The 144179-nt window shown below is 44.4% G+C and overlaps 1 protein-coding gene across 3 annotated transcripts; it reads left to right on the top strand.

Moving 5' to 3' along the window:
* Positions 1 to 47527: 47527 nt before the first annotated feature.
* On the top strand, positions 47528 to 132559 carry LOC137528221 (cytochrome P450 2F2-like). Of its 3 annotated transcripts, none has more exons than XM_068249497.1 (11): positions 47528 to 47676; positions 63807 to 63883; positions 88874 to 89076; positions 92590 to 92752; positions 95657 to 95806; positions 99896 to 100056; positions 107002 to 107178; positions 109008 to 109149; positions 116493 to 116680; positions 129256 to 129397; positions 132304 to 132559. In XM_068249497.1, the coding sequence occupies exons 3-11, from the start codon at positions 88900 to 88902 to the stop codon at positions 132483 to 132485; spliced, it is 1482 nt and encodes a 493-aa protein (XP_068105598.1). In that variant the 5' UTR covers positions 47528 to 47676; positions 63807 to 63883; positions 88874 to 88899; the 3' UTR covers positions 132486 to 132559. The 3 variants fall into 3 exon arrangements, with proteins under 3 accessions (XP_068105598.1, XP_068105596.1, XP_068105597.1); XM_068249495.1 differs by having other exon boundaries at positions 63772 to 63883; XM_068249496.1 differs by lacking the exon at positions 47528 to 47676 and adding an exon at positions 63651 to 63721.
* The last annotated feature ends 11620 nt before the right edge of the window (positions 132560 to 144179 follow it).

The raw sequence follows: 144179 nt of genomic DNA, 5'->3' as shown, positions 1-144179 counted from the left end.
TTGACCCATTTTGCCAAAGGAAAGGAAGTTGCCTAATAATTATGCACACCTGATATAGGGTGTTGATGTCATTAGAACACACCCCTTCTCATTACAGAGATGCACATCACCTAATATGCTTAATTGGTAATTGGCTTTCGAGCCTATACAGCTTGGAGTAAGACAGCATGCATAAAGAGGATGATGTGGTCAAAATACTCATTTGCCTAATAATTCTGCACTCCCTGTATTTTGTTCATTGTAAGGCACCTGGCTACTCTCTCACATACGCATGTACTCTAGAAATTTTGCGCAGATCCCAGTGCTATATAAATACACAATTTGGTAAGACATTAGACTATGGTAGGGAATAGATTGTGGGCTCTTCTGAGGACAGTCCATAACCTGGCTACCTAATTATTTTATCTGGAGGTATGTGACTACTTAATATTTTTATTTAGCGGCATTTTACTACTTGATGAATCATCACGAGGCATGTAACTACTTGATTATTTTATGTAAAGTTTATCTGGTCAGACCCACTCTCTGTGAATAACACCCCTACTTATTTTGTGTATTTTTGGGTCTGCGCCTGATCCATCATGACCAAGCTCATGTTCCAGTGCATGGCCACTCCCATTGTTTTCTCTGCGGTACACGCCACATGTAGCCATCTTTCTGTTATGGACTGTCCTCAGAAGAGCTCACAATCTATTCCCTACCATAGTCTAATGTCCTACCAAATAATTTATTTATATAGCACTGTCATCTGTGTAAAATTTCTAAAGTACATGCGTATGGGAGCCCAAAGGGGGACGGGACGGGGGAATGGTTGGGATGGTGGGCCCCAGGCTGAAACTTTCCTGATGGGCCCTTAGTGTCCCAGTCCGACCCTGCCCATAGTGCCTCATGGTAAATCCGGCCCTGAACATTGAAAGCACGCTTTACCACAGGGCCCTAGAAAACAATATTTTCATCAAGGTTGTTGGTTATTTTTTGGGGGTGGTGGTTTAAGGAAAATTCTATAAGTCTGCACTTAAAGTAGGATAAAACTCTGACATAACATTCATTAAAAATGTGTTTTCCTATTTTTTAATCATTATTAATTGTATTTATAAAGCGTCAACATATTACACAGCGCTTATTCCCCATACAGTTATCATATTGCTTTTGTGCACAAGTACTAATGTCTGTCTATAAATTCCCAAAGTACAGTTTATCTGCTCTGAAAGCTGCCATTGCATTTTATTGCATAGCTGCTGTATTTATATATTAAAATATATCTAGTGATCCCTTCTGAGCTCTTTCTACTCCTCAGCTCAGTTCCAGCAGTTTGCTAATGTTTACTAAATATATCGGACACAAGATAATGCTATCACTTCTTCGGATGTGGCCAGAAGCTGCCCACTTAAGCAAGGAGCTTTCCACTGAAGAACAAAGTGCCGTTTAACTGTTTAAATGCTGTTCTGCTACAATTTTTTTATGCTGTAAATAATGTTTTAGAGCAAAGAGGAAATGCTGAGTTTCATACCACTTTAAGGCCTGTACACGTGGGATATAGTGTCACCCCTTAGGATTGATTACGTGGTGTATGAGCGGTTTACAGACATTTCCTGTGGCTATATGTACCACTTTGATGGCATAAGTAATAAAAAAATTATTGCTGTATCAATAGCAACACACCGGAAATGCCAAAATTGTCAGCGGATCCGAGATTAAAAACTAACGATGACAAGTAACTTGTCTATATATCTTATCAAAAGTTTAGACAGTTTACACAGCAAATCTAACTGTAAACAGCTTCAACAGTTTATGATTATTTATTTATTTATGCTGATTTGCATCTCCAGCCCTCAGCCTGTGAAAACTTCACTCCCCTCTCCTCCTCCCTTCTGCCTCTGAAATCTCTGTCTAGTAACCTCCTCCTCTCCCTGCCCAGACTTAGCTTCCATAAGCCCTTGCTACTAAGGCTCAAAGTGCCAAGGCACTGGAGAAGCTGTGGGTGAGGCTTGTTTAGTTTATAGGGAATTAGAGTATTACAACAACAAAAAAAAGTATTTGGCTTGAGGGATGCCCTATAAACTACATTAAAGGAACACAATTATGCAATGAGTAAAAGTTTATCTCAGATCCACTTTAAGGGGTAAAACAACAGGAAGGCGAAGTGGCTAGTGTGTGCCCTGAACAGAGTAGCATGTTTGTTTATGTTCTAAAAACCCATGTCTTTATCACAAGGAGTCCTGTGCCTTGTGAACAAGTAAATGTGTATTTTGCAGTGGTTCTCTGAGCCTGTGTTACAATGCAGGAATGAGTCCATGTTGCCTCTCTCAAAATGGCTGCTCTAAATAAAACAGGCAAACCAAGCATTATTCTGATCATGTTAATGGCCATTTAAAATTTGGTCATGGTACTATGTTGTCATTGATTTCATTTAGTTTATTTTGATTTTATTAATATTTAGCTGTATAAATGGTGTAATGCACTGTATGAGCATAGCTCCCAACTGTCCCTTTTTCGGAGGGACAGTCCTTTTTTAGGAGCCCTGTCCTTCTGTCCCTCTTTCACCCTCATTTGTCCCTCTTTCAGGACTTTGTCCCTCTTTCTATGTAAATATATATATTTCTATACTAAAAATGTGTTTCATTGACTCTAAACTTTATTCCCAACCTTTAAATTGATATATTACTAATTTTAAAATGTTACTATGAAGGAAAATGAACCAGAATAGAAAGGACAAGTATGGTTTGAATTATAAAACAACATATGTTTCTTATTAAATCTTTATGGTATGTGTCACTAGAGGTGTGGTGAGGGTGTGGTCAGGGGTGTGGCAGGGGCGTGGCTTAAGTGTCCCTTTTTCTCATCTCAAAAAGTTGGGAGGTATGTATGAGGAGGAATTCAACTGACCATTAGTTTTGATGTAGGTAAGCTGGTAGCGTGACATTGTTGAGATATTTCACCATTATCTTACATTTCTCCAGCCAAGCACATTCCTCGTAGATAAAAAGCAGCCTCCTCCCTCCAAGTCAGTCTACGTGTCTCCAGGAACGTTTGATGGATGAATGGGTGTACATGAACCAGCTGGATGTAGCAACAGACATGTAAGAATAACTGTTTCCTTCCTCTTTGCCTTGCCACGCCCGAGTCTAGTCTGCAAATAATTCATATTTGATCATTAGCTGGTTGTGACATCTGTTTGGAGGTAAGCCAACAATTTACACTCTTTTTTATTGAGCTTGTAATTATTTTATAATTCTCCCGCACCATCTTTGTCATCTTGCAGTTTTTGTCATTCCCTCGTCACGCTGCTCTTGTTTAGTCCAGCTTCATTCACCACAGGGAAAACATCTTATTACCACTACAAAAAAAAAAAGAATAAAAAAAATAGGAAAACAAAAAATAATAAAAGCAATTAAATCTTTAGTAAGGCGGACATGTGCATACTTACCTGAAATAAAACCTCCTTCCTCATTGATGCTCTCTTGCTGCTGGACCTTATCTACTGTCCCATGATCCTTTGCTCCTGACGTGCTCCCCTCACCTATCCCATATTACTAGGGATGCTCATTCGGATTTCGCGGAACTGAAATTTCCGATTAGAAATCCGAATTTCCGATCGGAACTCGGAAATCGGAAAATGGAACTCGGAGATCGAATTTGCATTACTGCAATTTGGTAATTTTAGCCCAATCACAGAACTCGAAATCAATGGACCAATCAGAGAATGCAATAACAATTAAGAAGTGTTTGGCCAATCAGAGAATGCAAAAAATAACAAAAAAAAATTCGGAAATCCAAAATCGAAATCGGATTTCTGTAGAAATACTGCATTACCTACACTTGTTAGTTTTAGCCCAATCACAGAACTTGGAAGCATTGGACCAATCAGAGAATGCAGAAACAACTCGGAAGTATTTGGCCAATCAGAGAATGCAAAAATGACCAAAAAAAACCCCACTACTCGGAATTCCAAACTTGGAAATCGGAAACCGATCGGAAATCGGTAATCGGCATTGGTGGAAATTGGAATTTCTGCGAAATCGGAAATCAACATTTCTGACTATCCCTACATATTACCCAAATGGAATGGTGCAGAGGGAAGAACCTAAGTGACCACCTTGGCAGTCTTATGCCTTCTCGTTATGTGCTATACTATATGAGCCAGGATGCAAGCGGGGGTGTGGAGGCTGTGGATTGATTTCTTCTTACTCAATCTGATCTCTCATTGGACCAAAGAAAATTTGCAGTGTCGCTTCTCAGGATCATTCTCGAAGACAACTACTTTATTTTTGAGGACACCTTCTACAAACAGTGTAGGGGGACAGCGATGGGCTCAAATGTGGCCCCCTCCTACGCAAATCTATTTATAGGCCTCTATGAGGTACTTCATCGGTACCTCTGCCAGCATGAAATCTGCTGGTGGAGGTACATTGATGAGTTTTTTTGAATTTGGAGGGGGTCACAGGAAAGCCTATCTGCCTTTATAGCAGATTTATCCGGAATTCCGGATGTTGTCCCACTATTAAACTTATGGCCCATTTGAGGTCCCGAGCGAGTTTCTTTCTTGGACACGATGGTGATATGCTGTGGTTCGCATTTCAAGACTGACCTGTATGTGAAGCCCACTGATCGCAATTCACTGTTAGAATTTGCGAATTTTCATCCAAAATCCACGTGAGAGCATATTCCAGGGAGCCAATTTGAATGTGTTAAATGTATTGTCACCAATCCTGAAGTCAGGGAATCTTGCATTCTTGAGATGAAAGAAAAATTCAGACAAAGGGGTTATCCAGAACATACCCTTACTACTAAACCTTTTAAGAAAAAGTCTTCTTCTGGCTCTAGACTTCCCTTTGTTACCAGGTACAATACCTGGAGCCATAAGCTGGGGTCGATTGTGTGGCAACATTGGGGACTTCTACAACAGTCCTTTTCTTAGGTGGCTGAGTTTAGACAGCCCCCTCTTTTCTCATTTAGACGCGCCCCCACGGTGAGAGATAAAATTAAACCGAAGGCAACTGTTCCTTCTGTTACTTTAAAAAAATGGCACTTTTCCTTGTCTTGGTTGCCACTTTTACGGCAATATTGTGAGGGGGCTACGTTCACGCATCCATCTAAATGTAAAAAATACCAAATACGTGGTTTCTATGTGTGTGATTCCACGTTTGTGGTGTATCTTTTGAAATGTCCTAGTGGGCTAGCATATGTAGGAGAGACTACTCAACCCCTGTGTGCATGTATCTCCTCTCACAAGTCCGCCATCTAGGCTATGACGCACTGATTGCATTGGCAAAATCGTTTGCTTCTATGTCTTTTTCCACTTATGTGGATAAGACATTGATTACAATCTGTGACTTCCTATTTATTAATGTTATATTATGGGGGCGTGACCAGCCGGCGATGGAGTGAGACATGCCTCTGTACAGCTCCCTTTGCTCTCAGCTCCAGCCAGCCCTAATCGATCTGGGTGCCCTCCGTACACCACCCGGTAAGCAGCGGCAAGACTTGCGGGACCCCCCAGGACGCTTTGGCACCAAAACAGCTCCGCAACATGTTGTGGAGAGGCCGCAGAGAGGCTAAGGACGCCGAGTCGGGTAAGGCCCAAGATGGCGCTGGCTGTACTCCTGGCCCCAAACTGAGCAAGGTCGCACAGAGACGCTGCCAAGATTTCCCAGACATAGAGAGGGAGACTGAGGGAGACGATCGCAGCACAGGTGGGCAGTAAGTCTTGACACTGACTCACTACACTCCCAAACTCCACAGTCTGAAGTTGGAGAAGCGCAGCCTGAACCTACACTAGCTAATTTCCTGGCTGCGGTTACCTCATGTAATACAGCGATTGCAGCCCTAACTACACAGACTGGGGGATTAAAAGCAGAAATTGGTCTCCTAAGGCAAGATGTATCTAATATCAGAGACCGCACCACAGAATTGGAAGGCAGGGTGAGTTCTGTGGAGGACATGATGGCTCCTGCTGTTCGGGATTTGAAAAGACTAATTGCTCACGGCATAGCAAACTCCGAGAAGAATGATGATTTAGCATAGGTTGAGAAGAAACTATATCAGATTTATAGGTTTTCCGGAGAAATGTGAGTTACCCGATCCTACAGTTTTCATTGAAAAATGGCTTGCAGAGACATTCCAATCTGATTACCTAACAAAGCTATTTGCAGTAGAAAGCGCTCACTGTATACCTTCTAAACCGCCTAAACCAGGGGCCCAGCACGTCCTAATTGATAGAATCTTACATTATCAAGACAGAGAGTTGATCCTACAGAAAGCTTGCAACCTAGTAAATATCATGTTTAATGGTCAGTGGATTTCACTGTATCCTGATTTTTCTGCAGAAGTATAATAATAATAAGTGCAAAAGAAGCAAGCACGGTTCATTGAGACTAAAAAAAAGGATCCAGAAACTAAACATAAAGTATGCGATGCTCTATCCAGCAAAGCTCAGAATCATTGCGAACAATGAATCTCAGTTCTTCCAGGACATAAAAAAGGCCATGCAATGACCGGATAGTAATGAACAGCACTTGAAAGTCAAACTCAGCAAGGAGGGATCTTGACTCATCAAGATATATGTGTGGGGAAAAGGCTGACAACGTTTTCTTAGTTCTATTGATGCGTTATTTTTGAACTCTTAAATTTAAGTTTCTGCCTGCATGCTGGGGATTCCCAGTATGCATGTTTCTTTGAAGATAGGAGGGCACCATAAGCTGATTTAATTACAGTACATGTGATGGCTGTCTGGGGCACAAACTTCCTCTAGCTACCTCTAATTTCATCTCTATGCTTAAAAACCCCAATGGGGAGCTTGTTGATCAACCAGGAATTAAGACGATACTATGCTAATCTATACCAGTCTAAAGGCTGTCATACACTGGTCCATTGCAATAATATTAAGAAGTAACCCTCACAGATGGATCTGAGTGAATATATAACTTGGAGAGCTTAGCTCTATCAAACCATATCACCCACTATGGGCCTCAAAAACTTGAACAACAAGCTCAAAACAAAAGAAAAAGAAGAAAAGCTTCCAGAGGCCTCAATAATCCATGTATAAGTGCAAAACTTTATTTGGAGACTAACAAACACAGCATACCAAAATTTAAAACCAATTTCTTAAAAATCGGAGTCCCCGGGGTTCCCCGCATCACCCTCACATACATCACTCCATTCACACAGACCTATCAGTGCCTTTTTGTTGCTGCAGCGTATTGGCTAGCCTAATTGACTGAGTAACAGCAGAGCAGGGACAAGGTCCTCCAGTACCCAAGGCTGAGACACCAAAGTGCGCCCCTCCATCCCTCCCACTCCAGCCGTCATACACTGATTGCTATTAGACTAAGAGGCGCCACAGGGCCCACAACCTCCCCAACACCTTAATATCTAGTTATCTGGCTTGCAGTCACTGCTATGTATCCCCTTTTCTTATTTCTTTCTGCTTCATACACAATTAGGAATGACAGCTGAATGAATTGTGCGCCCTCTCCTACACTGCGCCCTGAGGCTGGAGCCTCTACAGCCTATGCCTCGGCCCGGCCCTGAGTAACAGTAAATCTGCAAAACTACCTGTATATATATTAGGAAGTCCTGTACAATCTAAATAGATCACTATTCAAAAAACAATTACGAGTGCACTCAGAAAAATAGGGCCCATGTCAAAAAATATGTAAATGCTCCAGTTAGGTCCATAGTGTACACCGCTAGTACTGTCACGCTGATCCAGTGCATCAATCGTTTCAAAGAGTAGTGCTCATACTTCCAGGCACTTCTATACAGTTCATAGGTTATAATCAGTCCAAGGCAAACTTGTAAACAGCCACGGTACAAATAGGTAGAGCAGTTCATATGTTTACTATAGAAGCTCAGTCATAAAGCTTTTAGCCATAATGCATATAGGCTGGAGGCAGATGTCAGCTTTTACTTACGTCGTCCTGCGGGTCCCCCACACTCCACAGTCCGTGCATCACTGGCAAGTTTTTCCGCCTTCCTCCTCCACTTCCGCTGCAGCGGTCTATCAAGACAACACACGTGGTCCTGGTTGGAGTTACGCGCGATCAACCCGCTCACAGCCCCATGTAATAGCGGGAATCCAGCGTGCAGTACGCTTAGAGTGGCGAGCGAGGTCAGTCACCAGGGGCTCCTCCCACTTACATGTTTCGCCCAGTGGTCCATTGCCACCAGATCGACCAGCAGATAGATCCCTCTGTGATCGAATCTAATCAAAGAGGAATCTATTGGCCTTCTCACTATGAAATCGATTCACGATCTGTGGAGCTCCCCCGCATACATTACCTGATCCGGCCGGCGCGATTCTCCCAGTCTCCGCTGCCTCTTCTCGGCTCTCTCTTCTCCGCACTGGTCTCCATGTCTCCAGCTTCACTTTACTTCCTGCCGGGGGAAGTTTAAACAGTAGAGGGCGCTCTACTGTTTAATTAAACTTCCCCCAACAGGAAGTAAGTAAAGCCAGCCGGAGCCCTGGAGCCCAGCGTGGAGAAGAGACAGCGGGGACACACCTCAACAAAAGTTTTGTTTAACAAAAAAAATGTATGTGATATTAATGCTTTGTATTGTATGTACTCTTTTGGGATGTGGCTGGAGGTTGTTTTGGTTATTTTGTTTGGTGGACTGGATCCTCTATGTGAGTCGGTGTTTATTATCTGCAATTGGTGAGCCATTCTTTCTTGTTTATTCCTTAACGGGGATGAATGTATCTATGTTATAGTGCTGACGTGTTTTTCATATGCGTTATTTAGTTCTAGCAATTGCTGAAACCTTCAAGTTTTACGTGTACGTTTTACGCATTTACGCATCGAATACATATGCGGAAATTTAAGCACATTGGCTCATTCGAGTCATGTGGCCACACATATTTTCCACTGGGGATGATGTCAGGCTGTTCTATGCCTTACTACATTGCTATTGGTTTGTTTGAAACATTAGGGGTGGCCCCCACTGGAGCAACAGCTCCGATGGCAGTTCCCCAACAGGTCCTCTCTTTCCAGCCACGTTCTGATTGGTGGAGGGGTGGAGTTATGTGGCTATAAATTTGCTTGTTTCAACATTTTGTTCAATAAGAGTGCCTATACAGCTTGAAAAAGGACAGGTCTGTCTGAAACAGCGTCTGTCGCTGTTCATGGCTATCTTTTAACTTTGATGCCAAAAAAAGAGCTTTAATACAAGACGTGGTGCTGCGGACTATTTATTTGAATGCTGCTGATCCCGGAGGATCACGGATCTACTCTGCTCAGCACATGTCCTCTCCCCATTGGGTGCTGGTCTACTTTGCTTCTACATGAGGCAGAAAACATGCCTTTGTATCCAGGGGTATAGCTAATGAGCTGTGGGCCCCGGTGCAAGTTTTACAATGGGGCCCCTCAAGCACTCTATACATAACAATTGATTGATGACCAAAACCTGCCAATGGCAACTACAGTGTCAGAGGTGCAAGAAGGGGATGGGAAACAGTGTGTTAATGATTACCACTATTCAAAGTATCTATAGAAGTGATTATTATGAGCACAGGACCAATAGAGAGCTAATACTGTAGTTGAGGGAGGGCCCTTTGGGGCCCCTCTGGCCCAAGGGCCCCGATGCGGTCGCAACCTCTGCAACCCCTATTGCTATGCCTCTGTTTGTGTCCCATTTGCCCCCCTGCTGCACGCCTCGGATTCTCTTTAAGTAAAAGCATCTTAGGATACACAAGATTCTGTAACAAGTACAGGCTGGCCAGCAGCCAACTCATATTGTAATTACTGACACTTTTATGGTGGAATCTTGAAAACAAGTAAAAGAATGTAAGAAAAACTAACTTAACTGCAGTTACACATTAACTGTATATCTATGGATAGACAAAACTAATTGACAAACTATTATACACAAATGGACTGGGTGTGTGTACCAGTTACATATATGTATAAAGGTTCTTACACACATGTTGCCCGTCAGCGATCGGGACCCAATCGTGGCTGGCCTGTACAGACACGTGTCATCTATGTTGCTGATGACATGTTCTGTTGCTATGCAGAAGGGTGGAGGGACAATGAACGTCGCGCAACGGGTGGGGAAGCAGCACAGACGATGCGATCGGCCATCGCAGGGGGTGAGTTAATATGCCAGGTGGATAGCTCGCGGGTTAGGGGACAGTGGCCACTGTACACATGCCTATCGGCTGAGACGGTAGTTGTTGGCAGTCTTAATCAGGTTTGTGTACGGGCCTTAAAGGAATACTATCGATTCACATATTTTTTTCAATTGGCACAGGAATTGTTTGGGAAGTGCTGCTAAGTGCTGGTGTATACATTTTAGTAGCAACTTCTTTGTTTACTGTTAGCAAAATACATTCAAAGTTTACTGACACCAAAACTGACGGCTGACTGAGCCATGAGGAGAGGGGAAATTCCCCTCACACTTGATCAGTTAACTCTATGTGTAGCTCTGTGTGTGACAGAGAGAGACAGGACACAGGAGCTGCAGCTGTTGGGAGCTCTGTTTCTGACTGACTGTCTGAAGAGAGAAGAGGAAATGTAACTAATTATCACAGCTTTTCATACTGTTTTTGCTTTCAGAGTTTGATATGTTTGATATTTGCTTTCTGTAGTCTGATATGCAACTCTGGCTGTGCATTGAAGCAGACACCCCTTCTGCAATTAATTTGTCCCAATGTAGCTAAATCCTACCCTCAATAAATTACAGCTTTTGCCTATGATATTTAACATGAAAAGTAGGAAAATGTTTACACAGCTACTTAGACATTATTTGTACACTGTCATTTTAGAACACTTGGGGATCGATAGTATTCCTTTAAGACATGGACTCTGTGTTGATTCTTTGATTGTGATCATAAATGTGAAAGATCATGATTTTTTTTTATTCTATGCCTTCTATGGCAATATAATTTGTTAACCTGATAGTCAGTGTTATTTGTAGGAAATACTAATATATGTGAAACATATATCGGGTTAATGATCGATACAGGACACCACTAAGATGACCTGCATAGATTTAGTTGTAAGCTAGGCTAGATTTTCAAAAAAACATTACTGTGGTGTGGTGGGGTGTGGTAAAAGGTAGACAAGATCTGCAAACATTCAGGTAGGAATTTGCTTTTAGTATTGTTCCATTCATCTGGAGTCTTTCCTATATCACTATAAATAGTGTGTACACAACATAAGCACACACTAACCTAGCACAGGCAAAGTCCAGAATCCAGGAATTGTAAAGAACGCATAAGTGATATATTTACACTAAGTATGAGATATGTGCTTCCTGTTCATAGGTAACACGCTGCCGTAGTGGTTAGCGCTCTCGCCTTGCAGCGCTGGGTCCCTAATCCGGATCCCAGCTGGAGCACTATCTGCACGAAGTTTGTATGTTCTCCCCGTGTCTGCGTTGGTTTCCAGTTTCCTCACACATCCCAAAAACATACAGATAAGTTAATTGGCCTCCTCCTAGCATTGGCCCTAGACTACGATACAAACACTACATGATACATACTGTACATAGACATGACTATGGTAGGGAGTAGATTGTGAGCCCCTCTGAGGGACGGGGGGGTTAAGCAGGCATATAATGTCACCTTTGACGTCATACGCATGCACAGTGTGCTCACAGGCAGCCCGGCCAGTGCCTGTGCAGTTACCCCGACTCCGGCGACTTAGAAGAAGATCCCGGGGTGCTTTTAGGTACAATGCGGGGAGGCAGAGATAAGAACGATGGGAAGTGATAGGCATTGGCACAGGTGACAGTATATGCCTGCTCCCCAGGTTTTCCATGGTTTTTTCGGCTCTGGTATCCTTTAAGTGACAAGACAATATACTCTGTACAGTGCTGCGGAAGATGTCGGCACTATATAAATAATAATATTAAAATATTCCGTATTATGCGCTGTGCAAACTATAAAATAGCTAGGGCCATTTAGGGAGAGTGAAAAATGAGCTCCTAAATAAGAAATGACGACAAGGACTATTTAGGCAAAGTGTGAAAAGAGTGCCCTGGAAAGGCTTTTATTCACAAAACTTTTGGAAACGAAGTGCGGGGTTGTGTTACAGGGGCAAAGTGGAGTATAACCATCAGTTACTTAGCAATAGTGAGAATCTAGAACAGTGATGGCCAACCTTGGCACTCCAGCTGTGGTGGAACTATAGGTCCAAGTCCCATGAGGCATTGCAATACTCTGACAGCTCTAAGCATAAGTTGGGGAGGCAGAAGCATGATGGGATTTGTAGTTTTGTAACAGTTGGAGTGCCAAGGTTAGCCATCACTGGTCTAGAACGTCACTTGGAATGGCAATTAATTATCTTCTGTTATTGATGAGACTTATTTGAAATGCTAATGCGCAGGGTATCCTCAAACACTTTCCTCAAGCTAAATGTCTCACAACAGAAAAAGTATAGAATGGTACGTTCACAGTCACTGGCCCTTATTTCAGAGATCGCTGTCACTCATTCACTTTAAGTATCACTGGCGGTTTCCTACAGACGGAATGATAGCAGCAGAATAAAGTGATGTTTTGTGCTCAAAAATCCCTTCAACCCAGAGTAAGCCCTTCACACATATGGCGAATCATGATTGGTTGCTGGATCAATTGGAGATTTCACAAATGGACCTGAGTCAGCTAAAGCCGACCTGAACTCAGAACTTCCTCTCTGCTCTAAAAGCTGAGCAAAAACATAAAAACCTTTAAAGAAAAATATTTGTGTTACAGCTGATACAAATCCTGCAATAAATCTGCAGTATGTCTACTTCCTGCTTTCACGGAAGCAGACATAGGGTTAACATCCTGTTAAAAAATTAGACCTAGGGTTAACAAATTAGCTGCTCTGCTAAGGCAGATGAGATTCCTGAGCTGACACAGCTGAGAGTTCAAATTACAGTTGTGAATAGTGACAGATGAGGGGTAATTAGGCAGGTGAAACTCTCTAAATACATACAGGGTGGATTTCTCTCTGCTTTCCTTGTTTCCTGTGCAAGAGATCAGGCCCACTTTTAAGCCACTCTGTCAGGCTCATAATGACAGCCGACAGAGTCTCCCCATCCCTTGTCAGTGTCAGAAATGGAAATTCGAATAGTAGTTGTTTTTTAGCCCATCTTCAATCTTGTGGCCTCTATTTCCAGATTTGCTTTTGATCAGGTTTTAGATTCAGGGCTGGTTCAGACGGATGTCTGCGTAGCGTCGCGTCTGGGGGCGTTGCGGCGGCTGCGCGGTCAGGCTTTCAGTAGCCTTCGGTCGCGTCGTGATGCGGTCGCGGTTTTTTTTTTCCCGTAGGGGAACATTAGCCGTCGCGGTCGGCCGCTCCCTGGAAGCTACATGTTGCTTCCAGGGGCAGCCCGAACGCTCGCGAAAATCGGGACCCGAACGCCGCGTTCGGGTAAAAGCGCGCAAAAGCTTGGTGTAAACGCTCCCATTCACTTGAATGGGAGCGTTTACCGCGACGGTCCGAACGCTTGCGGTAAACGCTCCGCAAGCGTCGGTCTGAACCAGCCCTCAATGGCGTTCTCAACATCAAAGAGAGCACAAGAGAACATTGATGCTGTAACCTTCTGTTTCTTTACCTCCTCACAATTTTAAAAATCTGTGTGTATTAATGAATGTGAATGATGAATAAATAAAATGAATGAATGGTTTGCTTTTTTGTGTGCTATATCTTGGTGCTATATCTTGCCTGTGTGCTTTTAGGCATTTTATAGAGTGCTTAGGCAATGTAAGTAGAATACAAAGAGTATGTGTATGTGTGTGTGTGTGTGTGAGCGAGTGTGAGTGTGAGTGTGAGAGTGTGAGTGTGAGTGTGTGTTGGACACCGCAACAAGAATGGACAAGCACCATCAACAACAAAACAACATTATAATTATACAGGCACGCTAATGCATAATAATACACCCAACAGTGTGCAGAAAGGCCATGAATAATTCATACAGTATCAAACCAAAAAGAAACTGGCCCTACAAAAACCGCACCACAAAGTATGTACAAAATTGAAAAAGCCTTTATTTAATCCATATCAAGAGATAAAACCATAAAAACAATGACACAAGGATAATGGTATAGCCCTGATGTTTAAAATTATTTACAGAGTGTACATAAAGACAATATAAGCCAATATAGGATATAAATAATAAATATATGCACAGGCCCACATAGCTGGTAAGTATGAGAGGTGGATAGTGAAATGTGAGCTGATAAGGAGCAAGAGTATCAGTGTGAACACCCTGCAAAAATACGTGCAGGATGAATGAACAAGTGCCCAAGAGTGAATGGACCCCAACGGGGATAGAGAGCAGTGTGAATGACCGCACAGGAAGAGTGTGAAACAGGGCAACAAGAACCCAAAGATAAAGAGGCACCAAGTGAGGAGCGTGTATGTAAGACAGGCTTACCAGCGGTGGACTGGGCGAGCGGGCGTCTAAGTGCCAAGCTGTCGCGATTCGCTGCAAACAGCGGCTTCTTCCGGGCATTACCAGCGTTGTGGGCCTGTGCATATATTTATTATGTATATCCTATATTGGCTTATATTGTCTTTATGTACACTCTGTAATTTTATACATCAGGGCTATACCATTATCCTTGTGTCATTGTTTTTATGGTTTTATCTCTTGATATGGATAAATAAAGGCTTTTTCAATTTTGTACATACTTTGTGGTGCGTTTTTTGTAGGGTAAGTTTTTGCTCTTTTTGGTTTGATACTGTGTTTGTGTGTTGTCACCTGCCCCTAGTGGCCAGACTGTTTAATGCCTCCCAGTCTATTCCAACGCACAGACAATCCTATGTCGTGGATTGCTGATATATATCAACATATATATTGCCTAAACAATATATATGTTGATAGAACGGGAAGGGGGGGGGGGGGGGGTGTTAGGTAAAGTGCTAGTGCTGCAATATGGTGTGATTATTCTGACACATATTTAAAACTGTCTTTAGATAAAGTGCTTGAAGTGATATAGATTATTGTGAAGGTTTAAGTGAGTCAAAACAAACCTTCTGCTTTATCAGTGCTAATAAGAACAATCCATTGGCATAGAGAATGAAGTGCTTAAAAAAGTTTGGGGAGGGAGAGCTTACCTTACACCACAGGTAACGGAGTTTAGCGCCTCTGTGTGGGGCTACAGATCTCTAGTGCCTTTTACTTATAGGTAAATTGGATAATGGCTTCTAATCAGCCAATCAGAGGGCTCTCCTTAGGGTTAGCACATCTATGTGTGCCAGTGTGTTTATGTAATCACGCCGCACGTCTAATGACGAGCCGCACATGCATGGTAGGCTCAATGTGGCTAAAAAAAGAACCGAGCAGTGTGGGCGCGGGCTGAAGCGCGAGTATTGAGTTCGCACATGCACGGTTCCGCCCGGAAGTGCGGCGGACGCCATCTTGAGTTAGGAAATCTTCGGTCCATTTGCCCTTAGATTTAGTTCTAGGTCTATTTAAGGATGCATATTTACAGATCTTTATACTTTTTTTTTGCGGGGAATGTATCCTAGCTTATATACACATTGAACATTGGTTAATCAATTCACTAGACATGTATTTAAGAAAAAGCAATCTACGGCTACCCATCTATGTTAGGGAGTGGCAGGGGCAGTTGCCATAGGGATGTCATAAGGCGTTCCCCTGGTGATGTTCATTCCTTAAAGGGGACAAGACCTGTGCATAACAGTCTGTAAAAATGTGTATATATATATAGAAGTAGAAATAAAGTAACATAATAAATCAGTGCAAAAAGTCATATACACATGCTAATGAGAAAAAAAATAGATTACATATGCAAATTAAGTACATCCATCAATCTGTACCCATGAGGGGCATAAAAAAAAGATAAAAAAGATAAATAAAACAGCACTATAAAAATTAAAAGTTATAAAAGAGAGGACCGATAAAAGGTTTATACAGAAATAGTGGTGCTACTAAGTAAGTCGTAATTAGTAGAGTTTCTCCAGCTGCTCGTTTAGGCCGCTTGGAGTCAAAGTTTTGAGGATCTGAATCCAGTACATTTCTCTTTTTTCCAGTTGCTCAAAGGAATCTGGACCTGCATTGGTGATTTTTGCAATCAGTGTAATCTTAAACAGGTTTGGATTACAGTGGTGATCAGATGTGAAGTGCCGTGAGAGACTGTGAAGTGGGTAGTTATTTAGTATATTACGTTTGTGCTGTCCAACCCTTTCTCACACTAGTTGCGTGGTGTGACCCATGTTTTGTAATTTGCAGGGGCAGGAAATGACATAAATGGTGTATCTTGATGTATAGGTGATATGACTATTGATTGGATATATGTTGTGTGTTGTAGAATTACTCCAAAATATCAATGGCTCACCTGTGACGTAACCTCATTATATACAAACATCCCACACAGTTTTGGTCTAACAGCCCTAAAATATTTCCTCACCTCCAACACCAATATGCCTCCAGCCCAACAACAGTTCCTATGTTAAGGCACTGAATTCATTCTTAATCATAACATATTCACTTTCCAAGACTACATCTTCCAACAAACCAGCGGCGGCCATGGGCAGCTCTTTTGCGCCATCGTATGCCAACCTTACCATGGGCCTCATCGAGCACCAAAAAATGACCCCTACCAACCCCTTTACGGAACACATTGTCCTATATAAACTATATATAGGCGATCTCTTTTTTTATATGGAGAGGCGACCAAAAATTAATCCCTACATTCATTCAATTCCTCAACTGCAACTCTGCCGGTTTGGAATTCACCTTTCACCAACATCCTACCACCATAGACTATCTGAACCTTACTCTTTACATTGACAATAACCTTCTTCAAACCGGTCGATGCAAATAATAATATACATTTTGACAACTTCCAAGTCCACCACTAACCTCCCTTGTTTTTAACCTTTTTAACAAATATTTTACACTACTGGCGCCTCTGTACTACTGGGTACGAAGGGTTGGAGAGTTGCATGTCATTAGGGGGAGTGTGTGAATTAAAGGTGGGAGAGGTAAGAATGTGGTTAGCCGTTGCTACTATGGCTGGCCTGCTCACTGAGTTTAAAAGGTGTTCAATGGCCTGCAGAGGTTTCTTGTCGGTCCCGCCCTTCTAGTCATAAATCTCAAGTTGCTAGAAAAGAAAATGACGAGGTTAAATATCTTGCGAACATGAATTTCCATACCCCACATTTCAAATGTGCATATTGGAACTAGCAGAGCCCCATGGTGATATTGTGAACTGGTAGATACTAATAAATTTGTTCTAAGTGTTAAACATTTGCCATATATGATAATATACCATTTAACCTTTTATGTAGTGATGTGGCCCTGAGGGTTTTGTGTGTAGAAGGAAGCTATTTGTACTATGGAGATTGGTCTTGATAAAGAATGCTGACGCATAAGCTAAATCCTAGGTTCTCAACATGTGGTACGCGTACCCCAGGGAGTACTTCTGATGGTCCCAGGGGGTACTCGGACTTGACATACTTGCCTAAGAACAACAAATTTAGAGTTTTAGAAGTTGATAAATGTTATTTAAACAGCACCAAATTAGCATTTTAGTTAAAAGCAATAGTAAATGCTTGTAATTGTTTAAAACCAATTATCATGTACTATGATTAAATATATATTTGTCGAGGGGTACTTGCGATAATGTTTACTACACTAGAGGGTACTTGGTGAGTACAGGGTTTTAAAAGGGGTACATACCAATGAAATGTTGAGAAACACTGAGCTAAATGACCTAGGGCTGCGAGTACATATACAGTATTTGATGTGCCTGTTGCTGTCACATCATGTTGTGGGCTACACATCCAGACATGGATTATCAAAAGTGAAGTTTTACTGCCACTGAATCCTCAGCTTTTATGAGTCAGTTTAATGATGTTATCCATCGCTCAGTGTAGTTTGCCTTCTTAAAACAGAAGGTATTTGGGATAATTCAGCTTTAGGCTGGTTTCACAGTGGGATGTTAACGTCCCACGTTACAGCAGCCAGTAACGCAGCCTAACTCACAGCACTGTAATGCTGTTCACAGTGCACACGTTGCGTTACATAGTAACGCAGCACGTTTAAACAAAGTGCTGCAGGCTGTGCGTTATACTGGGCTAAGCCACGTTAGACTGTTTGCACATGCTCAGTAATGTTGGAGGAGGAGGTCTCCCCTCCTCCTTCGCGGCCAGCCACATGGCTTATTAATATTCTTTGCACTGTGGAGACTCGTGGTCGGACTGTAGTGTTGTCCAGATCATGAACAAATCGTTCATTTGATCCGGATCATTTTTGTGAGTTGAATCACTCGGATCATCACAATGAAAGATTCGGTTCACAGGATGTCTGTCTGGAAGAAACAGGAACATACAGAATGTACAGTGCAGGGAAAGTCCTGTCCTGCTAGTCATTTCACCCAGTCTGCTTCCCTAGTAAAATTATTCAAATGATTCGGTTCAAAGATCCGGATCTTTTCAATGATCCGATTCAAATGATCCGAATCCTTAAAAAGATCCGGACTTCCTATCACTAACCTGGAGCGGCTGCTTTGAGAGCTGCATAACGCGGCTCAATCTGACGTCCAACTTCAACACCACCATGCGTTGCGTTAGGGGCACGTTATGCGACCATAACGTCCCCTAAAACGCAACGTCTTGGTGGGAAAGTAGCCTCAAGTGAGTGATTGTGGTCTCCACAGCTGCTTGGCTATTCTTATGTTACCTATAGCTCTCAACTGTCCCTCTTTTGGTGGGACAGTCCCTCTTTGGGAACTCAATACATCTGTCCCCTTCTTCCTCATTTGTCTCTCTTTAAGAACTCATGTACAGATCTATGTAAATATCAGTGATGATCGTAATCAGCAAAATTATGATTTCGCATAATTTCACATACATTTTCGCAATTATGCCTATACATAATTACGATTTGCAAACTAAATTGATTTCGTAGTCAATCGTAATTTCGCATAAAAATTTGCATAATTTTGTGCCGATTTGGACGTTAATAGCAAAGCTTCCATACATGCTACTGACACCAAAATTGCTATCTATGTTAAAGGCAATAGTGGGTACAAGGGAAAACAAGAATTTTCCAAAAAGACCTTGTAGTTTTTGAGAAAATCGATTTAAAAAATGCAAAGAAAAATGACAGTTTGAAAACCATTTTTCTTTGCATATTTAAAATTGATTTTCTCAAAAACTACAAGGTCTTTTTGAAAAATTCTTTTTTTGACTTGTACTCAATATTCTCAATATCCTTAACATATGTACCAATTTTGGTAGCAATAGCATGTATGGGGGCTTTGCTGTTAACTGCCAAAGTCGGCACAACATTTCGGGAAATTGCGCAAAAATTACGCAACAAATTACGCGAAATGATGAAATACTACTATTACATACGAAATCAATTATGATTTTCCCTGAAAATTTGCATTACGATGCGAAAATGCAAATTTCGATGCGAAATTTCAGCCCATCACTGGTAAATATATGTAGTTTTCTACTGAAAAATGTGCTTAATTGACTCTAAACTTTATTCACATCCTTTAAATTTATATATTTCTTATTTTCACATGTTAATATGAAGGAAAATGAGCCAGTGTAGAAAGGACCAGTGCAGTTTGAATGACAAAACAACATATTTTTCTTATGAAATCTTTATGGTATGTGTGATTATGGGTGGGACGGGGTGGGGTGAATAGGGGTGTGGCACTGTCATGGCTAAAGTGTCCGTCTTTCTTATCTCAAAAAGTTGGGAGATATGATGTTATCTTTAGCCTAGGGCACATGTGTCGAACTCCAGGCCTGGAGGGCCAGATCCATGCCAGTGTTTAGGATGGACTGAGAAAGAAAGGAATGTGTTCTACCTGATGGGCCACACCTTTCCTGATTCAGACCCATCAATTCATTTGAGCTGTATTAGTATTATTATTATTATTATTTATTTATAAAGCGCCAACATATTCCGTGGCTCTGTACAATGTAAGAAAACAAACAAGGGATACATAATGATACAGACAATGATATACATCAAATATGAACACTGATACAAGATACAGCACTGCTGATTACAATTTGATTTAACATGATGACTAAAATGTATAAATGTCTAACAGAGTGCAAGCAATTAAATTAATAACATTCCATGACACAAAAGGGTGAGAGCCCTGCCCTTGCGAGCTTACAATCTAAAGGAATGGGGTGGAAACAAGAGGTGGGGAAGTATACAGTATATGTACAGGCAGTGCGTAATTAGCTTATTTAGTGGGTGCATGGCCTAAGCTAGAGAATATGCTTGTCGGAAAAGGTGGGTTTTGAGGGAGCGTTTAAAGATTTCAAAGGTGGGAGAGTGGCGGATGTGTTGTGGAAGGGCATTCCAGAGGAGGGGTGAGGCACGTGAGAAGTCTTGTACACGTGAATGTGAGGAGGTAATTGTAGAAGAGGATAGAAGAAGCTCGTGTGCAGATCTGAGATTGCGGTTGGGTTGGTATCTGGAGACTAGTGAGGAGATGTACAGAGGAGAGAGATTGTGGAGAGCTTTGTAGGTTAGGGTTAAGAGTTTGAACTGAATCCTCTCATTAATTGGTAGCCAGTGAAGAGCTTGACAGAGAGGGTCAGCAGAGGAAGAGCGAGAGGAGAGATGAATGAGTCGAGCAGCAAAGTTCAGTACAGAATTTAGCGGTGCTAGTCGGTTAGTTAGAAGTCCACCAAGCAATATATTGCAATAGTCCAATCGAGATATAATAAGAGCATGTACTAACATTTTGGTTGTGTCATGGGAGAGAAAAGGTCGGATACGTGCTATGTTTTTCAGTTGGAAATGGCAGAAGCTGGTTAGGGAGTTAATGTGAGGAGAAAATGAGAGAGAAGAATCAAATATTACCCCCAAGCACCGTGCTTAATTGGGAACTGATGTTATAGACGTGTTGTTAACATTTATTGTAATATCAGGCAAAGGGGTGGAAAGGGATGGTGGAAAGACTATTAGTTCAGTTTTATTCATATTAAGTTTTAAGAAGCGAGAGGACATGAAAGAGGAAATAGCGGACAGGCAGTCGGGAATCCGTGTGAGGAGGGAGTTAAAGTCTGGGGCCGAGAGGTACAGTTGTGTATCATCTGCATATAGGTGGTATTGGAAACCAAATGAGCTGATTAAGTTACCAAGACCGTGCATGTAGATGGAGAAGAGGAGGGGACCGAGGACAGAGCCTTGAGGTACCCCTACAGACAGAGGATGTGAAGAGGAGGCCTGATCTGAATAAAAAACAGTGAAAGACCTTCCAGAGATGTAGGAAGATATCCAGGAGAGAGCGAGGTCCTTTATTCCTATAGATGAAAGGATCTGTAGGAGTAGAGTGTTGTCGACAGTGTCGAATGCTGATGACAGATCTAGAAGGATGAGTATAGAAAAATAGCCTTTGGATTTAGCTGTGAGGAGATCATTAGCTACTTTGGTGAGGGCTGTTTCTGTGGAGTGGTTTGGCCGGAAGCCAGACTGGAACTGATCAAGCAAGGAATTTGCAGATAAATACTGACTTAGTTCAGCATGGATGTGGCGTTCAAGTAATTTAGATGCAAATGGGAGAAGTGACACTGGGCGGTAGTTAGCAAGTTCGGTGGGGTCTAGAGATGGTTTTTTAAGTAGTGGTGTTACAACAGCCCTCTTGAGTGAGGTTGGAAAAATTCCAGGGGAGAGGGATAGGTTAAACAGCGATGTTAGGGAAGGGATGAGGGTTGTGGATAGCTGTAGAATGAGATGTGATGGGATAGGATCCAAAGAACAGGTGGTTAGATGGGATTTGGAGATAAGGGAAGAGAGCGAATGTTCGGGGAGTGGAGAGAAACTGGAAAGAGAGCAGTCAACAAGAGGAGTGGAGATGGAGTTTGATGTCTGCGTGGAAAACACACTACGGATGTTTGCAATTTTATCTGTAAAGTATGTTGCGAATTCTTCAGCTGATAAGCATGAAGAAGGAGGAGGAGGGGGTGGACGGAGAAGGGAGTTGAAAGTACTGAACTGGCGCTTTGGATTGTGCAAGTGGGAGGATATGAGGGAGGAGAAGTATGATTGTTTTGCAGAAGAGAGAGCGGTTTTAAACTTGTTCAACTCTTTTTTGTAAGTAATGAAATAATCATTAGTATTAGTTTTTCTCCAACGGCGTTCAGCTACCCTAGAGCACCCCTTTAGCTGTTTAGTAGCTTTGGTCAGCCAGGGTTGGCGACTGGCACGGTGTGGGCGGACATTGGTGAGGGGTGCGATTGCATCCATGACTTGCGTGATTGAGCAGTGATAGTGTGCAGCTGCTGAGTCAGGGTCAGTGAATGGTTGTGTGAGGAGAGGTGCCAAGGCATCAGAGACAGATTGCATGTCTATGTTGCGGTAGTTCCTGCGAGTATATGAGCGTGCTTGAGGCAGGGTGGTAGGAAGAGAGGAGGAGAGAGAGAAGTTTAGTAAGTTATGATCAGAGAGTGTGTAAGATCTCGGCCCTCGTAGGACAGGTTTGACATACCTGGCCTAGGGCATAGAAGCACCTATGTAGCAAGGCATCTATTTGCTGCGTTATTAATGTGTGCACTGTGTGCACACCAAATCTTCTGCCTGAGAAGTCTAGTTTTTGGAACTACCGTAAACTTAACCCAAACATTAGAAAATACCTTGAGTAAGCATCAATATTATTTTATTGTAAGGTTCAAAGTTGAAGTTTAATTAAGAACCACATTTAAAATGTGAAATCATTTAATTTAATTTAATGTGTACATCTGATGTTTCCACAATAAATAGGAGAGGAGTAGCAGATCAGGTATGTAAGTGGCTGACTCAGTCCTACAGTGACTACAGTTTGACCCTCACTGATAAGAAATTCCCCTTTTTTTCTCTTTCTTGCTCTCAGAAGCCATTTTCTGCTAGGAAAGTGTTTTATAGTTGGAATTTCTTATCAGTGAGGGTCACACTGTAGTCACTTCCTGTCTGAGTCAGGACTGAGTCAGCCACTTACATACCTGATATTTAACTCTTTCAGACAGAGAAAGAAAAAAAGGAACACAGCATAGTTATTTGTGTGCTTGGAACTGTACATACACATGTCTATCTCATCATGTCACATGTCACTTCGGGTATCCTTTAATTCTGGTATCTAGGGACAAGACAATCACAATCACAATTGTGTTTGGCATAGGCGCTATATTACCCAGATACGCCCCTGAAAGCCTTGCAGCCAATGAGGTTCCAGGGACGCTGTAGTTCAATTGGTTTGGCTGCAAAATTTGAGGACATTATGCTGGTAGAATAAAGGAGAATGAATGCATTTTTATGCTGCACTGAATCTGCCAAGTGTCAAAGTCTGTGAAGAGGCGAAAGATGCTTCCTCCCACCCTGCTTTTGTTTTCCTGGTTGTTAGTTGAGTAATTTATTAAGGACAACAGGTGGTCACTGGAACAAATTTGGTGGAACAAATTTAAATGGTTGTGTGTTTCGGTCTTCTGTTAAACAGGTCTTGTCTGCTTAAAATGGTCTGGTTAACATGTTTTGGGTGGTTATTGGTTACTCCATTGGGTCAGTAGAAGCAGTAGAGTGTTGTACCGTGTTAGCCATCAGTAAAAGCAAGGAGTTTTGAATCAGGATGATACCATTTATTGGCTAACTTAGAGATTAATAAACAGTAAGCTCTCGGCTGGATGGTGTAATGGTAAAGGGCTCTGCCTCTAACACAGGAGACAAGGGTTTGAATTGCGGCTCTGCCTGTTCAGTGAGCCAACACCTATTTAGTAGGAGACCTTTGGCAAGTCTCCCTAACACTGCTAATGCCTATAGAGCGCGCCATAGTAACTGCTGCTCTGGCGCTTTGAGTCCGCCAGGAGAAAAGCGCGATATAAATGTTATTTGTCTTGTCTTCGTTGGACTTGGTTCCTGACAAAAACTGAAAAACACAGCTTCTATACAGTATACTGACATACAGAGTAGAAAAAAATCTTTAGCAAACATAAATAAATGTAATTAGATGCTTTAACTGTTACTTCAGGAGGCTTTCCCAGGCATCCTGGCTAAATTGATAAGATCAACAGTTTCCTCAACATAACATAAAGCAGACTCTGGTGATGGGGGGACATCGTAAATTCTGAGTTCAAATTGTAACTGGACTGGTTAGATTCACCATTAATTCTAAGCTAATGAGAATTATGGCATTTAAAACCATCTTCCCAGCACAAGAAAGCAAATAAAATGAATAGTGACAGTAAACACCATCTTACCAGCATATGAAACAAAAAAATAAAAAAAAATATAGAAAAATTAAAATAATTGTGGCATTTAAAACCCATCGTACCAGCACAAGAAGTTAGAGTCCTTGTTTAAACCATCTTCTACAGTTTAGAACCAATGTATAAACTTTGTTTTTGTGTTAGTCTCATGTTTTCTGACTTGAAGCCACCCATTAATACAGTGACGCGAAAATCGCTTAAACTGTGTCCAGGTAAACAAAAGTGTTTTGGTATTGGGAGATCAGTATATTTTGTAATATCCTTTTTTCTGCTGTTGATAGTGAACCTGTTGTGTTTTATGCGATCACTTCTTGTTTCTCCCAAATAAATTCCTTTGGGGCATTTTGCACACATGAGGAAATTGTTGATCTTATCAATTTAGCCAGGATGCCTGGGAAAGCCTCCTGAAGTAACAGTTAAGGCATCTAATTACATTTTATTATGTTTGCTAAAGAATTTTAGTCAGGAACCAGGTCCACCGAAAGCTTATTATTAACTGAAAGCTTATTGTTTATTCATCCCTAAGTTAGCCAATAAATTGTATCATCCTGATTCAAAACTCCTTGTTTCCATTGGCTCAGAAACTCCTAATAAAAATGACCTCTGACTGACCCCTGACCTTTAAAATGACAGTCCTGCTGCTGTCTTGGTTATTTAGTTATTATCTTTAGTCTGACGAACAAATAAGCTGGTGGTTTGAAAAAATATACCGGTATTAAATTGTATCAAAGAAAGGGCACTATGCTAGTAAACTGAGTTGCAGTAGCTATACATATTGGTCCCATCTCTTACCATGCATCGCAGGATCACTTGGACTTAGTCTACAGTTTGCAATGTGTGTTAAGCATATAGTTCCATAGCCTTGAATTGGAATATTGCTTATCTCCAAACTTTGTTTAAAGGTTTCACAATTCACCAGTTTCATGGCACAGCAGATGTAAACATCCCAGTATTCCCTGCTTGTACTAGGAAGAGGTATAATAATGCAGGCTGTAATGTGCTGAGACACGTTATCCCTACTGAACCAGTAACTTACAGTGGTGTGAAAAACTATTTGCCCCCTTCCTGATTTCTTATTCTTTTGCATGTTTGTCACACTTAAATGTTTCTGCTCATCAAAAACCATTAACTATTAGTCAAAGATAACATAATTGAACACCAATGCAGTTTTAAATGATGGTTTTTATTATTTAGTGAGAAAAAAAAACTCAAAACCTACATGGCCCTGTGTGAAAAAGAAATTGCCCCCTGAACCTAATAACTGGTTGGGCCACCCTTAGCAGCAATAACTGCAATCAAGCGTTTGCGATACTTGCAACGAGTCTTTGACAGCGCTCTGGAGGAATTTTGGCCCACTCATCTTTGCAGAATTGTTGTAATTCAGCTTTATTTGAGGGTTTTCTAGCATGAACCGCCTTTTTAAGGTCAAGCCACAACATCTCAATAGGATTCAGGTCAGGACTTTGACTAGGTCACTTCAAAGTCTTCATTTTGTTTTTCTTCAGCCATTCAGAGGTGGATTTGCTGGTGTGTTTTGGGTCATTGTCCTTCTGCAGCACCCAAGATCGCTTCAGCTTGAGTTGACGAACAGATGGCCGGACATTCTCCTTCAGGATTTTTTGGTAGACAGTAGAATTCATGGTTCCATCTATCACAGCAAGCCTTCCAGGTCCTGAAGCAGCAAAACAACCCCAGTCCATCACACTACCACCACCATATTTTACTGTTGGTATGATGTTCTTTTGCTGAAATGCTGTGTTACTTCTACGCCAGATGTAACAGGACACGCACCTGCCAAAAAGTTCAACTTTTGTCTCGTCGGTCCACAAGGTATTTTCCCAAAAGTCTTGGCAATCATTGAGATGTTTTTTTAGCAAAGTTGAGACGAGCCTTAATGTTCTTTTTGCTTAAAAGTGGTTTGTGCCTTGGATATCTGCCATGCAGGCCGTTTTTGCCCAGTCTCTTTCTTATGGTGGAGTCGTGAACACTGACCTTAATTGAGGCAAGTGAGGCCTGCAGTTCTTTAGATGTTGTCCTGGGGTCTTTTGTGGCCTCTCGGATGAGTTTTGTCTGCGCTCTTGGGGCAATTTTGGTCGGCCGGCCACTCCTGGGAAGGTTCATCACTGTTCCATGTTTTTGCCATTTGTGGATAATGGCTCTCATTGTGGTTCGCTGCAGTCCCAAAGCTTTAGAAATGGCTTTATAACCTTTACCAGACTGATAGATCTCAATTACAGTACTTTTGTTCTCATTTGTTCCTGAATTTCTTTGGATCTTGGCATGATGTCTAGCCTTTGAGGTGCTTTTGGTCTACTTCTCTGTGTCAGATAGCTCCTATTTAAGTGATTTCTTGATTGAAACAGGTGTGGCAGTAATCAGGCCTGGGGGTGACTACAGAAATTGAACTCAGGTGTGATAAACCACAGTTAAGTTATTTTTTAACAAGGGGGGGGAATCACTTTTTCACACAGGGCCATGTAGATTTGGAGTTTTTTTTTCTCACTAAATAATAAAAACTATCATTTAAAACTGCATTTTGTGTTCAATGATGTTATCTTTGACTAATAGTTAACGTTTTTTGATGAGCAGAAACATTTAAGTGTGACAAACATGCAAAAGAATAAGAAATCAGGAAGGGGGCAAATAGTTTTTCACACCACTGTAGTACGTTCTGTAGGAATACAGGGAAGTTTGGAGAGGTTTGCAGTTGTCACGTATTGCTCGTAGTGAGAAAGTACAGCCTGTATTGACAGGACCTGGAATGTATGTTATACGATGCACTGAGAATTGTTAACACTCATTTGGGATCTGGCAGACAGAGCAGTGCTTGTCTAAGGGTACAGATATTTCATCATCAGGCGACCTAGAATTGCAAGTCTCTGCTTGCTATGCAAACTGCTGTCGAAGGCAGTATGAGCCTCCAACTATATTGGTCATATTATATTTTGTACATAAGATCAGATTATGTGGAAACAGGAACTCAGAAGCTGCAGAATTTTCTAGAATGCTGCACAGAGACAAGAGGACCAGCCAGAGACAAGCCTATTGGCTGAATAGTGTACTGGTTAAGGGCTCTGACACAGGAGACCAGAGTTCAAATCTTGGCTCTTACTGTTCAGTAAGCCAGCACCTATTCAGGAGACCTTGGGCAAGACTCCCTAACACTGCTACTGTCTATAGAGTGTGCCCTAGTGGCTGCAGCTCTGGTGCTTTGAATCCGCCAGGAGAAAAGCGCAATATAAATGCTATTTCTTTCAATTTCATTTCTTTTATTCCTCCTGCTGAATCAGTACCAGATGCATGCCCATCAGACAATGTGGTTACAGGTTACTGAATGTCTTGCACCAACATTTCTCAGGATGCCAGGCATGCAGGAAATTACATTTCTTCAGAATTACTAGCAATGATGGACCTTTCAGATCTCTGTGTAATTTCTGAACAATCTCCACTAGAGATGGTCAGAAAATATCCACGGAATACCGATTTCCAAGTTTCCGATCTGAAGTTGGCTTTGCGCAGCCATAATTGCAAATCATTCGTGGAAAATAATTTGGCAGTGTAAATCAGATTACCACAGTAATTATAGCCCAATCATAAGACTCGGATACTGGTTTTACCGAGTCTTGGGATTGGCTTAAAATTTCCATAGTACAGTATTCCAGTTTCTGCAGTAAATCCCTCCACAGTCTCGGAATGGTCCAATACTACTGAGTATTTCTGAATTCCTTGTATTGTGATTGGCCTAAAATTGTAAATCTTAAACCAAGCACAAGGCTCGGTAAAACTCGGTAGTATCCCTGTCTTGTGATTAGTCAAACATTATCTCAGTATTCTGATTTCCATTGAAAAACGTTTGTATTCTCTGATTGGTCCAATACTTCTGACTTGGAAGTATTTTGCCAAAGAATTCAGTAGTGTATCAAGGATGTCCGCATAATAGCGGACATCTGAAACATACAGCGGAAAACCCTTTTTTAAAATTAGATAACCTTTACAAAATTGGTAAAAAAATACTTAACTATGAAATTGGAATTAGGAATGCTGATTTCCATGGAAATCCACTGAATCAGCATTTGTGGAAAATGGGAATTTCCATGAAAACGGGAATTGGAATTTCCGACCATCAATCTTTACCAGCTCCATGACTGCACAACTAATCATTCTTTACGATATGGCAATATGCACACTCCTCAAGTCCTTTGTTCCCACCATCCTTTGCTTTCTGTTTACCTGCAGGTTAGAGCATACCAGAGCAGCTAATCTAGCCTTTTCCTGTGTACATTAGACAAGAGCATCTTTATGTGAAGTGTTCTATCTTCTGTGGGTCAATAATAGAGTTTATTGCGTAAAATTGCAGGTGGATATTGCAGGTTACTTCATCACTACAGAGTGCTAATAGTAAGTACATCATGTTCAGTATAAAAAAAAGTCTTGAAAAATGATGAGGGGTCTGGAATACCTGTCATTCTTTCAAGGGGAGAAAAAAACAATAATAGGGTAGTATTTAAAAAGCTGAGTGGCAGAAGGGTAACCACGGATTTCACCTTGAAAGTGATGGAACCGACCACCTAGAGAGGGTTGACTGGGAAAAATGTAAAGTAGCTGGGGAAAATGTAAAAAAGAAAAACAATTGCCCCAACTAAAAACAGAGGTGTAACACTGGGTGGGCGGCGCTACAAAATATGTATAAAATGATTAAAAATAGTTTAAAAGGCAAGAAAAATTGACAGCAAGATGAGAACTAATACAAGGTAGAACACTAGTGGACAACATGTTTCACGAGCATCCACCTGCTTCCTTCCTGTCAACAGTGTAACAACAAGGCTGTCGCCCCTCAAAGCACTTCTCACTGCCACCACTAGCTGCTGCTAGACATTTCAACGATTCCCACTCTGCTGTTGAGTGATCTGCACGCAGTCCGCGTTTTCGTGTTTAGGTCATCTTTGTGCTTAGGCCAAACACGGGAACGCCATACACACAATACAATCGTACAGTAGCAAGGCACAATCAGGCAATTAACTTGTAATGTAAATTACACTGCAGTCTCTTTCTAGGCTATGAGCTAGTTTAGTACACCAGAAGTCAAACTTATTAAATAAAGATTTAATATTCCAGAAAAAAGTGGAACAATGCAGAAAATAATATATACAAAAGATTTACAAAAAACAAAGTAAAAATTACAAAGCTAAAAGTAACAAAGATACACAATAAGACAGTTTATATAAAAATAAATGGAGATAAACGTTACCAGCATGACGGTTTGATCGTTGTTTGCGGGAGAACGCAGTCCTCTGACCAGTAGTCGGGGCAGTTCTAGCGTCTTTGCTATCTCCAAGGAACTACAAGTTGTGACTATCCTAGACCAACTTATATAGTCCGAAGTGTCGCCTGGGGGTGCAAGTCCAGACATACTTTAATTTCTACAGGTTTTCACAGAACGCCTGTCATATCCTTTCTGGCTGTGATAGTCAACTTCAAAGCTTTCCTGTCCCACCTTGAATGTTGCAGATATTTCCCATCTCCCCATAGATCTAATTTCCACAGGTAAAATTGTAGTTTAACACTCACATCAAAAGACCTCTGATTAAGGGTTTCCTGTTAGCCTTTGAAGTTCCCAGACTCAGTTGGTCCTGATTTGTATATTGGGACAATGGGGCTGTCTGCATATACACAGAGTTCAAAAGCCATGCAGACACAGACTATCCTTCCCCAAATGGCTGCTAATTATCAGCTCCCTGCATCCAGAGGAACTGAATGTTAATGTACTTCACACTGCCATACAGACAATCACAATAGCAGCTTCCATGAAGCCAGCTGCCAAACTGGCATACATACACATCTGACCTAATACACAGCAGACAGAAAATGTGAAAATATGGCTTCTGTATTATCCTAACATCATAACTGAATAGGTGACTGAAAAGAGTACTGGTTAAGGGCTCTGCCTTTGACATGGGAGACCAGGGTTCGAATCCTGGCTAGGGTCAGTACCTATTCAGTAAGGAGTTCAAGGAAAGACTCCCTAACACTGCAGGGTGGTCTCCTGAGCGCGTCCGAGTGGCTGCAGCTCTTGAGTGCTTTGAGTCCAACAGGAGAAAAGCGCTATATAAATGTTCAGATTAATATTATTATAAATATCTGCCATATCATGACAAGCACTGTTCAAGCACTTGCTGGAGACATCAGGTATGTTTGCTACAATCCAAGTGATCTTACCTTAGGACACAGTTTTAATGACCTGAGGAAGCGGGTGGATGCCCGCAAAATGCAGTGTCCAGCGGTTTTGAATATTTTTTTGTATCTTGTAGCATAGCATAGGGAGCTGTGTAATGTTTAGAACCCTCGTAAAAAGTTTCCTGAGATGCCTTTTTTCTGGGGGTGGACTATAAAGTTTGTGCACATCTCCTCAATATGGAGGGTGGGCCCGCTTACATAGTAGTGTAATATTAACCTGTTTCATGCTGCATCTGGTCTCCTCTTCCTCCAGGCCAGCCGCATGCTCTGTTCCTCTCCTCCGACTCCTGATCACATGACAGACATGAAAAACCAGGTATGCAGCACAAAGTGAGTGGCTGCCAGGGAAAGAGGAGACACAATGCAGTGGAAGCAGGTAAGTATTTTTATACAGCACCACTGTGCTTTTCTTTGCCAAGCAGGTCAGTGTGGGGTGAGGGTGGTAGTTTTAGCATGAGTTTGACTGGCCACTACATGCAGGGTGGGAGGGTGTTTGATGTCAGCCCCATGATTATTTTCTTTTCTGGTGGGCTTGGTGATCTGTTGTTGTTACCCCCGGCCCTGTATAGGAGAAACTGCTTCTACTATGGTCACTTCCAGCTCTTTCTGCTGGCAGGTGCAATTCCTCTGCTCCTCCTCTATACATTGTTACAGAGTACTCAGCTGCTTTTAGGCATTACTGGCCTTCATCAAAGCAATGTTTGGATTGATATGTCCCTGTGATGGAACTTGTGAGGCAGAAGTGTTCTAAATTACCCTGCAATTCTGCAAGGTCATGGAGACTCAGATCCACTAGGATTTATGTATAAGGCCCAGGGCCGGATTTGTACTTTTTACCGCCCAAGGCCAACTATACTGTCTGTATGGTTGTTCTCTCTGTGTGCCCCAATGAGCATTTTACTTACTTTCCATCATTGGATGTCACAGACAATAAGTATTTTAGTAATATGCGTATAGATTATAAGTTGTGTTTTCCTTAAGAACTTTATGTTATGTTTGCCATTTTGTTAATGATGGACCCACTGTGTCACCATGAGAATTAGGCTGATATGTACCTGCAGGGATAGAGCTTACAGGTCTTGCAGGGACGACACAAGTACAGGACACAGAGTACGAAGAGTTAAAGCTGTCCTTGTAGATGGGGATGGCTGCACAGAACAGCTTTACTGCCCCTCACTCACCCTAAATTTCTGGTGCCCTAGGCCATGGCCTATGTGGCCTTGCCAGAAATCCGGCCCTGATAAGGCCTTAAGGGAGCTAAAGAGCTTCCCTACTAAAAAGCTGCATCAAGTACTAATTTGGTTTTGTAGTGTTTGGATTTACATGAACAATAAGTTACAACCACGGTGGTTCACTTCAGGAGAGCAGGAAAGTATGCAAATCATATTCCTGAAAAGCCAGATAGACAACAAAAACTGCTACTTTATCCTATAACGATGACTTATGGATTTTACCAACTTAGCCCCATGATAGGACTTGCAAAGTAGAGATTCTAAAGCTTGTAAAAAAAAAATTCTTAAAAATGTAAAACGGAAAAAAAAGATATGCTAGTTTTGGCTTTCAATAATTGAAGCATACCTCCCAAATTTTTGAGATAAGAAAGAGGGATGCTTAAACCACACCCCAGCACACCTTTAAGCACGCCCCCAGCGCACCCCTAGTCATGCATACTATACAGATTTCATAAGAAAAATATGTTCTATGTTATAATTCAAACCACACTAATCCTTTCTATCATTGGTTTTCTTTCATATTAACGTTTGAAAATGTGTCAATTAACCATTTCTGCCGCTGGGTCGTGAGCCTCACGTCCGCAGCGGAAGCTGCTACAACCGCAGGCCATCGTGATCGCAGACATCCATTGATCCCTGCATCGCTTCCCTAGTTACAATGTAGCGGCATAGTACTTCCTATTGTGTACTTATTGTACGCGAATAGGACGTACTCAATGGGGACATCTTGTGGCCAAATAGTAAAATTACACCTACTGTGTTAACCACTTGAGGACCCAGCCTTTACCCCCCCTTAAGGACCAGCGCTGATTACAGAGATCTGTGCTGGGTGGGCTCCACAGCCCCCAGCACAGATCAAACATTAGGCAGAGTGACCAGATCGCCCCCCTTTTTTCCCACTAGGGGGATGATGTGCTGGGGGGGTCTGATCGCTCCTGCCTGCGTGTGGCTGGCGGGGGGGGGGCACCTCAAAGCCCCCTCCACCGCAGGATTCCCCCTCTCCCTCTCCTCCTTCCCTTCCCCAGAGATCGGAGGCTGCACAGGAACGGATCTGTCCTGTGCAGCCTCTAACAGGCTCCTGCCTGTCATATGACAGCGATCCCCGGCCGCTGATTGGCCAGGGGATCGCTGATCTGGTACAACGCTGCTACTGTTAGCAGCGTTGTACAAATGTAAACAAAGTGGATTATTTCCGCTTGTGTTTACATTTAGCCTGCGAGCCGCGATCGGCGGCCCGCAGGCTATTCACAGAGCCCCCCGCCGTGAATTGACAGGAAGCAGCCGCTCGCGCGAGCGGCTGTTTCCTGATTAATTAGCCTGCAGCCGGCGACGCAGATCTGCGTCGCTGGTCCTGCAGCTACCACTTTGCCGACGCGCGTTATGAGTGCACGGTCGGCAAGTGGTTAAGGGAACACATTTTTAATATGTATGTCAAGAGGGCATGTTATTATAACTGTATGGGCTAAAAATTTGCAATGAATGTTAAAATGAAAAAATGCACCTTTATTTCCAAATAAAATATTGCCACCATACATTATACTAGGGATAGAATTTTAATGTTGCAATAATCAGGACAAATGGGCAAAAAATGTGTGGATTTTGATTACGGTAGCATGTATGAAAAATACCTGCAGGCTGAAATGGTTAAACACATTTTTTTTGTAGAAAAAGTACGTACATACAGTATATTTTCACAGATCTGTACATCAGTCTTGAAAGAGTAACACATGAAGAATAGAGATGTCCCGAACGGTTCGCATGCAAACTTATTTGCACGAACAATGCGCGTTCGCATCGGATCGCGAACTTTATGCCAGTTCGACCCGCCCCCTATACTACATCATTGGGCTAAACTTTGACCCTCTACATCACAGTCAGCAGACACATGTCAGCCAATCAGGCTGCACTCCCTCCTGGAGCCCCCCCCCCCTCTTACATAAGGCAGCAGTGTCAGCCATATTCTCACTCTGTGTGCTGCTGTATTAGTGAGAGAAGGGAGAGAGGTTGCTGCAGAGATAGGGGGCAGGCTTTGTCCCATCCCAAAACTAGCATCCCAAAACTAGCTTCATTAAAACCAGGATGCATACAGGGAGGGGCAGACCTCCATTTTACCATCGTAAGGATTGCTTGCAGCTAGCATGAGGACAGAGCTAGCTGCCATTTTGTCTGAACTCCAATCCGGAAACAAAGAACTTTCCATGTGCCCGGTTTTCCACATAAAGGAACATATTTCTTCCGAAGTTACGTATCCGTTTATTTTCTTTCCCTTTTATTTTAAATTGAGTTACTCTTCTTTATAATTGTTACTTTTAATGATTTTCTGTATATATTAATTATTTATATTGCATTTATAAATAAAAAACTTTAAGTCAAATATTTGTCTCAGCTGCACCCTACTAATCAGCCAACAAGAATGAATCCTAGACGCTCCCGGGAAGTAACTGTATTGCTATAGCCAGAATAGTGTGTTCTAACCGTTTTATTCACAGGTTTTAGAATCAGTGAGACTAAGTCCTCTTTCCTCTACAGAGGTGGTGGCAGCTTTGTACCCTTAAATAGTGTGTAGCTTTGTGTTTCTGTAGCTCGCAAGCTCCCTTTTAGCCTGTCTGCTGCTCAATTCCAGCGGTTTCAGCTCATCGATTGCGTCCACCAGGTTGGATGGTCTGTGGGTTGAAATACATTGGAAGGTATTGAGCGGTCTGGCCACCAGGGGGCCTGTGTTACTGAGTTTCATGTCACTTTAACTCTATTTATCTCACATTCCCTCATCTTTCTCATACTACCAAAAACACGGCCGCCTCACTTAGACACTGCCTCGCCTGCTGCACTGTCATATGGTGGATTACAGTCCAGCCACATTCCCAGACTTGGAAATGAACATGGCAGTGGTGTTGGCACCCTAAATCGCTGTAATCTACAGAGCTCCTGGCTGAGACCCTTTTTTTCTGGACCATTATTCTGCCTGGATTCCTCTTTTTCTCTCCTGTGACATCCTTACAGTCATAATCAGGAGCTTCCCTATCCCTATTGACACTGCCAATTCAGCCGCTTCCAAGTTTCTGTCACTCACTTCCTCTTTTGACTGCACAGAATGGCCTTCCACAGAACCTCACACTGAAAGCTGAATAGCCGTGGCCAAACAATGATTCACATGATCATTTCCAGAATTATAAAGAGGCTCTGCATAAGCAGGCACTCTCAGTGGCCAATCCATCATACTCTCACCCAGGGCTGCTTCTGGTCATTAGGATGCCCACTGTCATTGTATAAAAAAATGTGATTACAGTAGAATCCCTTTAAAGTAAATTCCAAGGGACCAGGAAACATAGCTTACTATAGCGGAAGTTTACTACATACGCATTTGCTGGGACCTGATGACTGAGTTTACTATATCCAGATGTTTACTATATCAGAGTTTACTATAACAAGCCTCTACGGGATCCGTTGAAAAGGGCTCCTGAGTTGCCTGTATGAAAAGGGCTCCTCCATAGACATCAATGTTATTTCTGAAAATATGGGCTACAAGGTGGTGAAAAGGGCTCCGGAGTTTTGATATAGGCTACAAGCGGGCGCCCTTTTGTAGCCCATATTTTTTTTTAGGCTACAAGGTTTTTGGCTACAAAAGGGCACCCCTTTGTAGCCCATATTTTTTATTCAGCTACAAGGTTTTTGGCTACAAAAGGGCACCCCTTTGTAGCCCATATTTTTATTCGGCTACAAGGTTTTTGGCTACAAGGTTTTTAATTCTGCTACAAAAGGGAACCCTTTTATAGCCGATATTTTTGATTCAAAGTGTGCAGGGGAGGTTAGGATTAGGCATCACAAGGGGGCGGGGGGGCGGGGGGGGGGGGGGGGGGTCTTAGGGTTAGGCACCTCCTAGGGGATTAGGGTTAGGCGCCAATCGGGGGAGGGTTCTGTGTGAGAGTAGGGAGCAGTTAGGTCATAATAATCACTTTTCTTAGCTATATCTAGAGCCCTTTTATAACCCAACAAATTTTGCCTAATAAACTAAAACTAGCTTTTTTGGCTACACCAGGTGCCCTTTGTAGCCGAATTAGGCATATATGGGCTACATCAGGCGCCCTTTGTAGCCGAAGTTGGCATATATGGGCTACACCATGTGCCCTTTGTAGCCGAAGTTGGCATATGGGCTACACCAGGCGCCCTTTGTAGCCGAAGTTGGCATATGGGCTACACCAGGCGCCCTTTGTAGCCGAAGTTGGCATATATGGGCTACACCATGTGCCCTTTGTAGCCGAAGTTGGCATATGAGCTACACCACGTGCCCTTTTTGTAGCCGAATTTGGTATATATGGGCTACACCAGGAGCCCTTTTTTACAGGAGCCCTTTTCAAATAGACCCGCTTCTACTGTAATAACTTGAATGCATGTACAAACACTGAAATTGAGTGTTTTGGCCAGTTTTACATTGATTTTGATCATTTCAATCATTTTGCTTACAATTAAATCAAAGAGGCACTTGTAAGTCAGACAAATATAACATAACATTTATAATTAAATAACCACAAATGTATTTTCTGTGCTCACATCATTATCAGTTTTATTCAACCCCCAAGTGACATTCATTCTTAGTACTTAGTACAACATCCTTTTCCAGTTATAACAGCTTTTAAACGTGAAGCATAGCTTGACACAAGTGTCTTGCAGCAATCTACAGGTATCGTAGCCCATTCTTCATGGACAAAAGCCTCCGGTTCAGTCACATTCTTAGGCTTGCGCACTGCAACTGCTTTCTTTAAGTCCCACCAGAGATTCTCAATCGGATTTAAGTCTGGTGACTGCGATAGCCACTCCAAAATGTTCCAGCCTTTCATCTGCAACCATGCTCTAGTGGACTTGGAGGTACTGTATGCTTGGGATCATTGTCCTGTTGAAAGGTCCAATGTCTCCCAAGCCTCAGGTTTGTGATGAACTGCATCACATTTTCATCCAATATCTCCTGGTACTGGAGAGAATTCATGGTACCTTGCACACGCTGAAGCTTCCCTGTACCTGCACAAGCAAAGCAGCCCCAAAGCATGATTGACCCCCCGTCATGCTTCACAGTAGGCAAGGTGTTCTTTTCTTCATAGGCCTTGTTCTTCCTCCTCCAAACATAGCGTTGATCCATGGGCCCAAACAGTTCTAATTTTGTTTCATCAGTCCACAGAACACTACCCCAAACGTTTTGGGATAGTGTTCCCATCGATCCGTCCGTGCGGAAGTTTTTGCTCGATCGCCGGCGGACCGGCGCTAGCGACAATACATTACCTGCTCCGCCGGCACATGTCCCCGCTGTCACCGCTGCTCCTTCTCCGCTGGGTTCCAGCAGGCTTCACTTCTTCCTATCCTGACAGGAAGTTTAAACAGTAGAGCACCCTCTACTGTTTAAACTTCCCCAGACAGGAAGTGAAGCTGGAGCCGAGCGCAGAGAAGAAGACAGCAGAGACCGGGGGACTCGCGCCGGCCGGATCAGGTAATGTATGCAGGGGGGGGGGAGCACCCTCCTACCCACCCACTCCTACCCACCCAGAGTGGCATCCTCCTCCCTCTTCTCCCCCCAGAGTGGCACCCTTCACCCCACCCAATGTGGCCCCCACTCCTACCCACCCAGGTTGGCACCCTCCTCTCCCCCCAGAGTGACACCCTTCTCCCACCCAAAGTGGCACCCTACCACCCACCCATGTTGGCACCCTCCTCTCCCCCCAGAGTGGCACCTTCTCCCACGCAAAGTGGCACCTTACCACCCACCCATGTTTGCACCCTCCTCTCCCCCCAGAGTGGCACCCTCCTCCCACCTAAAGTGGCGCCCTACCACCCACCCATGTTGGCACCCTCCACTGTCCTCTCCCCCCACAATGGCACCCTCCTGCACACCCAGAGTGGCACCCTCCTCTCCCCTCAGAGTGGCATCCTTCTTTTGTGGGCAAACGCATGCGCGGTAGTGTGAGGCTTGTCGAAAGGAATCCCCCCCTTAAATATCCTGGGTTTGCCCCTGAGAAGGGGCATGAATTTTGACCGGTAGGTGACAAATCCAATAAACCTTTTTACTCCCTTGGAATTGGTTGGAGCTGGCATATCTTTTATTGCCCTTACCTTCTCAGGATCTGGCTTCAACCCCTCTGCTGATAGAATATGACTGTGGAATCGGACTTCATTTAGTTTAAACTGTAGCTTCTTGATGCTCAGTCTGAGCTTTACTTCTCTGCAGCGGTTCATAAAAGCAATCATGTTAGCATTATGGTTGCGAGTGGCCTTCTCTAGTGAGTCTCCACAACCCACTATTAGTATATCATCTGCAATTGGCTCCACACCTCACAGGCTGGCTAGTAGTTCATGCTGTTTTCTTTGATACACTTCTGGGGCTACCGACACACCAAAGGGTAGTTCGAGCCAGCGCATTCGGCCCCAACGTGTCCAGAAGGTGGTTAGAAAGCTGCTCTCTGTGTCCAATATGATTTGTAGAAATGCATCCCGAGCATCCACCAAGGAGAAAATGCGGGCTTTGGGCAGCTTATAAAGGACATCCTCAAGTGTCGGCATTATATAGTGGTTCCTTTTCAGCGCTTTATTCAAACCCTTGGATCAATACAGATTCTTATTTTGTCAGCTTTTTTGACTATAACCATGTTACTTATCCAGTCTGTGGATTCAGTCACTGAGGCTAGGTTCCCATCCTGTATGTGTTTGTCCAGCTGGGCTTTGATGGCTTCCCTAAGTGCAAAAGGAACATTGCGCGAAGAGCATTGTACTGGTGTGACAGTTCACTCTAGATCAAAGTGCACTTCCCCAGGTGGAGACTCTATTGGACTATTGAACACATCCTGGTATGTGCTGGTAAGCTGTTTTTTTTCTGTTAGCATTCCTGTGGTATGGCTTTCCATATTGTGGAGTTCTTCTGGAATGGTAATGCGCATCAGACCTAAACGTTTGCACGTTGAACCTGATAGGAGTGGGCTTTGGTCTGCTTTGACTATTTCAAATTCTAGTTTGTGACAGAGACCTTTTATGAAGTATTCAGTCTGAAAAAGGCCCAATGACTTCATCACCTCACCTGAATACAGCTTCAGTCTTGTCAGGCTAGGCTTCAGTCTTACCTTGGGTGCTATCTTGCATGTATCCTGCAGGCTCATAACGTTACATGTTGCTCCTGAGTCAAGCTTGCAACGCTGTCGGGTGCCGTTGAGCTGTAGGTTGACAAACCACATTTTTCCTCGGAAGCTGGGTGACCCCATAGCACTAGCAGTGTGTATCTGGCCATTATCTTCATCATCTGCCTTGATCGTCTACTGTATGCAGCTGATGCTGGTCTCGTTTTGCTTCTAGGCATACTGCTGCAAAGTGGGTTGGGGGGTTCCGCAAAGTTGGAACATTGGGCATTGGGATCTCCCCCGGTTGTGTGTGCTGCCACAATACTTGCACTTTCAGGGATTCTGGGGTAGTTAGGATATCGATCTGTGCTTGGCTTTGTGTTGCTTTGAGGCACTGGTTTTTGGGAAACTGTAGCATTAATACTGTCATCCACTCTGGCCTGTGTCAGCACTTTCTTTCTTTTGCAAGTCTGTTTGCTCTGCAGCTCGGCAAATATCTATGGCAGACACCAAAGTAAGTGTCCTTTCTCTTGACAAGCGACGGCGTGTGTTTTCATCAGCAATACCTAACACCAGCCTGTCTCTGATCAAGTCATCTTTTAACTGTCCATAATGACATGTGGCTGCTTTCTCCCTTAATCTAGTTACAAAACAATCAATTGTCTCACCCTCTTGCTTGAGGGATCCAAAAACAAAGCGCTCAAAGATGACATTTTTTGTTGGCTTAAAATGTCCCTCCAGGGCATCCAAGATAGCAGTAGAGCTCTTTTGCTGTTACTCATTCAAATTCAGATTAAAGTGATAGATGTGTCTGCACTCTGCACTCACTTCCCATTACACGCCTCAAAGTGGCTGCCTGTACCTCTGCCGGTTTCTCAGGCAGTCTGGAAGCTAACATAAAATCCTGAAATTCAGCTTTGAAAGCTTCCCAGTTGTTAGCCAGGTCACCAGACATCTTCATCTCAGATGATGGTGGTATTGTGTTTGCATACATGGTTGCTTGAATACTGAGTTCTATTCTGTATACTGAAGGTTTATTTTCCAGCTGGATGATTGGATGGTGTGTGTATTTCAGACTTCTGACACCATGTTTCTGTTAGTTCAATAATGCAGAGAAGGTGCAGATTGCAAATCAACTCAGAGCTGCTTTATTCATGCTGCTAGTCTTGTAAGAAGCAAGAAGGTTACAACAACAAAGTACTTCCTGTGATGACATCTATAAACATTTCCTGTGATAATATCTGGTCTGCCACTAGGTGGCAGCATAACCCCTTAACACGTGGCTCCGGTTTTGATCTGGGCCAAAAAGCGGAGCCACGGATACGTTTTTTAAACAAATATGAACCGACCCTGAGTCTTCCCCCGTCCTCTTCAGCCTCGGGGATACAACGCTGGTAGAAGCCCCTGGAAATCTGCCAACAAGCTTGTCAGAAGGTGCGCAAACGTAGTACGGATTTTAGCGAGCTGCAATATTTACCAATCTGCGCTCCTGCGCAGGGGCAGTACAAGCTTTTCCTCGGCTGTGGCAGAAATATCTGAACCCAATGGGGTCCAATCTACTGCTCAGGCGACTACCACTCCATCTCAACTCTTTCATCATTTATCCATCAACTGTTTATACAGGGGTCTTCTGGAAAGTAACAGGCGTTTTCACTTGATGAAATAAAAGACCACTATCGCTAAAAAAAATAAAATAAAATGCAAAATACATGTATACACATACAAATAAGAAGTACATTTCTTCCAGAAGTATGTTTCTGCCAGAGTAAAATGAGCTATACTTTCCTCCTATGTTGCTGTCACTTAGGGCCCATTCACACGAGAAGCGCTTTTCTGAGCACTTTGTGATTGATTGGCGCTTTTTAAAAATCGCTTCCATTCACTTTCATTAAAATCGTGATAAAAATTGCGTAATAATTGCTGCGATTTTGCGATTGTGTACGCGAAAATCAAGGTGATTTTTATGCAATTTTTTTAACCTCAATTTTAAGGAAAGTGAATGGGAACGATTTTTAATAACACTAATCAATCATGCTCAGAAAACGCTTCTAGTGTGAATGGACCCTTACAGTAGTTAGAAATGTGACAGAAATGGCAGGTTTATGACTAGTCCATCCCTTCATGGGGGTTCTCATTATTTCATTTATTATTTATAAAAGCACTCCCTGGAAAGGGTTTATAGAAAGATGCACCACACACAAACACACACACACACACACACACCTACACACCTGTTTGCACTGGCATTCACTAAGTACTTTTGAAAATAAAGGAAACCCTGAGAATACCCCATGAGGCGGTGGGCTAGTTCAAAGCCTGTCAGATCTGTCAGATTTCTACTACTTACTGTAAGTGACAGCAACTTAGGAAACAAGTAATTTATAGCATATTTTATTATGGGAGAATTGTACTTCTTATTTATGTATATTATGTATTAATACATTGAACAATTTTTCGTGATAGTGGTCCTGTAGATATATTTAATATATTTTATTTTAGACAAACAGTATCTTCTAATTATTTTCCACACAATCACCTGCTTTAATTAAACATTAAGCATTTATCATGAATATATATTTTTTTTACAAGGCTTTCAATCCCTTTATTGTAGTGGCATCACACCCCTTACCTATAGGTTGGAGGAATTGAGGAGGAGGGGGCTTCATGTTAATGCCACTGAACAGACAGTTACTGCCATTCTGCAGTTATGTGATAAGCAGTGCAGGAAGAAAAGAGATTAACTTGACAGGTACAAGTTAAATTACAGAGAAAGAATATCTTACACAGCAGATAAAAGCAAACAGCTGTTACTTTCTGGATGACATTCATAATAATTATTCAAAGAAATGTCTGCTTACCTGGATCTTTGGTGCCTAGCCAACAGCCTAATTTGCCTATGCCTAAAATAGCCATAACTCTTCACAGTTCCAAAATCCCAAACAGCTTTTTAATGCCTTCAACTCCCTACTCCACCCTTCCTACTTCCTCCTTTTAAGCCAACGACAATACACAGATTAAAGTTTACCACTTTAGCTTTTCTTTCAATTAACTAAAGGTACTTTCTCTTCTCTCATTTGTAAATCCTGTTTTACTACCTGTTCCCTTGGTCTTTTTCTCCTCTTACTTCATTCATCATCTTTCCTCTTCCATCAAACCTGGCCTCCCTTCAACCTTTCCCTTTTCACAGGTACTTTCCTATCCACATTAAAGGACAACTGCAATGAGAAGAATATGGAGGATGCCACAATTCTTTACTCCTTTTAAACGATACCAGTTGCCTGGCAGCCGTGCTGGTCTATTTGGCTGCATTAGTGTCTGACTGCAACTAGCATAGATTTGTACTTTCCAGTGCCCTAGGCCTGCGTCTCCAAGCGCCCCCCCCCCCCCCCAAAAAAAAAATATTTTGTCCAACACTCTGACTAGCGATCATTGGTTTGAATGGGCTCATTTCAGTCATGCTGCTCTGCCCCCCATTCAGCAAATAATTCCTGTAATTTGCGCTCCTGCCCGAATGTGCACATCGGCCGAAAGTGTTCTAGGCATGCATACTTGAGAAATGATGCTGATGTATAACCGGTACTTGTCAAGAATGCGTAACACTGTACCGGCCATGGGCAGGAGCGAGAAATTACAGGGAGCGCGAGTGGCCAGAGCATGCGCTGCTTCTTTGTTCTCTGTGCGACTGGCTGCAGTCGGAGCCACAAACAGGTGGCAGGACAGTGCAATGGAGAGAAGCCCATCCAAAACAGAGAACAGGTAAGTAGCAAACATCCTATCAGGACCCACTTTGGATGTTCTGTTGTAATTATAGTGGACCTGAACTCGGAACTTCCTCTCTGCTCTAAAAGATATGCAACAACATAACCTTTAAAGAAAAACATTTCTTTGTTACAGCTGTTACAAATCCTGCAATAAATCTGAAGTGTGTCTACTTCCTGCTTTTATGGAAGCAGACATATTTTTAACTTCCTGTGCTTTCAAATGAGCTTAGATGTTGTGGCAGTCAGGTGACACAGTGTAGAGATCAAATTACAACTTGTGACACAGAGGAAGGGGAATTAGACAGGCTCTCGAAATACATACATGGTACAGTTCTCTGTTTTCCTTCTGTCCTGTGCAAGAGTTCAGCTCCACTTTAAAGCATCTGAATGACATTTATTTATATTTGCTGAAAAATCTATGCATCTCTTTTAAATGCTGAATGTACATATGGTGATGTGCTCTAACATATTGACAGTATATGGGAACAAAGTCTGAAGAAGGCTTATTAGCAGAAAGCTTACTCTTTTTCTTCTAAGCCAAAAAATTGTATCACCCTGTTTCAAAACTCTCTGCTTTCGCTGATGGCTAAGATGGTGCAATGCTCTACTGCTACAGGAAAGTAGAAGGATACCAAACCATACACACTAGCATAGAGGTAGTAACAGTTCAGGTGCAGTGCTGCTCCGATACCCCTTTTCAAAATCCGGATTGAATTCGGATCCGGATACCTAGATATCCGATCTGAATTGGATATCCGAGTTTGAAATTTTGGAACCCGAATCGGATATCCGAACCCAGTATCCCAGATATCCGCCCAGATTCGGATATCCGGGTAGAAAACCAAAAGTGGGTTTTAAATTGCCTTTAAAACGTTTTTTTAGGGTAAATGAGGCATGTAGCATCATGTTTTTTTAATGATGTGGGGACTTACAATCCCCCCTCAAAAAAAAAATTCTCTCTCTCTCAGATGGGAAATCCGAGTTTGCTCGGATAGTGCTATTCGGATTTTAAAAAATATCAGCATTGCTATTCAAAGTTCGGATAGTGGAAAAAGTTCTGATTATCTGGGTAGTTAGGATACCCGAATATTGGATGAGCACCACTGCTCAGGTGTCCTTTAAAATGACAGTTTAGCAATGAAAGGAAAGAAAACAGCATTTTTATTCTTGCAGGTCTCATAGATGGTAGGAGCTGGAGGACAGAATATGAGTCACGAAAGAGTTAACTAAGGAAGAAGAGACCACTGCTAGCTAAGAAAAAAAGTCATAAATTAGGATTAAATGCATTAATTAACAACTGCTGGGGTCAGTGTCAAAGCTGTAAAAGAAACTAGCAGAGCTCAATGATGTTTGTGAATGCCTGCATTAAAACTCAGTGGAACTTAGTTCTATCTGCTTTGTAATGTAAATCCCTTTTATTTCTCACATCCACGTGTATGTCCATCATACAGAAGAATGATTGTTCTGAAAAGGCCTGGTGTTTCTTTAACAGTTTCACAGCATCAGAACTTTGTTTTTCTTACCCAAGTCTCCTTTTAGCTGCACAGAAGAAAACTGCCCGGGCATTTTTCCCCTGATGCTGTGCAAAGCATGATGGGATTTCGGATGTTGTTGCTCTTGTTCTGCTGTTTTAGTGCAATTTTTTTTATTTTTTTTATTTGAGATTTGAAGCCTAGCGCGCACAGCTGGGAGGGGTGATCAGCACACAGGACAGTTGGAACTGTGTCTCATGCTCCCTGTCACCTCCTTTCAACCAAAAAGATGGCTGCTCGTATGATAAAGATGGCAGCCCCCATGAAATCACAAACATTTGCCTGTTCTTTTAAAACAGGGTGGGTAAGAGATTGTATTACCTATCTATTTTAATTAATATAACTAATGTAACTTAATGACAGTAGTTATTTAGGCTGAAGTTCCCCTTTAAAGTGACACTGAGGCAAAATAAAACTTAAGATATAATGAATTGTATGTGTAGTAATTATAATTCACAGAACACTAGTAGCAAAGAAGAGAGTCTCATATTTTTATTTTCAGTTATATAGCTTTTTAAAAAAAAAAAAAAAAAATAACATTGCATCATTCTCTAATATTTGCAGCTCAAAAAACTACTTACTGCATTTTAACGTTTAACATTTTATTTTAACATTTTTCAACTATGAAACAGAGCAGAAATAATGACCCTTTAAACTTTCTTGCAGTAAAATCTTATCTGAAGTTGTCTTTCACTGTTTCTTTGATGTATAAATGCTTCAGAAAATAGCACTGCTCTCTGACTAAATTAGTCGGAGACCACAGAGAAGTTCTTTTGCATAGATAAAAAGTAAACGTTCCTTAACTCTTCCTGTACTGAAAAAAAATGAGACTCATATCTTTGCTACTAATATTCTATTTCTTAGCTGTACTACACATACAATTCATTATATGCAGGGCCGGATTTACCATAAGGCACACTAGGCACGTGCCTACAGGCGCCTGATTGGCCAAGGGGCGGGTTTAAATCATGTCCCTTTAAGAAGGGAAGCCACACTAATGTCAGCGCCGCCCACCTCCTTCTCTTTGTATCACGCGGCAGCAACTACAGTGAGGGGCGGGCGGCTAGTGACACACACACAGGCTCATTCCTTACGTGCTGCTCTCCCCGCCCACCGTATTTACGCCTGCACGCAGCACTGCAACTTGACAGCAGCTGCTGCGTCTATAGGCGGCGGGGGGGCGGTGCGATTGTGCTGCCCGCTGGAGTCCTCTCTGAGGCTCTGCTGCTCTGCTCTGATAAACCATGTGGCGAGGCGGGTTATAACTAATCCGGCGAAATTAGCCTGCCTGCGCCGGTCTGATGGAAGGGGACAGAGAGGAGGACCCGTGCAGCACAGGTAGGAAGAAGCTCCGCCCCGCCGTCTCCTCTCCTGTCCATTAAGGTAGTGGCAGCCGATCAGTATGTGTTTTGAAGTGACAGGCGGGGAGGGGGCGGAGGAAACAACCCTGGCTGTAGGTAGGACTCAGGAGATAGCCCTGCACTATCTGTATAGTTACAACTCCGCCCCGCCCCACCCCCTGTGTATACTATTGGGGTCTTGAAGCTGTCTGCACATGTGTGTGTGACAGACAGAGACAGCGGTGTGTGTGTGTGACACAATGCCCTGCCCCTGGTGGTCCCTGGAGTGGAGAGTGAGACCAACTTGCTGTAATACTCAGGCGAAGACACAGACCAGAGAGACAGAGAAAGGTAGAAATCCACAAAGTCAAGCTACATACACACGTCAGATTTTTGCGAACGACCCGTCGTTTGGATGTCAAATCGGGCGTGTGTACAGTCTGTCGTTCAGCTAATAAGACTGGACTTCAGCAATCCGCTTGGCGGCTCGCTCAAGTCCAGTCTTATCAGCTGAACGACAGACTGTACACACGCACGATTTGACGTACAAACGACGGGTCGTTTGCAAAAATAAAATCCAACATGTGTACGAGCCTTAAGTGACACTGTTCTTTAGCATGCATGCCATAATTGGTAAGACTGTTTCACACTAGAGCCCTTTTTAGGCGTTTCAACGCAAAGTTGAAACTTTGCGTTGACCAAGGTAAAATGAAAGTCCATAGACTTTCATTTTACCTTTCTCACCCGACGCTGCGTTTTGATTCGTTGCGGTATGACACACCAGGGAGCAGTTTTCCCGTCGGGTTAATGAATTACTATCGCCGCTACTCAGCGTCGCACCGCAGATACCCGACGACACGCTGCAGCCTATTCAACGCGTGCAGGAACCGGCTCCTGCACACGCATTGTCTAATATGAAAGAGCGCGTAGTCTCCTCAGATATGATTGCTCATAATGGCTGTACCATGATGGCCTGGCCATCAAATTACATGCGCGCTGCCTACAGACAGTACAGCCAGCCATTATGAGCCATTAAATTAAAAAACAAAGAGCTTCACTTACCTGGGGACAGCCATCCGGTCCTGCGCTGGTCCTCCACGGTCCACCATTCTCCACCATTCTCCCGCTGCCAGCTAATTTCGGTTCAGTCGACTTGTAAGTTGATGGACTACTGCGACTGCGCGCCCCTGCCACGCGTAGCCTTGTTCGCCTCCCCGTCCGCAATAGCAGCCTGCGCCTTTGCAGGACACTATTGCAGACAGGAACGCGAGCAAAGATACGCGTGGCCAGAGCTGCGCATGTGCAGTGGCCTGTTGGGGACACTGAAACTAGCTGGCAGTGGGGGAACGGAGGATTGTTGAGGGGCTGGCAGGAGCCCCAGGCAAGTGGGGCTTTTTTATCTTCAGTTCTGCTTTAAATCTGGAGACACTATCAGTACCAAAATGGTCAGTGAGATGCCTACGGTCCCACCACAATTCTGGCCTGCATGCAGGCCATCATATTGTACAATATTACAATGATTTCCAATATGCCTACACACCATGTATAGCCAGATGAGCTATCAAATCTTGCTGACCATCTGATAGCGTCCCCAGACGTGATGGCTCATGGCTACTACTGCTGCACTGTCTGCAGGCATGCAATTTGATTGTAAGCTCTTCAACAGGCATAAGGAAAAATGGGCGGGAGTTGTGGGTGTGGCCTTGGTTGAGGGGCGGAGCTTAGGGCGCCAGAACCCCTGTGCCTACAGGCTCCTGAGTTGTAAATCCGGCCCTGATTATATGATACTTTTTTTCACTTCAGATTCCCTTTAATGTATACATTGCTGTCAAAGTAATGTAAGTTGTAGATATGATCTTTATGCATTGGTTCCTGGAGATTCAAACATGTTTGGCAGGCAAAGCAGTTTGAGAAAAGCTGTATACTGTTCCCAGCATGCACAGATTGGTCTTCCTTATGTCTATTCTGTGTAGGTTGCGTTTGTTTCCCAGCAGTCTTTACCCAGCCACATACCATCTTGGCAAGAGAATGCTGCCTAGCAATGCTAGCATGTCTGTGCATCTTGTCTGAGCAGTGCAGATCAGAGGGATGCAGGGGAGGTCTCAGGATGCAGCATATAGATGAACTCCATTGTGAGGAGAGCATAATTAGTGTCTGCACACAGAAGTAATAAAACATGATGCACAGAGCCTGAGAGCCCAATGGCGTGCTAGCTGTGCTGCCCTGATTATTTACAGTCTCTATTACAGCTTCTGAAGACTCAATTGTTGTGAGGCAGCTGTCAGGCTGGACACCTTCACAGGCTGGATGTCAACTGTATGTATTTGATCCTGCTGATCTTCTACGTAAGCGCAAGCACTTGGTGCCAGTAACTTTTCTCTTATGGAACATGCTGGCCCTGAATTGCAGTGGTAGCACTTTGCCAGTGCTTTTATACACAGGAGGTTGATGTTTTTTTTTTTCACTCCTACCATAAGAAACTTTAGGGGTTGATTCACAAATCTGATCCTGCATAGTCAGCACTGATGCATCATGGGAGTTCTCTCGTGCTTACATAACGCCGAACGATTGCAAATACAAATGCCTTCTGTTTTAAGAAGGCACATTTATATTGAGCGTAGCTTTTCTAGTAAGAGGGCTTTTTGGTCTCTTTAAGTCCTTTATTATAACACAGTGGTTCTGGGTCAGCATGAGCTATCTGGGCACTCTGTAACTTATATCTTATGAATGGTCTCTCTTTATCTGTCTTGTTATATAATGAATTGTATCTCTTTATATGTCTAGTGTAATGAATTGTCTCTTCTTATCTGTCTTGTTATATTATTAATTGTATCTCTTTATATGTCTTGTTGTGTAAAGAATTGTCTCTCCTTATCTGTCTTGACTCACAGTTTTACCCTCCTTATCAGTGTTATCTCATGAACTAAGTCTCATTTGTTTATCTGGTGAATCATCTCTTGTGATTTATTATTATTACTATTATTGTGTATTTATATAGCACTGACATCCAGCTCAATACTTTTCACATCTGGCACCTCAATGCTCACATTTTGCTAGAGCTCAGAGAGTGACTCAATCAGACAAGGCATCCTTCTGCCAGTTGCTGCAAGTCTGATGTCGCTACTTTTTGTGTGATGAACCTTTGTGAGCATGTATATAAAACTTGTTATAATGAATTGGCTGTGTGGTCATTTAGGAAGAGCAACAAGGGAGCAAAATATTTACCATATATCTTTCTCCTCTGTCCCTGTGACACACAGACTATTCTTTTCAGGCATCCACCAGTGTGTGAGCCCAGCTCCCAATGTTTTGACGTTACTTTTCTGCACTTAATTTGGACCTGTGGATTAATCCTTGGAATGTGACTTTCTATGTGGTGGCTTCTACCAAGGAGGACCAACAGAAGCTGGCAACCACTTTGGTCTAGATGGGCACCACAGACTTCCCACAGATGATCATTAATTAACCCTTAATTAACCCTATGGCCAGCCCTATTTGTCAAGGCTTCTTGCACACAGGGACGTTACAGGCGCATGTTAGTGAAGCCTGTAACGCTCCCCCAACGCACAGCAATGTAACACAAGTGGGCTGTTCACACTGCCCACATTGCGTTACATTGTAACGCAGCAAAGTGCTGCATGCTGTGCGTTCTCCGCGGCTAAGCCGTGTTAGACTGTTTGCACATGCTCAGTCATGTTGGGGAGGAGGGGAGAGCGGCCGGGCACATGGCTAATTAATATTCACTGCACTCAGTGACGTGCATTGTTTACTTCCTGGAGCGCCGCTCTGTGCGGTGATTGGCCGGGCGGGACCACGTGATGCCGCATGCGTCCAAGAGTACGCATCACGGCATCACAGACGCCAGAGTGAGCTGCACAACGCGGCTCACTCCGACGTCCACACCAGAGAGCACCAGGCGTTGCGTTAGTGGCACGTTATGTGCCCTATAACGTCCCCTAAACGCAACGTCCTGGTGTGTAACTAGCCTTAAACTACCTTTTAATGAAGAGATCCCTCTGATAACTGTGTGATTTTGTTTTATAGCACAGTATGTGGTTAGGGCAACAGCAGTAATGCACTTGTTTATGTTTGTTAAAAGGCACTAAATGGTCATAACTGTACAGAATTTCAAATCTTTTATCAATTGAAAAGTCATCAAACCAAAATAGGGGTCTTCAGGGGCAAACTCAGGAATTTCACCCCGGAGGGGGATGTTCCTGAAAGGTCTCTCTTAGCCATGCACAATATAATGATATGGTAGGACAGAGTATGACTATGGTAGGGATGGGACTGTGAGCTCCTCTGAGGGCAGTCAATGTCATTGTCATAAGACAATGTTGACATTTTTTTTTACATTTTTTTTTTAAAGAAAGGGTGGGGGAGAAATGGTGAGACAGAGACAGAACAATGAGAGAAACAGATAGAAGAGAGTGGGGGAAAGGTAGAGAGAGGAAAGTGAAAGACAGCAAAGGGAAAGAGATGTCATAGGGAAAGAATGAGAAACAAAAATGGGGGAGTCAGTGACACACACACGCACGCACGCACGCACGCACGCACGCACGCACGCACACACACACACACACACACACACGACAAATTAGGAGATGGAGAGACATAGGACAGTGGAATGGGAGGCAACACAGAAAAATGTGAGATACCTGGCCAGGATTGCAATATTCTATTTTTCAGGGCTATACTGAGATAATACACAGACACATTGTACTGTGGAGGAGAGACGATGGATAAAGGGGGGAAGAGGATATACCAGAGAGATAGAGGGAGAGAAAGACAAGGGGGAGAGCGAGACACACACTTTAGTGAGTGTCTCGCTCCTTCAGTGCTTCTTCTATCACTACAGAAGTTGGCTGACTGTAAGCATTGTTATCTGTATCTAATAGCCTCTGCAGCATATTCAGTTTGGTGTTACAGGAGCCGGTGAATACAGATAATAATGAGTACAACTGACATCTGTAATGAAGGGGGAAGTAAAGCCTTCTACAAGGTCCTGACTTCCTTCTTTACTAGCACACAGCAGGGGCACAGGGCTGTGCTCAAACCTGGCTCTGTGCTGTCAAGTTTCCCGGAGCTACTCCATGCTCTATACACACGCTGCTGCTACATCCAAAGTCAACTGTAGCCGGTAAAGAAATGGGGCTGGGCAGCACATAGTGCAGGCAGTAGAACGGTGCTGAGAGCAGCAGGATTCCTGCAGATATTCTGGTGACTCAATTTGTGCCTGTTCCCAGACACTGCACTGGCCCAGGTCTGAAGGGGATTCTGGGCACCAGTAATCCCACCCTAAATGTGCCTATGTCCTTATTATGAGTGATTTTAACTAATTGGACTGGGACACAGAACAGGAAAAAGAGTGAACTTTTTTTTTTAAATCAACACTGCAATTTAACTATTTCAGCTTCTACCTAAAACAGCTGGAAGGGATGCTTTATCTGATGTGATCATTTCCAGTTAAAGCGGGATTGTCACCATAAAAATTAAATTTCAACAGCAACTGGTCTGAGTTTATTAAGTGATAAAGATGCTAATCCTGCATTCTAAACTTTCTAAACTTTTCCTGCTGTTATGGTTTGGAGTTATCACATACCTTTAAGTGCCTTTAAGGGTCCTTTAAGTGCCATTGCCAAACAGTTGCATGCTGGAGGTCTTTTTATATATATAATACAGTACATTCCTCCTCTTCCCTTTAGTTCCCCCTTCTTCTAATGACATAAGACAGTGCACTTCCTAGTATAGACCTCAGTGGGAGTGTCTGAAGACTCTGAGAGGAGGGCGGGCAACAAATACACAATTAGCAAGAGGAGAAAAAAAGTGAGGAAGGAAATGATGTCAGGAGGTCAAAGGTAACAAAGATGGAAACTGCCTAGAATAGTATTCTCTGCTTTTCCTTTATACAATTCACAGGAATCATGATGTGGACAGTGCAATACATCTGTTATGTAAGTAGAACTAGTATTTATCTACTTATATATGTGCTTTTTATTTCTAGGTTAGCATGGGCGTCACTTGTTCTTTAAGAGGGTGCTATATTAAATCAACTGTTCATATTGAATGGAAAGGTCCAAGAGCAACAGTGGTCATAATATGGTAACCATTTGAGCTATTGACTAAAGAAGTTAATAAAACTCTGAACGCCAGAGAACAAAAAACAACTCATAGAAACAAAAGGTTGTGTGCATTTTTTAATCCCTGCCCACATCAGAATAAGGAAAAGTACTCAGAGATTCTATGACCCCTGCTGAACACAGTATCCATCCCTGTGTGCGATCCGAGTTCAGGAACAGGCTAGGAAAGATCCAATGCTCTTTCCGCCAGAGCGAATGCGATCCGGGTACAGGGACAAGAAAGCAGATCAGAAGGATCCACAGCCGCTACCGTTAGGGGCTAGTGCGATCCAAGCACGACAGACAGATGATATAGCAGGGAGCAACCGCTGCTCCAGCTATACTCCAAGAACAAAGATCAGAAGGATCCACAGCCGCTACTGCTAGGGGCTAGTGCGATCCAAGCACGACAGACAGATGATATAGCAGGGAGCAACCGCTGCTCCAGCTATACTCCAAGAACAAAGATCAGAAGGATCCACAGCAGCTACCGCTAGAGGCTAGTGCGATCCAAACAAGACAGACAATCGCAACAGAGAGGCAATACAGACAAAACAGATAGCAAGCTAACTGCACTAGGGAAGCTGCCTAGTGCAGTCCCAAGAATTACTCTAAGATAACTTTAACAAGCAATAGCACGGCTGACACTCTAGGAGTGTTTCAACAAACCATGAAGGATGACCAGCAAATTACTCTGGGAAAACATGGGGTTTTATACTGCCAGCCTTCAAAGGAGGCAGCTAGGTGATTTGCATAACCAATGTATGTAAATTCCTCAGCAGCAGAGCAGATCAGAAACTTGCAAAGGAAAGACAGGTCTCTCTTCCAGAGACCTGCAGCCCACAGACTAGAGGAATGGTCAAACAGCTGTCTGCTTGTGCAGCCAGCTGAGCGTATCATTACAATAAATTTACAGTGTATGACCAATTCTGAAAAAGTAAACTTCTAAAATAGTAAATGACTTTTCCTGGTTCCTTGGAGTTTTCTAAGGGATTCTACTGTATTATAACTACCTGCTATTCCCTGTTCCTACTAGCAGGAGACCCTCTTCCCATCTCTAAATTTAAAGCAAACCTGAAACCAAATATAAAAAAGTTAGATACTTACTTACTATCGTAAATGCTCCATAGGCTTCTCTGATCCTCTACGACCCCGGCCAAGACCATATTCATCTTTGCAGCTGCACTCCCCACTGTGTGTCAAGGTGACCGCACTGCGCAGGCATCAGTAGGGTTCGCACCTGCACAGTAGCACGGAACTACTCATGCATGGTGGAAAAATCTGTGCATGTCGGCTCTGTACTAATGCACAGGTTGTATTTTACTCCTGCGTAGTGCGGATGCGCTTTTACACGGAAGAGAGCACAGCCGCGAGCAATATTAAACATTGACGTTTAATATTGGAAAAAAGCCCCCAGCACAGGAATGAAGGGACATAGGAAGATCAGGGAAGTCTCTAGACTATCCAAAGGCTTTCCTTTTTACCCATTAAATCTTTAGCAGCCAATTTATTTAGAGGCTTGCAAGTGCTCCAGGCCAATTTATTTTAGCATTTTTTTTTAAATGTGTTATATTTCCTTTGCTTTTAATTAGTACTGCTGCAATGTGTATTTATGGCCACATGTCACTAGATAGACTTCTGCTTTTAGTTTCTATATTTTCTGCTAGTAGAGAGAGATCAAAGCAGTCCAAGAATTTACAGCACAGCCATTCTGCTGACTGAGGTCAAAAGCAGTGCACTGATCTCAAACGAGATAACTCTATTGAATGGGTTAATGTCTTATAATGTTAATGGGTTAATGGTTAACCTGCTGGGCATTTCAATTCCCAAAACCCAAGAAGGGTTTTCTTCGCCTGTTTTTTTTTCCCTTTCATGTAGCTAGCCTAGCGCTAGCTACATGATTCTCCCCTTCCTCCTCTCTCCCTTCCACCCTTCTGATCGCCGCCGGCGATCATGCCCATAAGGAAATCCCGTTCTGAACGGGATTTCCTTTAGGGCTTCCCCCCGTTGCCATGGCGACGAATGGAGTGACGTCATCGACGTCGTGACGTCACTGGGACTCCCGATCAACCCCAAAGCGCAGCCTGGCGGCGATTGGCCAGGCTGTGCACGGGGTGTGCGGGGGAAAGGTGGGGGAAAGGCTGCGCGTCCCTAAACATAGTTTCCTGTTTGCATAATAAGTAGTAGCAGATTTGCATATGATTTGCATCTGAATTGAATGCAAAGTGTGCAGAAAATCTATTTAGGTGCTACACACTGAGCTGTTGGTCATTTCAGCTGCAGCCTTAATGGGTTAATGGGTTTATATATTTCTACATCTCTCTATTATTACTGATTTCCACAGCACCAACATTTTCTGTGGTGCTGTTTAATATAGACAGTGCATGGTACATTCAGTTGCATGACCAATCAGGGGAATACACAAAATACATAATTAAATAGCACAGCTTGTACATTGTACTTAAAGAGAACCCGAGCCAGTCAAGATGGTTAATAAAAAGCTTACTAGCTGATCCAGGAGGTGGCCGGATCAGGTAGCGTCCATTTGAGCCTCTCCCTGCTGCTCATATGTGCTGCAATCTTTTACTTTCATTTTGACCTTTGGGGTCACAACTCTGCAAATGCAGCTCTGTGCTCTCCTCCGAGAGCACAGAGCCATGATTAGGAGGTGGGGGCAGGGGAGAGGTGGGGAGCAGGCAGAGGAGTAGAGATGGCCCGAACTGTTCGCCAGCGAATAGTTCCCGGGGAACTTCCGTGGTTCGCGATAGTGGAGAACCGCGAACTTTTGCGGAAATTCGGTTTGCCCCCATAGTGCATCATTAGGGTCAACTTTGACCCTCTACATCACAGTCAACAGGCACATTGTAGCCAATCAGGCTACACTCCCTCCTGGAGCCACACCCCCCCTTATAAAAAACAGGCAGTGTCAGGCATTGGACTCACTTGTGTGCCTGCAGTAATTAGAGAAGGGAGAGCTGCTGTGCAGAGACCTATAGGGAAAGCTTAGTTAGGCTCTTGTAGGCTTGTTAGCTTGCTCTTTGCTCATTCTTATTGCTATAAAAGCACCCCTCAACCGCTCTTTTGAGAGCTAATCTTGTTCTTGTGATCTATTTTTTTCTTTTTTGTGTGTGTGGCGGTGGCCCACTTGCATTATATACAGCTCTGTAAGTCAGTCGCAGCTGGCCTTTGGCACCTTAATTCCTACTGTGCCACTTCCAGGCCCAGCACATTCAGTGACTACCTGTGTGTGTGACAGGAAGCTGCACATTTGTAATCCCAATCACTGCACCTGTTCACTGTTCAGTGCACCTACCTACCTACCTATACCTACGTGAGCGCACGCATTGTTAATACCACCAGTCATTGCACCTGTCATTGCAGTCTGTGTGTGTGTGTGACAGGCAGCTGCACATTTGTAATCCCAATCACTGCACCTGTTCACTGTTCAGTGCACCTACCTACCTATACCTATAACAAAGCGCACGCATTGTTAATACCACCAGTCATTGCACCTGTTCAGGGTACCTGTGTGTGTGTGTGTGTGTGACAGGCAGCTGCACATTTGTAATACCAGTCACTGCAACCTGTTCACTGCACCTGTGTAACCACACATTGTTGTACCAGCAGTCACTGCATACCTGTTCACTGCACCTGTGTAACTGTACATTGTATTAGTCAAGTCAGTGCATACCTTTTACTTCATCCCCCCCAATATGGACAAAACAAAAAGGCAAGGCAGAGCCAGAGGCAGGCCACCTGGCAGGTCTGTTCAAGGTCGCGCTGTCGTGATTTCATGCGGCCCTCAACCAAACCATCAACCCCCAATATTGTCAGGACATAGTTGACTATTTAACACAGAACACCTCATCTTCCTCAGCTTCTGTACAGAAGCGTGACATATCTTCCTCCTCCTGCTCTGATTCTGGCACCCCACTTAACACTCAGTCGGTTGCCATCACCAAAGTGCCATCACCCCAGGGCTCTGCAGTGTTGAAATTTTTTTGTGTGTCTGCCTCAGATGAGAGCAATGCCATCTGTACTCTCTGCCACCGAAAATTGAGCCACCGAAAATTGAGCCGTGGAAAGACCAAGACCCGAGTAGGGACAACAACCTTACGAAGGCACATGATTACAAACTGCAATGGGATGACCACCTGAGGAAAAGCAGCACAAAAAAGCAAAGCCACACACCGCAGTGGAAGATACCAGGCTGCAATTTTTTCTCAAAAAAGGCGGTACCTAAACTGTACAATGATGTTGAAATGCAAGTGGTGACATCTCTGGTAGGGATGCTCATTCGGATTCCGCGGAAATGCAATTTCCGAAATTCCGATCGGAAATTGCGGAAATTCCACCCGACTTTAACATCGATTTTCTCAAAAACTATAAGGTATTTTTGAAAACTTTTTTTTGCATCTTGTTCACAAGATTCAGTTTAATAAACCCTGAAAATTTGGTGTTTCTAGGACTTAAGGGGGCTTTGCTATTAACCGCTAAAGTCGGTGGATTTTTACTGTAATTTAAAATGCAGAAAATCCGCATCTGCCTATTTTCTGCATTTTACATTACTGTAAAAATCCGCCGACTTTAACGGTTAATAGCAAAGCTCCCGTAATTCCTAGAAACACCAAATTTACAGGGTTTATTAAACAGAATCTTCTGAACAAGATGCAAAAAAAAGTTTTCAAAAAGACCTTATAGTTTTTGAGAAAATCGATGTTAAAGTCAGGCGGAATTTCCGCGATTTCCGGCGGAAATTCCGCATAGGAATGCGGAAATTGGTAGCGGAAAGCGGAATCGGTAATTAGGCAATGGCGGAATGCGGATTTACCGCGGAAACAGAAATTGGCATACCGACCATCCCTAATCTCTGGCACACAGCGTTGTGTCAAGGGTCCATCTGACCATGGATGCCTGGTCTGCAAAGCAGGGTCAGGCCTGCCCGAAGACTAAGTCAGTCCCCACACACAGCATCTCTGCCTGCACGCCGTCCGTGTGACTGCCTGCCCCAAGACTAAGTCGATCCCAACACAGCATCTCTGCCTGCAGGCCGCTTGACTGCCCTCTCTCCGCCACCACCAACAGGGTCCACCAGGACTCCAAGTGGATTCCTGAATTTTAAAGGCCGCTGCAAGCAGCGGCTGCTATAATAATTTTCCTGGTTCATGTAGATGCCTGCCTAATTTTTCTGGCTGCACTGCGACTGCAATAACAAAACAAAAGGCAAGTACATGTGTCAATTCCCCTTCATGATCATTACCTTGCCGCGGTGAAGGGGCTTGCGTATCACAATGAAGCAATGACCGATGGCTATATGAGTGTCTCGGGGGGTGGCACACCAAAGATAATAAGGTCGTTGCTTCATTGTGGACAGACCAAATTCGATCAGCTGGACAATCACTGTTGTTCTGTCATTGAGCTACCTCAGCCTGGCGACCATATGGGCTTGAAATCGGAGGTTCGGGCCATCTCTACAGAGGAGTGAGAGGCTCTTAGAGGCGGGGAAGGGACGCTATGCAGGAGTTCCTCTCCTGCAAGAGACAACTCTTCCCCACTAGTGTGCCGACAAGCTCCAGACGCAGGGGTGGGGTTAGGTAGGTGGCTAGAATGGGGGGGGGGGGGGGGAGAGCTGTCAGCGTAGTGGAGGGGACACAGAGGCATGTCCTTCAGAACTGTGTCTGTGACCCTATTTTTATACTAACATTTCATCAAAAATCTCATGAATTATCTCACATTACATATTAACTCACAATGGGATATATTCACTAGTGTAAAAAATAATGTACTTGCACAGTCTTCGTACTGAGTGCTGTACAGACATGCCGCGAGCCTGGTGGCTAGCAAACATCTGTTGCTACGGAGGAGGGATGATGTACTGCACACAATGGAGCAGCTTCTGGTAGGCAGGATGAGAAGGAGAACAATGTGCTCAGGGAGTGATCAGGTGTCCATGTAGTTAAAGATCTGGCATGATGGATCTTTAGACCTTTTCAGGGGGCTCCTATACACACACTAGATTCTTAGCCGGGATGGCCTAGCTCTACATTGTAAAGATGATGGCTGGGAACATACTAGGCGTTGCATGAAAGGTTGCATTTTGCTGCATATGCATTTGTGCGTTTTAAAAGAAACCCGTTATGTGTCCCCCAAAAAAGAGTTCACTTATCTGGGGCGTAAGTGCATTTTGAGTGCGGTTGTTTTTCCCGCATGCGTTTCGCACGTGCGTTTTGCATGCGCTTTAATGCACTTCGCACATATGAATGGCAAGTGTGTTTTTGTGCATTTTGTATGCGTTTTGCATGCGCTTTTTATATGCGCTTTATGCTCATCACTAGGAAGTCAACAGGAAGCAAAAATACATCATTAAACTTTTTTTTTTTTTTATTAAAAACGCTTTCAAATGCTAGGCCTCAATTCACTAACATTTCTCAAACACTTTATCAAACGTTTGATAATTTACCTCATGGGTAAAATCTAATTATGAAGTCACTAAGGTGTTATAGATTTATTAAATGTTTTATCGATAAAACATTCGATAAATATAGAACACCTTAGTGAATTTAAAATTAGATTTTACCTATGAGGTAAATTATCAAACGTTTGATAAAGTGTTTGATAAAGCTCTGTGAATTGAGGCCATCTCTGCTCTGCATCACCATTGACATGCATTATGTGCATTTTAGATGCGTTTGGAAAAACATGTAGCACGATCTGCGTTTTCTAAAATGCACATTGCAAAACACAAACAAATGCTTTTTTTCATGCAGACCATTCACTTACATTATACGTGTTAATGCTGCGTATGTTAAAAAAGGGCGCCGGGAAAAAAGGGCGCAGGGTTTTAAACGATAAGCATGAATAACAGTTAAAAAAAATTGTGCTATATTTCGTTTAAAAATAATGTTTTATAAAGTTATATATCATTAAATAATGTGTATGAAATCGGCAATTGTAAAAAACGTTAATCTTCCCTGTTTAAAAAGTGAAATTTATAATAACGTTTTATAAAACATTAATAAGAATGTTACTAAAGCTATACCTAACCCTACTCTCACACAGAACCCTCCCTGTACCTTCCCCTAAGCCCTAGACCCCCCTGGTGGTGCCTAAACCTAAGACCCCCCTGGTGGTGCCTAAGCCTAAGACCCCCCTAGTGGTGCCTAAACCTAAGACCCCCCTGGTGGTGCCTAAGCCTAAGACCCCCCTAGTGGTGCCTAAACCTAAGACCCCCTGGTGGTGCCTAAACCTAAGACCCCCCTGGTGGTGCCTAAACCTAAGACCCCCCTGGTGGTGTCTAAACCTAAGACCCCCCTGGTGGTGCCTAAACCTAAGACCCCCCTAGTGGTGCCTAAACCTAAGACCCCCTGGTGGTGCCTAAACCTTAGACCCCCCTGGTGGTGCCTAAACCTAAGACCCCCCTGGTGGTGCCTAAACCTAAGACCCCCCTGGTGGTGCCTAAACCTAAGACCCCCCTGTGATAAGCATTAATAACTTTTTAAAAAAATATTGTGCGGGTTTTCGTTTAAAAATAATGTTTTAAAAAGGCCAAACTGTTACTCTTCCACACTGCCCTCTCTGAGGCTAAACAAAGGTACTTTGCAGCACTGATTGGAACCCAAGCTTCCAACCCTCGACAGCTTTTTGCTACCTTCAATTCCCTCCTCAACCCCACTCCTCCCCCTCCCAGCTCCTCCCTCTCAGCCAACGACTTTGCCAACCACTTCACCACTAAAATTGCAACAATACGCAATGAAATTTCCCTCCTCCATCCCTCCCTTCCCAATGCCTCTCAGGTTGTCCCCTTGCCTTCCCTCCCAGCTGCTCCCCTGTCTCATCCACCCCTCGCCTCTTTTGCTCCTGCCACCATCGATGAAGTCAGCCTGCTGCTAGTGGCTTCCCCCCCACATCCTCTCCCTGTGATCCGGTACCTGCGAATACTCTTCGTCCCCACTTCCCTGACCTGGCCCTAGTCCTCACCTCCTTGTTCAATCTCTCCCTTTCCACAGGCATCTTCCCCAAAGCATTCAAACAGGCCTCTGTACTTCCCCTGCTGAAAAAAACCTCACTCGACCCATCCCTACCCTCAAACTACCGCCCAATCTCCCTCCTTCCCTATGCTTTAAACTCCTCGAACGCCTAGTCCACCAGCGCATTACCCAATACATCAACACCAATACCCTTCTTGACCCCCTACAGTCTGGATTCCGACCTGCACACTCAACTGAAACAGCCCTCGCCAAGGTGGTCAACGACCTTACCCTTGCCAGGGCCAAAGGCAGTTATTCCATCCTGCTTCTCCTTGACCTCTCTGCAGCATTTGACACTGTTGACCACTCCCTCCTCCTCCAATCACTACAGTCCATGGGCATCCATGGTCTTGCCTTGGCCTGGATCTCCTCCTACCTATCCAATCGCTCCTTCATCACTTCCTTCAATGGCTCCTCCTCAACCCCTGCCCCCCTTTCAGTTGGGGTCCCCCAGGGCTCTGTTCTAGGCCCCCTTCTTTTCTCCATATACACTTCCTCAATTGGCAAGCTTATCTCCTCCCTGGGCTTCAATTACCACCTTTATGCAGATGACACTCCTCGTGTCTCTCAGCAATTTCCTCCTGGATGTCAGCTAGGTTCCTAAAGCTTAACCTAGACAAAACTGAGCTCCTGATCTTTCCACCCCATGCTGCTGCACCCATTCCAGATTTCCACCTCACAATCGACAACACAACCATTGTCCCTACCTCCCAGGCCCGCTGTCTGGGTGTCACCTTGGACTCTGACCTCTCCTTCATCCCACACATCCAAAACATCACCAGAGCCTGCAATTTCCACCTCCGTAATATCTCCAAGATCCGCCCTTTCTTAACCCCGGACACGACCAAACTGCTCATCCATGCCCTCATCATCTCCCGCCTTGATTACTGTAATTCCCTCCTTTCTGGCCTCCCCCTTAAACGCACTGCCCCCCTTCAATCAGTGATGAACGCGGCTGCAAGACTCATCCATTCTTCGCACCGCTCTGCATCCACATCTCCCCTTTGTGAATCCCTGCACTGGCTCCCTATCCGTTTCAGGATAAGTTTCAAGATTCTATGCCTGGCGTATAAATCTGTGCACAAAACCTGCCCTACCTACATCTCGGAGCTTGTTCACAAGTATACACCAGGTCGCCCCCTCCGTTCCTCCAACGACCTTCGCCTCACCACCCCACGCATTTCACACTCCCATGCCCGCCGGCAGGATTTCTCAAGAGCTGCCCCCACCCTCTGGAATGCCCTTCCACCACCCATCAGACTTGCTCCCTCTTTCAACACATTCAAGCAAGCCCTCAAAACCCACCTCTTTATGATGGCCTACCCACCTCCTACCACACAGTAACTCTCTAAGGAATATTTAACAGCCCCCCCTAGTGTTTCCACCCCTCCCTTTAGATTGTAAGCCTCTGGCAGGGTCCTCCACTCCCTAGTGCAGGGGTCGGCAACCCGCGGCTCCGGAGCCGCAAGCGGCTCTTTTTCACCTTTGCCGCGGCTCCTAGGCCGCGGCTCAGTCGCGGCTCCGGTGCTGCAGGGCTGCCCATTCTGACACTACACCGGTAGTGCGTGTCAGTGGCTGCGGCACGCTTGTTACATGTGCGCGTGTGACGTGTGCTGCCAGCTGGCCGGCAGCCTATCAGAGAGGCCGCCGGACCAGTGCAGGGCTCCGGGCGGCCATTTTCCCGTAGCCCTGCAGTGTAGTGCAGGCAGGACGTGACGTCGGGAAGGAAGGAAGAGGAGCCGAGGGAGTTGCGCGCCACAAGGAGGTCGGGACCGGCGGTCGGGACAGGAGGAGATCGTGACAGGAGTTCTTCTGACTAGGTGAGTAAATGGGTTTTTCTTTTCAGATCTGCTGAAGGATTTGTGCATATTGGGGTCATTTCTGCTGTAGGATTGTGCATATTGGGGTCATATCTGCATATTGGGGACATATCTGCTAACGATTTGTGCATATTGGGAACATATTTGCATATTGGGGTCATATCTGCTAACGATTTGTGCATATTGGGGTCATATCTGCTAACGATTTGTGCATATTGGGGACTTATCTGCTAACGATTTGTGCATATTGGGGTCATATCTGCATATTGGGGTCATATCTGCTAACGATTTGTGCATATTGGGGGTCATTTCTGCTAACGATTTGTGCATATTGGGGTCATATCTGCATATTGGGGTCATATCTGCTAACGATTTGTGCATATTGGGGTGATATCTGCTAACGATTTATGCATATTGCGGTGATATCCGCTAACGATTTGTGCATATTGGGGTCATATCTGCTAACGATTTGTGCATATCTGCTAACGATTTGTGCATATTGGGGTCATATCTGCCAACGATTTGTGCATATTGGGGTCATATCTGCTAACGATTTGTGCATATTGGGTACATATCTGCTAACGATTTGTGCATATTGGGGTCATATCTGCTAACGATTTGTGCATATTGGGGTCATATCTGCTAACGATTTGTGCATATTGGGGTGATATCTGCTAACGATTTGTGCATATTGGGGTCATATCTGCTAACGATTTGTGCATATTGGGGTCATATCTGCTAACGATTTGTGCATATTGGGGTCATATCTGCTAACGATTTGTGCATATTGGGGTCATATCTGCTAACGATTTGTGCATATTGGGTACATATCTGCTAACGATTTGTGCATATTGGGGTCATATCTGCTAACGATTTGTGCATATTGGGGTCATATCTGCTAACGATTTGTGCATATTGGGGTCATATCTGCTAACGATTTGTGCATATTGGGGTGATATCTGCTAACGATTTGTGCATATTGGGGTGATATCTGCTAACGATTTGTGCATATTGGGGTCATATCTGCTAACGATTTGTGCATATTGGGGACATATCTGCTAACGATTTGTGCATATTGGGGTCATATCTGCTAACGATTTGTGCATATTGGGGTCATATCTGCTAACGATTTGTGCATATTGGGGTCATATCTGCTAACGATTTGTGCATATTGGGGTCATATCTGCTAACGATTTGTGCATATTGGGGTCATATCTGCTAACGATTTGTGCATATTGGGGTGATATCTGCTAACGATTTGTGCATATTGGGGTGATATCTGCTAACGATTTGTGCATATTGGGGTGATATCTGCTAACGATTTGTGCATATTGGGGTGATATCTGCTAACGATTTGTGCATATTGGGGTCATATCTGCTAACGATTTGTGCATATTGGGGACATATCTGCATATTGGGGTCATATCTGCTAACGATTTGTGCATATTGGGGACATATCTGCTAACGATTTGTGCATATTAGGGTCATATCTGTTTTATAATGGTTTTGCGGCTCCCAGTTTTTTTTCTCTTTTCGGAAACGGGTCCAAGTGGCTCTTTAATTCTTAAAGGTTGCAGACCCCTGCCCTAGTGTAATCTACAGGATCATGTGCTCCTGTCCTATGACAGCCTGTACTTGTATTACTGGGCCTACCTAACCAGCCCATATTGCATGATCATGTATTTTGTATAATTTGTATGTATAACTTTGTTCTATGTGTGTAACCCTATGTATGTCATCCTTGTATCATTGTATATATTTATTGTCCAGAGCTGCGTAATATGTTGGCGCTTTATAAATACAATAAATAAATAAATAATAATAATAATAAAAAAAAAAAATTGTACGGTTTTTCGTTTAAAAATAATGTTTTAAAAAATATTGTACTGTTTTTCGTTTAAAAATAATGTTTAAAAAATTATAAATCATTAAATAATGTGTAATCATGAGAAGCAGTTATAAAACATTAAAAGACTCCGGGCGCCGCTTTTAAAACGTTATTTTTCTCCGGCGCCCTTTTTTCCTGTTGGGCGCCCATTAAACGATATTTATTATGGGAGTGAATGGCGGCGCCCTTTTTGTCCACCTGCCTCATGCGCCCAAATTTCCTGCTTCCGTTAATGCTAGCATTTCTGCCTCGTGTGTTACTATCCCTAGGGATAGAAACGACAGGTGGAGAAAGCTGAGCACAGGTCAGGTGGTGGCGTGAGACCGTCAGAAGTTTGACTTTAGCTAAGATTATGTGTTTAGGAAACCCCCACCCTGTTGTCCTTCCCTGTCCTTCATTCTGCTCTGATAAGTGGATTTCATTTTGGATCTCAGTCACACCTTTCCCTGCATAAGTGTACATTACCATCCAGTCACGGTGTTTGAAGTTGTGCACTGTTACATGCCTGTAAATACCTCTATCCAGATTACCACTCACTCCTCCCTCTCTTTTTACAGGCACTGATTGTTATTTTCTTTGTACATATTTCAAGGAAGTGAGGCTGCCTGCCAAGTTGGCTGAAAGACTGCAGAGCTGAAGCAGGGCTGAGCTCCGTTTTCTGCGGCCCAGGTAAGAACTGCAAAGCTTTGTTTTCATAAACCATTTCTCATAAAAATGAGCAGGATAATGAGATTGGGCTAGCAGAAAGGGAATCTGAAGGGAGAGGTATATGGAGGCTGCCATATTTATTTCCTTTTAAGCAATACCAGTTGCCTGCCAGCCCTGCTGATCATTCTTGCATCAGTAGTGTTAGTCACACACCTGAAACATGCATGCTGCTAATCTTGTCAGACTTCAGTGAGAAACGCCTGATCTGCATGCATGTTCAGGGTCTATAGCTAAAGGTATTAAAGTGGAGGCCAATCGATCATCCGATTCAATAATTATTAGGGTGACCATATTTTGATTTCCAAAAAAGAGGACGATCACATCAGCATGTGGGCGTGGTCATAGGTGGGGCCAAATATACAAGACCTTAGCAGTGTGCTGTCCAACTTCGCGGGCATGGAGGGCCGTTTTTTTTTTCTAGACCACATGGTGGAGGGCCGACCAACCACAAAATGCAATCAGATTCACAGAAGATTTCCCCACAAAATGCAATGAGATTGGCAACAGATTTCCCCACAAATGGAATCAGATTGGCAGCAGATTTCCCCACAAATGCAAACTTATTGGCAGCAGATTTTCCCACTAATGCAATGAGAATTGCTCCCACAGGCCACAGAGCACCAGCGTGACAGATCTTATCTGGGGTTTCTTCCTGCTCTCAGCTCTGCTCCCATGAGTTATCCTGGGGTCCCCTCCATAGCAACCGGGGAACTGGCAAGGTTGGCCGCTTCTGCAACTGCACGCAGCCATGCCGCCTGCGCAGAATGCTCCTGGCCACACCAGGTCGCCAACTGCTACGGGGGGGACCCCAGGATAACGTCTGGGAGTAGAGGGACACATAGGCTGCAAGGGGCAGGAGGAAGCCCCAGAAAGGATATGTTTGTTTTTTATAAAAAGCCTGATGTTTCCTTTAAATACAATGTAAGAGTGCTGCAACAAGCTGATTCATTCAGCTAATACCAGCAATGAAAGGGTACAGGAGACAGAGATGTGGGCTGTGCTAGCAGGGCTTGCCCGTTCAAGACACAGAAGACAAATGGAGAGAAGAGGTGTCGGCTTACCAATTAGAGTTTCTCTGGTGTCTGTGCGGCCAGTGTGTCCCTGTCCCGTCGGAGCTTCAAGAGCCAGGATGCTGGGACTGAGTTGAGGGGACACTTGGCACTCTGCAAGAACGCTGCAGACACGAGGCAGGACTGGACTCTTCTGGCAGTCTCTGCCATTTCAAATCTCCTCACTGGCTGGCTGTGTCTGGACCCGACCTGACCTCCTCTGTCCTCCATCCTACTCCTCCTCCTGCAGGCCACACACTCACGCAATTGCCCCCCATCCCCCACGCCAGTCGGCCCCTGGGCGGAGGCGGAGCAGAGCAGCAGGGATTGATTGCCGAAGAGCCGTTTGGGGAGCCGAACGAGTCAGAAGAGCCGATACTTAAAGAGCCGGAATTCCCATCACTAGACTGAGACTCAGTCTAGTGGTGGGAATTCCGTCTCTCTAAAGCATCGGCTCTTCTGGCTTGCGCTCTTAAAGAGTCGGCTCGTGTTCGGCTCTCTGTCTCTGCAAGCGGCTCTTCTGCCGCTCAACAGACTCGTGTTCGGCTCTGTGTTCGGCTCTCTCACCGGACAATTCAAAAACCCGGGAGGCTGGCCTGGACAGGTCTGAAAAAGTGGACCTGTCCGGGCAAAAGAGGACGCTTGGTCACCCTAATAATTATTATCTAATCAAATAAAAATCGGTACAGTCACAAGCATGCCTGATCGACGATTTGACTGTTTGGGTCTAAAATTGGTTCCATGTATTGACTGGAAGTGCTGGGAAATCTTGATGTGGTCAATAGTTTGTATGGCATTAACGGCATGCAATATTAGTGAATGACGAATGCTACAAGAACCTAAACCGCTGTTTGGGTTTATGTGCCCCCCCCCCCCCAGTGCCCATACATTTACACTTTACCTGTCACTCTATCCCCTGAGTGCCTGTGCTGTATTTCCGCATTCAGGTTCCGCGGGACTATCGGTATATAGCATGTGAGTTGCATGTGTGATGTCACTCACCCCCGGTATTTGATAAAATTGTCAGAAACACCTGATCTGCTGCATTCTTGTTCAGGGTCTATGGCTAAAAGTATTAGAGGCAGAGGATTTGCAGGGATGCCAGGCAACTGGTATTGTTTAAAAGGAAATAAATATGGCAGCCTCCATATTGCTCTCACTTCCGGTGTCCTTTAAGTAAGTCGGAAGTAAAAGGAAGATGCGGAATGCTATAAGAGAAGACTTGTACCATTTGTCTTGTGGTATGAACACAACAAACAAGCCTTTGCTATTGTCGAGGTAAAAGTGAGAGGAGTCAGATGAGACAATGGCTACCCACGTCTATTAGCAATGGTGAACTAGGTGCTAATAATCCTGTCTGACATGCATATTTATTGCAAATTGAGATCTATTTACAAATGGCAGCACATGCAAATTTTACCAGGAGTTATGCAAACTACGCTCATTATATAGTTTGCATAATTTGCGTTATACACATAATGCTTGAGTTGCTTGTGATAGGCTTGGTTTCCACTTGAGTGGATGCAAAATGGACACTGTAGCTCTTTCCATTTTGCATCTGCTCTGCGCCGTCCGCTGCCTGAAGCGATCGCCGCTCGCCTGTGCTGCCGCCGCTTGGTCCCTTTATAGTTAGCCCGGAGGCCGACTGCAGCATGGAGCTCCACATAGACTGCATTAGGCTAATTCACCCTAGCAGCAGGGAGAATTTTCATTGGTCCACTATGAACCAATGACAATTTTCCCTCTTGGTGAGGATTCCCATTGGTCTTTTGCAGCCCAATGGGGGGATCCCCATGCTTCTTCCATGTGTACAGGGAGCAGGTGGAGGCGATTGGCAGCAGGACGCATAGCCCGTGGCTGATGCAGACGCATCCACCTGCCCAGGATTATCGTGGAATGCACAGAAGTGCTGTTCACTTATTGCAACGGATCCCTCCGATCCATTGCAGTGTGACAAGTGTGAACGGCTCCTTTTAATAAAACAGGAACCGTTTACTGTCCATTTAGCGATGAGCGGAGAATGGATAGAAAATGCCCATTCTCCGCTCTAGTGGGAACACAGCCTCATGCTCATAAAATGATCTACTGTATATTCTGGCGTATAAGACTACTTTTTAACCCTTGAAAATCTTCTGAAAAGTCAGGGGTCATCTTATATGCCGGGTGTCAATGATCCTGGGTGATAAGCTCTATCCTGTTACCGCCTCTCAGATCTCGCTGCTGAGGACTGTAGTGAAGCAGCGCAGGCGTACATGTGCGACATCTGAGAGGCAGAGAAAGAGGTAAATTGGATACAAGGGTGGGCCAGAAGGGTGAAAGAGGCGTGTTTTATAGATACAGCACAATCTATTCTTTCATACCACTCTGATAAACAGATAGACAAGGAGAGATGACCAATCCAACTAGGGAGAGGGTGAGTTGACCAATCCAAACAGTCAATTGTCTATACACTGTTATACACTGGGTACCACATACAGTACAGCACCAGTATCTGTTCATACACAGCACCAGTATATGATGTTTTTTTTTCATTTTTATTTGGTGTGCATTGGAAGAGGGGTTGTCTTATACGGTGAGTACATCCCAAACTCTGTATTTTAACTGGAAAAGTTGGGGGGTTGTCTTATACGCCCAGTTGTCTTATACGCCGAAATATACGGGTATTTTGCACATTCTGCACAAGCAACTCACAGACTGTGTGTAAGAACATGCTTTCCACACATGTAGATGTTACCAGCCATTAGTGAGTAGACCACATTGTATGCAGCTTGGAAATGGACCAAAATTAGCGGGAAACACATTTTTTATGTCTCATTTCCTAGCTGGATACAATGTGCATGCACGCCAAAATAAGTAGCATATAATTAACCCTCGCTAATTATCCATTACAATCCAATAGTTTTTTTTCTGCAGAAATGACAACACTTCGCTGGTGATTGGACTGATTAGTATGTTTTTAAGTAAACCTTATAGATCGTTGTTCAATGTAACATACAAGTGGCTTCCTGGAAGTTCTTAAAGGACAAGCGAGATGACAAAATAAAGTGATCTTTACTTACATGGGGCTTCTTCTAGCCCCTAGAAGTCATGTGTGTCCGTCACCGCAGCTCTTGTCTTTTCTCTGGTCCCGCTGGCAGCCTCTGAAGTATCGCTGACCTCTGATGAGTTCGGCATCTCCTGCCCATGCGTGGGCATGCACCTGTGTCGTGCGCATTAATGCCAGTGCAGTAGTACTGTGCAGGCGCAGTACACTGCCGGTGATGTTAGAGCATTCGCATGCGGCACGGGCGTAGGCTCATGCATGTGGAGAAGACGCTGACCCATCGTGGGACGGCAGTCTTCAGAGGCTGCCAGCAAGAGACAGGAGAGGACCGGAGTTGCAGTAAGGAACACACGTGACTTGTAGGGGCTGGAAGAAGCCTCAGGTAAGTACAGTTAGTTTTATTTACACAGAAACCTGTAGGGAAGAAAAGTACCCAAACGGGTACTCATCTTGGGAGAGGGAAGCTTTTGGATTTTTTAGAGGCTTACCCCGTCCTCCTCCACCAGGCTGTCCCAGTGCTGTGCTCTCTGCAAAACCGCTTCTAAACTTTTGTTGATGGCTTGCGCATTCGCAGTAGCATGGACCCGATCAGGCTTTGACAGAAAAAGCAACACGGGAGTCAAGATCTGACTCAAGGTTCCTAAAAATGTACTCGAGTGGTGTCATAGTTCGCACCACCTTGTTGTCACAGGTCTACTGAAAGACTACTACATCCTTTATTTACAATACTCATAGGTTTTAAAATATATGTTGGTGCATAGACCAAAGCGGGTGTCTTTGCCTATCCCCCCCACAGTTCACTGTCGGATTGTGCGAAGAGTTAACTGGTCTGAGCGCACAAGCTGTGGGGTGTGGCTAGCCCTGAAGACTTTGGTTGCACAGCACTATTATTTCTTTGATAAAATCAAGACAGTATTGTGTTGGGTGTGCAACCGGACTACCCTGCAGCGGCTTATACAAGTGAAATAGATATGCAATAGAGATGTCCAGAATGCTCAAATGTGGCAGCTCTTTGCATCTAAAGAGTCGCTGCAGGTCTCTCTCACACAGTTACTGAAAACAAGCCAGGGGAATAGTACAAAGATTAGGGAGTGCAAAACATATATACAGTGCTAACCAGGGCCGGCCCGCCCATGAGGCGGGGTGAAACTTTTGCCTCAGGCGGCACTTCTGGAGGGGCGGCAGCCGCCCGTCTGTGTGTGTGGGGGGCCGCCCGAGCTGGAGGGGATAGCGGGCAGGAAGGGGGTATTGGGCCTAGCGGCGGGGAGGGGGGTCGGACCCCCCCCCTCCCTCGCCTGGGTCCCCCGTCCTCCGCTCCCCTCCAGCTTTAGAAGTGAGGTCGCTGGCTGCAGCTTTATTGTAAGAGGCAACGGGCGGGGAGGACTCACCTCTTCCTCGTTCCAGCCCGAGCCTGCGCTCCACTGACGTCACTTCCTGCTACGCCGCAGGAAGTGATGTCAGTGGAGCGCAGGCTCGGGCTGGAACGAGGAAGAGGTGAGTGATCCCCGCCCGTTGCCTCTTACAATATAGCTGCAGCCACTCCAGCGACCTCACTTCTAAAGCTGGAGGGGAGCGGAGGACGGGGGACCCAGGCGAGGGAGGGGGGGGGGGTCCGACCCCCCTCCCCGCCGCTAGGCCCAATACCCCCTTCCTGCCCGCTATCCCCTCCAGCTCGGGCGGCCCCCCACACACACACGGCTTGGGGGGGGAGGGGCGGCGATTTTTTTGAATTTTGCCTCAGGCGGCAAAAAGTCTAGGGCCGGGCCTGGTGCTAACAGTGCTCGACATGTTTCATCTTAAACAGATTTCGTCAGGAGCAAGATAAAGTACAAAAATAATAAATAGAGAACCCCCCAGCATCAAATGGCTCAAGTCAGAGCTGAAGTGCCCATCTATACAATGGGTTTAAATATGTTGTGGAGGCTGGGACTGACCTACCCCTTCCAGGCAACGCCCTCACACATCTCCTCCCATTCCCATTAGCTCCTGCAGAGATGTTAACTGTGAGTGTGCTGGCTGGCTTTTAGTCCAAACCTGCGCCCTGTATAATTCAAATAGCGCTGGCTACACAACGCTGTGTGTGATTAGACGCCAGTAGTCTCACCTGTTAGCGGCCGTCTCCCAAGCAGGAGATGTGCGCGCAGCCTGCGCGCGATCTCCTGCAAACTGAAGCCCCAGGACTTTATGCCGTTCGGCAGGGGTGTTTCTAGGTTCCTGGGAGATCCGGGGCACCCCTGGGCACCAAGAGGAAAAGATTGTGCAGCGCGCCGGGGGGGAAAATGGGCGTGGTCATGCCACTGGAAAGTGGGCGTGGTCATAGGTGGGGCCAAATGTACATGAACATAGCAGTGGTGTAACTTAAATATATTTGATAGGCAGTATTTCACATAAATAAGCCCCTCACCTGGCTTCTGTCTGTCTTGTTTTCGGCAGGCTGACCTGTGTGCTGTACTCGGCTGACGGTTATGCTGGGCTTGCTGGTGGTGATGCTGGGCTGCCTGGCTGATGGTGATGCTGTGTCGGCCTGGCTTTGCTGGGTGCTTGGCCTGGGGCTTTGCTGGGTGATTTGCTGGGCAATTTGCTGCGGGCTTCACTGGGGTGAGGGCATTTTTGGATGCTTTGCTGGGCTACTAGGTTTTGCTGAGCTGGGAGCTTTGCTTGGCTGTACGCTTTGCTGGGCTGGGGCCCGAAGGCTTTGCTGGGCTGGAGCCCCGGGGCTTTACTTTGCTGGTCTGGGGGCTTTGCTTTGCTGGGCTAGGTCCCTGGGGCCTTGTTTTTCTGGGCTGGGGGCTTTGCTTAGCTGGGTTAGGGCCCTTGGGCTTTGCTTTGCTGGGACCGGGGGCTTTGCGTTGCTGGGGCTTTGCTAGGCTGGGCTTTGCTTTGCTTGTCTGAGGCCCAGGGGGTTTACCTTTGCTGGGAACTTTGCTTTGCTGGGCCCGGGGGCTTTGCTTCAGCATAGGTAGCTAGGTATAGATGCCTTCAGAATAGATAGCTAGGTATAGGGGCCTCAGTATAGGTAGGTAGGTATAAGGGCCTTTAGTTCCTTATAGGTAGCTAAGTATAGGTAGATTCATTATAGGTAGAAGGTATAGGAGCCTTCAGTATAGGTAGGAAGGTAGATATGGGGCCTTCAGTATAGGTAGGTATGGGGTCCTCAGTATAGGTAGGTAGGTATGGGGTCCTCAGTATAGGTAGGTAGGTATTGGGGCTTTCAGTATAGGTAGGTATAGAGTGACCAGACGTCCCGGATTGCCCGGGACGCGTCCCGGATTCGGGGTCCGCTGTCCCAGGCTGCATGAGGTCCCGGGAAACGTCCCGCTTTCAGCAGCGAGACGTCCCGGCCTCGGGACTCTGGTCACTGTATTGCATGAACTGGCAGCGTGCCAGTTCATTGCCCGGTGCAGCCCCGCTCCAGCCTCCTTATTGTCTTCTGGTGTTCCGACACCGGCAGGCGAGCAGGGCTATTGAGTCTCCAGTACAGGGCTTCGGGCGCCATCTTGCCGTAGCCCTGCACTCTGAGCGCGGGAGACAAGAGCAGGAGGAATGTGGTCCCAGAGGAGACTTCTGCCAGGTGAGTAAATGCTTTTTTTTTCAGGTGAACTGTGCCCCCATTGCAAGCAAACATGTCACCAGAAAATGCACTGTGGGCAAACATGTCACCAGAAAATGCACTGCGGGCAAACATGTCACCAGAAAATGCACTGCGGGCAAACATGTCACCAGAAAATAAATGCACTGCGGGCAAACATGTCACCAGAAAATAAACGCACTGCGGGCAAACATGTCACCAGAAAATAAACGCACTGCGGGCAAACATGTCACCAGAAAATAAATGCACTGTGGGCAAAAATTTCACCCGAAAATATTTTCTGGTGAAATGTTTGCCCGCAGTGCGTTTATTTTCTGGTGACATGTTTGCCCGCAGTGCGTTTATTTTCTGGTGAAATGTTTGCCCGCAGTACGTTTATTTTCTGGTGACATGTTTGCCCGCAATGGGGTTACGGTATACTATTAAATAGCATCACACAGTTTCTGCACACCCATGATGCGAAACCTCGTCTGACAACATCATGGCGTAAACATTGCTTTCTTATGCCTCACTGTTACATCATTATGTTAGTTCCGCCCATACAATGTCATGGCCACAACCATTTTTCGGCGCGGCGCACTACACGCGCCGCATCCCCCCATTTTTCAGGTGCCGCCCCAACCCCCCCTCCCCCGTCCCAGGTTGAACCAACAAAAATCTGGTCACTCTAGGTAGGTAGGTATGAAGCCTTCAATATAGGTAGGTAGGTATTGGGGCTTTCAGTATAGGTAGGTATAGGGCCTTCAATCCTTCAATATAGGTAGGTAGGTATTGGGGCTTTCAGTATAGGTAGGTATAGGGCCTTCAATCCTTCAATATAGGTAGGTAGGTATTGGGGCTTTCAGTATAGGTAGGTATAGGGCCTTCAATATAAGGAGGTAGGTATGGGGCCTTCAGTATAGGTAGGTAGGTATGGAGTTCTCAGTATAGGTAGATAGGTATTGAGGCTTTCAGTATAGGTAGGTAGGTATGGGGCCTTCAATATAGGTAGGTAGGTATTGGGGCTTTCAGTATAGGTAGGTATGGAGCTTTCAGTATAGGTAGGTAGGTATGGGGCTTTCAGTATAGGTAGGTAGGTATGGGGTCCTCAGTATAGGTAGGTAGGTATGGGGTCCTCAGTATAGGTAGGTAGGTAGGTATGGGGCTTTCAGTATAGGTAGGTAGGTATGGGGCTTTCAGTATAGGTAGGTAGGTATGGGGCGTTCAGTATAGGTGGCTGGGCTGCGCTGTCCCCCCTCCTGGTCCCCCGCTGGTCTCCCCGCCCGCTCATCTACAAACAGCGGCAGCTTACCTCTGCCTGGATTCCAGCGTGGAGTGGAGACCAAAGCCGCATACCTCTCTCTTCCTCCGGCTGTTTCCCCATGCTCGGTTTCTCCTAATGACGCGATCAGTGGGGGACGGGGGGGACGGGGAGAGTGAGAGGGAGTGAAGGGCGGGCAGAGTCGCCGCGATCTGAGGTCTGTGGAGGAGAGAGCGGGTTGCAGGGCACAGGGGGCCATAAAATATCCGGGGCACCATGGCAACAGGTTCCAGGCCGGTGCCCCAGATCAAAGGCCCTCGCGACGCCTCTGCCGTTCGGCATTAGGCGGTCCTGGGGTTGCTGCTGTGACCACGCCCATCGGCATGACACAGTCGGCAAGCAGTTAAAGTGATAAACTGATCAAAATCAGATACTTATCTTAAGAGAGGGAAGCCTCAGGATCCTATTGAGGCTTCCCTTGCTACTCCATCATCCCCCCGTTGCTGAGCGCGGCTCCCCGCCCTCCATATCGGGGGCTGTGCAGCTCCTCTTTCTATTGTGTGCCTGTGGCTCCGGCTTACTGGGCATGCACAGTGATGACCCCAAATAGATCAATAATAACAGTAATAATGAATGAACTTTGTTCTGTTTTCTTCCAGCATACACGTGGTTCTTAGACAACAAAACTACTTGATCAGATGTTGAGTGTCATTAAATATGTTAGATATGTTGATTCATTAAACAATTTTAACCTATGTTCAAACTTGTCTCTGATTTAGTGGTGCTCAAATACCCCTTTTTAAAATTCGAGTTTGGTCGAATTCGAATAGTAAATTATTCGAGGTCAGTCGAATATTCGAGTCGAATAAATTTTACTATTCGATTCGACCTCGGACTTCGAGCTCACTATTCGAGTCGGTATTCGAGCTCATTATTCGAGCTGACTATTCGAATTGGCCTTAAAAAGCTTCCCAACACTTGTTTTGAGGGTGAATGATGCAAGAAACATATTTTTTTCCAAGTAACAACAGCAAGTGATTATGTGGGGATGTTCCTTTAAAAAAAAAAAAGGTGAAAAGAGAAGTTGTGTCCAGAATTTTGTTCAGTACTGTATATACTTCTTCTTCTTCTTCTTCTTCTTCTTCTTCTTTATCTTCTATATCTTCTTCTTCTTCTTCTATATCTTCTTCTTCTTCTTCATCTTCTTCTTCTTCATCTTCTTCTTCTTCTTCTTCATCTTCATCTTCTTCATCTTCTTCATCTTCATCTTCTTCATCTTCTTCTTCATCTTCTTCATCTTCATCTTCTTCTTCATCTTCTTCATCTTCTTCATCTTCATCTTCTTCATCTTCTTCTTCATCTTCTTCATCTTCTTCATCTTCATCTTCTTCATCTTCATCTTCTTCATCTTCTTCTTCATCTTCTTCATCTTCTTCATCTTCATCTTCTTCTTCATCTTCTTCATCTTCTTCATCTTCATCTTCTTCATCTTCTTCTTCATCTTCTTCATCTTCTTCATCTTCATCTTCTTCATCTTCTTCTTCATCTTCTTCATCTTCTTCATCTTCATCTTCTTCATCTTCTTCATCTTCATCTTCTTCATCTTCTTCTTCATCTTCTTCATCTTCTTCATCTTCATCTTCTTCATCTTCATCTTCTTCATCTTCTTCATCTTCTTCTTCTTCTTCTTCTTCTTCTTCTACTTCTTCTTCTTCTTCTTCTTCTTCTTCTTCTTCTTCTTCTTCTTCTTCTTCTTCTTCTTCTTCTTCTTCTTCTTCTTCTTCTTCTTCTTCTTCTTCTTCTTCTTCTTCTTCTTCTTCTTCATCTTCTTCTTCATCTTCTTCTTCTTCATCTTCTTCTATATCGTCTTCTTCTTCACTTATTTCTCTTTTCATTTTTTTTTTTTTAAAGAAATGCAGCTATTTTTGAGCGTAACAACAAATAGCTGGTGGCGCACGCATGTTGGAAGCGCCATTGTATGTGCTCCCTGGCAGTGGAAACACACAGACAGCAGGAGGTAAATTCAGCAGCAGGATGAGGAGGATGAGTGTGTGGCAGCATGCAGTCAATGAGGCAGGCAGCGTGACATAATAGCCCTGGTACCTAGCGGTGATATCAGGGCTGTAAATAAACACAACAGGAGGTCCCAGACAGCGGTCGTGCAGCCCACATTGTGTCCAATACACAACTGGGACAACACAGTTTTCAACCCGGGCACCTCAGAAAAATTAAACCTTTTTTTGTAATGGTTTCGTAGTTTTGGTTTTACAACCAATTACACAGATATATAGCTATTTTTTAACGTAATAGCTGGTGGCAGAGTGGCAGCAGAAGGTAAATCTGTGTACCCTGGCGGTGGGAAACACAGACAGACAGCAGCAGCAGCAGGAGGAGGAATGGAGGAGTAATTATGTGAGCAGCTATTGTTTGACGTAATAGCTGGTGGCAGTGTGGCAGCAGAAGGTAATTCTGTGTACCCTGGCAGTGGGAAACACAGACAGACAGCAGCAGCAGGAGGAATGGAGGAGTAGTGTGAGTGTGGCAGCAGGCAGGCAGCGTGACATAATAGCCCTGGTACCTAGCGGTGATACCAGGGCTGTAAATAAACACAACAGGAGGTCCCAGACAGCGGTCGTGCAGCCCACATTGTGTCCAATACACAACTGGAACAACACAGTTTTCAACCCGGGCACCTCAGAAAAATTAAACCTTTTTTTTTTTTAATGGTTTGTTTGGTTTTGTTTTTGCAACCAATATAGCTATTGTTTGACGTAATAGCTGGTGGCAGAGTGGCAGCAGAAGAAGGTAATTCTGTGTACCCTGGCAGTGGGAAACACAGACAGACAGCAGAAGGGCAGTACACAGCAGCCCACTGTAGGTGTAAAATGTGTGGCTGCAGGCGACGTAATAGTCAAAGTGAACCAGGCTGGCTTAGTGAGCAGGAGCCAGGAGGTGGTAAAGGGTGGTAAGGCACATTAACGATGGTTCCGGCAGCCAGTTCATGTCCCCCTCTCGCCGACAACAGGGGCCAGGAACTCGCCTTCCACCCACGCCTGGTTCATCTTCAGAAACGTCAGTCTGTCCACAGACTTGTGAGACAGACGTGAGCGTTTCTCGGTGACCACGCCACCAGCTGCACTGAAGCAGCGCTCGGACAGCACGCTGGAAGGGGGGCAGGACAGCACTTCCAGGGCGTACTGCGCTAGCTCGCTCCAGATCTCCATGCGCTTGACCCAATACTCCATGGGATCAACAGGGGCATCGCTGTCAAGCCCGCTGTACGACCCCATGTAGTCAGCCACCATGCGGGTCAGGCGCTGGCTGTGACCGGAGGAGGATGCTGCTGCATGCATCTCCTCTCTAGTCACTGCTGCCGGAGCCTCTACAGTCCTGTAGAGCTCGTGGCTGAGAGACAGCAGGTCTGTGGGGCGCTTGCTGCTGCTGGATGCAGGCACCTGCTGCTGCCTCTGTGCTGGCTGCTGGACAGTGGGGGTGGAAGGCTGGGGGAAGGCTTCCTCCAAGCGCTCAACAAGGGCCTGCTGCAAGCTCCTTATTTGTTGCGCTGGGTCTCCTCCTGCAGGCGGCAGGAACTGGCTCAACTTCCCCTTGAGGCGTGGGTCCAACATCATGCTGATCCAGATGTCCTCCCTCTGCTTCATCTGGATCACCCTGGGGTCCCTGCGCAGGCACGTCAGCATGTGCGCTGCCATTGGGAAGAGGCGGGCCACGTCTGCTGGCACATCGACGTCAGTGCTGTCCTCATCCTCCTCCTCTGCCGCCTCATCCTCTCTCCACCCCCGCACCAACTCAGCTGCGCTGTGCTGATCCCCCTCATCAGCAGCCAGGTCAGGGACCTCCACCAAGTCCTCCTCCTCCTCCCCCTCAGAGGTGGACTGCGCAGCTGGTTGCCGCTCCTGCTGGTCCAAGGCTGCCGCTCCCTGTTCCAGCAAAGCATCGAGGGCCCTGTTCAGCAGAGAAACCAGGGGCACCCACTCGCAGACCATAGCATGGTCCCTGCTCACCATGTTTGTGGCCTGCAGGAAGGGAGCCAGCACAAAGCACACCTGCTGCATGTGCCTCCAGTCATCATCGGGGACGATGGACGGGATGTTGCTGGTCTTGTCCCTTCTCTGAGCTGCGGAAACAGTGGCCAGGGCAAGGTACTGTTTGACAGCGTGCCTCTGTTCAACCAGACGCTCCAACATCGCCAGGGTGGAGTTCCAGCGGGTCGGAACGTCAAGGATCAGCCGATGGCGTGGCAGATCCAGCTCCTTTTGCACGTCTTCCAGGCTCGCACAGGCTGCAGCCGAGCGCCGGAAGTGACGCACAACATTCCTTGCCGTTTCCAGCAGTTCGCCCATCCCCTGGTAGGTGCGCAGGAACTTCTGCACCACCAGGTTCAGCACGTGGGCAAGACAGGGGATGTGGGTCAGGCTTCCCCTGTCTATGGCAGCAACCAGATTGGCCCCATTGTCGGACACCACCTCTCCGACTCTGAGGCCTCTGGGGGTCAGCCAAATCCTCTCCTGCTCCTGGAGTTTGGCCAACACGTGGGCTGCCGTCAGCTTGGTCTTGCCAAGGCTGACCAAGTGCAGCAGCGCTTGGCAGTGGCGGGCCTTCACGCTGCTGCTGAGGCGGGGGGTTTGGCCAGGTGTGGCGGAGGATGGCAGAGGATCGGAGGAACCCGCTGCAGTTCCCCTGACCCTGCGGGGTGGCACCACCCACTGTGTTGCTGCTGCTGCTGCTGTGCCCGCTGCTGCTCTCCCATCCTCACCCCCTTCCACCAAGCTGACCCAGTGGACAGTGAAGGACAGGTAGCGGCCTGTCCCGAAGCGGCTGCTCCAGGAGTCCATGGTGACGTGGACCCTTTCACCAACCGCGTGCTCCAGCCCTCGCTCCACATTGGCCATCACAAAGCGGTGCAGTGCAGGAATGGCCTTGCGGGCGAAGAAGTGTCTGCTGGGGAGCTGCCAGTCTGGGGCTGCGCAAGCAAGCAGCGCCCGCATGTCGCTCCCCTCCTGCACGAGCGTGTACGGCAGGAGTTGGGAGCACATGGCCCGTGCCAGCAAGCCGTTCAGCTGCCGCACGCGACGGCTGCTGGGAGGCAGAGCCCTAACCACCCCCTGGAAGGACTCGCTCAAAAGGCTCTGGCGTGGCCTTTTGCTGACACGGGAATCAGCAGACACAGCGGAGGAGGCCACTGAGGACTGGCTGCCAGAACAGGCCTCAGTGTCGGCGGCAGGAGTTGCAGAGGGGGGAGGAGCAGTGCGTTTCCGCACTCCTGCTGGTGCTGCTGGAGGAGCAGGAGGGCGGGTGGCTGCTGTTGCTGCTGCTGCTGCTGAAGGCTGTGCAGTGATGGGTGTGGTGCCACTGCCAGCACCAGATGCCTTCAGCCTCTGGAACTCCTCATGCTGGTGGAAATGTTTAGCCGCAAGGTGGTTGATGAGCGAGCTGGTGCTGAACTTTAAGGGGTCTGCACCTCTGCTCAACTTCCGCTGACAGTGGTTGCAAGTGGCGTACTTGCTGTACACAGTGGGCATGGTGAAAAAGCGCCAGATTGGTGACAGAAACATCCCCCTACGGCATGGAAGCGCTGCTGCCTGTCTCCCTGTGGTGGTTGGGGGGGGGGGCTTGGGTGCGGCTGGTGGTGGTACTGGCTGATGCTGCTGCTGCTGCTGAGCCTGAGACACCAGCAGGCTGTGGGACGCTGCCAATGCTTGCAATGATGCGCCTCCTTGCAAGGCCCACAAGCGCATCCTCCTCCTCCTCCGAGCTGCTGAGGACGACATCCCCTGGAGGTGGTGGCACCCAGTCTCTGTCTGTCACCGGGTCATCACCATCATCCTCCCCCTCCTGAAACATGTCCTGCTGGGATGATGACCCCCCAAACTCCTCTCCTGATGCATGGATGGGCTGCTTGACTGTCGCCACAGTCTTGCTGTCCAATCCCTCATCCCCCAAAGTGCCCATCAGCATCTCCTCCTCAAAATCGCCAACAACAGCAGACAATTGACTCATCATGCCTGGGGTCAAAAGAGTGCTGAATGACAGGTCGGCGACTGACGGTGAACTGGCCTCCTCCCCAGACCCTGCTGGGCGGCTGCTGCGAACAGGGGTGGTGGTGGTGGTGGTGGTGGTGAGGGTGGAGGCCTCGGATGCAGAGCTGATGGCGGGCTGCTCATCCTCCGTCATGAGTTGCACCACAGTGTCTGCATCCTTTTCCTCAATGGGACGTTTCCGACCCGGCTGGAGGAAAATCGGAGCAGGTGCTACACGCTGCTGCTGCTGTGTCTCTGCAGCGTGAGTTGCAGATGCTCCTGCTGGGCGGCGCCCAAGGCGTCCACGGCCAGTGGCTATGGGAGGAATGTTAGCCACTGACGCTGCTGCTGCTGCTGCGGAACTGTGCATGGTGGCGCGCCCGCGGCCGCGGCTTGCCACAATGCTGCTCCCTCTCCTCCTGATTCCCTTGCTGCCCTTCCCCTTGCCCAAACCGCGCTGGCTGCCACTTCCAGACATCTTCAATGTTTTGGGCGTATAGACAAAACTTTTTTAAAAGGGCGGATGAAAAGTGGGGTACTTTAATGGAGTGGGTTGGTTGGTGAGGTGACTGAGTGAGTGTCCCCTAGTACAGTAAGTAAGTAGTAACAGTCAGGAAGTACAACTAGCAGTTACAATAATCAGTAGTAATCACAAGTAAATTTAGTGTGTGTACACTCAGACAGTGAGTGCACGCAGGCAGGAGCTAGTAGCCTATGAACACAGTGACTGAGTGTCCTAGACTCCTAGTACAGTAAGAGTAAGTAGTAACACCAGTAAGTAGAACTAACTAATTACAATAATCAATCAGCGATCAGAAGGAAATGGAGTGTGGGTGTGTGTACACTCAGACAGTGAGTGCACGCAGGCAGGAGCTAGTAGCCTATGAACACAGTGACTGAGTGTCCTAGACTCCTAGTACAGTAAGAGTAAGTAGTAACAGTAAGTAGAACTAACTAATTACAATAATCAATCAGCGATCAGAAGGAAATGGAGTGTGGGTGTGTGTACATTCAGACAGTGAGTGCACGCAGGCAGGAGCTAGTAGCCTATGAACACAGTGACTGAGTGTCCTAGACTCCTAGTACAGTAAGAGTAAGTAGTAACACCAGTAAGTAGAACTAACTAATTACAATAATCAATCAGCGATCAGAAGGAAATGGAGTGTGGGTGTGTGTACACTCAGACAGTGAGTGCACGCACGCAGGAGCTAGTAGCCTATGAACACAGTGACTGAGTGTCCTAGACTCCTAGTACAGTAAGAGTAAGTAATAACAGTAAGTAGAACTAACTAATTACAATAATCAATCAGCGATCAGAAGGAAATGGAGTGTGGGTGTGTGTACACTCAGACAGTGAGTGCACGCACGCAGGAGCTAGTAGCCTATGAACACAGTGACTGAGTGTCCTAGACTCCTAGTACAGTAAGAGTAAGTAGTAACACCAGTAAGTAGAACTAACTAATTACAATAATCAATCAGCGATCAGAAGGAAATGGAGTGTGGGTGTGTGTACACTCAGACAGTGAGTGCACGCACGCAGGAGCTAGTAGCCTATGAACACAGTGACTGAGTGTCCTAGACTCCTAGTACAGTAAGAGTAAGTAATAACAGTAAGTAGAACTAACTAATTACAATAATCAATCAGCGATCAGAAGGAAATGGAGTGTGGGTGTGTGTACACTCAGACAGTGAGTGCACGCACGCAGGAGCTAGTAGCCTATGAACACAGTGACTGAGTGTCCTAGACTCCTAGTACAGTAAGAGTAAGTAATAACAGTAAGTAGAACTAACTAATTACAATAATCAATCAGCGATCAGAAGGAAATAGAGTGTGTGTTGTGTGTGTACACTCAGACAGTGAGTGCGCACACGCAGGAGCTAGTAGCCTATATGAACAGTGACAGTGAGTGTCCCTACGGGTACAGTAAGAGTAAGTAGTAAGTAAGTACAACTAACAATAATCAATCAGTAATCAGAAGGAAATAGAGTGTGTGTACACACAGACAGTGAGTGAGTGCACACACGCAGGAGCTAGCTAGTAGCCTATAAACAGTGACAGTCAGTGAGTGTCCTACTCCTAGTACAGTATAACTACAATACTATTAGTAAAGGACAGCAGAAATACTGGTATAGATGAGAGAAATAAACAGAGGACAGCTGCCCACAGAGGCAAGGCCCCCCTGAGGCCTAAACCTGTAAGCTTGCAGCAGCTGCCTGCAGTTCTCTAATGTAACACACAAGCTACTAACTAAAATACAATGTCTATCTAACTAACAACAATATAGGTGTATATGGCAGGTGTAGGTGAGCAAAAACGCTAGGTAAATGACCACAATAGAGCACTTGCTAAGCCAAAGCACAAAGGAGCAACTCTCTCTCTGTACAAGTATCAGGCAAGGACGGAGAAACGTAACATGGCGGCCGCTATTTATAGGGTAGGGGCTGGCCAGGGTCCCCCTCTGTGATTGGCTGCCGTCAGAGGGCCTGGGAGCCCTCTGATTGGCTCTAAGGACATCAATCTGGGCTATGACGCTATTCGAGCTCGGTACCGAGCTCGAATAGCGCCGGTTTGCTCGAATAGCTCGAATAGTGAATGGGCTATTCGAGTGTACTCGGATAGCCCATTCGAATAGCTCCAGCTATTCGGAGCTCGAATACCGAGCTCGAATAGCTGAAAAAGAGCTCGAATATTCGAGCTACTCGAATATTCGAGCTCTGCTGAGCACCACTACTCTGATTCAAGTGCGTTATCTCAGAGTTGTTGTCATTTTGATTTAGGCTAGGTGCACACTAAGCAGAAACGCTAGCGTTGCGGAAAACGCTGCCGCTAATGGAAGTCTATGGGCCGCAAGGGAAAAACGCACATAGAAAACGCATGTGCATTTTCTATGCAAGCGTTTTCAAAAACGCTGGTTTTGTTGCATTGTATGCAAAAACGCATAAAAAAACGCACATAATGAAAGTCAATGGAAATGCAATGATATGCGTTTTTTCATGCGTTTTCCATGCAATTTTTTTTGTGACGTTTTTCTGCTTCCTATTGTCTTCCCAGTTATTTGCATAAAACTCAATTGTAAAATGAATGAAAAACGCAAATGAGTTTTATATATGCGAAGCGCAAACACATTCAAATGCACGCAAAACGCTTGAAAAACACATCTGCGGTAAAAAACGCTAGCATCAAATGCCCCAAAAATGCAGTAAAAATGCACCAAAACCGCACACAAAAATAACCTGCACATGACTTAAAATGCAGCTTTTCATTTTATGTTAGGGTCCAGTGAAAAATGGCGCTGGCTAAATAATGGTGCCCCCTTCTGCCCGATATCTCTTTAAAACGATATTTATCGTTTTAAAGGTTAAAATAGTGCAGACCTTTTGAACGAAATTCATTGTTTTTAAACTTTTTTTTTTGTCCTGCCTGAACAATATTTATTGTTTTAAGCCCTGCTTTGCTGCCGTTTGGAAAATATCTGCCCGTCGAATTTAATGTTTAATAGCACAGCCCCCTTAAACGCTAAAAACACCAAATTTTCAGGGAATGGTAAGACAAAAATTGTGAACAAGAGAAACATTTTTTTTTTCCAAAAGACCTTATAGTTTTTGAGAAAATCAATTTTGAATATTCTCCTTCTAACCGTGGGATAATTAAACGCCCGCTGACTTTAGCGGTTAATAGCAAAGCCCCTTTAAATGCCAGAAACACCAAATGTGTAGGGAATGTTAAGAAGAACAGTGGGAACACGAAGAAAAAAAGTTGTTCAAAAAGACCTTATAGTTTTTGAGAAAATCGATTTTAAATGTTCCAACAGGAAAAATTATCTATTTAAATCGCTGCTTAAATTTCTGCAGAAACAATTCCCGCCGACTTTAGCAGTTAATAGCAAAGTCCCCTTAAATCCTAGCAACACCAAATTTGCAGGATATGTTAAAAAGATACTGGGAAACAATATTGAAATTTTTTTTTGAAAAATTGTATTCATTTATTTTTTAATTTTAAATTTTTGTGTTATGTTCTGTGTGGGAAATTTTTGGGAAAAAAAACGACGTGGGGTCCCCCCTCCCGAGCCTCTGTAACCCCTTGTCCCCCATGCAGACTGGGATAGCCAAAATGCGGAGCCCCGGCCGACTGGTCCATGGTTAGAGTTGGGCCGAATGGTTCGCCTGCGAACGGTTCCATGCAAACTTCCGTGGTTCGCGTTCGCGTCCCGCAGGCGAACCTTTGCGGAAGTTCGGTTCGCCCCATAATGCACCATGGAGGATCAACTTTGACCCTCTACATCACAGTCAGCAGGCCCAGTGTAGCCAATTAGGCTACACTAGCCCCTGGAGCCACTCCCCCCCCTACTAAAAGGCAGGCAGCGGCGACCATTACGGTCACTCGTGTGCCTGCATTAGTGAGAGTAGGGCAAGCTGCTGCACACTCTCTCTCATAGGGAAAGATTAGTTAGGCTTAGCTTGTCCCTGGCTGCATACCTGTTCTGTGAACCCACCACTGCATACCTGTTCTGTGAACCCACCACTGCATACCTGTTCTGTGAACCCACCACTGCATACCTGTTCTGTGAACCTACCACTGCATACCTGTACTGTGAACCCACCACTGCATACCTGTTCAGTGAACCCACCACTGCATACCTGTTCTGTGAACCCACCACTGCATACCTGTTCTGTGAACCCACCACTGCATACCTGTTCAGTGAACCCGCCACTGCATACCTGTTCTGTGAACCCACCACTGCATACCTGTTCTGTGAACCCACCACTGCATACCTGTTCTGTGAACCCACCACTGCATACCTGTACTGTTCAGTGAACCCGCCACTGTATACCTGTTCTGTTCAGTGAACCCGCCACTGCATACCTGTTCTGTTCAGTGAACCCGCCACTGTATACCTGTTCTGTTCAGTGAACCCGCCACTGCATACCTGTTCTGTTCAGTGGACCCGCCACTGCATACCTGTTCTGTTCAGTGAACCCGCCACTGTATACCTGTTCTGTTCAGTGAACCCGCCACTGCATACCTGTTCTGTTCAGTGAACCTGCCACTGTATACCTGTTCTGTTCAGTGAACCCGCCACTGCATACCTGTTCTGTTCAGTGAACCCGGCACTGCATACCTGTTTTGTTCAGTGAACCCGCCACTGTATACCTGTTCTGTTCAGTGAACCCGCCACTGCTTACCTGTTTTGTTCAGTGAACAGTTTGGTGTGTCAGTGTGAAGCAGTACCTTAATTACACTACCTGATTGATGTATACACATGCAAGATGTTTTAAAGCACTTTAGGCCTGTCATTTAGCATTCAATATGATTTCTGCCCTTAAAACGCTGCTTTGCGTCAAATCCAGATTTTTCCCGGGGACTTTTGGCGTGTATCCCACTCCGCCATGCCCCCCTCCAGGTGTTAGACCCCTTGAAACATCTTTTCCATCACTTTTGTGGCCAGCATAAATTTTTTTTTTCAAAGTTCGCATCCCCATTGAAGTCTATTGCGGTTTGCGAACTTTAACGCGAACCCGGTTCGCGAACCTAAAATCGGAGGTTCGGCCCAACTCTATCCATGGTATGGGTAGGCTCCGGGGGGGAGGGGCAGCCAATGTATGGCTAACATAGTACAATACTCGTAAAAAAGAGTTTTTTATCCTGCGCTGCTACTGATAGAATGGCAATTATGCATGATGGTGCTGCTCTCCAACTGGGTGGTGCCAGGGTTGGTGTAAAAAGTGGAGGAGGAGAGAGAGCGCTCCAGTAGTGCATTAAAGGACACCGAGGTGAAAATAAACGAATGAAATAAACAATTGTATCTATCCTCCTTCTCCTAAAAATGACTTTTTAAGATATTCCACAGTTTTATTTTATATTTAAATATTCTTTTTAAGTTTTTACTGTTTTATTGTTTTTGCTCAATGACACATGCATTGAAGTATGCCAGACCTAAAATCTCTGAACTATTGACCCTTTTTATCTCTTTCCTGCTCTCAGAAGCCATTTTCTGCTAGAAAAGTGTTTTATAGTTGTAATGTCTTATCAGTGAGGGTCACACAGGAGTCAGACAGGAGCGAACACTTACATACCTGATGTTTAACTCTTTCAGACAGAGAAAGAAAAAAAGGAACACAGCATAGTTATTTGTGCGCTTGGCACTGTACATACCCATGTCTATCTTATCATGGCACATGTCACGTCGGGTATATTTTTTAAGTTTTATTATCATTAATCCGAGTTAAATTGCTCTTACCTAAAAGTGAGGTTAAAAGTGTGTGTAGCAGGCCACCTACGTCTCACATCTCCACCCAAAGGTCTGGCCAGGACCTAGGATCACAGTGTTGGTTCCATTGCCGGAGCTGGTATAGCGACGTGACGGCACTCGTGAGTAGAGGCCACGCCCCCCGCTTCTCCTGCAACCCTGTCAGCTTCGGCGAAGGAACCAACACAGCGATACTAGGTCCTGGCCAGACCTTTGGATGGAGATGTGAGATGTGGGCGGCCTACTACACGCACTTTTAACCTCACTTTTAAGTAAGTGCAATTTAAGTCGGATTAGTGATAAAAAACATTATTGCACTATTGGAGCGCTCTTTTTCTTCCTCCACATTTTACGGTACGATACTCTACTGCTTTCTAATTCTCATAAATGAAAAATTTTGGTTAGACGGGCCCAGTGCCTGCTATTTATCGGGAACTCAAATTTCTGCTTTGTGCGCCCAATCTTCGATATTTAGATTAGCACTTATGGGGTGCCTAAATCATCCATTATACGCAGGTGCCCAAATTTACTGCTTCCAACAGTTTTTAGAAATCATTCTTTGATTTGCTATTTTGCCAACACTGTTCAGATGCCTGAGACTGATGATTCAGTCATTTAGTCTCAACAGTACGCCGGAGTTGTTGGATGGCAAGGCAAGGCAAGGCAAGGCATGTTTTCAAAGGGAGTGAATATGGCCCAGTGCACACCGAGCGGTTTTTGGAGCGATCCGCCGGCCGCATCCGCCTCTAAAAACGCTTGTCTAATGTATTGCAATGGGATGGTGCACACCGGCGGTTTGCGGTTTTTGCCAAGCCGCAAACGCGCCTCCTGCTGCGCGTTTGCGGTTTTCGGAAGCGTTTCGTCCTCAATGTAAAGTATAGGAAAACCGCAAACCGCTCTGAAAAACGCTAGTTCAGAGCGGTTTGCCAGGCATTTTTGTTACAGTAGCTGTTCTGTAACAGCTGTTACTGTAACAATATGTGTAATCTGCTACACAAAAACGCACCCAAAACCGCTAGGTATGTTTAGAAAACCTCTCTAAACATACCTTGAATCGCTCTGAAATCAGCTCCCAAAACCGTTAGCGTATTGCGGATCTGCTAGCGGTTTTGGTGTGCACTGGGCCTTAGTCAAGGGCAGAGGTCATAGTGTTATGATGCTTCAGGTTTAGAGAAGTAGTACATATTAACTAAAGGTTGTAGACAGCATGAGAGTTATTGCAAGTTTATACTGCATTGGTTTCTGCATGTGGTTTGCTTTCAACACTGGAGGACACGCAGGAGGAAAGGCAAACAAGGTGAATTTAAAAGGAGCATGTGACTGTGGTTATTGGATCTTATTAAAGTGGACCTGAACTCTTGCACAGGACTGAGTGAAAACTTAGAGAAATGCACCCTGTATGTATTTAGATATTTTAGCCTGTTTGATAACCCCTCATTTGTGTCTAATAACACGTTGTAATTTTATCTCTCCTCTGTGTCACATGACTGCCATTGCAGAGATGGCAGATACGCTCATTTGAAAGGACAGGCTTTTCACAATGTGTCTGCTTCCATGAATCAGGAAGTAGAAACAATCCAGATTTATTTTATGATGTGTATCAGCTGCAACAAAGAAATGTTTTTTGTTTATTATGCTGTTGTGTATTTTTTAGAGCAGAGAGGATGTTCTGAGTTAAGGTCCACGTTAATGTGTTATATTTACTCAGTAAGTTGTATATTCCCTTATGCTTGACATAAAGCTCTAACTTTTATGTATTGTTTTCTTTTATGCTTACAATAAAGACAGAAACTGTTTGTAAAAGAGTAACGACAAGGTATAATGTGTTGCCATGGCAATGACATGCAAATATGGACGAGCACCATCTTAGATTACTGACAACCTCATATTATCTCAGATAGTGGAATGTGCAGAAATGGGCAGATCAGGAACAATAGAAGAAAGCCTGACTATAATACTACAACAGACAATGAATGAAAAGTCAAATTCACATATTATCATATCAGTAAATAAAGTGCAACTGCATGTACGTAAATATATAAATACTGTATATCACCATGTCACAACACACATACCACTAAAGTGACGTGCTTGAAATTAAGTGCTAGTGCAAAATTTGGGGGTAACGTAAACCCCAAGATGAAAAGGAAAAGAAAAACAGGGCTATAATGACATGACTACAAGTGCCAGATTCTGTAAAATTATAGAGTGAACCCAAAAAGTGAAACTGTAGCCACCGCCAAAAAATACAAGATATTAGAAAAGTGCTGAATGAAAAACGTGCTCAAGAAAAGAGCGAGACAAGGTGGAAACACCCTTTCCAATTCATCGCTTTCCGCCACTGCTACCTATCGTGATTCGCCCTGGGGCTTCCTCAAAGATGCAATTTCTGCTTCCCTATAGCCTTTCCTAGCACACACACATCTCCAGAACCATGTCCTCATTCGACCGGGGGCACCTACTGTCTTTCCCTATGACGGATAGAGCCAATCACAGCACATCTGATAGGTTATTGCTACTGATGGAGTGACGTAATTGACCCAAAGACAGTGCCATGCTTCCACCCGCGAGACCATTGACACCAGTTACCAAAAGGAGCAGTGAGCGGCTGTGATTGGCTGGTCTGGTGCCAGGGGGTCCTGTGGGGGGAGAAGTTTGTTTTCCCTGTCCTGAGAGTGCATGGACTTTCTGTTTTCTGCACAATTGTTCTAATGACTGTGACTGCTCAGCCACTGATAAGGAATCATGCAAAGTTTTGTAGACAAAGATTTGTAGATAGTCCCTATTCCGTTTGCAGCAGCAAGTTCTTGTGTACAGCACCCAGCCCCCAACCTCTCTACCCCTCCCCAAGTGCTGTGTACTGTAGTGATGCCTGAGGAATCTGCAGAGCTGGCGTTCTGCTCAAGTCCATAAAAAAACTGCCAGAATTAGGTATTTGTCCTAATATATTGTGATTTTCAGTTTGTGCCACGTGAGTGTTCTGCCGTGATTTTAAGGGTGCGATCGGTGTGCGCAATTGTGATTGTTCTGTACATGGAATTGCGATTGCTATGTTAATCCTTGCACTCTTACAATCGGCATCCCGCATGAGCTCCGAAAATCGGATTGCAGCACATGCAGTGTGGAAGGGCCCATAGTGTGTCTCTGTGTAACAAATGTCATTACAATATTAGGTTCCCGGCAAAAAAACTATTGAAGTTTATTTTTTTTTTTAACCTCTTGAGGACGATGGTTTTAAACCCCTCTAGTGACAGGCCACTTTTTACAAAATAGGCCACTTCAGCTTTAAGGGCTTGCTGCAGGGCCAGACAACTCAACACACAAGTGTCCCCCCTCCTCTCCCCCCCCTTTTCTGCTTTCTGTCCCCCTGCCAGCCAATCAGTGCGAGCTGTGATCGCCGCTGGGAGGCTGATGACGGAGCTAAGCTCCGTCATACAAGCGGGGATGCGCTCGCGATCCCCTGCAATCTCCGCCCCTAGTATTTCACGCCAATTGGCGTGGAGTGGTCCTGGGGCTGCCGCTTTGTTCACGCCGATTGGCGTTGAGCAGTCGTTTAGCGGTTAAAAGACATATTTTGTGTAAGAATAAATGTTGGCTAAACGCTCACCAATCCTGTTGGGGTGTGTGTGTAATATTGGACTTTGCAATGCTAGATCACCTCCAATAAAATAATTGCTGATGTTTTAAAACATAGAAGATTGTATCCATACATGTGTTTCATTTCTTTGTGTTTGTTTTTTTTAGACGGTGTATTTGTGGCAGGTGGCAGCATGGATTGGTCCAGCACACTTCTCCTCCTCGTCATCTTATTTGTGTCATATATCTTCCTGACCTTCCTGATGGCTTTAAAGGAAAGAGCCTCACTTCCGCCTGGTCCAATGCCGTTACCGTTCATTGGAAACCTTTTGCAGATAGACACAAATGACATTGGTGGTGCACTGATGAAGGTAAGCAATGCTAGAGTTCTCCATCAATCCCCTACCTATTGTATACTATGTTCCCACTACATTTTAGATTGTAAGCTGAATTGGGCAGGTACTTCTTCTCCACTTGTGCTAGAGCAGTGGTCCTCAAACTAAGGCCAGCGGGCCGAATGTGGCCCCCTGAGGCTTTTTTACCAGCCCGCCACACACAAAATGTATTACTTACAGATGCAGTCAGCTACATCTTTAAATATTTGTGGTCCACATATAGAATAGCATTGCTGGCACCACCCATCCAGATGGAACCCAGTAAGCAGTCATTCGCTGGTTTCCAATCAAATTCCACATCAGGTGAAACTGCTGTCCAATTGGACTTCAGGTTGTCACCTGGGTATGCTTCACTGTCTGGCCCGCAAAGACTTCTACATCATGTATGTATGATGTATACTCCGGCCCCCAGCAGTCTGAAGTATGTTGACCCGGCCCACGACCCAAAATGTTTGGGGACCCCTGTGCTAGAGTGTGTAATGCTCCTTTCCTCTGTTGCATTGCATACGATCAGTGCATAGCGACGCAGAAGCAATGCTAGCCCTATGGGGCTATCACATTGATCATGGTGCTGTGCAATTTGATGCAACAGCTTCCGCTGTAGCAATGCAACAGTTACTCTTGCGATACAGGATAATGCACTGGCAGTGAGGGTGTGGTTTTGCCACACTGTTAAAGAGAACCTGTACTAAAAAAAAGCACTCTGGGGATACTTACCTTGGGAGGGGGAAGCTTAAGGGTCCCAACGAGGTTTTTCCATCCTCTGTAGCTTCAGGGAATCCATCGCTGGCTCCCCCGAAACCTCCCCCGACAAGCTTGACAAGTGTGCGCAGGCAAGGGCTATGCCCAGGCGCACTAGCGCCTCTCCGTTCAGGTGAGGCGGAAATAGCTGAATCCGATCGTATCCGCTTTACTATTCAGGCGCAAAGGACTCGCGACTAAAAGTCGATACGATCGGTTTGGCTATTTCCACCTTAACTCGAATGGAGAGCCGCTAGTGCGCCTGCGCAGGACCACTCTAGGTAAATATTTACCTCAGCGCGGTTTGGGGGGCTACAGCGCTGGATTGGAGGATGGGGAAAGCCTTGTTAGGATCCAGAGGCTTCCCCTCCCAAGATAAGTATACCCCAGAGGGAATTTTCTTTAAGGTGAATGCTACTTTTTGTAACTGTTGCAGTGCGAATGAAGAACATTGCAATGGAAAGTAAGACGTGAAAGGACCTGACTGTTATGTGTGCAGGCTTGTAATATACAGCCAGTGGCATATGAATAAGGGGTGCAAGGAGTACAACTACCACCGGTGCCCATGCTTCAGAGGTGCTACCTTGCAAAGCAAGTCATTTCGGCGGGTGCTCTTCCCCGCGCTGCACCTGACTTGGGTGATGCCATAGGCATTATGTTATTATGTCTAAGGCCATGCAGTGGTGTAATTCGGGTGCCGGTGATCGCAAGACCCTGAATTACTTCTCCCTTCGAGTTGCTACAGCTCGGAGGGGGAATAGTAATTAACGCCGCCTGGAATTTGTGCAACAGCAGGGTGAGCTGTCTTTCGGATAACTCTGCACCAAAGTGAGCGAGTGAGAATACGTAGGTAATAGGTATGCCTACCTAGGGCCCTGCATCAGTCTCTTTATTGTTACAGTGATAATGATTAGTGCTGAGCTTGACTTCATATAATTGGAATTTTGCATCCACATTTGCTATTATGATGCAAAATCAGAATTCAAAATATATTGGTGCATGTCATTTCGTCGCCGCTCAGCTCGGCACGGTGAGAGCCGAATGATGGCTTTCACCGCTGCCGCAAAATACCGAGGCGGCATTAAATACTTTTCCCCCTTCGAGTTGTCGCAACTCAGAGGGAGATGTAATTCGGGGTCTGGCAGTCTCCAGAGCCACGAATTACCGCTACGCGCCCCTCGCAGTATAACATTGCTTTTATGGGGCGCCCAGTTTCGGCGCTCGGCTCTCAGAGCCGCGTGCCAAAATAAGCTGATCTGAAAATATATGGCTTATTCGTAATTACTTTCACTCATAATCGTAAATATCATCCGCACTTTTGCAGTTAAGCGAAATTTGCTTCTCGGTAACTTCCTATGTGGCTGTCTAATCAGGTAGGGGGCCACCTATAACTGCTGATGGATTATGGGGGCTGCCCATGACTGCAGCTATATATTGGGGGCTGCCTATGACTGCAGGTATACATAGAGGGCCACCTATGACTCCTGGCATATATTGGGAATCATTTATTAACACTGGTGGATAGTTGGGGCCCCCTATGACTAGCATATATTGCGGCGGGTGACTTAATAATGCTGGCAGATATTGGAGGACATCTATGACTCCAGGTATATATTAGGACTGCCTATAACTATAAGTGTATATTGGGGCGACTGCTGGTGGATATTGGGGGACACTTAGGACTGCTGGTGGATATTGGGGGTCATTTATTAATGCTTGGAGATATTGGGGGGCATTTTTATGACTGCTCACTTATTAAAGTGGTATTGTCAATTTTCATCTATGGTTTAAAGTACTAAAAACAGCAAAAATCAACAGCTAAAACCATCTGACTTGTTATCAGGGGTTAAGCCTTGTGCACATGCTTGGCTTATGTCGGCTGAGGTGGGCAATAACGGCCGCCTCAGCCGACAATCAGGTGTGTGTAGGGCAGCCGGCGACCCCTGACCCCCAACCTGTATGCGATCTGCCGGATGGATATACTCAACCCCAGCAACAATGATCTCCTACTGATCCGATTGTTTATGCCGCTCCCCCGCCTACTGCATGATGTCAAGCATGCGCTGCTCATCGCCCCTCCATCATCCCCCAGCCTCCTCCAGGTAGCATCTAGTTGCTGCGACTAGTTGCTAGAAATAGTGACTAGTTACTGAGACCATTTCCTCGTGCTAGCGTCTGGTTGCTATTATTAACATTGACAGTGTCGGACTGGGAGGTGGAAAAACTGAGGAAATCCACCTGCTGGCGAAGAAGCAGTAACTCTGTGTTATCACTCCCAATGGAAACCTGCAGCAACTGTGAGCAGCAACACCAGATTATTGCTGCTGGGCCAGCAAGTGGATTTCCTCAGCTTTTCCAGCTCACAGTCTGACACTGGACATTGATTAAAAGCACCTGGTTCCCTTGCTCCCATTTGGCTCAACATTGGTGGTTGTAGCGACCCTCCTTTCCACTGTTTACTTGCTATTATTGGCAATGTCATGAAAATGTATTTTAAGCCGACGTGTGATTGACTGCTTTCTTCAAATAAAAAGTACACTAAAAGAAAAACTCGACTAAGGGACCGAGAGGTGCCTGGACACTGGAGCTTATGGGACTATTGCAGTCCTGGCAATTCCAAGTCAGAAAAGGTAAGTATTTGGGATATTATGTTTATGCTACAGTTATTTTGGCTGTTGGTGGTTTGGGTGTATTTTTTTTTTTTTTTTGCATGTTCATGTTTTAACTCCAGCCACTCCTTCACTACAGCTGAAAGACAAGTATGGACCAATCTATACTCTGTATCTGGGGTCTAAACCTGGGATTGTTCTATGTGGCTACCAAGCTGTGAAAGAGGCCTTAATTGACCAACATGAACAATTTGCAGATAGAGGAGACTATCCTGGGTTAATGAACTTCATAGGCGGACATGGTGAGATTTTTCTCTATACTTTTTTTCTTGAAACACTTTCTAGGGGCATCTCTAGTGTGCTGCCTTTGACTGGCAAAATTTGAATTAATATCATTAATAATGTATCATACAAATATGGATACATAGTGCATAATATAAAAAACCCATAAATGTAATTGGAACGTTTGTACAGGCATCAAACTTGACAGCCAAAACTGTAACAGCCCTTGGCTTCTGTAATTATGCAGAGTCTCTCTAGACAGGTGCTTTAGGTCTATTTTTTATTCCTTTCCGTAAAGTAGTTGAGCACCGTGAAAACTGCAAAACAAAACATACATGGAACAGTTATCAATACAGAGCTAACAATCAAACAAGATGCAATAAGCATGTGTACAGATATCAATTACAATGTACCAATCAAACTTCAAAGTATATACAAACACACACAGGGTCGTTTCTAGCCACAATTCCAAAACACTAACATTCGTATGGGTGCAGCACTTGCCAGTGCCATCTTGCGTAATCATGATGGGGGAAGACAATAATGTGAGGATCACTACATATATTAATAAGTAATGTTATTATAATACACCTTACATTTCATATAAATATGTGCTAAACAGTTAATTGTTTCCAGTAGTTAAAAGGTATACATATCCAAGTAAGTGAACACATGACACCGTGCCAAGGAAATGTCATAATGTGTTAGAAATGTAAAGAGGCAAAGATGAAAGGAGCTTACCAAACAAATCCTCAAGTTAAGTAATCCCGGTGGCCACACTTGACAGTCGCCCAGCACCTTATGGAATTTTCTTGATACATTTGCACTTTGTTTGCATTATGTGCTCACTTACTTGGATATATATTTATACACTATTTATAAATATATATATGTATGTACTTGACTATTTAATATAATAGCACATATTTCTTAAGCCCTGGTGTATTATAACAATATACATTGGGTGAACATGTACCGGAAGATTTCTCTGATCGTTCTTCCCACCTTATTTATTTTAGATGCATTAAAGAGGAGCTGTTAGGTATAAGGTCTCAGAGAAAATAAACACATATATCAGTAGCTAAAGATTGGCTGTACTTACATTACATATGCATTTCACTGTCCACGTTTGTACTACACTAGTGTGCAGTGAATATTAATTAGCCATGTGGCTAGGAACAATAGCTGACTCCTGCAGTGTACTCTGCCCGGAGATTTATCTGTGCTGTGGCTGGACTGAGTTAGAAGCTGCTGAAACTTGATCCTGTCTTCTCCTTAGCAGCCGAGGGGAGGGCCCCAGAATGCTTTGCAGTATGGTATGCGGCTTGCGTCCTCTTGGGTCTAACAGCTTTGCTGATAAGCACACATCAAATGTAAGAGAGATTTTTATCTTCACTATTGCCTTTTTGGCTTCCGTCTAAACTGTTTAACACAGGAGAATAGAGGTTTAAATTAGCTTCTGCAGCCTGACAGTTACTCTTTAAGATATTGCCCGGCACATGTAATTTACCAAGTTGCTACCCAATATTTGTTTTTTTTTCTTCTTGCCATTATACTTACTGTAGCAGAACACTGTTAGCATTGCCTACTGTACGAGCAACCTTTAAAAGATGCCCCATACTCATACAGAGCAATTGTAGAATACAAATACCGTAAAATAATGCGTACAATAGAAAAAAGTGTAAAAAGAAGAGTGAATAAGAAGAAAGACGCACACACATAACAGTTGTGTTGTCATGCCTACATAGGCAAGGCCACAAGGTCATTTAATTGGAGGGCATTAGGGACACATTAGCCATAACACACTCTAAAAAAGTTTAGACCCTAAAATTTAGAAGGTCTAAAAGTTCAGTCCCTTTATTGATTTTTTTTATATATATACTGTATATATATATATATATATATATATATATATATATATATATATATATATATATACAGTATATGTATATGCAAATGTTTTATTCTCTCAGCCATGGGAGAGTGGGGGAGGTAAGGGGTTAATTTTAAGGGCATATGTATGTATTTTCATTTAAAAAGTGTATATAGGTGTAATTTTATTAATGACCGCAGCATCTCATTGATGCTGGTGGTCATTGATCACAGGCACTTTGATCGGTGAATGTAAACTGTGTTCCCATTCATTGATCAGTGTACTAGTACACCGCCACGAAGGGGGGTTTGCAAGCACCGCTCATTAGATGAATATCTATGTCCCTGCACCGAGAACATATATAACATAAATGTCTCTGGAACGACTGGAATGAGAACAACGTAATATTTATGTATTAGGCTGTCGACCAAGCTGGCCCGTGTGTTTCACATGCAAAAAAAGTGTTCAGTGTGCTTGAAAAGCAGCTGATTCAGCAGCTCCATAGAACACAGAATGTAAACTGGAGGTGTTCTGACGCCTCTCAGTGTATCAAATAAAAAGGACACATGAGTTAACAATGAATGAAATTAAGAATTACAAGGGGTTAAGTGGCACCCAAAAGAATATAAAACTAAGTTTAAAACAATTAGAATTAAGATCAATTTCATCTTACTTTTAATTGTTTTTAACCTAGTTATATATCCTTTTGGGCGCTTCTTAACCCCTTGTGCTTGCCACCCTCATTGCAGAGGGACATTGGCTGCATTAAGTGCCGCATGCTTTTTGATAGAGAGCGACCACACCCACAATGGGGAACCCCTGACGTCACGGCTTTGTGAATTTCCAATTGCCTGATGTGGTTGGTTGCCTCTTCTTACAACCTTCCCATGTGACTGAGTACTTTTCTCATTCTTCATTACACACACACTAGTGAAATATTGCGATTTGGGTCCCGTTGTCTCTGTGTTTATTTCAAGGTGTTGTGTCACCTCGTCTCTGTTATAAAATAAGAATTAACACATTTACTTACATAATCATTTATTCATTACAGATCTTTGTTTTCACAATGGGGAGAAGCAAAAAGAACTGCGACGCTTTGCACTGCTCTCCCTGAAGAACTTGGGGATGGGAAAGAGAAGTGTGGAAGAGCAAATACTGCAAGAGTCCGAAGTCCTCATCAAAGAGCTGAAGAACACAAAAGGTATAGCTCTGTATACAACCTATTAATGATCAGTAAGAATGAGAACATTTCCCAAAACTAGTTTTGTGAAGATTTTTTGGGAAATTTTTGCCATTTTAACAATGTGTATTAAAGGCTATAGGGGTTCATTTTTATGGTTGACTACAAAGTCACCATACAAACCAACAACACATTTGGTATGTATATATTTAATATGCATCAAGGCTACCTCAGGGAACAGATCAAAAAATATTTTTTTGAAAAGATCTTTGAAAAAAACGATTTTTACACATTTTTACACCAGTGTCATTTTGAAGTAGATTTTGGCTTGAATAGCCTGGTGTCCCGAAGACAGAACAACAAAAGTTGTTTCCATGATACCTTTAACGATCAGCACCACACAAAATAAAGTACTTTGTACGGTCTTGATCCAGTTCTGAAACATGTCTGAAGAAGAAACTTAAAGTTTTGAAAGCTTGCAAAGAAATCTTGTACAATTAGTCATTAACCTCCTTAGCGATATGCCCGACACTGTGTCAGGCATACTACTCTCTGTCCTCAGGAGTCCCCCAAGATTAATGAATTTGCTCACATGACTGCAAAACCTTTAGCTAGCATTAGGCTAGCCAGTACAGGTGTCCGGCACCCCCCGATCCCTGCTGATCCCCCTGATTCCCCCCCCACCCGCTAATACATTACCCATCCTGGATCCAGCGATCGCGCAGCCTCCCTGCACAGCTCCAGTCTCTCTATGGGGAGGTGGTTGAAGTGGGATTTGAACCCACGCCTCCATTCAGAGACCAGAAGGCCCATAAGAAGGGAAGAGAAGTCTGGCGCCTTAGACCACTCGGCCATCCTGACAAGCGGGATGGGGAGGATCGGGTTTGCACATGACATCATGGGCCGTTATAGGTGCTAATTTTATTTTTTTTTTACTTTTTTTTTGCAATTTCTGCAACAGTTGCTTTTCCCTAAGATGATCCAGTTGAGCAAGCCTTCACTCCTCACAACCATCAATGAGTTTTGGTGATACAACTTATGTACACAACGTGTGCAATGCTAGTATAACGCATGTTATCCAAATACCATCACACGCCTAGGGACATTACTACATGAGGCAGGTGCGGAGCTAGGGGGGGTCGGGGTAGGACAAGTGCCCCGGGGCGCCGGGTCCCCAAGGGCGCCCAGCTGAGCTTCGTTTTTTTTTTTTTTTGCGGCGGAGGGGAGCAGCGCAGAGAAGAGAGAGCTGTGCGGACGGTGGGGAAGGGGGGCCATCTCCCCCCTCCTTCCCTCACCTTAGGTGCTCTCTCTCCCTCGCTGTCCCCTCCAATGTCTGTCCGGTGGCTGGCAACGGCGGGCGGAACTCACCTCCGTCTCGCTCCAGCGCCGGCCGGCGGCCGGAAGTTCGGGTGCGCAGCCGCTGCTCTGGTCTGGACCAGACCAGAGTAGCGGCAGATCCATCCGGCGCTGCAACGAGACGGAGGTAAGTTCCGCCCGCCGCTGCCAGCCATCGGACAGACATTGGAGGGGACAGCGAGGGAGAGAGAGCAGCTCTTCTCTGCGCTGCTCCCCTCCTGCTGGGGAGGGGGACACCTGGCTACCTACTCTGGGCACATATACCCCTGGCTACTGGCTACCTACTCTGGGCACATATACCCCTGGCTACCTACTCTGGGCACATATACCCCTGGCTACCTACTCTGGGCACATATACCCCTGCCTACATATATTGGGCACATATACCCCTAACTACATATACTGGGCATATACCCCTGGCTACCTACTCTGGCCACATATAACCCTGGCTACCTTCTCTGGGCACATATACCCCTGCCTACATATAATGGGCACATATACCCCTAACTACATATACTGGGCATATACCCCTGGCTACCTACTCTGGGCACATATACCCCTGCCTACATATATTGGGCACATATACCCCTAACTACATATACTGGGCATATACCCCTGGCTACCTACCCTGGGCACCTATACCCCTGGCTACCTACTCTGGGCACCTATACCCCTGGCTACCTACTCTGGGCACCTATACCCCTGGCTACCTACTCTGGGCACCTATACCCCTGGCTACCTACTCTGGGCACCTATACCCCTGGCTACCTACTCTGGGCATATATACCCCTGGCTACCTACTCTGGGCACATATACCCCTGGCTACCTACTCTGGGCACATATACCCCTGGCTACATATACTGGGCATATATACCCCTGCCTACATATATTGGGCATATATACCCCTGGCTACATATACTGGGCATATATACCCCCTGGCTACGTGGACTGGGCATATATACCCCCTGGCTACATATACTGGGCATATATACCCCTGGCTACATATACTGGGCATATATACCCCTGGCTACATATACTGGGCATATATACCCCCTGGCTACATATACTTGGCATATATACCCCTGGCTACATATACTGGGCATATATACCCCTGCCTATATATACTGGGCATATATACCCCCTGCCTACATATATTGGGCATATATACCCCTGGCTACATATACTGGGCATATATACCCCCTGGCTACGTGGACTGGGCATATATACCCCCTGGCTACATATACTGGGCATATATACCCCTGGCTACATATACTGGGCATATATTCCCCTGGCTACATATACTGGGCACATATACGCCTGACTATATATACTGGGCACATATTATTCTCCTGGCTACATATACTGGGCATATATACCACTGGCTACATATACTGGGCACATATACCTCTGGCTACATATACTGGGCACACATACCCCTGCCTACATATACTGGGCACATATACCCCTGGCTACCTGTTCTGTGGACATCTCTACCCCTGGTTACCTGTTCTGGGGACATCTATACCGCTGGCCACCTATTCTGGGGACATCTATACTGCTGGCCACCTATTCTGGGGACAACTATAGACCTGGGGCTACCTATTTTTGGGGAACCACGTCAGATTGAGTGTATTTTGGAGAACTGCTGCCAGGTGAGAGGTGTCTACCATATTAAGGGGGCATTCTACCTATTTATGTGAAATGCTGTCTATTTATGTGACTCATGACTGCTGAATTTGTCTTTTTGGGGGCCTCATGGTTACTGAATTTGTCTTGTTGGGGGCCTCATGATTTGTTGGGGGCCTCAAGATCGCTGAATTTGTCTTGTTGGGGGCCTCATGATTGCTAAATTTTTCTTGTTGGGGGCCTCATGATTGCTGAGTTGGTTATGTTGGGGGCCTCATGATTGCTGAATTTGTCTTGATGGGGGGGGCTCATGATTGCTGAATTTGTCTTGGAACATGCTGGAAGGTACATACTGAGGGAGGGTGGGTGAGCGTGAGCCTGCTAACCTCCATATACATTTGGCTCCACCCATAACCACGCCCACAATTATTATGTGACCACACCCCCTTTTGGCGCGCTTGACTTTGGGGGGGCGCATTAATAGTCTTTGTCCCCGGGCGCTGAAAATCCTAGCTACGCCTCTGACATGAGGGCAGGAGGAGAAGGAGGATCTGCAAAACTCAGTGGGATAGATAAAAGCTGGTATACTTTATTGGAAAAACCACATACAGCGACATGAAAAAGCCACAGGAACAACTGACGCGTGTTGGGCTCAGAGTTCGCCCTTAGTCATAGAGCAGGCCCTGAAATCGCAGGGTGGCCCAGAGATGTAAGGAGGTCCCAACTACTAACTTTCCCTTCCTCCCGTAAAGGGATCCATCCTTTAGCTCAGGTGTTTTTGTGGCTACACTTGTTATAGGTGTAAAGATTACAATGTACACATTTGTTTTACAACCCTTGCAAGATGGGCTCCCCTGGCTGTGAAGGTCACAGGGAAATAGACAAGGGAAAGGTTATGAACATTGGGGGACTCCATCAAAGTTTTGCTGGGGGGACCTCATCATGATTTGTAGTTACACCCCAGGAAACAACACGTGTGTTGTGTGCGTATACCAAGTTGCACTGTGTGTGCAATGCATGTTAAGTATCTTGCGTTAACACCTGTAAAATGAATGTGCGCCATGTACATTAACTCCTGCAATAGTAATATAAAAACTTACACTGTGATGTGTAATTTTTTTTCCCCAGGGGCTCTGGTGGATCCCAGACAACTTCTCGCTTGCGCCTCTTCCAATGTCATTTGCTCTATGGTGTTTGGAAAACGACTTGATTATACGGACAAAACACTGCAGGCAATAACAACAGGACACAATCATATCTTCACGGTCCTGAGCAGCACCTGGGGGACGGTGAGTGTGACTAGGAAGCTCCTGGCTATTGTGATCAGATTGGAATATAATAGAGATTGCAAAAGAACAAAGGCTAATTCTAAAAAGAAAACATTCTCTAAGGCCTTGTTCACATTGCATTCCGATCGTGTTAGCGTTCGCGTTGGACATTTTTTTGAAACAATTTTTTCCCCTTCCTCGCGATTTGTGTTCGTTGAACATTTTTGTAAAGCGTTTTTGTAGGCGTTTTTGCAGAGTTATTCCGTTTTTTCACTTCCTGACGTCAGTCAGGGAGTAAACTCTTTGATCTGAATAATATACATTGTATTACCCAGGTTTACCTATGTGTCAGGTCTGAGTATATATATATATATATATATATTCATTTTATATTGCATCATACTGTTTATGCAGACTTCTTGATTGTATTTATTAGGGTGTCATCATTACCATTGTGCCATTGTTTTTATGGTTTTATCCCATGTCATGGATTCAAGAAAGGCTTTTTTCATTTTTGTACATACCTAGTGGTGCGTTTTTTTGTAGTTGGACAGTGTACTGGTTAAGGACTCTTCCTCTGACACAGGGCACCAGGGTTCAAATCCTGGCTCTCCCTGTTCAGTAAGCCAGCGCCTATTCAGTGAGGAAACCTTGGGCAAGTCTCCCTAACACTGCTACTGCCTATAGAGTGAGTCCTAGTGGCTGCAGCTCTGGTGCTTTGAGTCCGCCAGGAGAAAAACATGATATAAATGTTATTTGTTTTGTCTATTTATCTTAAGAAAAACATTTTTGCCTTCTTGAAAATGCTGCTTACCTGACTGCATGACTAGTCCTCTGCTTCTAAAGGTGCCCAGTAACGATACAATCTCGATTGTTCAATCTTACCAAATCTATGTAGTAAAAGGGTAACCAGAGTGAATATACTACAGTATCACTGCTTAACCCTATTTTAGAGTAACTGCAAAAAACAGCACAGGATCCCTGATGCAGCAGCTCAACCTCAATAATCAAAGTAAAGAAAGCTATCATTAACCACTGTGTGACCGCCTTATGCCAATTTGCGGCTGTAGAGTGGCTCCGCAAGACCTCCTAACGCCAATTGGTGTCAAGTCCTGGGGGTGGAGATTAGCGGGGAAAGCGCGCATGGATGTGATCGGAGCTGGCAGGCTGTAAATAAAGAAAAACAGGCCGCAATTACTTGTACAGCGCTGCGATCTAGTGCAGCACTGTACGGAGACAGCTCTGTCACTGGGCTGTCCCCAGGAGAGGCTGACAATCTGATCCCCCTATGGGAGGCGATCTCGGGGGGAGGGAATAAATCAAAAAGAAAATGGACATTTTTATAAAAAAAAAAATACAATAAAATTAATTTAAAAAAAAAATTGCAGCAGCAATCAGATGCCACCAACAGAAAGCTCTGTTGGTGGCAAGAAAAGGAGGCAAGATTCATTTGTGTGCTAAGTTGTATGGCCCTGCAGCAAACTGTTAAAGCTGCAGTGTGCTGAATTGTAAAAAATGACCTGGTCACTAGGGGGTGTAAGCCTATGGTCCTCAAGCAGTTAAGGACCTCAGGGCTGAAACATGTCAGCTGTGGATGTGACTGTTTGTGTCACCTCTCATTTCTTTGAATATGTCCGGCAATAATGAGTTTTTTTTGTAATTTCGACACAAGCGCGGATCCAATTTCTTTTCCTTTGATTTTTTTACAAATAGCTTTCTTTGTCCAGGATTAAGTAGCTAAATACAGCCAGAATACCCACAAATACAGTGTTTGAAATGGTAAGTATGTTGTTCATCCCCAGCAGATCAGTTAGCTCAGCTGCAGCAACACCAACAAAGAAGGCCCTTTGACTCATTTGTAGCATCCATGTCTCGTTTTTATGAATGCTAATCAGGCCATGTTTTCATGTGGAAATCAACTTCTATTATCTATCACATCATCTCCTACAATCGGCTTGCTCTGAGAGCACACTGGAGCCAAGCTATGATCAAACCTCCTGAGTGGATTGTGCAAATTTTGCTAGTTCAGTTCACACTGTTGAAGGCTGCTTATTATGTGTTTAAGGAGAGGGAAATGTTCTTATTATTTGGAATTTCCATAAAAGGATGTATCGGGCACTGGAAGCCAATTTGAAAAGCATTTTTCTGGTTGGTTGTTTTCCTTAGCTGGGGCCATAATTCAGAATTTGTTTGGTTAAAGGTGGATTTCTTGCATAAGGCAAACCAAAAAGCAAAAATTTGCCACACATTTTTAAACAAGAATGAAAGTTAGAAGTTCTGTCAGCGCTTCTTTGCTCACTAAACTGTGTTAAGCAGAATAATGTGCGTTAAAAAAAACCTGAGACGGTAGAGAGAAAAAAATGATACATACCTGGAGTTTCCTCCAGCCCCTTCCAGGCTAAATGTTCCCTTGCCGCCGTCCTCCTCCACCACCCAGATCAACCACAATTTGCCCCAGAAAGTCCTCCAGTCAGGGCCAGTCATGTACTGCACAGGCACAGAATTTTCCTGGCTACGGTAGCACGAAGGGATCGCATGCGCCCCAACGTGCTCCCGTAGCCAGGAGTGTTCTGTGCCTGTGTAGTACTACTGTGCAGGTGCAGAACAATCCCGACCACGGGAGAACGATGGGAGAGCACGCACGGCCGGACTGCACCAGCGCTGAATGGCCCTGACTGGAAGACTTTCCGGGGGAAAATTGCGGACAATGCAGGTAGTGAAGGAGGACGCTGAGGGAGAGATCAGCCTGAAGGGGGCTGGAGGAAGCCCCAAGTATGTAAAAAAAAATTCTTTCCCCCGTGTCTCAGTAATCCTTTAATTCTTACATTCATACATACATTACATTCAATGCATTATGCTCTACTCATCGTGCAAGATTTTACACACATAATTCTGCTTAACGCAGTTTAGTGCATACATCCATAGACACCCTACCATATGCATGGTAGAATTCCATCAGCTGCGGGCTCAAGTGTTGCATATGTGCTTGCATTGGGACAGGTGTGCTTACTGACCACAGCTGTAGTAGTTGGGAGTTTGTAAAAATTACTTTAGACCTTAACAATACTCATTAAAACCCCTCAGTGGTGAAGTGGTTAATCCCTCTGCTGATTCAGTGGCTACTCAGCAAATGTCTGGCCAATGATTTATTCTCAGTGTAAACTCCAAGACAATCCGGCTCAGCTCTTTTAAGGTACCGCTTTATTTGTCAAATCATACAAAAGGTTACATTAAAAATGCTGTACTGTGGCTATAGCCCGCTGTTTCGAGCCGCTCAGCATTGCTGTTTGGCGTGAACAAGAGCCAGGAGGCTTTTAACAGTGGGCTGTAGCCACAGTACAGCATTTTAAAAGCACAACTATCAAAGAAACTGTTTTTCTGTAAACCCCACATACCTATAGACTTTTTAGCCAGCAACTCTAAAATGCTTTTCAGAGGTCTCTCAGCACAGCCTTCATGAAAAAAAGCCATGTTTACCAGCTGTTTTGTAACAATTTTGAATCTGCATCGGGGGGGGGAGGAAGAGGCAGAGCTGAACTATAACCTGGCTGTAAACTGTTTACTTTACACTTCGTGGCGGAGAGAGACACACAGACAGGAACACAGTACTTCAGCTGATGATTATTTACACACATTCAAAGCTATTTCTGCTTTCTACCATTCTAAATAGATTCCAGTCACGGTATTAGAGCCAGTGAAGATTGTTTCTGTACGCTGGATGTGCTGGACACAGTCCTCCATAGTAATGCCCACAGTGAGAACTTTTCTCTGTAAATGTCATTTTCTTCAAATAAAACATGAAAAGATGAAAAAAAGCTGTAGCAGTGCAGCTTAGTGAATCAACCCCCATATTAGAAAAGGCGTGCCTCTGACTTTGCTTTCTGGGTAATGATGTGCAATTTGCTTTGCTGCCAGCAGTTTTTGCTGGATCCCTCAGCCTCAGTTGCCTAGTGACCTCTTTTCTTTTGTACCTACTTTGCTGCTGCTCTGCCTCTAATAGTCCCCAAAAATTGCTGTTACAGTCCTGGAGTACTGATGGTGCCCATGTTTTTCTCTGTTATGAGAAGTGGTAGTGTGTATGCTCTGCAGCACTTTTCGGGCTGCCGTTTTCTGCTGAGGTGACCAGGAAAGGGTTGCTCCAATTACTGCCCATGCCTGTGTTGGTTTACGGGCCTCTTTGAAGTATTTACACCCTTAGGAATATGGAACAGCCCTTTGGCATGACCTGGGCAGGCCCCATTCAGCGGCCTCTTGTGCCAACAAGACTGCATAGGCATAATACTCTTTAGGTTAGATAGGGTTAGTGCAAATGATATAAAAGTCCATGACAATGCACCCAATATTATGAGATCACAACACACCACAATACCAGCCACCAGCAGCTGTTTTCCTAGCACAGTGGGTACACCAACTGCTTCCAAGCCAGGATGCTAGTCCCGCCGCTGCCATAATCAGTCCAAACGGCATTATCAGGGACCTGCTAACCTTGCTGTGACAACATGGTAACGACATAGCCCAAATACTATAAAAATTAGGGGGTGGGTCACCGTGGGTGGGTGGGTGCAATCCAAGTTGCAGTTTAAAGAGGAAGCTCCGCTAGCACTGCTCTTGCTTTATGTAGGGACCTGGCTGTCCCCCATGCCCGCCTCCTCTTTGCACCTTTACCTGGGACAGCCTATCCCATCTTGACCTCAGGCCCCTCTTTGTCTCACCCATGTCATGTACCCCATCGCCTAGCGACGCCTGCTCCGAGAGCTTCCTTGTCTCTGTGTCATTATTAACACTTGCTGCACTGCTCGGAGGTGTTTTTTGATTTGCAGATTTGGCTGTACCCCAAATTCTTTCACTACCAGTGGTCTCTTTATTTTTTTTACACGTTATACATTGTGTGAGAGGGAGAAGGAACAGCAGTGGCAGAATACAGATATCAGCATGCTTGATGCACACCTATTGCCATTGTTTATTCATTTTTAATGTTTAAAACTGAAATATCATTGTTGCAAACAGCGCTCACATTCTGCCTTACTTGCAGCAATCACTTGGATAAATATATGAAGTTATAAAATGTTTTAAAAAATTACAATGAAAAACAGAAGAGATGCTAAAAACAGTAAGGATGAATCATACGAATCCCGCTGTGCAGATGTCAGAAAACCTTGAAGTGAATTGGTATCGTTTTGAGAAAAATAATTACAAAAATAACATTGGTAAACAAAATGTTTTGTCAATAAAATAATTGAAAAACCAAGGAAGAGAGACTCATTTTTAGAGTCCAGTGAAAATAATGTAATAAAAAGTGCTCAATTTTTACAATGATTATGTATAAATGATTTAGTCAGTGTTTGCCCATTGTAAAATCTTTCCTCTCACTGATTTGCATTCTGACATTTATCACATGGTGACATTCTTAATGCTCGCAAGTGATGTCAGTGGAAGGAGATGCTGCTTACTTTTTTGGCAGTTGGACTCTGTAAACAGCTGTTATTTACCACAATGCAATGAGGTTCTCAGACAGAAAATGTCAGGATGGGAGGGGTTTCACCACAATATCAGCCACACTGAGCCCCCTGATGATCCGTTTGTGAAAAGGAAAAGATTTTTCATGGGAAGGGAGGTATCAGCTACTGATTGGGATGAAGTTCAATTCTTGGTCACAGTTTCTCTTTAACCTATTTTGGTTCCTGGACGTAGTTTCTAGGTCCAGGAACCATGCGCGTTACCGCGCGCCCCCGCAACCGATTGTGCGCGTGCACGCGCACTCCCGGCCGCGGATTCGGTAGCCAAGGAATCAATGTATCGGGCTATGGAGCTCGATCACTGATTCCTCTCCCCGCTGAAAAAGCGACAGCTTCTCTCGGAAGCTGCGCCTTTTCTGGCCGTTCCCTTCCCGATGTGTCACTCTAAGCACGTGCTACACTTAGAGTGACGTCATGTAAACAAACTCATGGCCGCCATCTTGTGGCCAAAAAGTAATACTACACCTGGAAAAAAAAAAAAAAGAATTAACACACATTTACGTTATAAATCTATTGTTTAACTCCCACCTTCCCAAAACTACCCAAATAAAATATTTACTATAAAAAAAAAATCCATTACAATAAAAAAAAAAAAACATGTAAATATTTACCTAAGGGTCTAAACTTTTTAAATATCAATGTAAAGATGAAATATTTCTATATTTTTTTATTTTAAACTTGTAAATAGTGATAGATGCAAAATGGAAAAAATGCACCTTTATTTCCAAATAAAATATTGTCGCCATACATTGTGATAGGGACATAATTTTAACGGTGTAATAATCGGGACATATGGGCAAATACAATACGTGAGTTTTAATTATGGAGGCATGTATTATTTTAAAACTATAATGGCTGAAAACTGAGAAATAATGAATTTTTCCATTTTTTTCTTATTCTTCCTGTTTAAATGCATTTACAGTAAAGTGGCTCTTAGCAAAATGTACCCCCAAAGAAAGCCTAATTGGTGGCGGAAAAAACAAGATATAGATCAGTGCATTGTGATAAGTAGTGATAAAGTTATAGGCTAATGAATGGGAGGTGAACATTTCTCACGTGAAAATGACGGAACCTGAATGGGTTAAACTCACTTTAAAATCCGTGAGCTTTTTAAAGCGGATTTTCATTATAGTCATTTTTTTTAATATAACATCTGTTTTATTCAAAGATATTTAGTTAGTAATAAAAGGAATGTATTGCGTTGGCTTTTGACTTGCTTTAGTCTGTGGTAAGGCTTTGCTAAGTGATACAAAATGTCAAAAACAGTTGGTTCATCAGAAAAAAAGGAAGACATAATCATATATGTATTGATGCATAAGGGTGGTATATTGTCTCTCTCAAAACCATAAGATATTTTTCTAAATTTCTGACATGCATGTTGGCATATGTGCTACTCATGATCTTTTCTGTTTTTTTTTATCTTGCATGTTCATTTTTGGTCATAATCCAGCTTTACAACATCTATCCAGGTTTTATGGAGTATTTACCTGGCCCACATAGAATGATGAAAACATATTTTCAACTGATCTTCAGCTTTTTAGCTGAAACCATCAAAAACCATGAGGATACTCTGGATCCAGAAAATCCACGTGACTACATTGACTACTTCCTGACGAAGATGAAGAAGGTAACCATAACCTGGATTTACTCTCCTCTGATGTAGTAAGGAGCTCTAGGAAAAGATGGAGGCCCTCTTATATGTATTGATGACACAATGTTTAACTACATTAAAAGTAAGGGGACAGTGGAGATTATTAGCCATGATACATTTGTCAGTGTAATACCAGTCACTACTGAGTTTATGCAAAATGATTCAAGTATTAAGTGTTGCCAACTTGGGTTACAGAAAATCACACTGGGAGGTCTCTTCCCAAAATGCACTGCAAAGTACATATTTGCTTTCTGTGTGGAACTTTGCAGTTATTCTGTGGACATTTTAGCCACTCTTTAGAGAAGGGATGTCCAATTCCAGTCCTCAAAGGCCGAGTTCCTCACACACTTTTGGCACAGCTAAAGATAATTGATAGAACTGAATCAGGAAGGGTGTGTGTCAAGAAGAACACATTTCTCTATTTCGCTGTCATTCCTAAATACTGGCATTGGGTATGGCCCTCAGGGACTGGAGGTGGTCACCTCTGCCCTAGATGAATAGGGAAAGATCTGGGGCTCAGTATTAATCTCCTGAGCAGTATGACAGACACTATGTCGGGCATGCCGCTTCAGGGGTTTTGCTGGCCTCAGGAGTCCCCCGCTATAAAACTATTTGTTTCTATGGATAAATAAGATGTTAGCTAGCACTAGGCTAGCTAGTACATGTGGCCACATCTCCCTGATTGCCCAGGATCCCCCCCAATCCAGCCGCTTATACATTACCCAGCCTGGTTCCAGCGATCGGCGCAGCCTCTCCGCACAGCTAGAGTTCTAAAATGGAGCTGATCTTCCCATGAATGTGTGCTGTTCAGGGAAACTTGTTACTGCAGCAAGAGTTCTGCTTTCTACAACCCTGGTAAAAATCACTGAAGGTTGAATGTCCAGGGATAATCAGGAGATAACAGATGCAGAAGTACAAGCTATGACTATCTCATTGCCCACCAGGAAGTAAGGGATATGCACGGAACTCTGGAAATCAGGCTGTATGTGCAGCAAAACAGGGCGACTTTGGACCAGGAGAGCAGATTTACTTTGACATGTGGCTTCTTATCTGTACCAGGTCCTGCCGCCCTTCTGCTTTTTCAGCGCTCAAGGCCATGGCCTTGGTTGCCTTTCCAGAAATCTGGCCCTGGTCCCTGACCTAGACTTTTTAACCTGTTGTCACCCATGCAGGCTGGTATAGCCAGAAATCGGACCCCTGTTAGTTGTAGAGACTGTAGTGGGGAAAGATTAGTGCTAGGATAGGAGGGAGAAGTTTGTGGCGATATTACAGATATTCTAATTATCAGTAATATCCTGTGCCCAGCTTCCAAATGTCCATACTTGTATCAGAAACACAGAGGAGCCAAAAGGATAAAACAATGTTCGAATTAAAAACAGGGGAAGAGGTACCCACTTCCCCATAGAAGATTCAACAAGATAAATGTTTCAAAAGTATTCTCTAATAATGTACTCCAATAATTGCGAAGCATTTCGTGGGATGCAGCCCACTTCCTCAGACAGTGGAACAGGATGATCCATTATTAAAGCGAGCATGGCACCTCAATTTCTCTATTATTTTCCAAGTCAAAATGTGTATACTTAATGTAGGCCACAAGTGGAATTGAAATATGGGAATGGGGAGCTGCTGGCAAATCTCTACCTCTCTGATCAAAAAAGCATTTTTTGAGATGAAAGGCTGGTACTCGTTTTCAAACAAATCTTCTATGTAAAGAATATATATATATATATATATATATATATTTTTTTTTTTATTTATTTATTTATTTTTTCTAATACAGTTACATTTTTTTTCTGTCTTTTAAGGAAGTAAAAAATCCAGACACCGCCTTTTACAAGAAATCTTTGGCCTGTACCTGCCAGAACCTGCTGTTTGGAGGAACTCAGATGATCAGCAACAGTCTCAGATGTGGCTTGCTGGTGCTCATGAAACACCCGGACGTAGCAGGTGATTGCAATACCAATCTGGAATTTCTAAAGCCAGCAATTTTCTTGCCTGCATTAAGAGGCATAGATGCAACTAAAAGACATATAACTTTGTGCTTATACAAACATTAGTAAGACCACACATTGAGGCTAGGTTCATAGCGGGACGTTGCGTTCCTGTTTTAACAGGAACACAACGCAATGGAACAAAAAAGTTGTATCACACGTTACGGCCGAGTTTTATCGCACACAGTGAGGTACAGTGAAGCATAAAGACAAAGAAAAGTATGGTTCCCTGTACCTTTTAATGTGTACATTTAGCAGTAACTCACTGCAGCAGTGCGTTACCATAGCGTTACACTTTGAATGTCGCATAGACTTATCATTGCAGTGCGTCGTTCTGCGTTGCAATGCCTCCTTAATGTCGCTCCGTAACATCCCACTGTGAACGTAGCCTGAATGTTCAGTTTTGGGCACCTATTAAAAAAAAGATGACTGAAGCCTTTCCTATTAATGTTACTTCATATAGGCTTTCAACGCTCCAATCCTCCTTTTCCTATAAATGGTGTACTGCCTCCTTGATATATGTAGGTGGCCACCTTACTCCTACATATGATTCCCTATATTCAGCCAACTTTCCTCCCCTTATATTAGAATTGAAACGTTTACTAAATAAATGGTCCCCCTAAAACTTTCCTTCTTTGATAGACTATATAGCATTTCAATGCCGATCCTTTCAAAGATTTTGTATCTCTTTGAGAACCTACCTATTAGAGTAACTTTAACCACGTTGAGATCCTTGCAGAGAGATGTATTAACATATATATAGGCCTCTAAATTTCATAGAATCCCTAACTCAGTCGTCCCTGACTCGGCGCCCCTGACTTTGTTAAATATTATCTGGCTACGCATTTAAGACATGTTGTTTAATGGACCCATCGTCCTGCATACTCCATATGGATGGAGATTGAGAGGCAATGGTTAGCCCCGTCTCACCCCTGCTCCCTTCTCTGGCCCCTTCATCATAATCCATCTAATACTCTTCTGTTACGGACCATTCAATTCACTATACAGTATGGACTAATACAGTATGGTCATAAGCATAAGTTCCCTTTAGTCTCCAAAACCTCCTCGCTGATGAATGTGCTGTTTAATCCGGATCTAATTAACAGTGCCACCTCTTTTTATGTGGATGCATGGGTCAAAGAGGATGTCTTCTAGCTGCGCCATCTGATTAACCCTACAACAAGGAAGTTGTCAGTAGAACATGCTAAAGCTAAATTTATTTCACTTGCTCCCCCTTTTAGTATTTAATTATCAACAGATTAGACATTATGCCATGTGCATTCCCTTAATGGATCCACTTTTTGAGAAACCTACGCCCTTTGAAATATTATGTGCACAAGGCCATGCCCAACCCCGTCTGATTTCCATGATTTATCAGATCCTCCCTACCCCATCCCTGGGCCACCCTGTTGTTCACCGATATATGACCAAATGGTCACAATACAACGATATTACTCTACCCATGTGGCAGAAGCTATGGAAGACATCCTCTATGCTCCCTATATGTACTACCTATAAGAAAAATCATTATAAGCTTATGTTTCTATGGTATAGGACCCCAGTGGTTATCAATAAGTGGGATCCCAATGTCCCAGCTTGTTGTTGGAGATGCCAGAACGCTACTGGTGATGCCAGAATGCTACCTGGAGAAGGTGTACAGAAGGGCCACTTAGTTAATAAGGGGCACGGAAAACCTAAGTTGTATGGAAAGGTTAGGTTAGATTTTTTTTAACCCATAGAGATAAGGGGGATATATTCACTTAACTATTTTCTTGACCCATTCAGAGTACTTGACTTTAAAGCGGACCTGAACTCAGAACTCTGCTCTAAAAGATAAGCAACAGCATAATAACCTTTAAAAGTTTATTTGTTGCAGCTGATACAAATCCTGCAATAAGTCTGCAATGTGTCTAATTCCTGCTTTCATGGAAGTAGACAAAAGGTTAACATCCTGTGTGTACAAATCAGCTTCTCTGCCAAGGACTGCTGAGATTCCTGAGCTGACTCAGCTGAGGGATCAAATTACATTACATGATTAGTCCCAGATGTAAAGGAATTAGACAGGCTAAACTCTAAGTACGTACAGGGTGCATTTCTCTGTCTACTATAAAGGTACCTATTTAAAGAGAACTACAAGGTATTTTTGAAAAATGTTTTGAGTTGTACCCACTATTCTCCTTAACATAGGTAGCAATTTTGGTGTCAATAGCATGTATGGGGGCTTTGCCATTAACCACTAAAGTCGGCACAAAATTATGCGAAATTTCGCGAAAATTACACGAAAAATACGCGTTTTTATGAAATATTACTATTACATATGAAAATAATTACGTTTTTCTCTGAAATGTTGCATTACGATTACAATGCGAAATTTCATGTATGCGAAATTTCAGCCCACCCCTGGCCGTGTACCTCTGATGGTGACATGTTCCTCGGCGATTGGTTTTGATGTTGCCAGGGTCACGCAGCATCATCAGCATCCAGCGATTGCAAGTGGAAAAGGGCCCTAAGTTTCTTCTTCTGGTATTATACACCGAGAGATATATTTGTATTGTCTGATATCTTGTTTTTACACATTGATTATTTTCTTTTGTTTGATTAGTATTTCACTGTAGCATGTATGCAATGCATCAGCATCCTTATATCATTGTGAATTTCATCATCATTACCACACTCGGGTTCAATCACCCAGATGATAATAGTGTATCAAATAAAAGAAAAAGGGGGATCTGGACAACACCACACTAGGGATGGTCGGAAATGCCAATTTCCGATTCCACGTTAAATCCGCATTCCGCCATTGCCAATTACCGATTCCGCTTTCCGATACCAATCTCCGCATTCCAATGCGGAATTTCCGCCGGAAAACACGGAAATTCCGCCTGACTTTAACAACGATTTTCTCAAAAACTATAAGGTCTTTTTGAAAACTTTTTTTTGCATCTTGTTCAGAAGATTCAGTTTAATAAACGCTGAAAATTTGGTGTTTCTAGGACTTACGGGGGCTTTGCTATTAACCACTAAAGTCGGCGGATTTTTACTGTAATATAAATGCAGAAAATAGGCAGATGCAGATTTTCTGCATTTTACTTTACAGTAAAAATTTTCAGCGTTTATTAAACTGAATTTTCTGAACAAGATGCAAAAAAAAGTTTTCAAAAAGACCTTATAGTTTTTGAGAAAATCGATGTTAAAGTCAGGCAGAAATTCCGCGATTTCCGGCGGAAATTTCCGCGATTTCCGGCGGAAATCCGCCTAACACACTTGCATTATCGATTTCCGCATTCCGATGCGGAAATGCAAATTCCGATTGGAATTTCGGAAATTGCAATTCCGCGGAATCCAAATGAGCATCCCTACACCACACCACTCGGATATAATCTCAGAAAATCCATATCTTTATTGTATATCAAAAATGTGAATCAAAAAAAACATAAAAACAATTAAAAACTAGGTAAATGGGTGGACCACTGATGTATCACAAAACATGAGGTAGAAAGTGCATCTGAATGATTAATTAACTAGGTAGCTCTGACATTCAATGAATCAGTACTCCAGTACAAATGGGGCTAACAAATTAAATAAAAGAAAAACATGCATATAAATGCACAATAGTCCAAAAAACTCTCCTCATCACTGTTCCAAAGCATAAATGACTAATGTGTAAAGTGTGAACAAGTGTACACCTAAAAAAATGTACACATGTCACAAAGTGCGCAGTGTCAGAAAAGAGTTATGAAGGGATGGAAGGATAAGTGAACAAAGTATTAGCCCATAGATAGGGCACAGAGTGACAGGAATACAGCTTTGTGTAAGAGGTGAGCAAGGGATGCAGCGCTGTATAGATAGGGCACAGAGCATAGAGTGACAGGAAAACAGTGCTGTGTAAGAGGTGTGCAGGGGATGCAGCGCTGTATAGATAGGGCACAGAGCATAGAGTGACAGGAAAACAGTGCTGTGTAAGAGGTGTGCAGGGGATGCAGCGCTGTATAGATAGGGCACAGAGCATAGAGTGACAGGAAACCAGCGCTGTGTAAGAGGTGTGCAGGGGATGCAAAAATCTGTTAACAACACGAGTGGGTTATCCAGTGAGGCTACGTGAACCAGGTAGCAATGCTGCCAAAAATAGTGTAAGGAGCAGAGGCGCAATGAGGGGCAGCGATCAGAGCTTTCCGACAGGGGTCACGGAGGAAAGCGGGCCACCCAACGCCGTCGCGATTCGACGCTGCCTAGCGGCTTCTTCCGGGCTAACGTCACTTCCGTTGACCGCCCATATTTAAAGGAGGAGGGAGGGGGCGGAAACTCTCTAGTCAATATGTGTGTGGCCACAAACATGGGATACCAGCTGATCCACCTATAAAGGCGCATCCCCAGCATCCCTCCTGCCTATTAGAAAGTGTCAAGGGCGCATAAAGGGATATAGGCATAAGGATGTGAAGGGGAAAGTTAGAAAATACAGGTTTCCCACAAGTAAAAAATATAAATTGCATATAATATATAGTACAAAGATATATTATATTAATACATTCCAAAGTAATTTATGCAATAAATAACAATAGTTTTCAAATATTAGGCAGCGCTCCACTTCATATATCAGATGAAAAAAATGATGACTGGATGCCCCTTAAGGGACCGCACTCACCCGTTCGAGATGACTGATGACTATTCCTTGCAGAAGTACACAGCCTACTTCAGGCTAGGAGCAGCACACTAGGTATATTGAGGAACTTCAACCTGCAAAGGAGACAATCTGAAAGGAGGATCATCCATCTGAATTGACGGACACCTGACGCTTGACAACAGGGGAGTTCGAACAAGGATCACACCAGAGCCTACTTTGACCAGTCTCGCAGTGGTCATCTCGAACGGGTGAGTAGGGTCCCTTAAGGGGCATCCAGTCATCATTTTTTTCATCTGATATATGAAGTGGAGCGCTGCCTAATATTTGAAAACTGTTTGAAGAAGGGCTTGGCTATACCCATTTAGAGGCGCAGACACACAAGAACTTTGATTATCCAATAACTGTAACTTTCTCCCATTAGAAGGGAACTGGACTATATTGATTGTGTATTTGTAGCGCCGTTTAAAGACATATATACGAATAAATAACAATACAAGCATACATACAACATGGTGTTGACAACACACTGCATGACAGGGGAGCCATCTTGTGGCCGTAAATGTAATGAAAATATCACATAAAATTCCATGGTTCTGCATTATAACAGTCAGAAAAAATACAAGACATAAGCGCATATTACAGCACTAAAGTATACTTAAAAGGCGTCGCAAAGTTGTTAATTGGAGACGTTCAAACACTCTAAAGGCTGTGACAATATGAGAAGATCTTCAGAACCAGAATTACTTGAGACTGTAATGGATCCACCCTATTTCGACCTTATATTTGTGGTATTTTATTTAATCCAAAAGGCATGGAGAATCCAAAGGGCATTAAAAATGTAAGCTTACGGTAAGCATAGGGCCACAAGCAAGTGGCCAACAAGAAGATCAGGACATAATATATTAGTTGGTCTTTTAATTAATATGGGGGGGAGGGGAGTCTACTCACCAACCCCTTCCCAAAGGCCACAAACAAAGTAATGCGCTATCAGTGTATAACGGTGAAATACACACACACAGACAGGAAATAAGAAAGAAAATGCGGTTGCCAAGAGGCTACTCCCCAAACCCACGAATGGCAACATTACAGTTCATGCAAAAATGACTTTGAGAAGACAGTACAACAGTAGTGATATCACTACTGTTGTACTGTCTTCTCAAAGTAATTTTAGCATGAAATGTAATGTTGCCATCCCTTTGCTGGCCACTTGCTTGTGGCCCTATGCTTAGGGCCCTTTTACACTAAATCAGTTGCTCTCAGTTATAACTGAAAACTGATTTTCAAAGTAAGTCCCATGTTTTCCTATGGCCTCTTTCACACGTAACGCGTTTTAACTGAAATCTTCTTCCCAATGCACTGCTATGGAAAAAAACCGTGTACTAACGCACACTAACGCACACCAACTGATTAAGTGTAAACGGGACTATACCGTAAGCTTAAAGAGACTCTGTAACATCAAAAACGTCCCCTGGGGGGTACTCACCTCGGGTGGGGGAAGCCTCAGGATCCTAATGAGGTTTCCCACGCCGTCCTCTGTCCCACGGAGGTCTCGCTGCAGCCCTCCGAACAGCCGGCGACAGGCCCGACTGTTCAATTCAATATTTACCTTTGCAGCTGTGGCTGCTTTCGCTCCGAAGGAGGCGTAAATACCCGATCTCAGTCGGGTCCGCTCTACTGCGCAGGCGCCGGAGACTTGCGCCTGCGCAGTAGAGCGGACCCGACGGCGATCGGGTATTTCCGCCTCCTTCGGAGCCGCCAGCCGCCAGAGCGCCTGCGCAGGAGCCAGGAAGGTAAATATTACGTCACCGCTGTACGGAGGGCTACAGCGAGACCCCTGAGGGACGGCAGACGGCGTGGGAAGCCTCATTAGGATCCTGAGGCTTCCCCCATCCGAGGTGAGTTCCCCCCAGGGGACGTTTTGTCGTTACAGATTCTCTTTAAATTTGTGATACTTATACTGTATTGTTCTTTCTAGTCTTATTAGTACCCTTTGGATTCTCCACGCCTTTTGGATTAAATAAAATACCACAGATATAAGGTCCAAATAGGGTCTCAAGTTTCTACCTCATGTGATGTGATACATCAGTGGTCCACCCATTTTCCCGAGTTTTAATTGTTTTTATGTTTTTTTGTTGGCATTTTTGATATACAACAAAGATGTGAATTTTCTGAGATTATATCAGAGTAGTGCGGTGTTGTCCAGATCCACCTTTTTCTTTTGTTTGATACATGCATGCTCCAGGATCTGTTCTGCACACCTGATTACATATATGAGTTATGGTGTTTGGTGCTGACCCTACTCCCCTTGGTTGCAAAAACTGAACCTTTGATGGTGACAGTACATTGTACTTAGGCAATAAAATGATAATAGGTTATTGTGTCACGGCAAAGATATTTATTGGGGTTTTTTATGTGTTTTTTGAATTGTATTTTACTATTATAAGGTATTGAATTAGCATTGATCATGTTATAATAAAGATCCTGTATATAATTCTTTCAAACTTTTACTGATTGGTGTTGTTTTTTTGGGTCTCTGTTTTTCTCTGGGCATATAAATGTTTTTTTAATATCTAATAAAGTTTTGCGCAATTAGTTTTTTTTATTTCTGAGGAATGTGGAATAGTCTGAAATTATCTTTTTAATGTATATATTCCAATCTGTATTGTATCCTGATGCAGAGAAAATGCAAGAGGAAATTGATTCTGTTGTTGGGAGAAACCGACCGCCATCCATTGCAGACAGATCCAACCTTCCATATACAGAGGCCGCTATCCATGAGATCGTAAGGTTCTGTGATTTTATGCCAACCAGTCTTCCTCGCTGTACAGCCAAAGACACCAGGTTCCGAGGATACTTAATTCCAAAGGTAAGGAAACACCAATAACACTAAAACCAGTGCCGGATTTACCTTAAGGCACTGTAGGCACATGCCTACAGGTGCCTGATGATGAAAAGGCGGCTCACTCCCCTCCCCTAGTGCCTGCCTCTCTCCTTCCCTATTCAGAGTCCTGAGCAGAGCATAAATGAGAGGTTACTCACCCAGCTCTCTGCCTTCCACTAACGAGATCTCCCCTCAGTATGGAGCACCACTAGCTACTTAACCACTTCGTCCTCCTGGATGTAGAGCTACGTCCAGGAGGCCATAAGCGCTCCTGCGGCCGTTCGCTCCTGGACGTGGATCGTTAGCCCAGGAATCAATTAATCGGGCCATGGTGCCCGATCACTGATTCCTCTCACCCGCAGAAAAAGCGACAGCTTCTCTCGGAAGCCTTGCTTTTTCTGCCTCCTACGTCCCCCTATGTCCCTCTAAGCATACATGTTACGCTTAGAGTGACGTCATGTAAACAAACCTAAGGTTGCCATCTTGTGGCCAAAAAGTAAAACTACATCTACATAAAAAAAATAAAAAATAAACATATATTTGCATAAAAAAAAATTGCTATTTACATCCCACCCTCCCAAAAATACCAAAATAAAATGTTTAATAATAATAAAAAATTACAATAAAAAAAACATAAATATTTACCTAAGGGTATAAAGTTTTTAAATATCTATGTAAAGATGAAATATTTCAATGTTTTTTATTATAAGCTTGTAAATAGTGATGGATGCAAAACGGAAAAAATGCACTTTTATTTCCAAATAAAATATTGTTGCCATACATTATGATAGGGACATATTTTAAATGGTGTAATAACCAGGACAAATGGGCAAACACAATGCGTGGGTTTTAATTATGGAGGCATGTATTATTTTAAAACTATAATGGCCGAAAACTGAGAAATAATGATTTTTTTCTGTTTTTTTCTTATTCTTACTGTTAAAATGCATTTACAGTAAGGTAGCTCTTAGCAAAATGTACCACAAAAAAGCCTAATTGGTGGCGGAAAAAACAAGATATAGATCAGTTCATTGTGATAAGTAGTGATAAAGTTATAGGTTAATGACTGGGAGGTGAATATTGCTCGGATGCATAAAGTGAAAACGACTGAGGGCTGAAGTGGTTAAAGTCACTATTCTGTGTTTGTTTCCTTGACAAAGGGGACCCCACAGGGCCCCAAAATGAATCAGTATATGGAATGGAACTGTGTCACTTAACTTGAATAAAACATTGAACTTGGTTGAACTGAGTGTGCAGATCACCTGGATTCTTCTAGCTACTTAAAGAGAACCCGAGGTGCGATTTTATTATGCTAGTGGGGCACAGAGGCTGGTTGTGCACACTAACACCAGCCTCTGTTGCCCCATGGTGTGCCTCCAAGACCCCCCTGCGCGCCGCTACACCCCCCGCAGTGCTGGCACAATGTTTACCTAAGCGCTGTCTGTCAGCGCCGCTCCCCCGCCTCCTCCATATCGGCGCTACCTGCCTGCGTCACTTCCCTCCAATCAGCGGGAGGGAAGGGACACAGGCGGGTAGCACCAATACGGACGAGGTGGGGGAGCGGTGCTGACAGACAGCACTTAGGTAAACATTGTGCTGGCGACACGCTGCGTGTCGCCAGCAATGCGGGGGTAAAGCGGCGTGCAGGGGGATCTTGGAGGCACACCATGGGGCAACAGAGGCTGGTGTTAGTGTGCACAACCAGCCTCTGTGCCCCACTAGCATAATAAAATCCCACCTCGGGTTCTCTTTAAAGGGTAACTGAAGTGAAAATAAAGTTATGATATAATGATTTGCATGTGTAGTGCAGCTAAGAAATAGAGCGTTAGTAGCACAGATAAGAGACTCCTATTGTTTCCAGTACAAGACGATTTATGAAACGTCAGTTGTTATCTATGCAAAGGAGCTTCTCTGACTAATTTAGTTGTCTACAGTGCTCATTTCTGAAGCGCTTATCTCAATCTGTCTCTCACTGTTCTTGTTTGTTTAAGATTTTAATGCAGAGCTAATGACCCTTTGAACTTTAAAATTTTAAAATACAGAGTATAGTTTGTAAACTGCAAATATTAGAGAATGATACAATGTTATAAAAAAAAGATGTAACTGAAAATAAAAATATGAGACACTTTTCTAAGCTACTAATGTTCTATGAATTATCCGTACTACACATACAATTCATAATATCATAAGGTTTTTATTTACTTCAGTGTCACTTTAATACTGCGGGTACCTCTACCTACCTAATATTAACGGGCACCTATAGCTACCTGTGATGGGCAAGGGAACAAAGGGAGGAGTGGCAGGGGCAGCCAGCACACTTGCAGTGCAGTTTGGTGGGTGTTTATAGAGCCATGGAGGGTGAAGTCTAGGGTGTCAGGACATCTGTGAGGTAAATCCGGGCCTTGCTAAAACAGTTATCCTTCACAAATAGGGGTTGTTCTCAGGGGTGTAACTAAAAATCACTGGGACCCTCCTGCCAAAGCCAACATCCCCCCCCCCCCCCTGCTTTCTGCACAGGTAAACTGAGAACCAATGTTTTTCAATTGGCTAGTGCACACTTGAATGTGTTTTCCCCATGCAGATAAAAATGGACAGCAGTCAAGCACTGCTCACATTCTCTGTATCAATTAAATTAGCTTCTGTGATAAAACATGTATGTTTTCACATGTGCGCACGCACGCACGCACGCACGCACACACACACACACAGTGCAGAAAACCAGCAGACGAGTGTGCTCCCAGTCCCGGCTTATTAAACTCCCTCTGTCCTCTTCTGATGGTGCAAAACTTACTCTGCAGACTTCTCCAGCATCACTACAGTACACAGCACTTTAGGAGGGCTAGAGAGGGTTGGGGCTGGATGTTGTACAGAAGAGCCTGCTGCACACTGAAAAGGGACTGTGTACAAATCTTTGTCTACAAAACTTTGTATGATTCCTTATCAGTGGCTGAGCAGATGCAGTGATTGGAAGAATTGTGCAGAGAATAGAAAGTGTTTTCTTTCTTTGTCCAGGCTCCTCAAGCATCACTACAGGACACACAGCACTTGAGGAGTAGAGATGGTCCGAACGGTTCGACCGCGAACCGATTCACGCAAACTTCGGTGTGAGTTCGACCCGCCCCCTATACTACATCATTAGGGTCAACTTTGACCCTCCACATCACAGTCAGCAGGCACATGGTAGCGAAACCTGGAGCCACCCCCCCCCCCCCCCTTTATAAAAGGCAGGCAGCGTTGGCCATTTCCCTCACTCGTGTGACTGCAGTAATTAGACAAGGGAGAGCTTGCTGCAGAGACATAGGGAAAGCTAAGTTAGGCTCTTGTTAGGCTTGTTAGCTTGCTCTTTGCTGATACTTATTGCTAAAAAGCACCCCACAACAGCTCTTTTGAGAGCTACTGTTGTTCTTGTGATCTATTTCTTTTGTGTGTGTGTATCCCACAGACACTTGCATATACAGCCCTGTCAGTCAGTCATTGTAATACCAGTCACTGCATACCTTTCACTGCACCTGTGTGACTGCACATTGTATTATTCAAGTCGGTGCATACCTTTCACTTCTTCCCCCCCCCCCCCCCGATATGGACAAAAAAAGAGGCTGAGCCAGAGGCAGGCCACCCGGAAGGTCTGTTCGAGGTCACGCTGTTGTGATTTCGTGTGGCCCTCGTCGACCAAAGTAAAGTGTTCATAAGAAGGCACGTGACATCAACCCCCAATATTGTCAGGACGTAGTTGACTGTTTAACACAGAACACCTCATCTTCCTCAGCTTCCACATGGAGCATGACATATCTTCATCCTCCTGCTCTGATTCTGGCACCCCACTTAACACTCCGTTGGCAGCCATCACCAAAGTGCCATCACCCCAGGGTTCAGCGGTGTGGAATGTTTTTGTGTGTCTGCCTCAGATGAGAGCAATGGCATCTGTACTCTCTGCCACCGAAACTACCTTACAAAGGCACATGATGAAAAAGCACAAACTGCAATGGGATGACCACCTGAGGAAAAGCAGCACACAAAAGCAAAGCCTCACACAACGCAGTGTAAGATACCATCACACAATTATTTCTCAAAAAAGGCGATACCTAAACTGTACCGTGATGTTGTAAGGCAAGTGGTGTCATCTCTGGCATACAGCGTTGAGTCAAGGGTCCATCTGACCACGGATGCCTGGTCAGCAAAGCATGGTCAGGCCTGCCCGAAGACTAAGTCAGTCCCCACACACAGCATCTCTGTCTGCACGCCGTGTGACTGCCTGCCCCAAGACTAAGTCGGGCTCCACACAGCATTTCTGCCTGCAGGCCGCTTGACTGCCTTCTTCGCCACCACCAACAGGGTCCAGGACTCCAGGTGGATTCCTGAATTTTTAAGGCTAGCAGCGGCCACTATAATAATTTTTCTGGTGTGTGTACATGTCTGCCTAATTTTTCTGGCTGCACTGTGGCTGCAACAACAAAACAAAAGGCATGTACATGTGTCAATTCCCCTTCATGATCGTTACCTTGCAGCGGTGAAGGGGCCTGCGTATCACAATGAAGCAATGACCGGCTAAATGAGTGTGTTGGGGTTGGGGGGCACACCTGACCCAAGAAGATAGATAATAAGGTTGTTGCTTCATTGTGGACAGACCAAATTCGATCACCTGGTGTTCTGTCATTCAGCTTCCTCAGCCCGACCATATGGGCTTGAAAACCACCATTGTCTGCACTCTCGCCATGGTGCACACCAGTCCAGCACAGCCATCACAACACAAATACCTGATTGATGTATACTCATGCAAGATGTTTTAAAGCACTTTAGGCCTCCAATTTAGCAATAAAATGTGATTTCTGCCCTTAAACCCTGCTGTGCGTAAAATCCGGATTTTTCCCCGGGACTTTTGGCGTGTATCCCACTCCGCCATGCCCCCCTCCAGGTGTTAGACCCCTTGAAACATCTTTCCATCACTTTAGTGGCCAGCATAAATGTTTCTAGTTTTCAAAGTTCGCCTCCCCATTGAAGTCTATTGCGGTTCATGAAAGATCGCGCGAACCGGAGGTTCGAGCCATCTCTTTTGAGGAGGGGTAGAAAGGCTGGGGGTAGAACAGAACTGTACAAAAGACCCTGCTGAACACTGAATAGGCACTGTCTACAAATCTTTGTCTGCTCAGTGGATGAGCAGATGCATTAGAACAAATGTGCAGAGACCAACATTTTTATTTCTCTCCTTGTCCTGTCAATCTCTCAGGACAGGACCCCCTGCGGCTTCTGGCCCCCCCCCGTGGCTGTATTGCTTGCGGGGTCTGTTGCTACACCCCTGGTTGTTCTGGGCTCTTGCCACTTTACCAACGTGGGTACATGTATCTACCCCCTTTAAACACCCTTTGACCACCAGGGGTGTAGATACACGCACCCCCCGCTGCTGTCCGAGCTCCCGCTCGCTCGTGCGCGCCGCCGCCCGCTCGCCTGGAAATCAATGAATGGGAAAAACCATTCCCGTTCGTTGATCTCAGCCCCCCAGCAATGATCGGTTGCTTCTATGAGAAGCAGCTCGCTCATTGTAAAAGAAAAAAAGTTTCCCAGCCTCCCTGAACTTCCTGCAAGCATACTTCCTATGCTTGCAGGACGCATTTACAAAAAATGACTGTGGCCATCTTGTGGCCAAATAGTAAAACTACACCAAAAAGCATTTTTCATATACAAATACATTATTTTACATTATAAATTAACTCATTAACTCCCACACTCCCCAATTGTTACCATTTTTGTTTTTTTGTAATTAAAAAAAATTACAATAATAAAAAAGAAAACATAAATAGTTACCTTAGGGACTGAACTCTCAAAATATTTATATCAAGAGGGTATAACACTGTTACTTTATAAACTATGGGCTTGTAATTAGGGATGGACACAAATCTGAAAAAAATGCACCTTTATTTCCAAATAAAATATTGGCGCCAAACATTGTGATAGGGACATAATTTAAACGGTGTAATAACCGGGACAAATGGGCACATTTCATGGATTTTAATTACAGTAGCATGCATTATTTAAAAACTATAATGGCTGAAAACTGAAAAATAATGATATTTTTCCTATTTTCCCATTAAAACACATTTAGAATAAAATAATTCTTGGCATAATGTCCCACCTAAAGAAAGCCTAATTGATGGCGAAAAAAACAAGATATAGTTAATTTCATTGCGATAAGTAATGATAAAGTTATAGACGAATTAAAGGAAGGAGCGCTGAAAGGTGAAAATTGCTCTGGTGCTCAAGGGGTAAAACCCCTCAGTGGTAAAGTGGTTAATTTCTATATAGATAAGAGACTGTGATTGTTATCACTAGTATTGTGAATTAGGAAGTCTGAATGGGTTTATCCAGGGCATATATTTTTTTTTTCCTATATCCCCAAGACATACTGATAAGTTGATTTTACCTCCCTTCCCTTCCTTACTTTCAATAAAGCTATGACTGGGGTAGGAATTAGATTGTGAGCTCCTCTAAGGAAGAGTTAGTGGTATGACTGTGTACTCTGTAAAATGCTGCAAAAGAAGTAGGCGCTATATAAATAAATAAATAAATAATAATACTAATAATAATAATAATATCAAGAGCAAGATATGATTATAAGAATTTAGTGGCAGTGACCCAATTGCAGAAGCTCACAGAAATAGTCACAGTGTAGACATCTATGGGTCCAAGTCACAAATCCAGGATCACATGTCTGATAACAAGCGGTTCCTAGACCTAAAGGGGCCCATACACTTAACGATTTTCCGGCCGATATACAGCAGATTCGATCACTGTGATCGAATCTGCTGTGAAATCGTTGTGCAAACACTGACCGAACGATCGATTTCCGTCCGAAATTGATTGTTCCCGTCGATCCGTCCGTGCGGAAGATTTCGCTCGATCGCCGGTGGGTTGGGAGTGCTTCGATAGCGTCGTTCGAATGTCCGATGAACGACGCTAGCGGCAATACATTACCTGCTCCGGCTGGCGCGTATCCCCGCTGTCACCGCTGCTCCTTCTCCGCTGGGCTCCAGCAGGCTTCACTTCTTCCTGTCCCGACAGGAAGTTTAAACAGTAGAGCGCCCTCTACTGTTTAAACTTCCCCAGACAGGAAGTACAGTGAAGCTGCAGCCCTGGAGCCCAGAGCAGAGAAGAAGACAGCGGAGACCAGGGGACTCGCGCCGGCCGGATCAGGTAATGTATGCGGGGGGGGGGGGGCGGTGTCAGCAGCAGCTTCACAGATGGTGAATCGATTACATGCTGAAATCTATTCACAATCTGTTTGCAGTAAAGGCATCCATACGATCCCTCTCTTATCGGATTCGATCAGAGGGGGATCTATCTGTTGGTCGATCTGATGGCAAATCGACCAATGTATGGCCACCTTAATAGTGGGAAATATAAAGCATAGATTTGCTAGTAAGCACACCAATCAGCAATCACAGACACTCTCCATGGCCCACAGTCCACTAGGTCCATTTTTCAATGCACATGATAGTAAATTTGCATTGATTAGTGGTACCATAGCGACATATAGTAGAATGAAGTAAATTCTTCAGAATACTCACTTTTACATTAAATATCCTGGTTTCAGCATCAGAAACACTTCCTATAGCTATATATTGCTATATATTGGAAGGTAGCCCTGGCTTCCCACCAAGGCATAGCCTAGGCTGTATATTATGCAGAATTTACCAACCCCCACCCCCTCCATGAGCATTTTGGGAGACCAGAGATCTTTTCTACTGGCTGTAAACAAACATTCCGCAGAGATTGCCTGCCAGTACTAAAGATGTTGCCGTCTGTGTTAAATTTCAGACTAAATCCGAGAGAGGAAAGATTTTAAAGTGGACAAACACTTCCTAAATAGTTGGCAGGACCAAAGATGTTGCCACCTGTGATACATTTAAGATTGTAAATCAGGGGAGGAAAGATTTCACAATGGAAAAACACGGAATAAATACTTTATAAATGAATATTGTATAAAAATTAAGCAATTTCATTCATTATGTTATTATCACTACAGTTTCTCTTTAAATAACAAGTGACACACATGCTAACCTAGAAATAAAAAACACATATATAAGTCATGGGCGTCCGCAGAAAATTTTCCTTTTGGGGGGGGGGGGCGAAAAAGGGGTGTGGTCATGAACCAGAATGTGGGTGTGGTCATGGGTGGAGACAAGTTTACATGAACTAAGCAATGGTGGGACAATAGATTAGGGCAGTGGTGGCGAACCTTTTGGAGGTCGAGTGTCCAAACTGCAAGGTCACTTTACTATCACAAAGTGCCAACAGCAATTTAAACTAAATACAAACACATGAACATTATGGAAAATCCAAGTTGAAAATAAAATGAAGATAAACAATTTCATCCATCCTACTCCTGAAAAATCATTTTTTTAGAACCTTCCAGTTTCATTTTCTGTTTTAAAAAGCGGAAAAAGTAGGTTTAATGCTATTGTCTCATATGATGATGATTCAGCTTTTTCCATAGTCTCGCAGTTAGCAATCATGTGACCCCCAACAAGACAAATTCAGCAATCATGAGGCCCCCCCATCAAGACAAATTCAGCAATCATGAGGCCTCCAACATGACCAACTCAGCAATCATGAGGCCCCCAACAAGACAAATTCAGCAATCATGAGGCCCCCAACAAGACAAATTCAGCAATCATGAGGCCCCCAACAAGACAAATTCAGCAATCTTGAGGCCCCCAACAAATCATGAGGCCCCCAACAAGACAAAGTCAGTAACCATGAGGCCCCCAACAAGACAAATTCAGCAGTCATGAGGCACATAAATAGACAGCTTTTAACATAAATAGGCAGAATGCCCCCTTAATATGGTAGACACCTCTCACCTGGCAGCAGTTCCCCAAAATACACTCAATCTGACAACAGTGGTTCCCCAAAAACAGGTAGCCCCAGGTCTATAGCTGTCCCCAGATTAGGTGGCCAGCGGTATAGATGTCCCCAGAACTGGTAGCCAGGGGTAGAGATGTCCCCAGAACAGGTAGCCAGGGGTATATGTGCCCAGTATATGTAGGCAGGGGTATGTGTCCCCAGTATATGTAGGCAGGGGTATATGTGCCCAGTATTTGTAGCCAGAGGTATATGTGCCCAGTATATGTAGGCAGGGGTATATGTGCCCAGTATATGTAGTCAGGGGTATATGTACCCAGTATATGTAGTCAGGGGTATATGTGCCCAGTATATGTAGTCAGGGGTATATGTGCCCAGTATATGTAGGCAGGGGTATATGTGCCCAGTATATATAGCCAGGGGTATATGTGCCCAGTATATATAGCCAGGGGTATATGTGCCCAGTATATATAGCCAGGGGTATATGTGCCCAGTATATATAGCCAGGGGTATATGTGCCCAGTATATGTAGCCAGCGGTATATGTGCCCAGTATATGTAGCCAGGGGTATATGTGCCCAGTATATGTAGCCAGGGGTATATGTGCCCAGTATATGTAGCCAGGGGTATATGTGCCCAGTAAATGTAGGCAGGTGTATATATGCCTAGTATATGTAGTCAGGGGTATATGTGCCCAGTATATGTAGGCAGGGGTATACATGTCCCAGTATATATAGCCAGGGGTATATGTGCCCAGTATATGTAGTCAGGGGTATATGTGCCCAGTATATGTAGGCAGCGGTATATGTGCCTAGTATATGTAGGCAGCGGTATATGTGCCCAGTATATATAGCCAGGGGTATATGTGCCCAGTATATGTAGTCAGGGGTATATGTGCCCAGTACAGGGAGTGCAGAATTATTAGGCAAATGAGTATTTTGACCACATCATCCTCTTTATGCATGTTGTCTTACTCCAAGCTGTATAGGCTCGAAAGCCTACTACCAATTAAGCATATTAGGTGATGTGCATCTCTGTAATGAGAAGGGGTGTGGTCTAATGACATCAACACCCTATATCAGGTGTGCATAATTATTAGGCAACTTCCTTTCCTTTGGCAAAATGGGTCAAAAGAAGGACTTGACAGGCTCGGAAAAGTCAAAAATAGTGAGATATCTTGCAAAGGGATGCAGCACTCTTAAAATCGCAAAGCTTCTGAAGCGTGATCATCGAACAATCAAGCGTTTCATTCAAAATAGTCAACAGGGTCGCAAGAAGCGTGTGGAAAAACCAAGGCGCAAAATAACTGCCCATGAACTGAGAAAGTCAAGCGTGCAGCTGCCAAGATGCCACTTGCCACCAGTTTGGCCATATTTCAGAGCTGCAACATCACTGGCGTGCCCAAAAGCACAAGGTGTGCAATACTCAGAGACATGGCCAAGGTAAGAAAGGCTGAAAGATGACCACCACTGAACAAGACACACAAGCTGAAACGTCAAGACTGGGTCAAGAAATATCTCAAGACTGATTTTTCTAAGGTTTTATGGACTAATGAAATGAGAGTGAGTCTTGATGGGCCAGATGGATGGGCCCGTGGCTGGATTGGTAAAGGGCAGAGAGCTCCAGTCCGACTCAGACGCCAGCAAAGTGGAGGTGGAGTACTGGTTTGGGCTGGTATCATCAAAAATGAGCTTGTGGGGCCTTTTCGGGTTGAGGATGGAGTCAACCTCAACTCCCAGTCCTACTGCCAGGTTCTGGAAGACACCTTCTTCAAGCAGTGGTACAGGAAGAAGTCTGCATCCTTCAAGAAAAACATGATTTTCATGCAGGACAATGCTCCATCACACGCGTCCAAGTACTCCACAGCGTGGCTGGCAAGAAAGGGTATAAAAGAAGAAAAACTAATGACATGGCCTCCTTGTTCACCTGATCTGAACCCCATTGAGAACCTGTGGTCCATCATAAAATGTGAGATTTACAAGGAGGGAAAACAGTACACCTCTCTGAACAGTGTCTGGGAGGCTGTGGTTGCTGCTGCATGCAATGTTGATGGTGAACAAATCAAAACACTGACAGAATCCATGGATAGCAGGCTTTTGAGTGTCCTTGCAAAGAAAGGTGGCTATATTGATCACTGATTTGTTTTTGTTTTGTTTTTGAATGTCAGAAATGTATATTTGTGAATGTTGAGATGTTATATTGGTTTCACTGGTAAAAATAAATAATTGAAATGGGTATATATTTGTTTTTTGTTAAGTTGCCTAAAATTATGCACAGTAATAGTCACCCGCACACACAGATATCCCCTAAAATAGCTAAAACTAAAAACAAACTAAAAACTACTTTCAAAAATATTCAGCTTTGATACTAATGAGTTTTTTGGGTTCATTGATAACATGGTTGTTGTTCAATAATAAAATTATTCTTTAAAAATACCACTTGCCTAATAATTCTGCACTCCCTGTATATGTAGGCAGCGGTATATGTGCCCAGTATATGTAGCCAGGGGTATATGTGCCCAGTATATGTAGGCAGGGGTATATGTGCCCAGTATATGTAGGCAGGGGTATATGTGCCCAGTATATGTAGGCAGGGGTATATGTGCCCAGTATATGTAGGCAGGGGTATATGTGTCCAGTATATGTAGGCAAGGGTATATGTGCCCAGTATATGTAGGCAGGGGTATATGTGCCCAGTATATATAGCCAGGGGTATATGTGCCCAGTATATGTAGGCAGGGGTATACAGTATGTGCCCAGTATATGTAGGCAGGGGTATATGTCCCCAGTATATGTAGCCAGGTGTGCCCCAGCAGGAGGGGAGCAGCACAGAGAAGAGAGAGAGCTATGGGCACAGTGGGGAAGGGCGGACGTCTCCCCCCCCCCTTCCCTCACCTTAGGGGGCTCTCTCTCCCTCGCTCTCCCCTCCGGAACGAAGTGTGCAGCGGCTGGGCAGCGGGCGGAACTCACCTCGTCTCGTCGCACGCGCCGGATGGATTAGCCGCTACTCTGGTCTGGTCCAGACCAGAGTGCGGCACCAGAACTTCCGGCGCAGAAGCGAGACTAGGTAAGTTCCGCCCGCTGCCCAGCCGCTGCACACTTCGTTCCGGAGGGGAGAGTGAGGGAGAGAGAGCCCACTAAGGTGAGGGAAGGGGGGGACACGTCCGCCCTTCCCCACTGTGCTCATAGCTCTCTCTCTTCTCTGCGCTGCTCCCCTCCTGCTGGCTGCACGGGAACGCGGCCAGGGGGGGGTAGCGGGCGGCCAGGGTCGGGCAGATGCCCGATTTTGCCATATGTGCGGACGCCCATGATATAAGTAGATACATTTCTAGTTCTACTTACATAACAGATGTATTGCACTGTCCACGTAATGATTCCTGTGAATTCTATAAAGGAAAAGCAGAAAATCCTATTTTAGACAGTTTTCATCTTGGTCAGCTTTGAATGAAGCTAATCCTGACATAATTTTCTTCCAACCCTCTTTTTATTATTCTCTTGCTAATTGTGTAAAAACCCTCCCGCGGCCGTGCGCCACACGTAATCAAAACGCCAGGGAGGTTAATACACTCATACCAGTTGCTGTTGAAATTTGATTTTTATGGTGATAATCCCGTTTTAAGATTTCTCTTTCAAGGCTATTGTATCATTTAGATAACTTAATTCAAATATGTGGTATATTTCCAGTTATAATTATTTTTTTTTTTAGGGCACTTATGTCACCCCACTTTTGGCTTCTGTCCATGCTGACCCAGACTATTATGATGAGCCAAATAAGTTTAATCCAAACAGATTTTTGGATGAGAAAGGTGCATTCAAGAAGAATGATGCCCACTTGCCCTTCGGCGCAGGTAAATTAATACTTTTATTACTAACCCGTTTTTACAATACTAACCTGTTTTTGCAATAAATGACTTTATCTAAAATTTGATTTTGAGACCTACCTGAGACCATATAAGTACAGAAAATCAGTTTGCAGAGAATTCTCTACATTGCCATATTGGCATCCATTAGAAAACCAAAGTCTTGCTAAATTAAACCTCCTTAGTGAATTTAATGTCTGCTTTATTTAATTTTTTTAAAAGTTATTTTTGCCAAGTTCTCTTTACGTCATGATTCAAAATTACATAAGCATACTTGAAATCTTCTGTACTATTAAAAACATCCTTTTGCAGTGTGCTTTTAAAATGCATTACGTTTTTTTTAACAAGTATTTTCTGAAGTGCAGTGGCCCAGTCTTGTCTTCAAAGCAGAAAATTCTTCTATGCCCCATAAGATCAGTGTTGCTCCTCCCATCCCTGCATAGCTAATGATGTGGCTCACTCAGGGTTGGATTTATACTTTTTGTGCCCCACCCCCTAGACCAAGTATGTTGTGGCTCTGCTGTCTTGTGCATCAGTGTCCCTCCCATTCCATGTGCAGCCCCTCTTCCATGTGTATCTTCCATGTACTGTAGCTCCTCTCTTTCATGAACAGCTCCCTTGGGCATCATTTTCAATTTTTCATGTGTCGACCCCCATTTTCAACCCCTCTTTCAAGTTCAGGCGCCCCATTGGTCTGCAGCCACCCAAGGTCCAGGCCTCTGTGGCCTGTCTCTGAGCTTATCTACCCCAACACCCCCCTTTCCATTTTTTGTAACAGCCAAATTTCCTAATTACCGTATTTTTCGGAATATAAGACGCACTTTTTCTTCCCCAAAACTAGGGGGAAAAAGTGGGTGCGTCTTATATTCTAAAGGTACGGTATTTGGGCCCCAAAACATACTTACCGGTTCCTGCTGCCGCGATCCTGTCCTCCTCCGTCTGACTGCCGCCATCCAAGGGTCATCCGAGGGTCCCAGCTGTGGTCATCTGAGGGTCCCAGCCATCCCATCCAGAATCCCGGCTCTTCAGTGTCCCAGTCGCCAGATCGTCTTCACTGCAGACAGCAGCCATGCGGTAATCACGCGCTGCTGCCTCGCCGACATCCTCCATGGTAACGGCGTCCTCTTCCTAGTTACGGTGCCCCCTTCTGTGTGACGAGCGGCGCATGTGCGCCGGGTCACGCATGACTTCAGGCGCACGTGCGCCGGGGTCACGCATGACGTCAGGCGCACATGCGCTGCTCGTCACACAGAAGGGGGCACCGTAACTAGGAAGAGGACGCCGTTACCATGGAGGATGTCGGCGAGGCAGCAGCGCGTGATTACCGCATGGCTGCTGTCTGCAGTGAAGACGATCTGGCGACTGGGACACTGAAGAACCGGGATTCTGGATGGGATGGCTGGGACCCTCAGATGACCCTTGGAAGGCGGCAGTCAGGCGGAGGAGGACAGGATCGCGGTAGCAGGATCAGGTGAGATGCTGCAGGGGCAAAGTGTAGTGTAGTTTGTGTTGGGTGCAGGATTTAGTTAGTGTAGTGTAGTTTGGGTTGGCTGCAGGGGTTAGTTAGTGAAGTGTAGTGGTGTAGTGTAGTTTGGGTTTCTACAGGGGTTACTTAGTGAAGTGTAGTGTAGTTTGGGTTGGCTGCAGGGGTTAGTTCGTGTAGTGTAGTGTAGTGTAGTTGGTGGGGGCAGCAGGAGTAAGTGAAGTGTAGTGTAGCAGGATTTAGTGTAGATGAGCAGTTCAGCTTAGATAGAGACAGTTTTGGGGGGTTTAAAGGTCCATAAGACACCCCTGCACCATAGACGCACCTAGGTTTAGTTTTTTTTTTTATTCCTGATTTTTGCCTTCTAAATCTAGGTGCGTCTTATATGCCGGAGCGTCTTATATTCCGCAAAATACGGTAGAAGATAGAAAAAAAAACTTTTCAAAAAAAAAAAATGTACTTAGGATAGAAGATTGTGAGTATTGTAACTTGGCAGAAAGAAGACCAGCAAAGTTACAAAAGTACACCCAATGACACAAGTAAAGTGGATTGTAATCGACTTAAAGTGGTCTGAAAACCAGCTCTATAAGAATGCTCGCAGCTTGAAAGCTACTATACCAGAATTTTTAGCAGAACATCACTGAAATGGTTAAACAAAGCACTTTGTCCTGCTATTAAGCTTCAAATCCGCATCCAAACAGTAGATAACAAATCTTTGTTTACATTTTAATGTTGTTACAATGGGCCTGATTTACAAAGCGGTGCAAAGTGTTTGCACGCCTGTGAAAAGCCCTTTATCACGCCTAAACTCAGTTTAGGCGTGATAAAATGAAACTCGCGCGAAATTCCGCGCAATCGCCCGACGCACGGTGCAGTTCGCGCGATGTGCCCATTAAACCCTATGGGCGCTGCGCGCGGAATTGTGCGATTGCGCGCGCAAAACTTTATGCGCGGGACTTTGCGCGCGATAAAGAGCAAAAGCGGTGCTAACTCAGCAGTGCACAGCTTATCACGCCTAAAGTCTTTTAGGCGTGATAACTGAGTTATCACCGCTTTGTGAATCAGGCCCCATGTGTGTAAACACAGTGTAACAGGTGAAAAGGAGCTCTCTGTGAAGCGCTCTGTGCTTCAGACACAGACAGAGTTCAGAATAGCTCATTAGAAGATGTTAATATATAATAAAAAGCAGTTTGAATAAAATGCAATGACAGCTTTTAGGGCACGATAAACTACACTTTGGAAACTTGTAATTTGTAAACAGACAATATTACAAAAGCAAATATGATAACTGTATGAGTAATAACAAGTAGGAAAACACATTTTTATTGAATGTTATGTCAGAGTTTCAGACCACTTTAAAAGTCTGAAATGAATTACATTTGTTACCATTACTATGTTTTGATTTTCTTAGGAAGCCGCTTATGTATCGGCGAAAGCTTGGGTCGGATGGAAATATTCCTCTATTTCACAGTCCTCCTTCAGAACTTCACTTTCAAGCCAATCATTCCAAAAGAAGAGATAAATGTCAGCCCTGTAGGAAGTGGATTAGGCAACATCCTCCCAGCCTACAAGTGCCGCTTCATACCTCGCTAATCTAGCCAAGCCACAGAATTATTTTAAGTATTACCTCACTCTTATGTACTAATAAACTACTTCACCCAAGCCTTGCTAAGTCACCTGCAGTCTGGCTGAATGTCCACAAGTTTTTCTCAGAGCATTGGGTACATTTGACATCATTTAAAGAGACACTGAAGCGAAAAAAAATATATGATATAATGAATTGGTTGTGTACTATGAATGATTACTAGAAGTTTAGCAGCAAAGAAAATATTCTCATATTTTTATTTTCAGGTATATAGTGTTTTTTCTAACATTGAACAATTCTATAATATGTGCAGATTACACAACACTCAGCATTCAAAATGATTCTTTCAGAGCAGTCTGTGAACTAATGACCTCTCCTCTGGCAGAAGAAAAGTAATTAGTTCAATAACACTTGAGATAATAAAAGTCAGATAACAGCCCTCTCTTGCTTTTTTGCATAGAGATAGCAACTGGAGTTTCTTAACTCTTCCTGTACTGGAAACAATTAGACTGATGTATCTGATCTTAATGTTTTATTTCTTAGCTGTACTACATATACAAATCATAATATCATAAAAAATTTTTCGCTTCAGTGTCTCTTTAAGGCTGTAGTCCATCCAATTTAAACAACCAGTCAGGGGATTAGGAGCTTATCTGCACATCACTGGATCGATTGAATTAAGCACAGGTTCCCTCACAGCAGATCTCCTTTAGTAACTAACACAAAAAGTCTAATTTACTAACGTTCTTCTATAATGGAGATCACTGGAGAACATTAGTGAACCTACAAACCTTGCTTGGATTTGTTTAAGGTGTCTTATCACTTTTTAAGGATTATTGAAATTAGCTCAGTTTTGTTCTACTAGACATATTTAGCTTAGCTTGGTTGCTCAAATGAATAAAAGAATTAAGCTATGTACACGCACTCAACAAAAGCAGTTTGAAACAACCGACAAATTACAAATTTTTACCATATCGGCTTTTAATCGTGTAAAAAAATGTAGCCCAAGAGACACAATATACTGTAGGCCATTTTGCCCGATCCATCTGACGGATCAGTTCTGACGACTGTTGGACAGATATTATGCAGTCGCCCACATGTGTACAATGTTGTTTAAATGACATTGTTCTACAGAATGCAGGCATGTCGTGCATAATATCACTTCCGTTTCACTGCACAGTATTTCAATGAGTTGGTCATTTGAATATTGGGGTGCCAACAACATTGTCATAAAAATTCGTAATTTGTTTTTGTCACCGGTCAAGTCATTTCTGTGATCTTAGTTGTTTGTTTGCGGCAACTTTTGTTGAGCGTGTATACAGAACGTTAGTCATGCTTAAAATATGGCAGCTATTGATATGATAAATTGATAATAAACTGTGTCAGAGTAGGAGAAATAGAAAGAAAACTCTGCACTGTTATCTTTGTAAACAGCTTCTTTGCTATATCAATAAGACCACGTTAAGGAAAAATATTTGTTTCAATGACAAAAAAACTGATAAGATTGTTGCTTTCCACAGCTGCAGATTATTATTATCCTCTTGAATTCTGCAAAGGGTGGAGTATTTTTTTATTTTTTGGGATAAAGAGAAAAATAAATAAGAAAGAAAAAATTCAATTTACTTATTTGTCTGAACTTATTTCATTAGACTGTGATGTTTAGTTAGTGATGTGAATTGGTTGATCTTCTACATATAGTGTTTGTATGATATATATTTGTAATAAATAAAAATGTATGACAAACGAAACGACCCTAACTAACAGTCTGCCATTAGTTGGCAAGGATTTGCAGTCTTAACATTATGGATGAACAATCAAAGTTTCACGAAAAGTAAAAATGTACCCGCGTCACCGCGTGTGTCCAATGAGGTAGCTGCGCAAGATCAGGTTGTTTTTCTGCGTGACTGCCTCTTGCCGCAGCACTCCATGCTGCACTCCCTCCTTCCCACACTTCCTCCTTCACAACTGGAACTTCTGCTGTAAACAAGGAAGTGTTGGGAGGATGGAACATAGCGTCGAGTGATGTAGCAAAAGGAGGTCATACGGCTAACTTACCGCTGTCTGCCGCAACTTCCTTCCTTGGACAAGCAGAGTACAGTTTTGCTTCCCATTAAACTGTGTTTGTTCTTGTCTTCTTAACATGGCTTATATTGTTTAAGGGATAGTTAAAGGCCTACACAGGACTCTTTCAGCATCACCACTCATAAATAAAAAAAAAAAAATACTGTGTGTGCTTGAAACAAAAGATGACATTGAATATAAGTCAACCTCCTAATATCTCACTCTTAAAGAGAACCCGAGGTGTGTTTAAAGAATGTTATCTGCATACAGAGGCTGGATCTGCCTATACAGCCCAGCCTCTGTTGCTATCCCAAACCCCACTAAGGTCCCCCTGCACTCTGCAATCCCTCATAAATCACAGCCGTGCTGTGAGGCTGTGTTTACATCTGTAGTGTCAGTCTCAGCTGCTCCCCCGCCTCCTGCATAGCTCCGGTCCCTGCCCCCATCCCTTCCCTCCAATCAGCAGGCAGGGAAGGGATGCAGGCGGGGACTGGAGTTCTGCAGGAGGCAGGGAGAGCAGCAGACTGACACTATAGAGATAATCTGACAAGCTGTTTGTCAGCAGCGTGGCTGTGATTTATGAGGGATTGCAGAGTGCAGGGGGACCTTAGGGCGGTTTGGGATAGCAACAGAGGCTGGGCTGTATAGGCAGATCCAGCCTCTGTATGCAGATAATATTCTTCAAACCCACCTCGGGTTCTCTTTAAGAGTTGTAAAGAGTTGTAAATCGTGAAGATTGTATGAAGTCTATGCACAAGTCTAGCCCTGTCTCTCCGTACAACAAGGAGACAGGCCATCTACTCCTGTCCTCATGACCCCAAGTATATGGTCCAACCCTCCCTATAATGACATGTATCAACAGCAGCCCCCCCATAGTACTATACTGACTCCCTCAAATTGCTATGCTGCTCCCTTTTTAAATGTATTGCCACACTATTTCCCCTTAAAGGGAACCTAAACTGAGAAGGATATGGATTTTTCCTTTTAAAAGAATACCAGTTGCCTGAATCTCCTGCTGATCCTGTGTCTCTAATACTTTCAGCCACAGCCCCTCAACAAGCATGCAGATCAGCTGCTCTGACTGAAGTCAGACTGGATTAGCTGCATGCTTGTTTCAGGTGTGTGATTCAGCCACTACTGCAGCTAAAGAGATCAGCAGGGCTGCCAGGCAACTGGTATTAATTAGAAGGAAAAATCCATATCCCTCTCAGTTTAGGTTCCCTTTATTAAAAGTTGCCATGTAGTTTCCCAATCCCTATAACACATATTGCTATCTGCACCCTTTGCCTGAAGGAAGGCAGAGATCTGTGCTGGAAAGAACATTGGGACCAGGTATATTTGCCTGTTGCTGCATGACCCCACGCCCCATACGTTGCATCCATCACAATCTCTTGGTGCTCTCACACAATGTTACATTACAGTTACTAGATGGGAAGGAATTCAAGGTCATGTCTGAGTTGTAAGCTATTGTATAACTCTTCCATGCACCAGTCATTGCACAGAGGAGCAGCAGGGTATTCCTTAAAAAATACTCCATTTTTAATCTTAGTTTAATCAGGCTAAGGAGCGTATAAGCTAGTGCCTCTATTTGTCTAAATAAAAGTAGCAAAACAAAACTGATTTCATTTTAAGGAAATCAGTAAGGATAATGGCTATTCATCATAATTAAAGTGGACTTGAACTCAGAACTTTCCTCTGCTCTAAAAGAAAAGCAACAGCATAATAACCTTTAAAGAAAAACATTTCTTTGTTACAGCTTAAACAACATATGCAAGAAATCTGCAGTGTGTCAGACAAAGAGTTAACATCCTGTGTTTACATATTAGCTGTGTCTGCCTAGGACTGCCGATTTCTGTGCTGACGCAGTTGAGAATTCAAATTACACTTGTGATTACTTGAAGATGAGAGAGTATTAGTCTCTTCTCTCTAAAAACACACAGGGTGCATTTCTTTCTATTTTCCTTGTGTCCTGTGCAAGAGTTCAGGTCCAACCACTTGAGGACCGCCGTGTTAAACCCCCCTAAAGACCAGGCCATTTTTTGGTACCGTAATTAGGCCACTGCAGCTTTAAGGCCTCGCTGCAGGGCCGCACAACTCAGCACACAAGTGATATCCCCCCCCCCTTTCTGCCCACCAACAGAGATGTCTGTTGGTGGACTGTGATGGCTCCCAGGAGTGTTTATTTTTTATAAATATTTATTTTATTATTTTTGTAATAAATATGGGGGGGGAGGGGGGGTTGTGTTTTTTTTAATAATTCCCTCCCCCCCCCCCCCTGCAAATGAAAGCTGATTGCTCTCCTGTGTCCCAGAAGAGTGCTGCCTTAGATTGCAGCGCTGTACAGTGATAAAAGACTGCAAAAACTTTCGCTGTCCAATAGTCTCCCAGTGGGGATCGCCTCTGGGAGACTGAAGGCGCATCCAAGCGTAGATGCGCGCACACTGGCGCACGATCTCCTGCCCGCCCCCAGGACCTTACACCGATCGGCATTAGGTGATCCTGGGGCTGCCGCCGCGTCCACGCCAATTGCTGTGGAGTGGTCTTTAAGTGGTTTTTAAGATCTTGTGTACCATTTTTTTTGTCTGCACTAATCTGAGGAAGAGGACCCTTAGTGGCCCCGACACAATTGTCATACATAGTGTTTGATGTATCATAGAGAAATAAACAACACTTTTGCTTATTGAGAAGCTGGTGTGCGAACCTATCCTTGGACTACTTTGAATTGTATCGGATGTTTGCTTTGCATCTAAGGTTCTGCACCCTGACATATACGGCAAGGTGTGCCGCTCCCAACCTCACCTCTTCGTTGTGTACCATTCTGACATTATATGCGTGATGTGTACTCTTTCTCCAGGTACTGATAGGCTCCTCTCCACAATTTCCAGCTGCCTGCCTGTTGAGACAATTCTCTTCTACCAATATCTCTTTACTAGTGATGAGCAGAAATGTCTTATAATTGTAAATTTGCATCGTAATTTGTGATTTTCAAATTTTTTTATTGAACATTTCAAATATAACAAAACTAAACAGTAGTACAAGTGTGTGTACTTGAAAGGACATTATAATGCATCCCACGCAGGAAAGCAGTGGTAGTGTCAGTAGCATAGACATGTGTAATCTGAAATTTTGGAAAATATCATAATGCATTTTGTTTGTAACTGTAATCAGGATCTGTAATTTCTCAATTACGTGTAATTATTAGCTGAATTTGGTGGTTGATAGCGAGGCCCTCATACATGCTTTTGTCCCCAAAATAGCCATGCATGTTAAGAGGAATAGTGGGAACAAGTCATACATTTTTTTTTCAAAAACACCCTTTAGTTTTTGAGAAAATTGATTTTAAACATTCAAAGGAAAATAGCTTTTAAACTGTGAAATGACATTTTGCTGTGGTACACTTTAAAAAGAACCTAAAGTGACACTAAGGTCCCCAGTTTAATTTACCCGGGGCTCCTTCCAGCCATCTGCAGTCGTCCTGGTCCCTTGCTGTCTTTCCACTTGCGCAGTTTGAAAATTTTTTAAGTGCGCATGCATCAAACGCTCCCTACCAAGGGAGCTCCAAGGGAGCACTATTAAGGAGGCATTCGGCTGGGGCTGCACATGAACATGCACATGCACTGTAACCCACGACTGGCTCAGTCGGCCAGAAATAACAGGGGCACAACGACTGAAGGAAGAAGAGCGGAGAAGGGACCAAAATGACTACAGAGGGCTGGAAGAAGCCCCAGGTAAGTTAAACTGGTTAGCTTGCTCCTTGCTGATATTTGTTTCTGAAAAGCACCACCAAAAAAGCTCTTTTGAGAGCTAATGTTCTTGTGATGTGTCACTGCATACCTTTTACTGCATCTGTGACTGCACATTGTATTATACTACCAGCAGTCACTGCATACCTTTCACTGTATCTGTGTGACTGCACATTGTATTATACCACCAGCAGTCACTGCATACCTTCCACTGCATCTGTGTGACTGCACATTGTATTATGCCAGCAGTCACTGAATACCTTTCACTGCATCTGTGTGACTGCACACTGTTTTATATACCAGTCAGTGCATGCATACCTTTCACTGCATCTGTGACTGCACATTGTATTATACCACCACCAGTCACTGCATACCTTTCACTGCATACCTTTCACTGCAAAGTACAGCATTCAGAAGGCACATGCCATCAACCCCCAATATTGTCAGGACGTAGTTGACTATTTAACACAGAACACCTCATCTTCCTCAGCTTCTGCACGGAACAGTGACATATCTTCAAGGTCAGCTGCTGCCACCACCACCAAAATGCCATCATCCCAGGGCTCAGCGGTGTGGACCTTTTTGTGTGTGTCTGTCTCAGATGACAGCAATGCCATCTGTACTCTCTGCCACCAAAAATTCAGTCATGGAAAGACCAAGACCCACGTAGGGACAACTGCCTTACGAAGGCACATGATGAGAAAGCATCATGGGTGAAAGTGGCCTATTGTTCCACATATAGTGCTAATGCATTAGAAAACATTCACATACTGTAAATATACAATAGAATCAATGTAGCAGCATGATAACGGCAAGCATAGCCAGAGGCATCTAAGTTAACCTTGAACCATCCTTCCCAACCTAGACTTTTCCTAAATAGGCAAATATTGTTGTGTATTTTAAATCAGATTTTCACTACCTGCTGTAAGTGGCAAGAACATAAGGAAAATAGATTTATAGTGCATTGTACAAATGCACATTATATACACAATAACATTTTTGTGATAGAAGTCCTTTAAACTGAAGTATATGTTTAATGTCATCCGGGAAGAGAAATAACCTGCCTCAAAACATAGTTTTATGCAACCATAGGGTGTTCACCCTACACATTTATAAGCTGAAAATAACAGGGGTTATCTTGATTCAAACCAAGAAAAGTTAAGGACCCCCCCCCCATGCTCATCGCTCCCTCACCGTCCTCCTCTGCTTCCTGGTTCTTCTGCAATTGGCCCTGGAAAGTCCTCAGTTCCAGGGCCAACTGCGCAAGGAAAAAATTGTAAATATCTGGGGCTTCCTCTAGCCCTCTCCAGGCAGAACACTCCCTTGCCGTCCTCTGCCACCTCCAGGATCTTCCGCACTCGGCCCGGTAAGTTGTCCAGTTGGGGCCAGTCAGTGCAGTTGCAGTGTGGCCAGGTACGTGCCCCTGTTGCACTCCCATAGCCGGTATGGTTCTGCATCTGCACAGTACTACTGCACAGTCAGGCACAGAATGCTTACGGCCATGGGAGCGCGACGGGGGAGCGTGCATGGCCAGACTGTGCCTGCACTGACTGGCCCCGACTGGACAACTTACCAGGCAAACTGCAGAAGATCCTGGAGGCAGCAGAGGACAGCGAGGGAGTGTTCTGCCTGGAGGGGGCTAGAAGAAGCCACAGATATGTACAATTTTTTCCTCCTGACCCATCTCAGGTACACTTTAGTGTAAAAGGACTCTAACACTGGAAAAGGCTTTATCCCCCACTTACAAGCCACAGGCAACTTAAAGGGAAGATCCGCGCAGACTATAAAAAACAAACTGCACTTACGTGGGGCTTCTTCCAGCTCCTGGCAGTCGATCGGTGCCCTCGCCGCAGCTCCTCTCCCTCCCGGCATCCAGCGGTGGAGAAGCCGACCTCGCCAGGTCGGCTTCCGGGTCGGCTTCATGTGCGTTCCACGGCGCAGGTCACGTGGTGTAAGTGACGTCATCTGGTCTCTACTGCGCAGGCGCAGTAGTTCTGCGCCAGCGCAGTAGAGACCCGATGACGTCCCTACACCACGTGACCCCCCGCCGTGGAGCGCACAGAAGCCGACCCGGAAGCCGACGTGGCGAGGTCGGCTTCTTCACCGCTGGACACCAGAAGGGAAAGGAGCTGTGGCGAGGGCACCGATCGACTTCCAGGAGCTGGAAAAAGCCCCAGGTAAGTGCCGCTTTTTTTTTTATAGTCTACGCAAACCTTCCCTTTAAGGCTTGAAACCAAATTTATCCAGAATGCAGGAATAAAGGGAGACTGGCTGGTTTTGCTTGAAGTGGCCAGGCAGTACATGCCTCTTGCATGCATTTACTTCCCAATGCCTCTTTGCAATGTGGTGCATGACTCTTTTACAACAAAGAAGTAAAAAACAGATCAGGAGCCCTCTGATTTTCTAAAGGCCCATATACACACTGGGACCTGATCCCTCGATCGACATTGATAGACTGTGGCTGTACAGACACAGAGTCAGCTGTATAACTGATGGCACGTTCTGTTGTAATGCGGGGGCGGAGGACTGACAGAGCGGGACAGACATGACCTAATGCGGCGGGCGGGGTGAGCGGCGACAACAAATTTATCGGCCATCGCTCGTTCACGTTGATCCACCTGGTGGATTGCTGGCCAGGTGGTGGTCGGGAGCTGTTTATATTTGGCTGTAATGGTTTTTCTTTTCGGTTCAATAAAAACAAGCAATATGGTGGTACTGTTCTAGATGAAAATTACATTATTTAATCTAATCTGTCACTTGTGTTTATTTACTATACGGGTGATAAGGCACATGGATCTTCTCCAGGATTTTTTTTTTTTACTCCTCAAAAGGCGCATGCACACCAAATGGAATTTTCCGAGTTGGTGTCACCTAATCTTATGTACAGATCTGGAATATTGGATCTTTATACAACAGTAATCTCTTACTTACCACTCCCACTGGAAACCACTCCATCCAGGGACGGATTTATAGGAAGCCCACAAAGGCCATGGCCTTGGTCGATAAAAAGCAGAAGAGCGCAGGACTTGGAGAGATAAGAGGTCACATGTCAAAGTGAATCACCTCTCCTGCTTTTCTCTGCTCTGCCTGAATTCCAGAGATCCCTGCATCTCTCTCACTTCCTGGTGTATGTGAGGACAGTCAGCATCTGCTGTCACCTGATGATCCCATCCTCTGTATGATGACTGCGGATATACAAGCTGCTGAGAGAAGTGCCAGGGGTTTACAGTAGCAGAACTCTTGAATTCAGTGTGTTTTTTTCATGCGCACATTCACATTCACGCACAGGAATTATCAGCTCTGCTAAGTTTCCTCTCCCCAACAAGCTGTCAGACAGTTTATTACTGGTCAGCTGTTAAAGACCCGAGACCTATTAAATGTATGTTTTTTTTGAATTTTTTTCCCCTAGGGAATGACTGCAGTATTCTCTTTGCTACAGTTTAACTCTTTCCTGACTCATTTTAGTAGCAATAGAGCATCAGTGAAAGACAGACATTTTGAAACAGGATGGCAACAGTATGACATCGAAATAAGCTATGTATCTCCTTCTGATGCAGAATGTATATATAGCTGTGTGCTCTGATATCTTATCGGTATACAGGAACAGGCTCATTAGTAGAGATGGCCTGAACGGTTCGCCGGCGAATGGTTTCCGGTGAACTTCTGTGGTTCGCGTTCGCGGAGAACCAGGAACTTTTCTGGAAGTTCAAATCGCCCCCCCCCAATAGTGAATCATTAGGGTCAACTTTGACCCTCTACATCACAGGCAGCAGGCACATTGTAGCCAATCAGGCTACACTCCCTCCTGGAGCCACTCCCCCCCCTTATAAAATGCAGGCAGCATCAGGCATTGGACTCACTGGTGTGCCTGCAGTAGAGAAGGGAGAGCTGCTGCACACTCTCATAGGGAAAGCTTAGTTAGACTCTTGTAGGCTTGTTAACTTGCTCCTTGCTGATTCTTATTGCTAAAAAAGCACCCCTCAACAGTTCTTTTGAGAGCTAATCTTGTTCTTGTGATCTATTTTTTTTTGTGTGTGTGGCCCACTTGCATTATATACAGCCCTGTCAGTCAGTCGCAGCTGGCCTTTGGTGTAATTCTCACTGTGCCACTGCCAGGCCCAGCACATTCAGTGACTACCTGTGTGTGTGACAGGCAGCTGCGGATTTGTAATCCCATCCCAATCACTGCACTTGTTCACTGTTCAGTGCACCTACCTACCTACCTACATACGTTAGTGCACGCATTGTTAATACCACCAGTTATTGCACCTGTTCACGGTGGTACCTGTGTGTGTGTGTGACAGGTGCACATTTGTAATACCCATCACTGCATACACCTACCTGTTGTGTTCAGTGCACCCACCTACCTACGTGAGCGCACGCAGTATGATATTTAATACCACCAGTCACTGTACCTGTTCACGGTACGTGTGGGTGTGACAGATGCACATTTGTAATACCCATCACTGCATATACCTACCTGTTGTGTTCAGTGCACCCACCTACCTACGTGAGCGCACACAGTGTTATATTTAATACCACCAGTCACAGTACTTGTTCACGGTACGTGTGTGTGAGACAGCTGCACATTTGTAATACCCATCACTGCATATACCTACCTGTTGTGTTCAGTACACCCACCTACCTCCATGAGTGCACGCAGTGTGATATACCACTCCGTGCATACCTGTTAACTGCACCTGTGTGACTGCACATTGTATTAGTCAAGTCAGTGCATACCTTTCACTTCATCCCCCCCAATATGGACAAAACAAAAGGCAGAGCCAGAGGCAGGCCACCTGGCAGGTCTGCTCGAGGTCGTGCTGCTGTGATTTCATGCGGCCCTCAAAGTACAGTGCTCAGAAGAAGGCACGTGCCATCAATCAGGACGTAGTTGACTATTTAACACCGGACACCTCACCTCATATTTCTCAGCTTTCGCACGGAAGCGTGACATCTTTCTCCTCCTGCTCTGATTCGGGCACCCCTCTTAACACGCAGTCGGCCGCCACCACCAAAGTGCCATCACCCCAGGGCTCAGCGGTGTGGACATTTTTGTGTGTGTCTGCCTCAGATGAGAGCAATGCCATCTGTACTCTCTTCCACCGAAAATTGAGCCATGGAAAGACCAAGACCCGCGTAGGGACAACTACCTTACGAAGGCACATGATTACAAAGCACAAACTGCAATGGGATGACCACCTGAAGGAAAGCAGCACACAAAAGCAAAGCCACACACCGCAGTGGAAGATACCAGGCCGCAATTTTTTCTCAAAAAAGGCGATACCTAAACTGTACCGTGATGTTGAAAGGCAAGTGGTGACATCTCTGGCACACAGAGTTGGATCAAGGGTCCATCTGACCATGGATGCCTGGTCTGCAAAGCATGCTCAGGCCTGCTCGAAGACTAAGTCAGTCCCCACACACAGCCTCTCTGCCTGCAGGCCGGTTGACTGCCTTCTCCGCTACCACCAACAGGGTCCAGGACTCCAGGTGGATTCCTGAATTTTAATAATTTTTCTAGTGTGTGTACATGCCTGCCTAATTTTTCTGGCTGCACTGCAGCTTCAACAACAAAACAAAAGACATGTACATGTGCCAATTTCCCTTCGTGATCATACCTTGCCGCGGTGAAGGGGCTTGCGTATCACAATGAAGCAATGACCGCCGGCTATATGAGTGTCTCGGGGGGTGGCACACCAAAGATAATAAGGTCGTTGCTTCATTGTGGACAGACCAAATTCGAACAGCTGGACAATCACTGTTGTTCTGTCATTGAGCTACCTCAGCCTGGCGACCATATGGGCTTGAAAACCGCTATCGCCTGCACTGTCGCCATGGTGCGCACCAGTCTAGCATGGCCGTCACAACACAAACAGCTGTTTGCGGTGCGTTACA

The sequence above is a fragment of the Hyperolius riggenbachi genome, chromosome 8 (genome assembly GCF_040937935.1).
Source record: "Hyperolius riggenbachi isolate aHypRig1 chromosome 8, aHypRig1.pri, whole genome shotgun sequence".
Lineage (NCBI taxonomy): Eukaryota > Metazoa > Chordata > Amphibia > Anura > Hyperoliidae > Hyperolius > Hyperolius riggenbachi.
This window is presented reverse-complemented; position numbering and strand designations above follow the sequence as displayed.

Excerpts from the sequence above, each read along its gene's own strand:
- LOC137528221 (XM_068249497.1), top strand. The coding sequence starts at position 88,900 with ATGGATTGGTCCAGCACACTTCTCCTCCTCGTCATCTTATTTGTGTCA. Across the intron at positions 92,753-95,656 it reads GAACTTCATAGGCGGACATG|ATCTTTGTTTTCACAATGGG; the intron begins GTGAGATTTTTC and ends TATTCATTACAG. Across the intron at positions 109,150-116,492 it reads GAAACACCCGGACGTAGCAG|AGAAAATGCAAGAGGAAATT; the intron begins GTGATTGCAATA and ends ATCCTGATGCAG.